A 144,179-nucleotide genomic window follows, 5' to 3' on the forward strand; every position below is an offset into this window, starting at 1 on the left:
CGCAGATACCACTGGCCCTTCGTCATCGCGGAGGTCAAGTTCCCCCTGCTGGGCACAGACTTCCTAGGGCACCACGGACTTCTGGTCGACATCAGAAGACAGCGCCTCCTCGACACAGGAACCTGCCACTCCCGTCAGCTCTCCACCAGACCTGGAATGCCTGCCATCTGCTCCACAGTCCCCAAGAGCTACACATCCCTCCTACAGGAGTTCCCAGACATATTCAAACCAGAGCTACACCAGTCACCAGGGGCTTCAGCAAAGCACAGCATCTTCCATCTTATCACCACGACGGGCCCACCGACCCATGCCAAGTTCCAACAACTCTCCCCCCAAAAGTTACAAGATGCCAAACAGGCTTCATAGAGATGGAACGGATGGGCGTCTGTAAAAAAGCATCAAGCCTGTGGGCGTCTCCCCTCCACATGGTAAAGAAGTCCGATGGTTCATGGAGGCCCTGCGGGGACTATCGGCGCTTGAATTTACTGACAACACCAGACCACTACCCCCTCCCTAGCATGCAAGACCTGACGGGCGCCTTCCATGGCGGTGCGAAGATTTTCTCCAAGATGGACCTGCTGAAGTCATACTTCCAAGTCCCTGTGCATCCCGACAACGTCCCAAAGACCACCATCATCACACCCTTCGGGACTTATACATTCTCCTATTCCACCTTCGGTTTCAGGAACGCAGGTGCCACATTCCAGCGCCTGATGGGCACCATCTTGGGGGATCTGCCTTTCTGCATCTGCTACGTCAAAGACATTCTCATCTTCTCCAGGTCCCCAGAGGAACACCTTCGCCACGTCCGCGCCATCCTGATATGTCTGCAGGGCAGCAGACTAGTTGTCAGGTTCGACAAATGCATTTTCGGAACAGAAAAAGTAGACTTCCTCGGGCACAAGATTTCCCCAGCAGGAGTGCGCCCCACGGCCTCTAAAGTAAAAGCTATAGAGAATTTCCTGAAACCACAAACCATCAAGGCCCTTCAGGAGTTTCTCAGGATGATAAACTACTACCAACGTTTCATCCCAGACGTCGCCCGCACTATGTACCCCCTGACATCAATCCTGAAGGGCAAGCCAAAAACACTGACCTGGGAGGCTCTGCAGCAGCAGGCATTCATAGAAACAAAGACAGCCCTTGCCAATGCCATTACTTTGACTTACCACAACCCTGCAGCCGCCCTCAGACTGACAACGGACGCCAGCAACATCGCCTGTGGTGCAGTACTCAAGCAACTAGTGATGGCGCCCCCCAACCCTTGGCCTTCTTCAGCCACAAGTTTTCGCCAGCAGAGACCCACTACAGCGCCTTCGTCAGGGAGCTGCTGGCTATCTACCAGGCCATATTCATGGAGGGGACCGAATTCACAATCCTAACAGATCACAAACCCTTAGTGCATGCATTTGCAAAGCCGGGATACGTGTGGTCTGCAAGGCAACAGCGACACCTGACCGCCATCTCCGAATTCGGGTGCACCATCAACTACATCCCTGGCAGGAAGAACCCAGTAGCCGGCGCCCTGTCGAGAATAGAAATCAATTCCCTTCATCTTGGCATCGACTACGAAGACCTGGCAAAAGAACAAGCAGCAGACCCAGAGACGGCAGACTACTGAATGGCAATGACGGCTCTAAGTGGGTAGACATGCCCTTAGGAAACTCAAACATAACTCTCCTCTGCGACACCAGCACAGGCCGCCCCTGCCCCTTAATACCCGCCTCGAGGAGGAAGCAGGCATTCGACATAATCCACAGTCTCTCCCATCCATCAGGGCGCACAACGGCGCGCCTCATGACTGACAAGTTCGTCTGGCATGGCATCAACAAGGACGTCCGACAGTGGGCAAGGAGCTGCAACCCATGCCAGGCGAGCAAAACATCCCGGCACACAGAATCTGGGGTCGCGACTTCCCCCAGCCTCGTTGGTGCTTTGGCCACATCCACATCGACGTCGTCAGGCCTCTTCCGCAGTTTGGAGGAGCCAGATACCTCCTGACGATCATAGACCGCTCCACCCGATGGCCTGAGGCAACCCCTATGGAGGAGGCATCAACAGCGTCGTACGCAGAGGCCCTCCTCCCCAGTTGAATCAGCCATTTCGGAGTGCCAGACAGCATCACTACAGACAGGGGTCCAGCCCTCCTGTCAGAGCTCTGGGTCTCCTTGGCACACCTAATGGGTACAGCACTACACAGCACAACGGCCTACAACCCCGCAGTGAATGGCATGGTCAAGGAGGCGCACCGCTCTCTTAAAGCACCAAGTCATCAGGTGGGCCGCCAAGGCACACCACCTTGACATCCACGGGCATGAAGACTGGGTCACCATCAACAGACTGAAGCTGGCATTCTTGTTGGACAGTGAAGTATGCAAGGAGGCAGGCAGGCAACCCAGAGTTCCCCCTCAGTACCCTCCTGCAGACACACCTGTCCCCCCACCAAAGCAGCGTCCGGGGGCCCAGGGGACACATCGAGCCAACCCCAGATGTCGGTTCCAACCCAAGCCCACAGCTCTCCAAGAGTAGGGGCCCACTCCAACTGCCTCAGCAATTGCATGATTAATGTTGTTTCATCCAATAATTGCTCCTCTAATTATTGTCTTGGGGGTGGGGGGGAGTATTTGTAAGGGCATCAAATCGCCTCTCCATTCTTGTGTTTTGCTCCTCATATGTACATTAATCACATCATATATGCTACTTGTTATTATTTCAGATTCTTTATGTATCTCATTGTATGCATCATTGTACAGCCTTTCCGCTGATATATATATCTGCCTTTTACATGTTCTATATCACATTATATGTCTTCTTATGCCTGTTAACAAACCATTTCTGTATGGACACAGTGGGGGCCCTCAGGTCGCCCGCTACCTTTCCGTCTGCTTTCTGCATTATAAACACCTGTCGAGAATAATAAATAATCAGACTTTCACTTCTGACATTTCTTGAACCTCACATTAGATATAATAAATGAAATTTGGGAAATTGGTATTATTCCTAAGAGCTGGAAATTATCATTAATCTCCCTATGAAGAAACCAAACAAGGATCCTGTTTTACACAGCAACTACCGATCAATAGCTCTCACCAGTTATGTTTGTAAGCTGTTGGAAAAGATTATTAACACCAGACTTGTATGGCACTTAGAAACAAATAAATTGCTTTTTCCATTTCAGTTTGGCTTTTGGAAAAGTAGATCTACTCTAGATCCCTTGCTCAGGCTCTCAAACATTATACAATAAGGTTTTGCTAAACAGTGCCAAACAATAGGAGTTTTCTTTGATTTGGAAAAGGCATATGACACCACATGGCGTTGTGGTATTATAAAAAAGTTGTATAAGATGGGCATTAAAGGAAAAATTATCAGATTTATAAATTCGTTTTTATCAAAAGATATACAAAGGTAAGAGTTGGGAATCATGTATTACAACCTTACTTACAAGAAGAGGGAGTTCCTCAGGGTAGTGTCCTTAGTGTCACTGTCTTTGCTATTGCCATTAATGGAGTATTAGAAAAGATATCATCACCAGTAAAAGGGTTTTTATTTGTAGATGATTTGGCTCTGTACTGCACAGGGTATGATGCAGCATCTACCAGCAGGTTCATTCAAAGAGCCATCGATAAAGTAAGCAAGTGGGCTAATGAGCAAGGGTTTCAATTTTCCGAATCTAAAACTGTCACTGTTCGGTTCTGCAGATGCCGAACTAAGGAAACCATTCCAGCTCTTACCTTAAATGGAATTATTTTACCTTACTCTATTGAAGTGAAATTTTTAGGAATGGTATTTGATGAAAAGCTCTCCTGGAATAATCATATTGACCAGTTAAAAGTGAAAGTGAAGAGATCACTAAATATTTTAAAAGTAGTACTGTATCTAATTTTAATTGGGGTGCTGATAATAAATCGTTGTTAATGCTTCATAATGCAGTATATTTATCAAAGTTAGACTATGGCTGCCAAGTATACTCATCTGCTTCAAAGACTAAACTTAAGCAATTGGACTCTGTGTATAATATGGGGCTAAGGATCTGCACCGGAGCTTTTAGAACTTCACCCATTGAAAGTATTTATGCAGACTCTCATCAGCTACCTAACTTGAGGCATGAGCTAGGTCTGAGAAACACCGTGAGGCTGAAAAGCTCAAAGGAGAATCATTCTTTTGAGATCTTAAAACAATGTGATGCAAGGCTTTTTGGATCTAGATCTTCAATACCATTTTAAATCAGACAGCTGGGTGGACTGGAGGATGAAAGCATAAAAATGCAGAAGATCCTGCAAGTTAAACATCCTGCTATCCCTCCATGGTTTATTCTAGCAATAGATGTCTGCATTAAAGAGACAAAGACGAAAGATCGTTTGGAAGAAGAAGTCAGAAACAAGTTTTTGGAGCATGATGAGAGGCATATAAATGACAGGAAAATCTATACTGACTGATCAAAATCGGAAGATGTAGTAGGATGTGCAGTGGTGTGTGAGGGGAATCATATATAAAAAAGTTATCAGACTCATCATCCATTTTCACTGCTGAAGCAACAGCCATAGTTGATGCTTTAAATCTTGCATCTAGTAAGAATTTAAATCCACAGTAATATATACTGACTCAAGGAATGTTTTAGAAGCCCTAAAGAAGTTTAACCCTACCCATCTCTTAATTCAAAAGGCTCAGGAATGGCTTTTTTATCTTTCTGTTCACCATAAATCAGTAAAGTTTTATTGTATTCCTGGGCACACTGGTCTAGAAGGGAACGAATGCCTGATAGTAAAGCAAAGGTGCCACATTTGGATATGCGTCCAGTTATCAGACAACACATTCATACAAAATGGCAGCAAAGATGGACTTCCCCCATTTTATCCATAAATAGGAAGTACAGAAGCATTAGAGAAAGTATCGATTTTCGAGCTCGGGTTTTAATCGTAACCGAAGATTTGAGATCATCCTAACACGACTTAGGATTGGCCATACCCGCTTCACTCATAGCTATATTTTAGAGGGAACCAGTGCCCCAATTTGTGCTCACTGTGGTGGTCAGCTTGTAAAGTCACCACATCGACGCCAGCATAGAGTTTCAGCGGCGCCATTAACTAAGTCTCCGCTGAGCATGTTTTCTTTGGTGACTTCCCATTTTCTTCAAACTCAATTAGTCACGCCTAAAACGTGCCAGGTCACGCATTTTTAACCATTTTTACTTTATACGTATTTATACAAATGTCACACATTGTGTATCATGTTTCTTCATTCACAGGCATCAAGACTGTATCCATATTGAAGTTCTGTATGTTTTGTATTGTAATTTGTACTCGTTCACTGCATATTATTGTTTATTGTTTCGACCTCAGGTCACAGTCAATTCCATTGTCTTTCGTGAGCCGGCGCCAGTCGGCCGCTATATAAACTGCCTGGATCTGTAATAAAGTAGCAGTAACTTTTACCTGCTCGTTTCTTTGACACCTTACAAGCTATCCGTTGAGCACATGCTGGTGCACTGTCCTAAATTTAATTGCCTAAGGGCAAAGTACTAACTAACTGGGAAGACTATTTTAGAAATTTTAAACAATCGCGTTGAAGTAGATAATCTTATGGGTTATCTGAAAGAATCGGGTTATTTTAATGAGATATGATCTTAGTATATTGAATAAAGATTTTAGACATGTATTTTATATATACTAAGTATATATTTTTAATATAAGTTTAATATATATTTATTTTTTGCTGGTTCTATCCAATATCATTCTCCATTTTCTAAGTTCATATTTTAACTCTGAACTTCACTAGTATGTTGTCATTCACCTATTCACTATCAATCATATCATTAACTTATATATTTCACCTTCATTATGGTGCTAAATAATCCTGATGGGTTCCAGTACTTGGTCTTCAAGACCTAAATTTCATAATCAATCAGTCAATAATAATGTCACTAAGGCAAAATTTCCATAATACAGTATACCTTTTAATACCATGGTAATAATCAGTAAAATTCACTTTACCTTACTCAAGCTTGTGAAAACTTTTGCAAAATAATTTGAAATGCAGCTGCTTGAGATTCTTAAAACCCTTTTTTGTCAGGTGCCATGACGAATATACTCTTTTCCTACATTCAGATTTCAAAAGCTAAGATTAATACCAGTGACCACAATAACACTTTATGTTAATAATTTCTCTCTTTTGAAGATAGAGAGAGAGAGAGAACCAACAACAACAGTCTCAAATCAGAATGAACAAACTTTAGGATTCCAGTTAGAAATGAAACAACTAGATGACATCATTATTAAGACATTTTGGGAACGAGATACAAGAGAAAGTTCTAGAAAAAAGGAAGATGATGTCACTTCCAGAGCAAAACTAACACATTAGAACAGTACATGATCAGAGCAATGTAATCTTAAACATGATGCAATTGCCATGTGCTTCAATGCAACACTTGTTCACATTTCTCAAAAAGGTATACGTTTTTACCAGAAAACAGTATGGGATGCAATCAGAACAATACATGTAACATTGCGAAATCATTCGTCTTTTTCTGGTATGAGACAGAATCTTAACTGTTATCCCGACCTGTCAACGTGCAACCCAAAACAAAGCTCTCGCTTATCTTAATTGGTGACAGATGAATCAAAACAGAACATCTGGTCTAAAACTCGAATCTCTCTTTCCCACCACTACACTATTATCAAGAAAGATATTATTAATTCTAAATTAGGCTGTTAAGTTATCTAAATCATTAAAACTTTTGAGATCTAAAATTACACTACATATGATATTTCAACAATTATTATTATTACACATAACATGATAAATAGAAGAGCAAATATATCAAAACTATGAAAGACATACATATTACAAGGCAACATCATGAACAGTAATAGAAGTCGGAATCTGCTTTTGAAATGGCTCCCATGCTCGTTTTATTCTTCCTTTTTTGTCTCTGCAAAGCCACAATTTTACAAATTCTTCCCTATTTTCAGTTTTCCCCTTCAGCAGATCTGTAAATAAAAGTATATCAGTTATCAATTCCTCTTTATTTTCCTGATATAGCTGTTGCACAAAACTATATCTATTTCTAATCTCATTATATGGTGGGCAGTAGAGTAAGAAATGTTCTGTTTTCATTTTTTTTCCTCACAGCACAAACATCATTTGACTCTCCTGTGCCTAGTCTAACCCTACTGATCAGCATTGTTTTTTCAGTGTTATCATACCAGATTTCTACTCTTATGTTTTCTTTATATTTTCTGTAGGTTCTTAACGGTTTCTTGTCATTCATTTCTCTCTGCCCTGCTTTCCTGTCCCAGTTATTTATTATTTCTTTTAGCTGCTTACTTTAAGTGATTCAATTGTACTTAAGTTTATGTTTGATACTTTCATATATTCTTTTACTTGCAGAATCAACGGGTGTTTTCATATTGATCCATAGTTATCTCGTATGGGAGCCTCTTTCACCACTCTCAAGTGTATGTTTCAGACAGAACCATTTATTCTTCATATCTCTTGAGTGGCAGGAAGAGGGCCCCCATTTCAGATCTTAACACACAACTTGCTGTGTAACTTGGTTCTTGCAGAATTGTTCTATATACTTGATGGTCTACTTTTTGTAGTTCATTTATGGTTTTCTTGTCATGTTTCATGACTTCCATGGCATACATGAACGATGGCATGGCTAATCCTTTCCAATGCAATTTCCCTAATTTCACCCTGCTACAGCTTTTACTGATGACTGCATTAGCCATATTTGTCATCTGCTTTGCTTTAATTTGGGACCTTTTTATCTGTTCTCTGAAGCAGTCTTTCATGTTGCTGTTCATTACACCCAAGTTTTTAATCTGCTCAACTATTTTTATTCCTTCTATGTGCTGCATATTTTTTACATCGTCAATACTATATCAATCATTAAATATTAATATATTGCTTTTGTCTTTGTTTATATTTAGGCCACATTCGCTTGCTATCTCCATAAGGGTTTGTATTGCTTTTGTTATTTCTTCAAGGGTGTGTCCTGGGATTAATCCATCGTCTGCATCTAATAGCACCACTATCTTTTTAACTTCATTTCTGAAACCTTTAGTTGTACTCTTTAATTTTTTGATTATCAAGTAAGTTATTAGCAGAAAGAATATGGTTGAGCCATTGCACCCCTGCCTTATTCCATTTCTTACATTTAGCTCTTTTCGTTCTACATTGTTGAGGCATAGACTTGTTATGTAATTTGTATATATCTTTGCTACTGCACTTATTACCTCTGCATGTAGCCATATTTCATCATGACCTCTGTGAGCTTTTTTCTGTTAACTGAGTCAATTGCCTTTTGGAAGTCTATTGATACCACTGTAAGGACGGCATTGAGTGACATCCTGGCTGGGTGTTGACTGGTTTATTGGTGGTTCCTTACTGAATGAATGTACATGTTGTTTTAGATTTAGCTGGCCTTGTGCCAGCACGGGCTCTTGCTCCTAGAGCAGCCCGTAAATGAATGTACAGAATCTTCGAAGTTGTTATTGGCTGATGCGAGCCGTAAAGTAGCATCTACACACAGACAGAGCAAAACAGAGGTAATGTTTCAGCCATCTGTGTTTGTCGGCAGACAAACAGATGGCGATTGTGAGAGACATAATAAACGTACAGTGATAAAACATATCAATGGAAAGGCCAGGAAATTCCACATATGGCCAATTGCATGAGACTCGAGACCGATTAATGAATACAATGCAGTAGCATAATATATGTTAAATGGAGAGACGTTTGGCGTCTTCACAAACAGAAACATGCATACAGTTGATACAGAAGATTCGGTGGAACATTATGAGTACATGATTAGAATGCATGCATGGCAATGCAAGTAGTGGTGATTGTACATAAATCGAGACAACAATGGTTGGGGAGAAACAGAAAGAAATATTGTATGGTAGAAGTTTTGTGTTCCTTGGGAGAGAGAAAACGGGATGCTGTTGTTTTTTCTCTTTGTTCCCTCCGATGGATGGCGAACACACGTGTGCTCGAAAGAGACCGCCATCGGTGCGATGGGTCTCTCACACCACAAATAACAGGTCTTTTCTTCTGTACATTTCTTGTATGCAATATTCTAAAATATACAAATCATCAATTCCTCTTCTTTGAGTAGTAAAGCCTGATTGCAGTTCATGTGTTTTCCCTATATTTTCAATATGCTTTCTCTTTTGGTTTTCAGGATCCCAGTGAAAATTTTATATGACACATTAGTTAATGCTATTGGTCTAAGATCTTTGACTGTGGGGTGTTGTTTCTTGGGTGTGAGCATTGTTTTTTACTTAAACCAGCTGTTCAGTATGTTGTTTAAACATTCCGCTAATTCTCTATTAAGGTTGGTGTTTTGTAAGAACAGTTTGAACAGAACTAGTTTCATCTTGTCTGGCCCTGGTGCTTTGTTTGATTTCATTTTCTCAAGTTGATTTTTCACATCTTCTGCAGATATAGTGACTTCTTCCATGGGTTTAATTTCTGGCATTGTTAGGTCTTACACAACATCTATGCTGTCCTAATCTTGCCAGTGGTCTTTTCATCATCTCTTCCATGTCGTGTTTATACTGTTCTTTTTTTGCTCTCATTCCATATCTCTTATTTTTTCTTCTTTTTTTTATATTTTCTTTCAGAATTTTACAAGCTCATTCGCTAGGGTTTCTTCCTTTATCTCTTGCTTATTTTCATCGTATATCCTGATTCATTCTTATTCTGAGGCAGCCTTACCACGCAGCATGTCTATATATCCCCAGGTTTTCCTGTGTCTGTTTTTGTCATTCATTATCTCATTCCTAACCTTTTCTTCATATTCTTCATATGCTTTCTTTACTATTATCTGTACTTTTTGTTTTTGCCTATAATATGCTTCTTCACAGTATCTCTTTTCTTCTATGCTTGTAGGTTTCCTTTTCAACTTGTTATATATCCTTCTTTGGCTTAGCTCTTCATTTATTTCTTTGGTGACCCATACTGATTCTATTTCATCTTGTTTTCCTTGCATTAATCTTCTCTTTATTGTCTTCTCTAGGGTGTTTGCTTTTGCTTCACTCATTGTTTCCTCCATCTGGGTTAGATCTCCTTTTCTGTCTTGTTGGCTTTGTTTACTTTGTATTGTTATGGGCCCACGCCCATCAAACATACACAAGTCTCTTAAAATACAAATAAAGTCACTAACGACCAAGTCCACAATAGGTGGAATGGCCGCAACAGAGTGTACAGAGATGGAATCAAGGAGGATAAGTAAAAGCTGAAAATAAAACCTTAATATTTAATACAAACTTTTTAGAAAGAAATGACCACTGAACCTCTTACAAAATACATTAAATGAACACAAAAATCAACCACACACTGAAAACATCGAATAACAAACACTCTTACACCAAATTAAGATAGGCTATACAATTACACTTTAAAGAGAGGGCCCTGAAAGTAATAGGATGTCGAAAAGACAGAATAACCTAACTTAATACAGACTAAATGTTTATAAAAAAAAACTGCTTCCCTTAAGTGAGCTGTAAACAGTAGAAGAGGCAAACGCAGCCTTCAAATCACGGGTCGAGGGGCATAATATATATACTCGAGACCTTACCAAACGTAAGAGAGGTACCCCTGGCAAGGAAATAACTGGACAAAGGGCGCAGACTGATTAAATAATCACTTTTACGTCGCAAGACGATCAACGGACACGGCCGTCCGAGGGGGCAATCACACCTTCGGCCTACCAGTTGGCAGAGAGGTCCCCTTGGCAGTTTTACTGGACCAAGGGCGTAGCCTGGCGGAAAAATCAATCTCCCAAAGGAGGACAGAAGCAGCAGCTGTAGAAAGGTATGTATTGCAATCCAGAGATAGTCCAATCATAAGGCAGGCCTACACAATGATAATCGTCCAGAAAACAACTCTCTCCGTCCTCGAGAGACAGCGCCGAATACAGCTCCGGACGAGAAGCCAAAACCACACGTGAAAATAAAACAAGCTCATTGTAATTAAAACTAAACAACAAGTCAGAAATGTCGGGGAGGAGGAAACAGGGTCATTACGTTCCAAAAGAATAATTACTGCCAAAGTGGCTTATTCAAAACAACTCAATTTACGTTAAATTAAACACATACTGACAGTATATATTCAAGGTATGTCCTGGTGGACTCTTCTGTTATTTTCAGATTTTTTTTTCTTAATTTTTAAAGGTTTTTCTTCTTTTTTTATTCATATTGAACTGGACTTTTATTAGGTGATGGTCTGATAGGTCATAGTCATACTTTCCTTCATCTATCTTCATATAATCATAGTATTTATTTATAGTTTGATTGACTAGGGCAAAGTCTATCGTGTTACTTTGATCTCTACTCCAGGTTATCTCCCCTTTGCAGTTGGGATCTCCATTTAACAGTGTTAGGTCACATTTTTCCAATAGGTCCATAACGTATTTTCCATTTTGGTCAAGTTCTTGCTTTCCTATGAAACCTAAATGCCCATTGCCCCATCGAAGTCCCCAAGGACAATCAGAGGCTGGTCTGTGGTCCTCTCTATTATTTTGTGTAAGGCACTTATTACTGTCGTATTTCTTTCTCTATCACTAGTTGACATGTAGACTAGGATTAGGTGAAATCTTGATGCTCTATAATTACTCTCTACTAGCAGAATGTCTGCGTGTTCAGATTTTTCTTTTCTCAACTGGATATCTCCTTTGGATCTATGCATTATTAATAGACCTCCTCCTTTGGTATCATCCTCGTCTCTCATGGAGTCTACCACGCTGATACCTATTGGGAATAGCAGTTTTTGCTGTCTCAGGTGTGTTTCAATGATGCACATAATTGTATTCTTTTGTGTTAAATCTATTAGTTCAATTAGTTTAGCTTTCGTCAGCCCTTAGGTATTTATGAGTTTTAGTTCAAAATTCTTTGATGCATCTTCTGCATTGTTCATTATCTGTCCATTTCCCTTATTTCCAAAATTGCTTCTACCGTCTAACCTTTTATCTATTAGTTGTAAACTATTGTATTCTCCTAAACCTGCTAGCCTATGCTTGTCATTAAAATGACTTCCTTCATTTATCGGCCCTAAACTAATTACTCTTCTTCTACAGTCTACCTCTAAGTTATTTACATTACTACAGATTCTATTATTTCCTACCTCTAAATTATTTACATTACTACAGATTTTTTTTATTTCCTACCTCTAAATTGTTTACATTACTACATATTCTATTATTTCCTACCACTAAATTATTTACACCAGAGATTCTATTGTTTCTATCTATAGTTCTCTGGGTTTCCTTTTTAGAGCATTCTAGATGTATGAAAATATTCTCATCTCTTCAACTCTCCTTTACTAAATGTACCACCTTCCTCTCCGTTTTCCTGCTTATTCTTTCATTTTAATCTTAATCTGTTGTGAGAAAAGAGACATAACAACACCTATACAGAAGAAGAAGAAGAATTAGACGAAAACAAACAGTCTAGACAACACAAACATCATTTGGAAGCTGAATGGGAACGTCGTAAGTTTCATAATTGTAGCTTCGCTTGTGTATGACACGATATTATCTAATAAATGTGAAATTTATGAAAGGCATAATGTTTTCTAAGAGATTTGCTTACGGTGTTGTACCACCCAGCCATACAGGCTAGTCAAGTACAGTATAGGCTTATGGACTTGTTCGATAGGCTATCCTATGAAAGCCCCGTCTAGATTTTTAGTTATCACATTCGATATTGAAGTTGGTAGAACTATAGAACAGCCCCGCATTGGGTATTACCTCGGAAATTAACCTTTTCTATAGTATTTTGGTTGCTTAGCCTGTCAAGAATATACCGTTATGTTTTGGCGGTCGACTGTAATTAAGCTGTAGTTAGCCTCACAACTGATATGTTATTGTATACTGGCCATCCTGGAATGCAAATACTCATGCGCAGTGTTATCAGGGAACTTTTTGTAGCCATCCCCTGGCAATGTAACACGGCCTAGCCTACTAGGTTAGGTTAGTTTAGTTCCTTTTATAATAGGTTTCCATAGCCAATCCCTTCTTGAACATATGGCTCCTCAATGGCTTGCACATGCGTGGAACCATTCCATAACAACAACATGACAGTCTGGTATTTCTCCCAACAATTTCCCCCACCCAAAACCCCTCGTTCCCAGCCATGTTGGATAGAGATGTGAGGTTAGTAATAATTTACCGACAACAAACAACACCACCTCCTTCATCAGATATACTAAAAGTATAGGAAAAATCAATTGTTCTGATACGATATACAAACCAACAGTCCTTTACATTAGGAATTACTTTCAGCGAAGCTGGAAACAGCCGTTGAACTTTCGAACAAGGTGGTCCGGGAGGCAGGAGTCCCGCCTGCCTGGATGCAAACATTCCAGTTTGCTTTCAGCCATTTGGTGTAGACATGTTTTCTTCACTCTCTGTGCAGATTTCCGTTGAGCTGCCTTTCCCGGTGGGATCTTTTTCTTGTTTATTTGTGCCTTAATTATGAAAGTTCTTGATAAGCCCTGTAAAGCTCTTGATAAGCCCTGTAAGCCCACATTCCCCAAGGGTGTGTGTCCAGGGATTGGAGGTAAGAAATGTAATAGCTTTCGCTGTATTATTGATATGGACGCACACACCCTTTGCTCTTCTTGCAGGGGATGCGTGTGTTCATGTACTTCACCTTGTGCCAAGTGTTGTTCCTGGTTGGCTGAGCAGTGGGCGAAGTTTGAGGGGGGGAGACAGTACCAAAGGAAGCCTGCCAATGCATCATCTGAGGGTTACACACATCTGGTGACCCCTTGGTGGCAGGCTTCCCCTTCTTGCTGCTTCTCTTTCAGTTGAGGGCTCCCTTTCATCTTCTTCACTTGCTTCGTCGGGTGTTGAAGGCCGCAGGGGAGCGGACAATCAGGACATCCTCTCGGGTGCCTCTCCTCGCTCCAGGGAGAAACTTTTCCCACAGAGTGAGTGGAGTCTCCCTTTAACCCAACTTTGTCTTCAGATGTGGTGGTAGAGACTTCTCTTTGAGGGCAGGCTCCAGACCTCGCTTCTACCTGGCTCCACTTGGGTCTGCCTGGCATCCCGTCTCTGGAGGGTCTTCTTTCTCACCTTTCTGGTGCTCTGGTTGTGACCCATGCTGAGACTACAGCTACTATGTGCACTGTTACCGTGACTGCCTCACCTGGGTACCCAGGTGAAGCTGCGCCTGCTTCCCAGACCTGGTGCATCTAGGCCTGGGTCTCTCATTGCAGCAGCTTACTGCAGAAGGTGTCTCCCTTTCACAGCAAGAGGCAGCAACCCTGGAAGCCACTGCCATGGCGGCTTCCCAGGCAGTCTCCTGGTTGGATCTGTGTTGTCGTTCACAGCATCCAAAGTGGCTGCCTCCTCAGGTGCTGTCATGCCTGGGGAGGACTCCGCTTTTGGTAGACTGTGCCAGTCTGGAGGTAGAGCCATTTCCTACCTTGCCCACCAGATGGCAAACCTGTGGGCCAACTTGGTTCTCAAGCAAAGAGACACTGTTCTTTCTCACTTTGCCAGGTTTGTGAGACCTGGGTCAGCAGTGACCCTATGGAACGGACCTTTGCTAGGTTCTGCCTCTCTCTTCCCTAGGGAGCTGGTAGATGCAGTGGTGGACAAATGTCGGGCAGATGACAGTGACTGTCTTGTCCACCAGGCAGTGGCTAAGACTTCCAGGTCTTCACGCTCCACTGCTGCCTGGCCCCTAAGAAGTTCCAGACTTTGAAGGGATCCCATGGGAATGCCCAGCCTTCTTCTTCCGCCAGAAAAGGTGTGCATTCTCGCCCCTTTCAGCCCTCTTTCCAGTCTGGTAAAGGGGGCAAGGGGAAGAAGAAAGGGAAACACTATGGGGCGCTTTCCCCTCCAGCTGCTGCCAAAGGTGGGGGGTTGCCTGTCAAGCCATTGGGCAACATGGGAGCGATACGGAGCCAAGATCTGGGTAGTGGATGTCCTACGGGAGGGATATCTACTCCCCTTCAAGTCTTGACCACCCCTCACCTGCCAGGATGTAAGCATTCCAGTTTGCTTTCGGCTCATGCATTGCAGACATGTTTTCGGATCTCTTTGCCTGACTGTTGTTAAGCTCTTTATTATCCCGGTGGGGTCTGTTTGTATTTGTGTGCATATATTGCGTGTGTTTGATATTTATTAATACAAACCCATCCCCCTCCATCTAAGAATATATGGTCCTCTCTTGTGAATGGACTTGTTTTTTCTGATGCCACCCTTAGTTTCCGGAGAGCTGTTGGCCTACTTTTAGTGGAAGCTAGACTCATCAGTACAACCTCCCCTCATAGCTTTAAGGCACTGTGTGCCCCTGACGTCCAGTCTATAATCAACCTTCTCCAAGACACTGAGAAGTAGGAAGTGACAGGGAACCTTTTTAGGAGGCTAAGGATGTCAGAACAGCTTCTACCTCCCTTAGCTTTCAGGCACTGTATGCCCCTGATTCTGTTCGACAATTGTCCTTCGGGAAGTGTAATCAGTCTTCACTGAGCTTTCAAGAAAGTTTAAACAGTGTTAGATTCTTGCAACTACCTTGCAATCATTATTAGTAACTGGCATGGCATCGTAGAAGGAAGCATAGGATTCTCTCCTACTATCTATTCACCTTGTAGTAAGATGCCGAGACTTGTGAGAGCCAGAGGTTACAATTTACCTGGAGCACCCATCACTGTCAGTGAATGGGTCATGGTCTGTATTTCAGTGCAAGTGACAGTCATATCTGGTTGTTTTTATTGTTATGCGGCCAGGGCAAGGGCAATTAGGTATGCTTTGTCGGCCATCAGTGTACACCTTAGTCACAAAGCTTAATCTTATACTTTGTCAGCCATTGGAGTACTCCTTTGCTGCGAAGTGTCCCACTTAAGTAGAAGCGCTCCTGGCTTTACTGCCATGCTGCTACAGGTTAAGTTGAGCAACAACCAGAGGCAGTTCTATACTGCAGGCTCTCTTAACTAACAAGGAACTACAAGCATTGTATCCAATGCTGGCAACTTATCTATTATTAATTACATGAAATAATGGTTGGGATCAGAATTTGTCCATGATTCCCCACCACCTGTCAATGTGTAATCAGCTAATGTAATTACTGTGTAAGTTGCACATATAAAAATGATATTTTTGTAATAAAATGAAGTTTTATATATAGGCTACTTACCCAATAATTACGGACAGAGCCCTCCCTCCTCCCTGTGCATGGACATAGAACATAAACGTAATGATGAATGTTTGCTGAGTTAGTGGGCGAGACCAGTCACTTGCACTAAACTGAAGCGCTAACCCGTGAATTTTTTAATTTAAGCATGCCAAGGCAAGAGAAACTCCAGCTAATATAATTACTGTGTAAGTACCGGTATATATAAAACTTCATTTTATTATGAAAATGTCATATTGCAAAGTGTTGATAACTGTCAAACATGTATTGCTGCGAATGTCCAAAATATAACCTGCAGCAATTATCAAACTTTGGAAATAGATCAGTGAAGGAAATTTTATCAGAATCTATTACATTTTCAGTAATATCAGTTTTAATGTTCATGAGAAGCTGTAATTTAATTGATAAAATATAAAAAGTAAATAATAGAAATAGCGAAAACCCTTAGGGTCTAATGCTTTTTAAAAGACAGAATTTTAAAATTTTAATAAATTTTATTTTAAATTTTAATATACCTTTTTAGTGAGTATATATGGAAACTTGAGTATGTGTGTATTTATTGTGTGAGTGTGTTCCAGTATGAGAGCTTGTGCCTCTGTGCAGTTTTTAGTTTCATTCTCATTCATTAATCACTATATTGAATGACCTAATTGGTCCCAGTGCTAGACTTCTAGCCTAGATCTGTCATTTCATCCAAATCCCTTGGGCCAGCCCTATGAGAGCTGATAGTCAGCTCAGTGGTCTGGTTAAACTGTTTTAATAGTAATAATACAAACCCATGATTTGTGATAGCCTTGCACAAGCCGTCATTCCCCTGCGTCTGTGTCTTGGCTTTGACAGCCAAGGACGTATTTAGAGGGGCGTAACTGAGTGGTAATGCTTCTCCTCCAGTAGCCCTTTATTTAGATATTGAAGGCGTTCCCCTGTTTGTTCGGAGATATTAGATTGGGACGTAATATCTTCGCTCTCCTACATTGATCGGGACGTAAAAGTTTGCTCTCCTTCTTGGGCTCCAACCCTCCATGTACAGGGGCATGACTACTTCCTTTCTACTAGTGCTGAGTGTCGTTTTCGCCTCCTGCACTATAGAGAGTTCGCTGGGATTTGGTTTTCGTTGGTATGCTGTTGCAATGCTTCCACGGCGTATCTTGGTGGCCTCCCTCCTTCTCTCTCCTGTTAGGTTCTTCCTTATCTCTCCTTTGCCCTCTTCTGGTCTCCTCAGGCGAAGACCATTAGGGGAGGGGGGCATGGGCGATCAGGTGACCTCGTCTAGAGTACCTCCCGCTTTTTCTTTCAGGTTTTTCTTTCAGGTTTACAGTGAGCATCACAGGCACAGCAGTAGTTGGCTGGATATCTCAGTTGGGATATCTTTGCATGAAGGAGTCCCGGCGTTCATTCAGTGTTGCTCCGGGATCGACCACAGTACCTGGTTGGAATAGCATAGTTCCACGTCGGGACCGTTCCGACTCTGTCCTCGCCGATGTGGATCAATTTCTGTCATTGCTGGCCTTCATGTATGCTGTGGCACTCCCTCTTGCGTATATGTGGTCCATCTCCCCCTGTTTTTTCCTGTGTTATGCTCCTGTTGACTCAACGACATTCTCTGGCTGGCTCTTCCTGGTCTCCTGCCACAGCCATCCTGATCGTTCCTGTCGCTGCTGGTGACTTTCATGTGACGTTCCTGGCCATTGCTGTAGCTCCTGCCTTCTGAACCACTTCTGTAGCTCCTGCATCGGTTGTCCTGATCGTGCCTGCTGCTTCTCCTGGTGGTCGTGTCCTGGGCTGCTTCCACTGTGATCCTGCCTAGCTGCCCAGGAGGTTACGATGTTTCGTGTCCACCATCCTGTAGAAGATGCTGGAGTGAAGGTGAAGGAAGTCGCCCTGTGGAAGTAGCCACTGTCCTCTTCAACTTCTCTTCAATCCCATCTTCTGCTGCCTCTCCCCTTCCTCTCCCGAGGTTCGAGGGGGTCCTGGGAACCGTATAGACCTCCGTTGGCTGAAGGAGAGGAAGGCTGCTTCTTTCCCCTTGATGCCCTTGGACGTCTAGGGGCTGCATCCTTCCGAGGAGGCAGTGGGTCTCACGTTGGCTCTTCCTGACCTTCGGGTTAGGGAACCGATTTGCATACCCCTGGGTTTTGTGTTTGGGGAGCTGTGGGCGCTCAGACCTTGGTTTGCGATCCTGTTCCCAGTCCTGGAGGTTCCGCCTCTAAGACGGGCGCTTGTTCGCGAGCCGTTTCAAGTGCTTGAGATTCTGTGGAATGTCGAGTATCCCGATTTGGTCTGGAGGGTACTCCCCAGCCCAGTTTGGGAGCAGTGCGAGAGAAAGGGCCGAGGTACCCAGGTGTCTCAGCTCTTCCTGCCAGCACTACAAGCGCTCCCCAAGTGCTTACCAGTGCTTGGTCGGGTTACCAGCCTAGTGTCTCAGTCTTGTCGGTTCGAACACCAGAAGAATCAGGGAAGAGATTCCCTTCGGGAGTCCTGCAGGACTTCTAAGGGACTGACTCTCTTCTGGGAGACAAGTTTCTCTCGTTGGCTCTTCCTGTCCTCTGGCGGGAACCGATTCGCATTCTCCTGTGGGGTCTTGCGTTTCGGGGGCTGCAAGAGCACGGCCTCTTGAGGACGTGCCCTCGTTGTCATTCTTATAAGTCTGCTTCTAAGACTGGTTCTGTGCTTGGCTCTTTTTGATATCTTAGGAAACTGAAAGCAGGCGCTCCAGATTTTTGGGAGTCTCGTAGGTAGCTGAATTCTATGAATCACGAGCGCTCTCCTGACAATAGGTATGGGACGAGAGAAAGTGCTGAGACATCCAGGTGTCTGGGTGCTGATACTGCCTGCCAGCTGATTCGGTTTCTTGGCCAGGTTTCATCCTTGTCTCTTGAACCGTAGGGTTCAAGCATGCAGGATAGCAAACACAGAATTTCCCTTTAAACCTTCTTCTCGAGGGGCCTCTGCCTCAAAGGAGTTTAGAGTTCGGGAAACTAGCACTAGTTCACAGCAGACGAGTTCCACCCTGTCCAGTTCCGATTGTGTTCACACAGTCAGCTCGGCCCGCTTGGCTTGCCCTCTCCGCCCAGCCCCTGGTCGCATTTGCGAGACTGGTTCAGCTCAGCTTGCCCCCCCTGCCTCCCAGTCCACCACATACCACCCAGTCTGGATCGCATTTGCGTGATTGGCCTGCTCGGTTTTTCCGAATCGGGTTCTCGGCTCTGTTCGAGTGAACTTTCTGCTCTTCCCAGGAAAGTGCTTTGCCATGGCACAAGCGCTTTTCTTCCCCTGTGTGGCAATAATCTCCAGTTGATTATTGCTCACGGTCCATTTGTCGTGCTGGTCTTACTGGCAGGACAGGTAGGAGTACTCTTTCTCCTCACCTATTCTCTTTTCCTCTTGGTTGTTCTGAGAGGTGTGAGATGGAAAGAGAGAGAGCTATGGTGAATTTGTCTTCGGAGCTCGGCTGCCTGGCGTGCTTTGGGTGTCAATCCCCCGATTGTTTCATAGTACAAACAGGTAGCCGAGGAGGGTTTCTTGTGATCTGTCAAGGTCTCCCCCCCCGCCCCCAGGAGAGAGGTAGAGGAGTTTCACGCTTCGGAAGCAGTGAGGGTCTTCCTCTTCAAGTTGTGATCGCCCTTGTTTTTTGGAGAACTTCACGCCAATTCTCAGCGCTTGGATTCCCAGGACAGGACCGTGGCTCCCCCAATGAATAATCTTCATCACTCGCAACCCATGCAGTTCCCGAGGGACCGAGAGTTTCAGGGAGCCACCATGGGCCTTGCTTGCAAGAGCGTTCTCGACCAGATGAATACTTTTCTTCGGACAAGGAGTTCATTCAGGTCGAGACACCAAGTTCCTCCCCTGCTTCGACAGAGTATGAATTCGCCTTGCCTCATAGGGTCTCGCCGACTGCAGGTTGTTCTGACTCTGCCTCACCTGGACTGGGTTATCTCTCTGCTTCTCCTTTCCGTGAAGGGTATTCTCTTCCATAACGAGAGGCAGTGATCTTGGAGGGCACCTGCAGGTTTTCTCCAGGCCGTCTCCAGATGGATCCACAATCCGTCACTTATAGGCTTTCTCTCCTTGGATACGACCATTCCTAGAAAGAACCCTGCCTTCTGGATACTGGGCCTGTCCGGGGGTGGGTCTTCCTATACCAGACAACAATCTGTGGGCAATTCTGGTGCTAAGAAGGGCTTTGTCCTAATTTGGATCTCTGGTTTCGTAAGTCCCAAGTTGGCTCGACCCTTAGGAACGAACCTTTACTTGGTTCTGCCAGATTTGCCAGATACCGCAGTAATCAAGGTTCGTACCAGGGCACTACCTTGCCCTTTGGACAAGGTCTTAGTCATCTTGGCTCAACCTTGAGTTCAAGCCAGCCCCCCTCAACTCCTAAGAAGTCTTAGGCTTCAGAAGAAGATCATGGAACACATAGCCTTCTTCTTCCCTTCTGGGAAAGTGCACATAACTGTCTCTTTCCACCCTCTTTTCCATAAGGGAGGAGGGAAGAAGGGAAGAACTATCAACCAGGAAGAAGTTCTCCTACTGCAGATGCCTGGATGAAATGATACTTATCGAGTCTCTGGAGCTGGCAGCGACATTGCCGAGACCTGGGAATGGGTTCCTTCAGGAGAAGTATCTATTTCCCTTGGGTCTCGGCAATTCTCTTCATCAAACTTCCATCCCGCATCCTCTCCTGTGTTCCCGATTCAGGAGTAGAGCTAATCGTCACGGTATCCTGTCATCTTGCAGAAGCTTCCCCATGGTGGAGAATAGAGGTCTGCTTCCATTCCTCCACCCTTCTTTCCTCTTCGAAGTATGACAAAAGAGTTAGGCTAATGCTTGATTGAAGGCACCTTCGAATATGCTTGCTTATTCCCCTCACATCGTGTCTACTTACGCATTCACTGATTGATGAATAGGCGCACACCTGTAAGACTGTCTTGAAGGTGTGTGACCGAGACGATTAGTACCTTCTCATCAACATCCTGGACTCAAGGCAGCCTTTTGACCTTCTGAGAATTTAGGATGAGTTTTGCGACACTCAGTGGTTTCGTTGAACAACAAAACCACAGTAGTGGCATTCATCGACAAACAAGAGGGAATCGTTTTTTCCTCCTGTTTCATCTGTCGATATTTGCAGGTACTCGAGTGTTCTATAGCGCACTTGATAGCTCAATTAGCCAGATGTATAGTAATGGAGAGAACTTCCCTTTGAAGACCCTCCTGTGTGGTAAAGATCCTGTGTGGTAAAGAATGGAGTTGGATGTTAATCAGAACCCGTCTCCATTTTTTTGTTTATTTTCTATCTTAGTACAAAGTAGCGTGTTACCGCTCACAACCTGCGCTTGAATCCCCTGAGTGGTGATTCAGATTACGCTCCTGCTTGTGCGTTACATACATACGCACGCACACATTCTAAGACACAATTGTGAACTAAAGTTGAATAGCATAAGTAATGATCAAATCGGTTACGATAAATAATCAATTGTTGTTTTCCGACTTGAAACATAACAGATAATGTTTCTAAAGATAAGATAAATGTTATTCAGTTATACAGCTTAACTGACAACAGATAGCCATGTGACCTCGCTCGCCAGGCATTGTCGCCTGTTTTGCTTTGACAGCGCCTGCGTCAACAAGTGATATGAACAACACACCGCGACTCTCTCCTTTCTCTACGCTACTGCGTCTTGGTTTTATCATAGTCAAACAGATACAGATATTATACTTCATTACTCATTATTACATATTGCTCTGCCACGCCCTTGGATGCTCCGGCAGACAACCAGGAAGAAGCAAAAAACGGACGTGTGGTATAATACAATCAAATTACGGAAGGAGGAGCTCACAGAACTTGTTATTGTAAAAAACTGAACGAGACCACATGACAAAAATGCAAGAAACATTATGATAAGAATGTTCACAAAGTACAGCCTTTTCAGAACTATACCCAAAAATAAAAAAAATTTGGCAGTTCAACCGACTGCAATCAAATAAGTATTGACCAGTGACAGCTTAACTAAATATATACTGAACAAAATAAATGTCTACCCAAACCAAAAAAATAAGAGGGTTCATAAATCCAGCGTATTGCAGTAACAACACCAAACAAAATGCAAGGACACAGATATGTTAAGAAAAATATCAGAACCCTTTGTTGTTGAAATATGTGCAACAAAACAAGTGTAATATAATTCATCATATGGAAGACACATATATAATAAGATAAAAGAGTACACACGGTACGTAAATCATAATTGGGTAAATCTTTAAGCATACACTAAGATAGAGTTTTGTCCACAAGATACATAATATAAAAACATTTAGTGTACGCTATTTTCCTAATAGTGGAAAGTTCTTGACCTGTAAAACTACATTCAGGCAACCACACACTACGACAGCTCTGTTCCTTCAAACTCAATTCTTCCTCACTGCCCAAACAGAATGCTAACCCGTGTGGCCACCACGAGGTTATGTAAACCGAAAGACCGGTCGACTAAACGCAGCACTCCTTTGGCCAGTAAAGTCAGGCAGTCCAACTTTTCGGACAAACGCTACGTCACTATGCCGATTCCGCCGAATGTGAAGACCTAAAACCACAATGGCACTTACGAAAGTTGCCAGCAGTGCCAGGGTACCTAGAACCGGTAATACCAGGTCTATGTGGACGCCATTTTCGTGAAATTGGAGGACTGGTTCCCCTGCGCCAGTAACGTTGTGTAGACCGCTAGTGAAAACTGGCATCTCCACTGTAACAGTTAGAAATCCCACGTGGAGTTCAAGAAGCAATTTAAATCCACGAGTAAATGTTGTAGGTCCAAAGCTCTTGTAGTCCTTCAAGTGGCGTTGCAACCATCCACAACAGACCAATACTGGTTTTCGCACGGAGCCCCCTTGGACAGGACATCTGGAACTCGTCCCGCCCGTACAGAATTGTTGAACCATTGGTCAGCCTGTGTAAGTATGTATCAGCTTCAAAATCATGATAACCGGCCAGGCAACGATCTTCTCCCACTAAGAAAGTCCCGTTAAGAACTAGTTGCAGCAGACAAGAACGAGCGTCCACTTTTCTGAATACAAACGAGTCTACTGAGCAGATCTTAGAATTCAGAGAATTGATGCAGTTCAGTGTATGTTTGTCATCGTCATATACGACTGCGTATATGTTCTCAGTCCTAGACAACAAAACTAGTGCCCTATAATTGGATACCTTTGGAATCGTGGAAGCCCCAAACCTAGTTGGAAAAGGTTGCAAAACGTAGGACTCCCAAGGATCGGAAGGATTAAAGGGAATAGAGATTAATATTTTACCCTGTTCAACCCTCACAGAAATTAAACTATAGTAAAACTCAAGTCTGTGTGGCTCAAGTAACGGTTTCCAACCCATCCTATCACGAGCAGTATAGATAATCTGCATCAAGTCCTTTATAGGCAAAAAATGTTGTGATAAAACTCCCTTAACTGCCAAAGTTATAGCTTCAATATAATCCTTTGTTTTCTCTTCAAAAGTTATGATATTATCATACATTTGGGATACCTTCGTATAGTAATAAGATAAGGTCGTTACCAACAACCGAGTATCACCCATGCCTTGTAAAAGACTAGTAGCATCATTTAATTCATCTACTAAACTGTTAATAGCCTGTAACTGTTTATGTAACTGGGAGACGATTTCATCTTGTTCCTGCTCAAGCAGCTCAAGTATATGTTTTTCAGCTCTTAACTTAACCAGGTTAGCTATTCCAAGACCTACACCAACTACTGAACCTAAGATACCTAAACCACTAAGTGCAGCAAACAAAAACGAGTTCCTGCATTCTACTACATCATGTGGGATAGACCATTTCAAAAGCTCATTTACTTTAACGCTTGTGTCTCCTAACTTAACATTAACTTCTTTAAACAAAAGTTCAGCCTCGTCATAAATGGGCGAAATAGGTCCTGTGTGATTAAGAGTAAAATGTTTTTTCCCTGTGGACTCTAAATTCTCCTGAAACAAAACCAAGTCCTCATGCAACCTGAGTACATTATCCTCAGTCAGGAAAATTGCGTCCATAGTCACTTCCATCACTAAAGACTTAGTGTACAAAAAGAAGTCTAGGTTTTTTTAACTATTGTCCCAGGACCTAATGAAAAGTGGAACTTCCCATGGAAAAGCCGATCGTGCCTGAGGTACACATGATTATGAAGATATAAACAGGCTTCATGACTGGACCTGCAAAATAAGAACAACTTGTAGAAGCATTCCAAGAAGGATAAACACAATAATTTGCTAATGAAAAATAAAGAATATAAAGGTAAATTCTAAGCAAACAATACAACATAAGTAAACAAGGATTTAGTGTTAATCACAGCGCATATCCACAGAACTAGGCGCTGGATTTGCATAAATATTGACTACTCTTTCATCATTTGGATTGCTTAAATTCTTGATTTTCAATCTGTTGGCTAACAACAATTCAAGAACTTGAAATGGACCTTCAAAATTGAGTTAATTTATAGTTTAATCCTTTCCTTTCATTAACCTTTACATAAACTCTATCACCAACTGCATAAGGTTTATAAGTTTTTGCCATCTTGTCATGATCCCTTTTCATAATAACATTAGCATCTGATAACTGTTTATAAAGTATGTCAAACCTCACTTTGCTGACACCAACAGCGTTCTTTAATGGGTCAGGTATAGCTCTGTGGAATTCAGCGCATCAAAAGGCTGAACTCATTCTGATTCCATAAACAGCTTCATAAGGACACGTCTTTATTGACAAATGATAACAGTATTAATTGTACACAGTACTGTTGGAATTGCTAAATCCCAATTGGGATCCATGCCACCTATGGTAACCTAAGTATATCCAAGATTTTACAGTTTACTGTTTTTCTACCAAGCCGTTAGATTCCGGATGATAGACCAAAGTATTAATCTTTTTTTATATCTAAGAATGAACACAAAGAAACTACAAAAAGCATTATTGAACTCACCACCTGAGTCTGATATTAAAACATTAGGTATACCATGTCGGCATATAAAACCATCATAAAAGACTCTAGCACACTCTTGTGCTGTTTTACTCTTCAAAGGGAAGATTTCTACAAACCTTGTTAAAGCATCTATAGCAACGAACAGATGTTTGTTTCCTCTTTAGGTTTCATATAAACCCTGTAAGCAAATCTACATGCACCCTCTCAAACGGTTTCTGTGGCACAGGATAAGTACCCAAAGATAATAGTTTCTTAACATAACCTTTATTCTTACGACAGACCTCGCAAGATTTAATATAATTATGGACATCCACAGACATTGAGGACCAATAAAACATGTTCTGTCCTTTGGCTAGCATGATGGAGAAACCGGGGTGTGCATTCAACTTGTTTGTGTGCAACCATTTTACCATGATTGGTATCAGTTTCTTAGGTATAACTACCTGATTTGTGTTAATATGGAAGCTACTTCTAGTCTTCCTTGGAATGTTCCGACATAAGACATCATCAACGATTGAATAATTCTCTGTTACACATTTTTTATAAGCTTCAGTATTTTTATCTCTTTTTAGTGTTTCTATTATTTGGTTTAATTTTTCATCTTGCAATTGTTCTCTCAGCAGAGCATCATGACTCCAGCCTAAGTCATCTGCAGCATCACCTGATAATTCTGAGGTTATTTGATTCTCTGTAGCAACATTAATATTAACAGACTGCAACGCCAATAGATCATCATCAAAACCAGAAGGATCATGTGTATGAGACGTCACTGGGTTCCTGGATAATGCATCAGCGATTATATTAGTCTTGCCAGGAACATACCCTATTTTAGCACCAAAATCTTGTATTATCATATGCCATCTCGTCCTTTTTGGACTGAAATCAAAACCCTTAAAGAAGTCACAAAGAGGTTTGTGATCTGTCAATATATTAACCTCATAGCCATATATGATATATTTAAAATTACATAAGGAATTGACAATGGCTAGGGCCTCTTTGTCTATAACAGCATATTTGCTCTCAGCGGGTTTCAACTTTCTGGAATAAAATGCTATAGGTGTAATTTATCATTTTTCCATTGTAGCAGGGGACCACCTACCCCATAATCAGAAGCATCTGTAGCAATGTAAAATGGTTTATTATAATCTGGAAAAATCAAGATTAGTGAAGAGAGTAACTTCTTCAGAGTGTTAAAAGCTGACTGCTGTTGAACATCCCATTTAAAATCTGTTCCTTTTCTTATTAGATCAGTCAAAGGTCCTGCGATTACTGAATAATTATATACAAACCGCCTATAGTATCCAGCCATACCCAGAAATTGCTGAACACCTTTCACTGAGGTGGGTTCAGGAAATCTCTCGATAGCTGAAATCTTGTCATGTACCACCTTTAAACCATCTTTTGACACAACAAAACCTAAGTATACTAGTTCCTGTTTATAGAAGTCACATTTTGATAACTTTACCTTTAGGTTATACTGCCTCAACCTTTGGAAAACAAGCTCCAATTTCTTAAGATGATCTTCAAGTGTATGTGAAAATATAACTAAATCATCCATATAAGTATGAAGGATGTTGCCTAACATATTTCCAAAAACTAGGTTAATCATTCTTGTGAAGGTGATAGCTCAAAACGCAACCCAAATGGCATCTCAAAAATTCAAAATGGCCCCTGGAGGTGCTAAATGCTGTATATTGTGTACTACTCTCCTCCAAAGGGATCTGATGGAAACCTCTTAACAGATCTAATGAAGTAAGATAAGAATATTGGCCTAGAACCGACAAAATATCATCAGTACAAGGCACAGGAACTCTATCTGGGATAGTTTCCTCATTGAGTTTCCTGAAATCAACACAAATCCTCCAAGTACGATCTTTCTTGGGGACGACAATTAATGGAAAGTTATATGGACTGACAGATTTCTTTATTACGCCTTCTTTAAGCATTTTTTCGACTTCGTCTATTATTTCATTTTGGAACTTCATGGGCAGTCTGTAGGAAGGAACATAAATGATCTTATTTGGATCCTTCAACTTTATCTGATGTTCAATGACATTAGTTTTACCTAAGCAGCCACTGTTAGTAGTGAATACATCACTATATTTTGTTAGTAACTCCTCAAATTTTTTCCTGACATCTGTGTCTTTTATGTCCTCAACCAACTTATCTCTTATTGAATTTAAGGTAACGTTGTCACTTATCAAGTGATCAGTTTCTACTTCTGCTACTGACAAAATCCTATGATGATAGACCTCAACATCCATCAAGGGTGATTAAAAACTTCAATCACTGCTTGATGGTTGTTATCAACCGTGTAAAGCGCTTCGGTCGCAGATAAACCATGCACTTTCATTGATTCATTTAATACCATGATCTCGGATCCAGGTAAGACTTTCTTAGCAGTAACAGTGATGTATGAAGGCACATTTGGTTCTATAAACTGATTCAAATTAGATATTACATGAGAAAAAGTGTTGTGATGAGTTGCTTGGTTAATTTCTGATATACTCCAAACACTAATTGGCTCTTCAATGTAAGTAACTTTTTCATTTGGTACGTCCTTATGATCAGAGTTTGACTTTAAGGTGTGAGATGATTTGATAAATTTCCCCTTAATAAAGACACCACTCTTGGCCAGAACCATAACAATGTTATTCTTAGACATTGATGGATAGCCTAGAATGTCTATTGGATACATATTAATCCCATTTGCTACAATGAAATCATCGGTAAAAATCATTTTTAAACATCTGACTTACCCGGTAGTTATATATATAGCTTAAGTCCCTGACGCGCCGCAGAATTTCAAAACTGTTGGCAATCGCCGATGGGTAGTCAGGTGTACCACCTGTAAGCCCTCTACCCAGGTACTTGGAACTATTCCAACTATTCCTCAGATCTTCCCTGCCGCCATACCGGTTGCATCGTTAGAAATTTTCCTTTCGTTTGGCCCATGTTTTTCACAGAGTTTTTGGTGAAGTACACTTTGGCTTTGGCAAGCTTGTTTTTGGATTTGCTTTGGATTTTCTTGACTCTTTTAGATATTGTTGGTTTTGACCCTTGCTCGTTTGATCTCTCTTACGATTTTCCTTTTCCAAGATGTCTGACTCTGCTTGAGTGTGAGAATGTGTGTGAGGGGATGTAAAACCCGGCTTGCTAAAGCCACGTTAGATCCCCACTCGATTTGTGTAAATTGCAGAGGTAAGAATTGTGAGTTAAAGGACAGATGTGAAGAATGTTTGGGTTTATCAGAGAAAGAGTGGATGGTTTACTATCGCTATGTTTGAAGCTTGAAAGGGATAGGATCAGAAGAGCAGGAGTAGTAGATCTCGCTTTTCTAGAGATAGTCAGGAGTTGACAATTCTCCTATTATTAACAATCCTGCTATTCCTTCCCCAGTAGTGGTAGTTCCAGACCCCCCCCACTGATACTGATAATGAGCCTACCTTGAAGGATATGATGATGGCCATTCAAACCCTTGGACAAAGGGTGGAATCCTCGCAAGAGACAGAGAGGATTTGTGGTCGAATGTGAGAGATCTTAAACACTCAAGTGAAAATAAAAGTGCTAGTGTTGTGGAGGGTGCGATTGCTCGGTCCTGTTGTGCTCCTAGTCCTAGACTTCCAAGCTCACCAACCCCTGTGAGAAGGAATGTCGACAGACGAAGGGAGGCGAGAGGCTTTAGCTATCGAGCAGTCGTCCCCTCGAGCGTACCTGTTGATGCTTCCCAGGACACTCGCCCTCGCCATAGGAAAGGCGAGGTTAAAGTGTTTTCGTCCTCGTCGGAAGACGCAGTTCCCAGACGGGGCTGGCGTCATACGTCCGTGTCTAGACCCCTCAAGAGAAAACTTTCTTCTGTGGAGCGGCGTCGGGAAGTGACGCTTCCTACTCCGGGATGTAGTCATTGGAGCAGTCCAGAGCGTTCCCCTTTTAGCTCTGACGATTGCTCTCCGGTGAAAAGCAGACGTATGTTTGTGACGGGCATTCAGACCGTCTGCTTTAAGCTGAAGACCGAAATGAGATCAGAGCGTCCCCAGAACGTCATTTCCAACATCTCAACGCAGAGAAAGAATTAGTAGCTGATAGGGCGGCTACCCCTGTCGATCCTCAACAGCAGGTAGCTCCGCAAATCGGTCTAATTCAAGACATGCAACGGAAACTCTCTTCCCTGCAGAAAAGACAGATGCAGATTTTCGTCCACCGATGGCTGTACGTCACCCTGAGGAAGCTTTTGACCGATGTCGCACAGGCGGCCAGTTCTCAAGTGACTTCAGGGTGCTGCGGGACAGCGAACGTAGGAAGAATGTTTCTCCAATTCAAGTTCCAATCATTGTACGTCAGCCTGAGGAAGCTTTTGAAAGATGTCGCACAGGCGGCCAGTTCTCAAGCGACCTTAAGGTTTGGCGGGACAACGAACGTCACGAGATTGGACGCCAGGCGTCAAGATTCTGGACACCAGGACGTCCAAGTGGCTGGACGCCAGAACGTAGTTCATCAGGACTTTGGACACCAAGACGCCAAGCGTCAAGAAGTTGGACGCCAGGACGTCAAGCGTCATGAGGCTGGACGCCAGGACGTTAAGCTGCAAGAAGATGGACGCCAAGACGCCAGGCGTCAAGAGACTGGACGCCAGGACGCCGAGCGTCAGCATGATATTTTGAAAGACGTCGCTACTTTGGTCTTCGGACAATCAGAAGAAGAAAATGAGGATATCCCGCAATCTCCTGTGGATCCTATTGAAGAGATTTCAGAAGAAGACAATATTAAAGGCCAGCAACTTTCATCGGACCTGAAAAGGCTTATGAAACTATTTTCGGAAGTTTTTCCAGAAAACTTTATCCCGACTGCTCCTCGTTCCCCACCTTCAGAATTTACTCTTGGGGGCAACATTTATGAAGATGGTTTTGTCCCGCTCGTCCAAGAGAGCGCTTAAAATGATGAGTGAGTGGATGCTTTTGAAGAAGGAACAAGGAAAGACGGCCTTTGCTTTTCCTCCAGCCAAACTAGCTTCAAGGTCTAGTGTTTGGTATCAAACTGGAGAATCGTTCGGCCTTGGAATACCTGCCTCTTCCCATGGAGACTTCTCGAATCTTGTTGACTCTCTCGTCGAGTGGCAATGGGGAGAACAAAGTTTTGTTGGTCAACATCAGAGTTGGACCACCTCCTCAAAGGAATTTTTAGGGCCTTTGAGGTCTTTAATTTTCTGGACTGGACCCTGGGAGCTTTAGGAAGAAAGATGGAATTATTCAACACGACGGACACCGAAGAACTCGTATATCTGATGTCGTGTATGGATAAAGGGATCAGAGACGGGGCCAATGAATTAGCAGCGCTTTTCTCAGTGGGAATCCTGAAGAAAAGGGCCCATCTTTGCTCTTTCCTGGCTAATGGGGTCACGCCCAGTAAAAAATCTGAACTGATTTATGCCCCTTTTTCTTCTCACCTCTTCCCTCAAGACTTTGTAAAAGAGGTCTCTGCATCCTTGGCCCAGAAAACCACGCAAGATCTGATTTCGAAAACAGCAAGGAAAGTCCTACCAACGACTTTCACCACTAAAAAGAGTAAGGCTGAGGCTCCTATGTTTCAGGTATCTCAGCCCTTTCGTGGTCGGCCCTCAGGTAGAGGTTCCTCTAGAGCGGGTAGAAGAACTTCAACGAGAAGTGGCTCTAGACAGGGAAGAAGCAGGACCTGACTATCTTCTCCTGCAGGCAGCGGTAGGTGCCAGGCTTTCCAACTTCTGGCAGGTATGGAAGAAAAGAGGAGCGGATCTTTGGGCCATTCAACTACTCAAGGATGGGTACAAAATCCCTTTCCTAAGAAAGCCCCCTTTAGCAGACAAACCAATAGATCTGTCGCCCAGATACAGAGACGAATCCAAGGCACAGGCGATTCAACAGCAAGTTTCCATATTATTGCAGAAGAACGCAATAGAGAAAATACGAAATCTGGATTCACCAGGATTTTACAACCGCCTTTTCCTGGTTCCCAAGAGCTCGGGGGGGTGGAGACCAGTACTGGACGTGAGTGCCCTCAACGTCTTTGTACAAAAAACGAAGTTCACCATGGAGACAACAAAATCAGTGTTAGCAGCAGTCAGACAACACGACTGGATGGTTTCCTTGGATCTTCAGGATGCATATTTCCACATCCCTATCCAGGCTTCCCAGGCTCCAAGAAATACCTGAGATTAGTCTTCAAGGAAGAGGTATTCCAGACAACCAGGCTCTTTGCTTCGGCCCAAGCACTGCGCCCCAAATATTCACGAGACTGATGTCAAATGTAGCGGGAAATGGCTTGCACACGAGAGGCATCAGGGCCTCTCTGTATCTGGACGACTGGCATTACTCAGAGCTCCTTCCTTCAGTCGCTGTCTGGAGGATCTTCAAACAACAATCTGTTTATCAGAGGAACTAGGACTTCTGGTAAACAGACAGAAGTCGCAACTAATCCCATCCCAAGAGATCCTGTACCTTGGGATGAGGATTCAGATCTCGGATTTTCGGGTTTTTCCGTTACCATCAAGGATGGAACAGGCCTTGGTAAAACTACGGGACTTTCTGGGGAAACAGACGTGCTCAGCGAGGGAATGGATGAGTCTACTAGGGACCCTTTCCTCGCTAGAGCAGTTTGTTTCCTTAGGAAGACTAAACCTTCGCCCACTCCAATTCCACCTCAATCGTTATTGGAGCAGAGAAAAGGGGTTAGAGACAGAGTGTATCCCCATTTCAGAGACAATGAAACAATGCCTTCAGTGGTGGAATGACCCAGTCAAGCTTCAGGAAGGCCTTTCATTAAAACTGAGGAACCCAGACCTAGTGTTGTTCTCCGACGCGTCGGACTCGGGGTGGGGAGCAACATTGGGAAAGATGGAGGTATCGGGATCCTGGACCAGAGGGCAAGAGAAGCTCCACATAAACCAAAAGGAGCTGACTGCAACATTTCTAGCCCTCAAAGAGTTCGAGCACTCAGTTCAGGACAAAGTCGTGCAGGTCAACTCCGACAACACGACGGCATTGGCCTACATCAACAAGCAAGGCGGAACCCACTCCAGGTCGTTGTACGAGACGTCGAGGCAACTCCTTCTCTGGGCGAAAGAGAAGAATGTGACTTTATTGACACGGTTCATTCAAGGGGAAAGGAATGTGAGAGCAGACAGTCTGAGCAGGAAAGGTCAAGTCCTGGCAACAGAGTGGACTCTTCATGAAGACATCTGCAGAGATTTGTGGCGGATTTGGGGACGTCCATGCATAGACCTCTTCGCCACAGCACAAACGAAGAGGATGGAGACGTACTGCTCTCCCGTACCAGATCCCGAGGCAACGTACATAGATGCGTTCCTTTTAAATTGGTCCAGCCTAGATGTTTACGCTTTTCCCCCGTTCAAGATTATAAACAAAGTTGTTCAGAAGTTCGTGTCCCACGAGAGCACTAGGATGACTCTAGTGGTCCCCGTTTGGCCGACAAGAGAATGGTTCACAGAGGTGCGGGAATGGATGGTGGACAAACCGAGAAGTCTGCCTCTAAGACCAGATCTACTCAAACAACCCCACTTGGAAAGGTATCACCAAAACCTCCAAGGTCTACAGCTGACTGCCTTCAGACTATCGAAAAACTCGCAAGATCTAGAGGGTTTTCGAAGGAGGCAGCTAGAGCGATCGCAAGAGCAAGGAGGTCATCTACCATCAAGGTGTACCAATCCAAGTGGGATATTTTTAGAGGATGGTGTAAGGACAACTCCGTTTCCTCTTCCAGTACCTCTGTGACCCAGATAGCGGATTTTCTTCTTTATCTCGAGAGGATACGTAACTTTTCAGCCTCAACTATTAAGGGATACAGGAGCATGTTGGCAGCTGTCTTCAGACACAGAAACTTGGATTTGTCTGCCAATAAGGATCTCCAAGATCTCAGATCATTCGAGACTGCTAAGGAGAAAAGGCAGAACTCACCAGCGTGGAACCTAGACTTGGTCCTAAAGTTTCTCATGTCTGCTAGGTTCGAACCTTTACAAGAAATTTCATTTAAAGATCTCACCATGAAGACTCTGTTTTTGGTTTGCTTAGCAACTGCTAAAAGAGTCAGTGAAGTACATGCCTTCAATAAAACTGTTGGTTTTAGGAACAGCAAAGCTATCTTCTCTCTACAACTGGGGTTTTTAGCTAAGAATGAACGTCCTTCACAACCCTGGCCCGAGGCGTTCGAGATTACGAATCTGGCAGAGATCGCAGGTGAGGAGTTAGAGAGAGTCCTGTGTCCGGTAAGAGCTCTGAGAGCGCCTGCAAAGTACTGAAAGATTTTGAGGCAAGTCAGAGGCGCTTTGGTGTTCAGTTAAAGCCCTCTCTGCCAATGTCAGAGAATGCGTTATCCTTTTTCATAAGACAGTTGATAAGGGAAGCTCATTCAGAATGTAGTGAGGCGGACCTCAAGCTTCTAAAGGTTAAAACCCATGAGGTCAGGGCAGTTGCAACCTCTGTAGCCTTTAGACAGAATAGGTCCCTACAAAGTATCATGGACTCTACCTTCTGGAGAAGCAAGTCAGTGTTTGCATCACACTTGTTTGAAGCAAGTACAAACGCTTTTTATGACGACTGCTATACACTGGGACCATTTATAGCAGCTAACTCAGTAGTGGGAGAAGGGACTACCCCTGCAATCCCATAAAACAATACCCTTGATTCTTGCCTTGGAATGGTTGAAATTTTATGGTTGTTTGTGGAGATTGGACGCAGTCTTCCACAATCATTGATTTTAGTCAGGTGGTCATTTTGTTCCTTGGTGGCGCCCGGAACAAGGGTATTATAGGTTGTCTGTCACATAGAGGTTGGTACACCAGTTGGCAGCTCCTAGAGGTCTTCAGCCCCCTGAGTGGATTGCTGGACCTCTTAAGTCTTGCCGACTGCAGGTTTTTGGGCAATTCTGGTGCTAAGAAGAAGGACTTTGTCCCAATTCGGATCTCCGTTTTCGTAAGTCCCGAGTTGGCTCGACCCTTAGGAATGAACCTTTACTTGGTTCTGCCTTTCTCTTTCAGAGATTTGCCAGATACCTTGGTAATCAAGGTTCGTACCAGGGCACTGACTTGTCCTTTGGACAATGTCCAAGAACTTTGAGTCTTAGTCATCTCAACTTGACCTTGAGTTCAAGCCAGCCCCCCTCAACTCCTTAGCTAAGAAGTCCTAGGCTTCAGAAGAAGATTGCAACTGCTGATGCCTGGACGAAATGATACTTATCGAGTCTCTGGAACTGGCAGCGACATTGCCGAGACCTGGGAATGGATTCCTTCAGGAGAAGTATCTATTTCCCTTAGGTCTTGGCAATTCTTTCCACCGAATTTCCAGCCCACCTCCTCTCCCGTGCTCCCGATTTGGGAAATACTAGCCCGGCTAGAGCTGATTGGATTGGTACCCTGTCATCTTGCAGAAGCTTCCCCATGGTGGAGAATGGAAGTCTGCTTCCATTCCTCCATCCTTTCCTCTTTGATGTATGAGGAAAGAGTTAGGCTAATGCTTGATTGAAAGAACCTTCGAATATGCTTGCATATTCCCCTCACATCTTGTGTCTACTTACGGATTCACAGATTGAGGAATAGGCGCACACGGGTAAGACCTTGTCTTGAAGTTGTGTGACCGAGACGATTAGTACCTTCTCATCACCGTCCTGGTCTCAGGGCATCCTTTTGGCCGTCTGAGAATTCAGGATGGGTTTTGCAGCACTCACTGGTTTCGTTGAACAACAAAACCACAGTAGTGGCATTTGTCGACAAACAAGAGGCAATCGTTTTTTCCTCCTGCTTCATCTCATTTGCAGGTACTCGAGTGTTGTTCTATTGCACACTTGACAGCTCAATTAACCAGATGCATTCCTGGTGGGATGTATTGGTAGGCAAGCCTGGCCTCGGGTTTGAGTGATCGGGATGGAACATGCTGCTCACTCTTTCCTTCATGAAGATTCATGCAGAGACTGCTGGACTGAGAAATCCCTCCCTGCACACAAGTCGGTAGTTTTTTCTTGCTCCTTCATACCAGACCAGGGGCCGCTCCAGTGAGGCATGCTGTCTTTTTGGTGAAAACTCGATATCGACGATTTTTTCCCTCCGTAGTTGTCCGTTTCGCTAGGGGTTCACAAACATTGCTCACCCCGAGTTACAGACAAATACTTGAAGACTTCGCCTTCATCCGACCTGATTGCCGAGGCATCGAGAAGAATTCCGCTTGACCCAACCTCCTGTAGCAGCTACACAAGAAGTGGTTCTTGAGGCAGTGCATCCCTGTGTGTTCAGGACTGGGAGACTTTCCAGCTTTCCTTGCAAGCACAGGCTTTCTCGCCAAGTGGCAATGGATATAGCTGGATATCCCTTGAAGTCCTCTGCAGCACTGTCCCTGGGACTGGATCCATCTTCGCTGGTGGTGTCGTTGTCGGAACTTCTTCTCGGATCAGGTCGCTCGTCAAGTATGGACTTCCTCTGCTTCTCCACCGAGGGCTGCTTCTCTCCCTTTCATTTGTGAAGAGCGTAGGCCCTTGCGACCTAGTCTTCTATCTGAAGTAGCCTTCATCTCATCAGTCGAGAGTTAGCTACGGATGAGAAGCCTCTTCAGTCGTGCTGTCCCAGGGAACTGTTCCATGGGTGGCGTGTGACTCTCATTTAGGGTTCCTGTCTGTGCTCTGCACGCGCCTTACGAGAGTCATTGGATAGAGATATGCCTCTTAGGACCATCTCTCATCTTACCCTGGCCTTGGCGTAGAAGATGGAAGAACAGGGATGGGGATCATACCTCGACTCCTTCTCGGATGTCATAGGTGGACTCTGAAACCATTGGCATCTACTGTCGGGTTCAAGTCCTTCTTGTTCCCCTTCTCCTTGGACTTTGTGTCGATGATCCAGATCATTCGTTACTTTGTCCTATTAGGGAGCTATGGTACTTTCCGAAAGGCTCGACATTCCTAACCTGGATGTCGTCAACGTTTTCACTAGTACTGTCTCTCCCAAGGAAGAAGTGTAAGGACACATCTTCCTCCTGACTTCGTGAAGCGATCAAAGGAGGTACTTGGCAGCTGACAACGACAATACCAGTACCTTCCACCCGAGAGCTCACGTATTCAATGGCTTGGTCCATCCCTCGCATTCTGGAAGTTTCTTTCGGTTTGGAAACAAGACGTGGTCTCTTAGACCACACTCTTGTCTTCTTCCTTCGGTCTTGCCCACAGGCCCTAAGAACCCCTTTTTCCTTGGCTCTGTGGTGGCTGCTCAACAAGTTGTGTTGTCTTACCCGGCTCCTTCAAGAGGACGAGTAGCATCTCGCCTAAGGTGTTGGTTCTGGAAGTGAGAAGGATTCCGAGAGTGACTGGCCTCTCTTCCTCCTCCTTCCCTGTCCTCCAACTTCTCCTCCTTAGGGATGAGATTAGGACTCGAACCAATAGCTGCTGGAATTGGCACTGATGCGGTAAGACTACACATCGAGCACCCGTTCTATTCTTCTTATAGAATCATAGAAGCAATTCCGCTCCTTCCTCTAGCAAGGGGAGGAAGGAGAGACTGGCAATAAGGGAACCCTATCTCAGCTTTCCCTTACTGCTTCCGACTCTAGATCCTTCCAGCCTATTTCGTAGGAGTTACGTTTCCTCACTCATGTGAAAGGGTCCAGCATCTGACATTTGATCTTGCAGTTCCTACACTCCGATCAATATGTCAGAGGCACGGTATTCCACCTCGCTCTTTCGACCTGGAGGAGTAACCCAGGTGTGCAGAACTCCAGTCAGTTCAGGAGACTCACTCAGATTCCTCCCTCCAACCAGTGAGTCTTCCTAATGTAAAGGACCGATGGTTTGTATATCATGTCGGAACAAATCACAATTTTTGAAAGTAAATTGTATTTTTCCTAACTATACAAACCTAATGTCCTTGACATTACATACTATGCCCACCTCATGCCACCCCTCAATCTGAACCTGGACCGAAAGGCAAACTGGAATGTTTACATCCGGGCAGGCGGGTATCCCCGCCTACCTGGTGGTAGTTGCTGCCTAACCACCTTGCTCGAGAGTTTAACGGCCGTTTCCAGCCTACGCCTGAAAGTAATTCCTAATGTAAAGGACCTTAGGTTTGTATAGTTAGGAAAAATACAATTTACTTTCAAAAATTGTGATTTTCTTACCCAGCTCCTTCAAGAAGACTAGTAGCATCTCGCCTAAGGTGTTGGTTTTGGAAGTGAGAAGGATACCGAGAGTGACTGGCCTCTCTTCCTCATCCTTTCCCATCCTCCTGCTTCTCCTTCAGGATGAGAATAGGACTCGAACCAGTACTTGCTGGATCTGGCATTTGATGCGGTGAGACTACACATCAAGCACCCGTTCCATTTTTCTTCGAGAATCATGGAAGCAATTCCGCTCCTTCCTCTAGCAGGGGGAGGAAGGAGAGACTGGCAATAATGGAAACCCTATCTCTGGCTTTCCGTACTGCCTCCAACCCTAAGAGTCTTCCAGCCTATTTCGTATGAGTTACGTTTCCTCACTCATGCAAAAAGGTCCAGTATCTGACATTTGATCTGCCATTTGATCTTGCAGTTCCTACACTGATCATTATGTCAGAGGCACAGTACTCCTCCTCACTCTTTCGACTATGAGGAGTAGCCCAGGTGTGCACAACTCCAGTCAGTTCAAGGGACTCACGCTCAGATTCCTCCCTCCAACCAGTGAGTCTTCCAAATGTAAAGGACCGATGGTTTGTATATCATGTCGGAACAGATCACAATTTTTAAAAGTAAATTGTATTTTTCGTAACTATACAAAGCTGAGCTCCTTTACATTACATTTTATGCCCACCTCATGCCACCCCTCTATCAGAACCTGGGCCGAAAGGCAAACTGGAATGTTTACATCCAGGCAGGCGGGTATTCCTGCCTACCTGACGGTAGTTATTGCCTAACCACCTTGGTCGAGAGTTTAACGGCCATGTCCAGCTTCGCCGTAAGTAATTCCTAATGTAAAGGACCTCAGGTTTGTATACTTAGGAAAGATACAATTTACTTTTAAAAATTGTGATTTTCAAAAGTTTTATAATGAACAGCTTAATAAAAATTATTAAATAAGTCACTTGATAACAATGTATAAGCTATGTTGTTTCTTAACTTTAGGGACAAGGAAATACTAATAGCCATTCTCAGCCTTGTATAACTATATCTGTGTGAAATTATTGAAAACCATACACTGGCACCTCAACTTACTGGATTTCATTATTTACTGGATGCATTGTTTTCTCTCTCTCTCTCTCTCTCTCTCTCTCTCTCTCTCTCTCTCTCTCTCTCTCTCTCTCTCTCTCTCTCTCTGGGTTATTCCGTAATTAAAAATAAAATCTTGGTAGAGACAGAGAAAGGCTAGCAAAAGCTAAATAAAAAAAAAAAAATCAACAGAGAGAGAGAGAGGGGGTTGGGGGGTGGGAGGGGTAGGGTCGACACAGTAAGTGTGAGACATTTTGCAGGTCTTAAAACAGAGACAAAGTTGTTTGTGGTCTTTCTTATATATTACATGATTTATTGCAATACACTCCCAGAACACCTGAATTAGCCCTGGTTACCCACCAGCCCGAACTCTATCCCCGTAACTTTTACCCACTAATTGGGTAATTTACTGTCAGCGTTACCAATGCTTACAGGAAATCTTGTCAAGATGAGTTACCTGAAGTACCGTTGGCAACGCTGCTGCAAGTCCCAGCCGTGCGAGGCTGGGTTCCCCAATTGCTTTCTGTTTGCCTTTCTGTATGGGTGTTTCCTGCTTCAGGCAAACTTTTGGTTATTAGCCTGACCCCAATATACTGACTTTCCTGATATTGGATAACGACTTGGACCCGATTTTTGCCCTTTTCTCCTTGATTGTTCTGTCGCCTGGCTTTGGATTTTCTCCCGTTTAGACTCTGGCTCGTTTTGGACTCACAGTGGATAGATTGTCCCCCTTGGATAGCACAACTGCTTCAACTTCGGCTACAATAACTGCAACCGACACCGCAACTGCTGGAGACGCTGCAACTCACTGATCATGCACAGCTTGCAAACGGAGGATGAATACCCTCAAACATGACAGACATTCATTTTGTATAGCTTGTAGGAAGGTGCAATGTAGCTTAACTTTGAGATGTGACGAATGTAGGTCATGGTCAGAAGATCAAATGGAGGATTATGTTAAGCATAGGAAATCTCTAGCTTCTTAGAGCAAATGTAGGGAACCAGCTGCGGAAACTCAGAGTTTAGATAAAGAAGCTATAGAAACGAAGTTATTCAGGAAATTGGAAGATAAATTATCAGCTAGCATGACAAATTTATTTTCTAGCTTTATGACTAAGTTATCAGAATTCAAAGAACAAAATATAGGTAATAGGGAAATAGAAACTAACTGTTCTTTTTCAGCTCCCCTGCCTGTTCCAGAACCAGCCCTAATGGGTGCCAGGGGTCATGGAGAACTGCGAACCTCGAAGTTAGGATCTGCCGGCGCCCTGCGCAGAGCAGACAGTGTTAGCAGCAGATTTCCCCCTTTCTTTGGATAATGTAAGTCCAGAGGTGAATCTAGAAATAGGATTGACACAGACGAATAGGGATAGTGAGGTAGCAAAGAGTGTAGGAGAGAAGATGAAGGTGCAGCCTTTTTCGTGGACAGGTGTAATTAAGGCTCCTGGATCTTTGTTAGATCCAGCAGTGGTTCTTTTTCCGGCTGCAGTCTCCTTGCAACAAAATGCTGCTAAATTGGTTGAGGAGGATGTAGACGTAGTAGTAAGTTTGCCAGGTTCGGGAAGGTCAGAGGATTTCCCTTCCTCTTTTAAAGTTCCTTTTCCTTCTGGGGATAAATTCTCATTGTTTGGTGATGATTCATTTAATAGGACATTAAATGTAGCAGAATATAATGCTAATTTACTGGGTCTTTCTAAAGGGTATAGGTCCTTGGTCAGACAGTGTTTCAATGTAGGGTTTTTGAATATCCACGATCATGTAATGAAAAATTTCCCGGAATTCACAAATGATGTATTGCAGGATTATCAGGGAGGACCGGAATCTGTATATTTTCTTTCTCTAAAATCTATGGCCCCTTCTGTAACCTCAGATCTCTCCCTATCCTCTATGGCTTCCAAACCTTCTTCCGCTACTCTTTTTCAACCTTCCTTCTCTAGCCACTTTTCGGGGAACATTCCGGGTGCTTTGGTAGCTCATCTGGCATCTATGCCACTAACGGGTTTGTCTTTGGTGCCATCCACGGCGAATCCCATACCATCACAGGCTTTTAATATAGTTACTGCGATAGTTACTGCGGCAGTTGGCGGTGCGCCTGCCACAGCATTTAATCCTGCAGTTCCGATAGTTTCCACAGTTCCCCCTGTACCTAAGATGTCTGGTGTTTCGTCTTCTCCTGTTTCTTTGGGTTTGGTACCTCGTAATCTTCCTTTCGAAACCCTTTCGAGTTCGGGGCCAGTTGGAACGTTCTCTACCTGCCCAACATCGTCGACAGGAGCTCTGGTAGTAACTCCGAGTGTGTCTTCTTCCTTTCTTCTTCCTTCGGTTCCTCCTTTTTCAACTTTTCCAACAGGTTCCTCTATCCTTCCAGCTAAGGCGGTTCGGGGTTGGTTTCAGGTAATCAGGGACCCTTTCCCTCGTCTTCTTTAAGTAGAGGGCCTTGTGTTCCGGATCCCCAGTCTCATGCGACCCTGCTACATCTGGGTTTGTGTTGCGGTCTCTCCGCTCTCAGGAGTGGGCGTTATCCGCCCATGTGTGACCGACCCAGATGTTCTGTCATCATCTTTGGCAGGCGCAGGTTTTGCACAACTTATTTCAGCGACTCCCAAAATGTTTGGGACCGATTCATCAGGTGTCCGTATTGCTCACTTAGGGGTGTCGGGTTCTGGATCATCAGGTTCAATGTTTGTTAGGGGTCAGTCTGTCTCATTTCCGGTTTCGGCTCAGTCTGACCAATTCGACAAAGACTGTTCCTGTGAAGAAGAGGATCAGATACCGGAGGCTAGTCTTCCTTTGGCCAGTGAGTCTGAATACAGATGGATGTTGGACTTTATCCACTCGCTGTATCCAAGGCTCCGGAGGAGCCAATACATCAGAACCAAGCGATGTTCAAGTCTCTTTATGCAACGAACCTGGTGGTAACACAGTCACCAAAGAATCTGGTCTGGTTTGGCAGGGTTGAGCAGGCTTTGAGAGAGGCTGGCAATAGGTTGGCAGTAATGATAGGATCGTGTAAGCAGGATTCAGCCTTGCTTCCTATTCGGAAGGGCTTTTATAGGGTCACAGGTAACCCTTCTGCAGGTGTTAGGGTGCCGCTGAACGAGTCAGTAGAGGTTCTCCTATCTCGGGTTCCGTCATCGAACTGTCTTGTATCTATCTCGGCCAGGGAAGCCAGTATCTTAGAAGACACCTTCCGCAATCAGTCGGAGGCGTTATCGCATACTATGTGGATGTTATCCAGTCTGATGGGGTTCCTCAAACAGGACAGTTATTCTCCGTCTGACCCAACACTTTTCGACAACCTCATCACGTCAGTTTTAATGGGGCTTGCACACCAGGCAAACCTTTCCGCAGGATGTACTATGTTCTTAGGGAAGAAGAGGAGAGACTTCTATCTGAACCACCTGCCTCCTCATTTTCCTGACATCCAAAAGAGGTCTTTGCTGAGGGCGCCATTGGCGCTCAGCAACAGTCTGTTCAGAGAAGAAGACGTGTCAGCAATGGTCAACTGGGTGTCGTCTACTTCTGCATTGGAGTTGCAGCAGGCAATGATTAGGGTTGCAGCGCAGAGTGCCAGATCCCCAAAGGGGCCTAGAATGTCTTCTCCCTCAAAGCGCTCTCACTCTAAATCACCGGGAAGTTCTCCTAAGAGAGTACGTTTTGCTTCCAAGCTTTCTAGTTCTGCCTCAGATCCAAAACCTTCCAGTTGGAAGAAGGATTTTCGAAAATAGGAGACATTCCCTTTGCTTGCACCAGTAGGAGGTTGCCTTGCCCCTTTCTGGGACATCTGGAAGAAGTGGGGCACAGAGAGTTGGTAGTGGAGGTCTTGAGGGGTTACAGAGTCCCTTTTCACTCTTGTCCTCCGCTATCCAACTCACCAGTACATCCTCCCAGTTACTCCCCTTCTTCCATCAGGGGGTTAGCTTTGGCGGCAGAGATCCAAGCCCGCTTCCCCTTCTTTGGGTTTCTACAGCCGGGTCTTCGTGGCCCCCAAAGCGGGAGGATCTTGGAGACCTATCATAGACCTCTCGGGTCTCAACAAGTTTGTAACCTCGACAAAGTTTCATATGGAAACTTCCCAGTCAGTGCTGCGGTCGGTCCGGAGGGAAGATTGGATGATTTCAGTGGACCTCAAGGATGCTTATCACCAGGTTCCAATTCATCAGGAATCTTGGAAGTTTCTTCGTTTCTCGGGTCCAACTGGAACGTTCCAGTTCAAAGTCCTTTGCTTCGGTCTGACCACAGCACCTCAGGTATTCACGAGGGTGATGTCTCCTGTTTCAGACATCATGCATCGTCGGGGCTTCTGAATGAGAAGATACCTCGACGACTGGCTGGTTCAAGCTTCGTCAGAAGGCGAGACTCTGCAGGCGAGGGATTTTCTTTTGAACCTATGCCAGGAGTTAGGCATAAGAATCAATTTCGAAAAGAGTTCTCTATTTCCAACACAAGTAAAGACGTACCTGGGAATGACGATTCAGACGCGTCTTTTGAGGGCTTTCCCAACAGAGGAGCGGGTTCTAGCGACCTTAAACCCAGCTGGAAACTTTCATGTCAAGCAAAGTGCAACCTGTGAGCTTATGAAAAAGCCTGCTGGGCCAGATGGCCTCCCTATCCTTTCTTGTTCCAGGGTCTCATCTCTGGATGCGTTCTCTGCAGGTGTGTCTCAGGAATCGCTGGGATTTCTAGGAAGAGAACGCGTCAGTAATCTGGGACAATTCTTGCCTGAAGGATCTTCGGTGGTGGTCAGAAGAACATTATCTGACCACCGGCTAAGGTTGGACTCCCCCCTTCTAGACGTACATCTAGATGCCTCAGATCAGGGTTGGGGTGCAACCCTGGAGGAATCTGAGGCCCAGGGCCTTTTGAGGGATCGGATCGGGAGGAGTCCATAAATTACAGGGAATTAAGAGCAGTCAAGGAGGCTCTGAGTTGCTTTGCAGAACAGCTAAGCAACAAGACCGTAGCGTTGTTCTGCAACAACGTTACAGCAGTATCATATCTCAAAAAGGAGGGAGGAACAAGATCACAGGTGTTGAACGAGGTAGCACAGAGAGCTCTCCGCTGGTGTGAAGAACACTCAGTTTTGCTCATTCCCCAATTCGTGTTGGGAAAGTTCAAAGTCCTGGTGGATGCTCTGAGTCGGTCTCAGGAAGTTCTTGGAGGGGAATGGACATTAGCGCAAGACGAGGTGCAACTGCTGCTCAAGCGACGGTGGATCTATCTATTCGCCACCAGGATGAACCATCGCCTTCCAGTTTACCTCTCCCCTGTAGCGGATCCCTTGTCCTGCGGGACAGACGCAATGTTGCACCCATGGGACAATTTACAAGTGTATACATTTCCTCCCTTCGAGATGATACAGGAAGTACTAGCAAAACTCAATATCTGCAAGAACACTAAAATGACCCTGATCTGCCCATTCTGGCCACAGAGACCTTGGTTTCCGGACCTCCTGGGCCTGTTGACAGAGTCCCGGTATTCCTCCCAGAGAGGAGAGATTACTCAAACAGCCACACTTCCACTACTTCCACTGGAACCTCCGCGTGCTGAAGCTAGCTGGGTGGAGACTGTCCAGCGAACGGCCTGTCATGCGGGACTCTCTAAAACAGTGGCTAGACAACTGTCTTTTTGCCTAAGGAATTCAACCAGGAAATTATACCAGGCCAGGTGGGCAATGTATCATGGATGGTGCCGGAAACAAGGGCGTTGTATTTCGCGCCCGACAGTTGTGAAAGTAGCAGACTTCTTGCTATTTTTAAGGAGAGACAAGAGACTTTCTTACTCTACAATTGCTGGATACAGGTCAATGCTGAGCAGTACGGTTCCAATTCTTCCGCATTGGACCTCCTTGTGGGATTTAGCGATTGTATTGAATTTCCTAAGATCGACAGCCTTCGAACCTTTAGAGTGTCTGCCCCTAAGGCAATTAACTAAGAAAGTCCTTTTTTTAATTGCGCTGGCTACGGCCAAGAGGATCAGAGAAATTCGGGCAGTATCCAGGACAGTCTCCTTTTCCGGGAAAGATACTTTTCTTTCTTACTTACCAGAATTCGTGGCAAAGTCCAAATTGGAAATGAATCCTTTACCAAGGGCATTTAAAGTCACATCCTTAGAAGACTTTGTAGGTGGTGACGCTTCCGAAATGCTATTGTGCCCAGTTAGGGCTTTAAAAGTCTATCTGTCTCGGACCAAGAAACTTTTGCCTCGCCCAAGAATGTTATTCGTCTCCTAAATGCCGTTCACATTCGATCTCCAAGAACGCAATCAGTTTCTTCGGGAAGTTATTCAACAAGCGTCAGAAGACTCTTCATCAACTTCGGAACCTTCAACTTCGTTTGCGTGTCCAAGGACACATAGCATCAGAGGAATGGGAACATCTTTGTCCTTCCTTAGGAATTATTCGGTGTTGGCAATTTTAGAAGCGACTACTTGGAAGTCGGTGTCGGTCTTTATGATCTTTTACCTCAGGGACATCCAATTTTCGTCGGAGAAGGGTTACTCGCTGGGTCCTTTTGTGGTGGCCAACATGATCTTATAAATGCAGGATAAGGTCAGGGTTGGGGGGAAAGTTAGGTATTCAAGATAGGCTAGGAATTAGGAATTCTCAGTTGATCAGGATCCATAAGGGGAGCATTAGGTAGGACATTAGCACAATGAAACTAGGCTGAGCCAGATTGATAATCACCAAACCCCCCCCCCCCCTCTTCTGCACAGGTGTAAGCTGCATCACACGGCGAAGAACCGAAGAGACTGCGCATTCAACTTCTCCTTCATACATGCGAGGCTACAATAGCCACATGGGAGGTTCATCGTCCCCTCCATACTTGAGAGTGCTTTGATTAGCCACATGGGAGGTTCATCGTCCCCTCCATACATGAGAGTGCTTTGATTAGCCACATGGGAGGTCGTCATTCTCCGCCACGCATGGGAGGCTTTGATTAGCCATATGGTAGGTTAGTTTTGCTACCCTCTATCCATGGGGAGGTTTGAAGGTTTGAATACCACATGAGAGGTAGCTTGACTCAGACAGTACCAAGACTTGAGACTGACGTCGAGGGTCCTCTCTCTCTTCAGGTATCCTCTCCTGCCAAATGGATAACCAGGTAAGGATACATGCATATAGGCAGAGTAGGTGAATAATGAGTTACCTGCCTTCCCGTTTGGCAGGTCGGGCTGAAATTTCGATTGTTCCCACCTCCATAAAATTTTGTTCATCGGGCTAATTCAGGTGTTCAGAGAGTGTTTTGCAATATGAAGTTTTCATAATAAAACTAATATTGTAATACTTACCTGAAAACCTGAACGATTCCCACCCTCCTCCCCACTTCACTTTGACAGTAAATTATGCAGTTGGGGAACCCAGCCTTGCGCAACTGGGACTTGCAGCAGCATTGCCAACAGTACTTCAGGTAACTCATCTTGACAAGATTTCCTGTAAGCGTTGATAACGTTGACAGTTAATTACCCAATTAGTGGGTAAAAGTTAAGGGGATATAATTCGGGCTGGTGGGTAACCAGGTCTAATTCAGGTGTTCAGGTAAGTACTACAATATTAGTTTTATCATGAAAACTTCATTTTTCCATATCTTGTAAGCATATTTGGTGAGCAGGTAGAACTACTGAAATCAGCTTTTTTTTATTAGACTAAACTGTACAGTACTGTATTGAATTTATTTTCAGAAGCAATTGATTTTACAGATATATCTCTGAAATTGAATGAGATGTAAATTAATATTTACAAAAATACCACAGGGAGCTGGGGCTAAATTGGGTCTTATTTATAGGACTTGAAAGTTACTCAAATCTGTATTTATGAAGTTTGTAAGGTTATATGTACAGTATCAGTTTATGGCGCATCTTTTATAACCAAGAATAGCCTTCCATTATGACTATAGAGTTTAGATTTTGTTGAAGGTTGCCATTAGTTTGTGTGTTAACCAGAATTTTTATTCATTTCAGATGTACTGTCTTTTATAGGAATGCTGTCTCAGCGTGTAATCCCGATTTTGCTTAAGGTCTCATATCTTAAAGTAAAGTAGAAGTGCTACCTGTAAAATGATATCACCTGATGACTGTTGTGTTCAGTTAGAGGGTAAAAATCAGTTACTTCATATGTATGGAGAATCTGAAGAAGAACCCCAAGCAGGTACAGTAAAGCTACTGGTTATTAATTGATATTTTTGAGGTGAAACTTACCCTCTATCATTTAGCTTTGTCTGTGGCTACTTTGGCGCGGGTTCAACAGTTGTTAAAATTGAAACACTCGTTAACGAACGTTCCCAATAGTTACCCCCACCCTTTGTAGGGTGGGGGACAGCAAATGGTTCGGTTGCTCATTCTACCCTTGTCGGCAAAATTGGACGGCAGTGCTCTGAATTTTTTGTTTGTGTGTTTTTTGTTTTGGGGGGTTATCAACTTAGATTGTCTAGACTGTGATTTGTTTTTTCATTATGGATTCTTCTCCATGTTTCTAATCAAAATCCCTTAGATTTTGCAAGGTAAGCAGTTGCAAGACCAGATTGGCTTCTTTAAAGTTTGATACACACGATGTATGCATTGATCGTCGTGGGGTAATGTATGATGTGGACAACCGGTGTGATCATTGCAAGGAGTGGTCTTTGCTAGATTTTGAGAAGATGGTAAAGTATCGTATTAAAGGAAAGAAGGATAGGCTTAGAAAGAATGTAAAGAGAACAGCTAGTCTTGCATCTAAGTCTTTCTTAGAATTAACTTTTGATCAAGAGATACATAGGTCTATTGATTCCTCTTCTATAATAGATTCTCATCCTTCCACACCCACTAAGTCAGCTCAGGGTAGTTAGTAGTAGTAGGTTAGATTCAATGCAGTCTGATATTGATTCTGTAAAATCTAAGATTGAATTTTTATGTAACAAATTTGAATCTTTTGTATTTATTGTATCTAATGCATTGGCAAGGACAGTGTCCCCTCATTCCATTGGCAACTCGCGAACTCAGCCTTGTCTGTCAGCACCCAGGATGTTCGTGGACTGTGCCCTCTGTCTCCTACCTTTGCTTCTCAGTCTTCGGTAGACAAACGCAAATTGTGCTTGCCTAAAGACATTCCCAAAGCTATTACTGTATAGTGATTCATCTGAATCAGGTAACCGATCACATTTGGCAGTGAACAACACCGCTGCGCCTTCAGCCATCTCAAGGAGTCCAGAGTCATTAGCTAGGCATTTGGGCAGTAAGCGTACGTGCGTCGACTCCTTTTCTGTTGACGATAGTCCGAGTTTTGATTTCATAAAGGCTGTAGGTTTTCCACTTCCGAGGCTTTTGCGGCTTTTATGGACAGTCTTTCTGAAGCTAAGACTAAGTGTGTCAGATATTTGAGGCCGCAGGAAGTGTCGAATCCGCACCAGGTGTATTCTAGGCTACGGGAAGCTTCATTGAGTCTGCTCGCCGCCTCAGCCAGGCTGTTTGCCCCCTCATCGAGTCCGAGGGAAGAGTCGACGAATCATCAAGAGACAGTAGGCCATAGAGTTTCTTCGGTCCCGCAGTTAGTGTCTATGATTCTTGAGTCTTCAAATAGTAAGATGAGTGAGATTAGTGCAAGCGAACAAGTTTTAGTGGAATCAAGGGAACAGGCCACGCTTCTCCCGTGTTGGAAGGTAAGTCACCGTGGTTAAAGGGTTCTTGCCCTCCTTTGTCAGCTGGGTTTTCTTAATCAGATCTTGAGAGAGACCGTTCTCAGTTCAAGTATTTACCAGAGTGGATTAGTAAAATTTTAGCACCAGGCCTTACAAGACCATCTGGTTCTGAGGCTTCTTCAGTTGTCTCAGAGGAGGAAGATTTGTTTAGGCCCAGCTCTTCCTCCCAGCCTTCTCCTTCTCCTGCATTACCCCTGAATAAGGAAGAGGAACACTTAGAATTGGTCACTTCAGGTTTTAAGGAACTGGTTCAGTCGTGTTTGGACAGATATCCTCAGTTCTTTTCAGTGGAGCATTCGAATACTGCTCGCAATCTAAGAGCTTCCAGGTTGGGGTCTGATTATTCTCCTCTCCCTTCCTTTAGGCTGTCAGATTCTGTACATGGGAGATTTGACTCTATTACTAAGGCTTTGCCTAAGAAGGTCTCCTCTAAAGGATCCCCTCTTTTGTCTCCCTTCCTTCATGCTGGGAAGCCACTAGTGTATCGGACAGGGGAGTTTCTCCCCTTTTCTCCTGATCCGGCAGTGGACGGCGCTTTTTTGTCTATGGTTTTTCTGACTAAGAAAGGTGCTGTTGCATCAGGCAGGCTGCATTTCTTTATTCCAGAGGCTGAGGATATGTATAAGAGTTTGACTAACGCTATCAAAGCTATGTCCTTATGTGAAATTGTACTGAACACAGTCAAACAGTGTTTGAGGGAGTTTGGTGAGCTTCTTCCTCCTTTGTTCAGGAATCCTTTTGTTAAGGCCTTAGGGTTTTTTGCTTCCCTAGATAAAGTATTTCATGATGTGATAGGCGAGCTTTCCCTGTTGTAAGCAACCTTAAAGTTCTCAGAAGAGAGCAGCTTTGCTCTCTGCTGGTTCCTTCAATTTACCCCCTTAGTAAACAGTCTTTAATTTCAGCACATCCTTTTGGGAAGATTATTGAAGAAAAACTGTCTGTATCTATAGCCTCGGAGACTGAGAAGACAGAGAATATGTCTTTTATCCGTCAGTCCCAAGCTTCGAAAGGGAAGGCTCCTGCGTCTTCCTCTTCTTTTTAAACAGCCTTCAGGCAATGCTACCTCCTTAGCTAGGTCTTCCTTTCCAAGTGTTGGAAAGAGGAAAGTATCCTTTCGCCAGCAAAGTTCCAAATCCCGTTCTGCAAGGGGAGGGAAGTTTGTCTCTTCCTCTTATAACAAAGAGTCCTAAGTCTAATAAAGAATAGTTCCTTGAGCCCTCAGGTGCCTGTGGGGGGCAGGTTAGGCCTTGGGTAGACACTTGGGTAGCGAAAGTACTCTTGGAAGGCTATTACATTCCTTTCAAGAGTTTGCCTCGTCTTTCAAACCAACCCATAGCCTTTCGGCCTTACAAAGGCAACCCAGAGAAGAGAAGGTTCTTAAGTTAGGAAGTCTCTTCTCTGTTAGGGAAGATAGCTATAAAGGAAATACCGGCTACTTCACCAGGTTTTTACAGCAGACTTTTCCTAGTTCCAAAGGCAATGGAGGTTGGAGGCCTGTTTTGGACGTATCCAAGCTCAGCCTCTATATCCAACTGTCCCCTTTTTCCATGGAGTCGGCCTCCAGGGTCTTAGCCGCCTTGGAGAAAGAGGCATGGGTGTTTACGGTGGACATGAAGGACGCTTACTTTCATGTCCCCATTCACCAACATTCCAGAAAGTTCCTACACTTTGTCTTTGAGGGAAAGACGTACCAATTTCGAGCTCTTTGTTTCGCTAAGTTCCACACCTCAGGTTTTCACCAGGGTCTTATCCCCCTTCGTGAAATAGCTTCACTTACTAGGAGTAAAGATACTTTGTTCTGACACAATATACAAACCCTTGGTCCTTTACATTAGGAATTACTTTCAGGCGTAGGCTGGAAACGGCCGTTAAACTCTTGAGCAAGGTGGTTAGGCAGTAACTACCTCCAGGTAGGCGGGGATACCCGCCTGCCCGGATGTAAAGATTCCAGTTTGCTTTCGGCCGTCATGCGTTGCTGACGTGTTTTCGTTCTCTCTACCTGACTGTCGTTAAGCTCTTATTATCCCGGTGGGATCTTTCTGTATTTTTGTGTATATATACGTGTGTTTGATTTTTATTAATACAAACCCACGATTTGTGATAACCTTGCGTAAGCCATCGTTCCCTGCCTGTGTCTTGGGTTTGATGGCCAAGGGCATAACTGGAGTAGCGTAACCAAGTGGTAATGCTTCTCTCCAGCGGCCCTTTACGTAAATACTGAAGGCGCCCTTGTACTTTCGGAGATAGTTTGGGACGCAATATCTTCACAACCCTTACATCCATCGGGACGTAAGAGTTAGTTCCCTTCTTGGGCTTCTGCCCTCCGTGTGTAAGGGGCATCACTAATTTCTTCCTACTTATGCTGAGTGTTACTCGCCGCCTGCGCTTAGAGATTTGCGGGCCGAGTGGGAGGTCACAGCTGTCGTTGATAAGTTCCGCTTCCACGGCGCCCTTGGTGGCCTCCCCTCCATCCTTTTTTCTCTTCCCGTAGGTTCTTCCTTCTCCCCTTAGTAGATCTCTCTCCTTCGCCCTCTTTGCTCGCTCGTCGGGCGAAGACCGGGGGGAAGCGAGCACCGACCTCGTCTAGAGTACCTCCTCCCGCTGCGTAGGGCTGTTCCCTTGTAGCGGGAGGAGCCCCCTCTACTAATCATCTTTGTTTTTCTTTCAGATTGACAGTGAGCATCGCAGACACAGCAGTAGTTGGCTGGATATATCAAGAATATCTTGCATGAAGCAGTCCCGACATTCATTCAGCGTTGCTTCAGGATCGACCACAATACCTGATTAGATGACATATTTCTACGTCGGGATCGCTGTGACTCTGTTCCCGCCGATGTAGATCGATCGCTGTCATTGCTGGTTTTCATGTATGCTGTTGCAATGCTTCCTGCGTATCTGTGGTCCATCTGCTCCTGCTGTTCCCTGTGTTATGCTCTTGTCAACTCGACGACAGTCTCTGGGCTGCTCTCCTGGTCTCCTGCCGCAGCCGCCCTGATCGCTCCTGTCGCTGCTGGTGACTTTCAAATGACATTCTGTCCGTTGCAGTAGCTCCTGCCTTCCGAACCGCAGTGGGTCTCGTTGGCTCTTCCCGACCTTCGGGTTAGGAAACCGATTCGCATAGCCCTGGGTTTTGTTTTCGAAGCCACAGTGGGGGCGCGCAAACCTCAGTTTGCGATCCCGTTCGAGTCTTAGAGGTTCCGCCTCTAAGATGGGGCCTGCTTGGCGCTGGTCATGAGCCGCTTCGAGTGCTCGAGATTCTATGGAATATCGAGTATCCCAATCTGGTCTGGAGAGTTTTTCCTGGGCCCAGTTCAGGAGCAGTGTGAGAGAAAGGGCCTAGGCACCCAGGTGTCTTGGTTCCTCTTCCTGCCAGCACCGCAAGCACTCCCCGAGTGTTTGCCAGTGCTCGGTCGGGTTCCCAGCCTGGTGTCTCGATCCTCTCGGTTCGAACACCAGAAGAAGCAGGGAAGAGATTCACTTTGGGAGTCCTGCGGGACTTCTAAGGGACTGACTCTCTTCCGGGAGACAAGTTTCTCTCATTGACCGATTCGCATTCTCCTGTGGGATCTTGCATTTCGGGGGCCGCGAGAGCGCGGCCTCTTGAGGCCACGCCCTCGTTGCCAGTCTTGGAAGTCTGCGTCTAAGACTGGTTCTGTGCTTGGCTCTTTCGATCTATTAGGAAACAAAGCAGCCGCTCCCGATTTTTGGAAGTCTCGCAGGTAGCTCGAATTCTTTGAATCACGAGCGCTCTCCTTACGAGAGGCACAGGACGAGAGAAAGTGCCGAGACATCCAGGTGTCTGGTTGCCTGGACACCCAGGTGTCGGTGTGCCGCGACGCCAGGTGTCTCGATACTGCCCGCCAGCTGCTTCGGTTGCTCAGCCAGGCTTCTTTCTTGTGTCTCGAACTTTGGGGTTAGAGCATGCAAGATAGCAGACACAGAATTCCCCTTTGAACCTTCTTCTCGAGGGGCCTCGGCCTCGAAGGAGTTTAGAGTTCGGGAAACTAGCAGTTGTTCACAGCAGACGAGTCCGGCCTGCCCAGTTATGATTGTGTTTGCTCAATTGGCTCGGCTCGGCCCCCGGTCGCACTTACGAGACTGGCTCGGCTCGACCCAGCTTGCCAGACTTGCTCGGCTCGGCTCGGCTCGGCTCGACTCGGCTTGCCAGACTGGCTCGGCTCGGCTCGGCTCGGCTCGCCCCACCTGCCTCCCAGTCCGCCGCATACCGACCAGCTGGATCGCGTTCGCGTGATCAGCTCGGCTCGGCTCGGCCCTACTCGGTTTTTTCCGGTTCGGGTTCTTGGCTGTGTTCGAGTGAACTTTTTTGCTCTTCCCAGGAAAGCGCTTTGCCACGGCAGAAGTGCTCTTCTTTCCCCGTGTGGCAGTTATCTCCTTCGGTTGATTATAGCTCACGGTCTGCTTCTCCTGCTTATCATACTGGCAGGACAGGTAGGGATACTCTTTTCTCCTCACCTGTTCTCTTTTCCTCTCAGTTGTTCCGAGAGGTGTGAGACGGACAGAGAGAGCTCCGACGAAATTTTCTTTCGGAGTTCGGCTGCCTGGCGTGCTTTGGGTATCGGTCCCCCGATTCTCTCGTATTATAACCAGGTAGCCGAGGAGGGTTTCATGGGATCTGTCAAGGTCTCCTCCAAGGGAAGAGGTACAGGAGTTTCACGATCGGAAACAGTGAGGGTCTTCCTCTTCAGATGCGATCGCCCCGTGCCGGGAACTTCGCTGATTCTCGGCGCGAGGATCCCCGGGACAGGACCGCGGCTCCCCAATGAATAACCTTCATCACTTGCAACCCTTGCAGTTTCCGAGGGGCCGAGTGTCAGGGACCGCTTTTACAGTCCTGTCTTCCAGAAAGCGTTCTCGACCTGATGGATTCTTTTCTTGAAGGAGTTAATTCAGGTCGAGACACCAAACTTCCACCCTGCCTCGACAGAATATGAATTCTTCTTGCCTCGGAGGGTCTTGCCGACTGCAGTTTTTTGGGCAATTCTGGTGCTAAGAAGAAGGACTTTGTCCCAATTCGGATCTCCAGTTTCGTAAGTCCCGAGTTGGCTCGACCCTTGGGAACGAACCTTTACTTGGTTCTGCCTTTCTTTTTCAGAGATTTGTCAGATACCCCGGTAATCAAGGTTCCCACCAGGGCACTGACTTGTCCTTTGGACAATGGCCAAGAACTTTGGGTCTTAGTCATCTCAACTTAACCTTGAGTTCAAGCCAGCCCCCCTCAACTTCTTAGCTAAGAAGTCCTAGGCTTCAGAAGAAGATTTCAACTGCTGATGCCTGGACTAAATGATACTTATCGAGTCTCTGGAACTGGCAGCGACATTGCCGAGACCTGGGAATGGATCCCTTCAGGAGAAGTATCTATTTCCCTTAGGTCTCGGCAATTCTTTCCATCGAACTTTCATCCCACCACCTCTCCTGTGCTCCCGATTCGGGAAATGCTAGCCAGCTAGAGCTAATTGCCTCGGTACCCTGTCATCTTGCAGAAGCTTCCCCATGGTGGAAAATGGAAGTCTGCTTCCTTTTCCCCGTTCTTTCCTCTTCGATGTATGAGGAAAGAGTTAGGCTAATGCTTGATTGAAGGAACCTTCGAATATGCTTGCATATTCTCCTCACATCTTGTGTCTACTTACGGATTCACAGATTGAGGAATAGGCGCACACTGGTAAGACCTTGTCTTGAATTTGTGTGACTGAGACGATTAGTACCTTCTCGTCACCGTCCTGGGCTCAGGGCAGCCTTTTGGCCGTCTGAGAATTCAGGATGGGTTTTGCAGCACTCACTGGTTTCGTTGAACAACAAAACCACAGTAGTGGCATTTGTCGACAAACAGGAGGCAATCGTTTTTTCCCCTGTTTCATCTCGACATTTGAAGGTACTCGAGTGTTGTTCTATTGCACACTCGACAGCTCAATTAACCAGATGCATTCCTGGTGGGGATGTATTGGTAGGCAAGCCTGGCCTCGGGTTTGAGTGATCGACGGACATGCTGAACATGCTGCTCACTCTTTCTTCACGAAGATTCATGCAGAGACTGCTGGACTGAGAAATCCCTACCGTCCTTCTGTTGCCTCCCTGCACACAAGTCAGTAGTGTTTTCTCGCTCCTTCATACCAGACCAGGGGCCGCTCTGTTGAGGCATGCTGTCTTTTGGTGAAAACTTCGATATCATTTTTTTTCCCTCCGTATTTGTCCGAAGCAGCAAGCTGAGGGAGGGTTCACAAACATTGCTCACCCGAGTTACAGACAAATACACAGGAAGACTTTGGCCTTCATCCGACCTGATTGCCGAGGCATCTAGAAGAATTCGCTTGACCCATCCTCCTGTGCAGCTACACAAGAAGCGGTTCTTGAGGCAGTACATCCCTGTGTGTTCAGGACTGGGAGACTTTCCAGCTTTCCTTGCAAGCACAGGCTTTCTCTGTGCTGAGCAAGCAACAGATATAGCTGGATATCCCTTGAAGTCCTCTGCAACACTGTCCCTGGGACTGGATCCGTCTTCGCTGGTGGTGTCATTGTCGGAACTTCTTCTCGGATCAGAGTCGCTCGTCAAGTCTGGACTTCCTCGTCTTCTCCACCGAGGGCTGCTTCTCTCCCTTTCATTCGTGAAGAACGTAGGCCCTTGCGACCTAGTCTTCTATCTGAAGTAGCCTTCGTCTCCTCAGTCGAGAGTTAGCTACGGACGAGAAGCTTCTTCAGTCATGCTCTCCCAGGGAACTGTTTCCTGGGTGGCATGCGACTCTCGTTTAGGGTTCCTGTCCGTGCTCTGCACTCACCCTACGAGAGTCGTCAGATAGAGATATGCCCTCTTAGGTCCATCTCTCATCTTACCCTGGCCTTGGCGTAGAAGATGGAAGAACAGGGATGGGGATCATACCTCGACTCCTTCTCGGATGTCGTAGGTGGACTCCGAATCCATTGGCATCGACTGTCAGGTTCGAGTCCTTCTTGTTCCCCTCCTCCTTGGACTTTGTATCGATGATCCAGATCATTCGTTACTTTGTCCTATTGGGAGCTGTGGTACTTTCCGAAAGGTTCGACATTCCTAACCTGGATGTCGTCAACGTTTTGGCTAGTACTGTCTCTCCCAAGGAAGAAGTGTCTAAGGACACATCTTCCTCCTGACTTCGTGAAGTGATCAAAGGAGGTACTTGGCAGCTGATGACAACGATACCGGTACCTTTCACCCGAGAGCTCACAAAGTCGATGGCTTGGTCCATCCTCGCATTCGGAAGAATATGTCGGTATCACAGGTGCTGAAGGCGGGTGTGTGGTCCCAACAGACTACCTTCACCTCCTTCTACCTCCGGGATGTTGCACACAAGTCCTTGGACACTTTTTCCTTGGGTCCTGTGGTGGCTGCTCAACAAGTTGTGTAGCTTATCCAGCTCCCCTAACGGGACAGGTTGCATCTCGCCTATGTTGTACGGTTGTGATTGGGAGAATGAATGTTGAGTGACTGGCCTCTCTTCTTTCTCCCCATCCTGGCTCTCTTCCCACGGGCAGGAGCGGACATGCCGTTACAAGCTGGACCGGGCGATCGAGGCAGATAAGCACATAACGGGAGCTCCCGTTCTATTTCCGTTCAGGTTAATAGAAGCAACCCCACTCCTTCCTCTTGCAAGGGGAGGAAGGAGACCATGACTATGAGACAAACCCAATGCTTGTATTTGCCTTATTGTCATCCGACGTCAAATTCTTCCTAGCCTACTTTGCATGAACTGACGTTTCCTCTTTCATGCAAAGGGACCCAGAAGTCTGACACTGACGTTTCTTACAACCAGATCTTTTGTCAGTTCTCACGACCAGGAAGGGAAGACAAGGTGGTGAACTCCAGTCAGTTCAGAGAGACTTTATCAGATTCCTCCCTCCAATCAGTGAGTCTCCTAATGTAAAGGACCGAGGGTTTGTATATTGTGTCGGAACAAATAACAATTTTTAAAAGTAAATTGTATTTTTCCTAACTATACAAACCCGAGGTCCTTTACACTTTATGCCCACCTCATGCCACCCCTCAATCTGTACCTGGGCCGAAAGGCAAACTGGAATGTTTACATCCGGGCAGGCGGGTATCCCCGCCTACCTGGAGGTAGTTACTGCCTAACCACCTTGTTCAAGAGTTTAATGGCCGTTTCCAGCCTACGCCTGAAAGTAATCCCTAATGTAAAGGACCTCGGGTTTGTATAGTTAGGAAAAATACAATTTACTTTTAAATATTGTTATTTTGTACCTGGATTATTGGATTATCATTGCGAAGTCCAGGGCAGATTGCCTGAGGCCAAGAGAGCTAGTTCTAGGCATAGCAAAATCCTTATGGTTACTGATAAACTTAACAAAGCCTTCACTGGAACCATCTCAGAGAGTGACCTACCTGGGCATGGAGAAAGATTCTGTTCTTTTTAAGGTTTTTCCTACACTTGCTCAAGTAAGTTATCTATTGTCAATTGCAGGCAAATTTGCCTCCTCAGGAAGCATGCCAGCCAAATGCTGATTGTCTCTGTTAGGTCACATGTCTTCTCTGGAGAAGTTAGTCCCAGGTGCTCGACTACGAATAAGACCGTTTCAGTTGCGCTTGAGGAGGCACTGGCACAAGGAGTCACAGCCAGTCCACAAGTTAGTGCCCTGAAACCCAGACCTGTTCCCTTATCTTCTTTGGTGGATGTCCAAGAGAGGCTGCTTGTAGGGATGTCTAGAGTCCCCAAGCCCAGACCTCTCACTGTATTAAGATGCCTCAGACAAGGACTGGGGTATAGTTATGGGGACTCAGTTTGCTTCTGGAGTATGGTCCCCTGTTGAGAAAAATCTGCACATAAACTGCAAGGAGTTGTTGGCTATCAAAAAAGGGCAGCAGAAGCTGGAAAGTGCAGTAACCAACAAAGCAATTTCTGTCTTCTCAAACAACTCAGCATCTCTGTCGTACCTAAGAAGACAAGGGTGTATGAAGTCAGAAACGTTAGTAGCCATTACCATGGATTTACTCCTCTGGACAGAGGAGAGGAACATTGTCCTAATGCCCCAGTTTGTACCCGGTCGATTTAATGTTTTGGCATACATGCCAAGCTGTCCAGGACAGGTACTCTCCCACGAATGGACGTTAAACCCAACTTTGTGGGAGGCAATTTGGAAAGAGTTCGGCCAACCTCCCATCGATCTCTTTGCAATAAAGTTGAATCTCGTCTCCGGTTGTACTGTACATCTTACCAGTTCCAGACCCTCAAGCCTGGGCAGTAGACGCTATGGCTTTAAACTGGACAAACCTATACGTATATGCTTTCCCTCCATTTCCGCTGTTGAAGGAAATGCTCAAGAAATTGAAAGAATCCCAGAACACCACCATGATTCTAACTGCGCCTTTGTGGCCAAGGAGGCATTGGTTCACAGACCTTCTAAGAAATGTCAATAGAAGTTCCCAGACAGTTGCCTTTTTGGACACATATGACATTTTTATAATAAAATAAAGTTTTATATATACTTACCCAGTAATTACTTAGCTAAGAGTATTGCAATACACTCCCTGAACACCTGAATTAGCCCTGGTCACTGACCAGCCCGAACTATATCCCCATAATTTTACCCACAAAGTGGGTATTAACTGTCAGCAATACCAATGCTACAGGAAAAATCTTGTCAAATGAGTTACCTGAGGTACCGCTGACAACGCTGCTGCAAATACCGGCCGACAGTGGCTGACATCCCCAATTGTTTTTTGTTTGCCGTGCTGTTGGGGTGTGTCCCACATCAGGCAAACTTTTGGTCATTTAGCCCGACCCCCATTTAAAGAATTTGGACATCAGATTACGATTTTGGACCTTTCAACGCCTTTCTCCTGGATTTATACTTTATTGACTGGATTTAGAACTTCTTTCCTGGTTTTAACTTTGGATCAGTACTTTGGACTCGATTGGATAAGTCAGACAAGAAGATGTTGCCGTCTGCTAGCGCTGCTGCTTCCACTTTGTCTACATCTTCGACGACTGATCCTTCTACTGCTGGAGATGCTTCCGCTCATCAGTCCTGCACGTCCTGCAAGCGTAGGATGAGTACCTTCAAACACGATCGACACTTTGTTTGTATTTTATATAGGAAGGTTCAGTGTAGTAACAGTCAGAGATGTGATGAGTATTGGTCTTGGTCAGTAGATCAAATGGGGGGTTATTTGAAACACAGAAAATCCTTTGCCTCTAAGAGGGTTACAATCAGCAGATAAGGAAGCGTTAGATTCAGAGTTATTCAAGAAGTTAGAGGACAGTTTATCATCCAATATGTCTAGCCTATTTCTAGCCTGATGAGTAAGATAACAGAGACTAGAGATAGTGATAGTAGTAGCATAGTTGATTCTAATCGTTCTTTTTCAGCCCCCTTGCATGTTCCAAAAAGAATTTTGGTGTGCTTGGGGGTCATGAGAAATAAGCCTTCAAGGTAATGGTTCTGCCAGCCCCCAGCAGAGCAGGCAGTGTTGGCAGCAGATTTTCCCTTCCCACTCAAGGTGTAAGTTCTGAGGTTGATGTAGACTTAGGTAAGACACAGACGAGTAAGGAAAATAGGTTAGGAAGAGAAGTGGAAGGTGCTGTCTTCTTCGGGTTCGGTTTCGGTCGGGATTTTTAGTGTGACGGCTTCTTGGATCCATCTTTGGTTTTATTTCCTGCTTCGAGTTCTTTACAACAAAAGGTTTCTAAGTCCGTGGTTCATCGTTCGGATGTGGTTTCGGGTTTGTTGGGCTCTGTAGTGTTGGAGAATGCTCCTTCATCCTCGAAGGTTCCTTTTCCTTCGGTGGATGAGTTTGGTTCGTCTTGCGGTGGTGGTAATTCTGGTGATAGGGTTTTCAATTTGGCTCAATATAATGCAGAATCGCTGGGTTTGTCACAGGGTTATAGATTACTATTGTTCCGACACAATATACAAACCGTCGGTCCTTTACATTAGGAATTACTTTCAGCGTAGGTTGGAAACAGCCATTAAACTCTTGAGCAAGGTGGTTAGGCAGTAACTACTGCCAGGTAGGCAGGAATACCCACCGGCCCGGATGTAAACATTCCGGTTTGCTTTCGGCCATAATGCGTTGCAGACGTGGTTTCGGTTCTCTCCACCTGACTGTCGTTAAGCTCTTATTATCCCGGTGGGGTCTTAATGAATTTTTTGTATATATTACGTGTTTAATATTTATTAATACTAACCCACAATTTGTGATAACCTTGCATAAGCTGTCGTTCGCCTGCGCTGTGTCTTGGCGTTTGACGACCAAGGGGTTATTTAGAGGGGTGTAACCGAGTGTTAATGCTTCTCTTACAGTAGCCCTTTATTTAGATACTGAGGGCATTCCCATGTACAATCAGAAATATTAGATTGAGACGTAATATCTTTGCTCCCCTACATTAATCGGGATGTAAGAGTTTGCTTCCCTTCTTGGGCTCCTGCCCTCCGTGTACAAGGGCATGACTGCTTCCTTCCTACTTGTGCTGGATGTTGTTTTCGCTGCATGTGTTTAGAGAACTACAGGGCGGGTGGGAGGTTGCGGGTGTCGTCTGTAAGTTCTGCTTCCAGGGCACCCTTGGTGGCCTCCCCTCTGTCTTTTTCTCTCCCAGTAGGTTCTTCCTTTTCTCCTTCAGTAGAGATCTCTCTACGAGCGAGCGAAGACCACGGGAGGCGGTCAGGCGACCTCTTTTTGGGTACCTCATCTCACTGTGTAGGGCAGTTCCCCTTGTAGCGAGAGGAGTCTCCCTCTACTAATCATCTTTGCTTTTTCTTTCAGGTTGACAGTGAGCATCGCAGACACAGCAGTAGTTGGCTGGATATCTCAGGGGATATCGTGCATGAAGCAGTCCTGACATTCATTTAGTATTGCTTCGGGATCAACCACAGTACCAGGCTGGATGACATAGTTCCACGTCGGGATCATTCCAACTCTGTTCCCACCTATGTGGATCGATCGCTGTCATTGCTGGCCTTCATGTATGCTGTGGCAATGCCTCTGGCATACCTGTGGTCCATCTGCTCTTGCTGTTTCCTGTGTTATGCTCCTGTTAACTCGACAAGTCTCTGGGCAGCTCTTCCTGGTCTCCTGCCGCAGCCGTCCTGATCGTTCCTGTCCATTGCAGTAGCTCCTGCCTTCTGAACTGCTTCCGTAGCTCCTGCATCGGCTGTCCTGATCGTGCCCGCTGCTTCTCCTGGTGGTCGGGCCTGGGGCCGATTTCATTGTGTTCCTGCCAGCTGCCCTGTTATTGTGCCATCCTGTAGAAGATGGGCGTGAAGGGAAGGAAGTCGCCTTGTGGAAGTGATGTTCCTGGCCGTTGCAGTAGCTCCTGCCTTCTGAACCGCTGCCGTAGCTCCTGCATCGGCTGTCCTGATCATGCCTGCTGCTTCTTCTGGTGGTTGTGCCCGGGGCCGCTTCCGTTGTGGTCCTGCCAGCTGCCCCGGAGGTTACAATGTCCGCCATCCTGTAGAAGATGTCGGTGTGAATGTGAAGGAAGTCGCCCTGTGGAAGTGACGTTCCTGGCCGTTGCAGTAGCTCCTGCCTTCCGAACTGCTGCCGTAGCTCCTGCATCAGCTGTCCTGATCATGCCTGCTGCTTCTCCTGGTGGTGGTGTCCTGGGCTGCTTCCGTTGTGTTCCTGCCTGACTGCCCTGGAGGTTACGATGTTTCGTGTCCACCATCCTGTAGAAGATGTCAGAGTGGAGGTGAAGGAAGTAGCCGCTGTCTTCTTCATCTTATCTTCGATTTTTTCTTCTCCTGCCTCTTCCCTTCCTCTCCTGAGGTCCAAGGGGGTCCTGGGAATCGGACAGACCTCTGCCGGCCGAAGGAAAGGAAGGCTGCTTATTCCCCTTGATTCCCTTGGATGTCTAGGGACTGCCTCCTTCCAGGGAGGCAGTGGGTCTCTCGTTGGTTCTTCCTGACCTTCAGGTTAGGAAACCGACTTGCATAGCCCTGGGTTTTGTGTTTTGGGAGACGCAGGCGCGCAGACGTCGGTTTGCGATCCCGTTCCCAGTCCTAGAGGTTCCACCTCTAAGACGGGGGCTGCTTCGGGCGCTCGTTTGCGAAGCGCTCCGGGTGCTTGAGATTGTATGGAATATTGAGTACCCTGATCTGGTCTGGAGAGTACTCTCCCCGGCCCAGTTTGGGAGCAGTGCGAGAGAAAGGGCCAAGGCACCAAGGTGTCTCAACTCTTCCTGCCAGCACCACAAGTGCTCCCCGAGTGCTTGCCAGTGCTTGGTCGGGTTCCCAGCTTGGTGTCTTGATCCTGTCGGTTTGAACACCAGAAGAAGCAGGGAAGAGATTCCCTTCGGGAGTCCTGTGGGACCTCTAAGGGACTGACTCTCTTCTGGGAGACAAGTTTCTCTCGTTGGCTTTTCCTGCCCACTGATTCGCATTCTCCTGTGGGGTCTGGCGTTTCGGGGGACACGAGAGTGTGGCCTCAAGAGGCCACGCCCTCATTGCCAGTCTTGGAAGTCTGCATCTAAGACTGGTTGTGTGCCTGGCTCTTTCGATCTCTTAGGAAACTGAAAGCAGCTGCTCCCGATTTTTGGGAGTCTCATGGGGAGCTTGAATTCTATGAATCACGAGCAGTCTCCTGACGAGAGGCACAGGACGAGAGAAAGTGCCAAGACACCCAGGTGTCTGGTTGGTGCACCCAGGTGAGACACCCAGGTGTCTGGTGTGAGACACCAGGTGTCTGGGTGCCAAAGGCCAGGTGTCTCAATACTGCCCGCCAGCTGCTTCTGTTGCTTGGCCGGGTTTCATACTTGTCTTGAACCTTAGGGTTCGAGCATGCAGGATAGCAGACACAGAATTCCCCTTTGAACCTTCTTCTCTAGGGGCCTCGGCCTCGAAGGAGTTCAGAGTTCGGGAAACTAGCAATAGTTCATGGCAAATGAGTTCCGCCCTGTCCAGTTCGATAGCAATTGTCACATTGTGTCTGGCGTGATTAGAGTCTGGCTCTGGCTCGGTTTGCTGCTTGCCCCCTGGTCTGGCTCGCTTTACGAGACTGGCTCGGCTCGCTCGCTTGCCAGACCTGCCTCCCAGTCCACCTGCATACCACCCAGCCTGGTCCACCGCTGGATCATACCAACGTGATTTGGATTGGTTCTCGTGCTTGGCTCGGCTCGGCCCTACTCTATTTTTTCTGATTCAGGTTCTCGGCTATGTTCGAGTGAACTTTCTGCTCTTCCCAGGGAAGCGCTTTGCCACAGCACAAGCACTCTTCTTCCCCCGTGTGGCAGTAATTTCCTTCGGTTGATTATCGCTCACGGTCTGCCTCTCCTGCTTATCTTACTGGCAGGACAGGTAGGGGTACTCTTTCTCCTCACCTGTTCTCTTTTCCTCTCGGTTGTTCCAAGAAGCAAGAGATGGACAGAGAGGGCTCTTCGGAGTTTGGCTTCCTGGTGTGCTTTGGGTATCGGTCCCCCGATTGCCTCATAGTACAACCAGTTAGCCGAAGACGGGTTCATGGGATTTGTCAAGGCTCCCTCCACGGGTAGAAGTACAGGAGTTTCACGCTTCGGAAGCAGCGAGGGTCTTCCTCTTCAGGTTGTGATCCCCTCGTTTTTCGGAGAACTTCGCGCCGATATGTCAGCGCCAGGATCCCCAGGACAGGCCCATGACTCCTCCAATGAATAATCTTCATCACTCATAACCCTTGCAGTTCCCGAGGGGTCGAGTGTCAGGGCTAACCGCGGTCCTTGTTTCAAGAGAGCATTCTATTGACCTGATGAATTCTTTTCTTGGAGAAGGAGTTAATTCAGGTCGAGACACCAAGCTTCTCCCCTGCCTTGACAGAATATGAATTCTTCTTGCCTCGGAGGGTCTTGCTGACTGCAGTTCTGTGGGCAATTCTGGTGCTAAGAAGAAGGACTTTGTCCCAATTCGGATCTCCAGTTTCGTAAGTCCCGAGTTGGCTCGACCCTTAGGAATGAACCTTTACTTGGTTCTGCCTTTCTCTTTCAGAGATTTGCCAGATACCTTGGTAATCAAGGTTCGTACCAGGGCACTGCCTTGTCCTTTGGACAATGGCCAAGACCTTTGGGTCTTAGTCATCTCGACTCGACCTTGAGTTCAAGCCAGCCCCCCTCAACTCCTAAGAAGTCCTAGGCTTCTATAGAAGATTGCGGAACACAGCCCTCTTCTTCCCTTCTAGGAAAGTGCGCATAACTGTGTCTCTTTCCACCCTCTTTTCCATAAGGGATGAGGGAAGAAGGGAAGAGAGAAAGAACTATTGACCAGGAAGAAGGTCTCTTACTGCAGATTCCTGGATGAAATGATACTTATTAAGTCTCTGGAGCTGGCAGCGACATTGCCGAAACCTAGGAATGGATTCCTTCAGAAGTATTTACTTCCCTTAGGTCTCAGCAATTCTTTTCTTCAAACTTCCATCCCGTTTCCTCTCCCGTGCTCCCGATTTGGGAAATGCCAGCCCAGCTAGAGCTAATTGTCTCGATATCCTGTCATCATGCAGAAGCTTCCCCAGGGCGGAGAATGGAGGTCTGCTTCCATTCCTCTTCTAAGTATGAGGAAAGAGTCAGGCTAATGCTTGATTGAAGGAACCTTCGAATATGCTTGCATATACCCCTCACATCGTGTGTCTACTTACAGATTCACTGATCGAGGGATAGGCGCACACCTGTAAGACTTTATCTTGAAGGTGCTGGACCAAAGACGATTAGTACCTTCTCATCACCATCCTGGACTCAAGGCAGCCTTTTGGCCTTCCTGAGAATTCAGGATGAGTTTTGCGACACTCAGTTGTTCGTTGAACAACAAACCACAGTAGTGGCATTTGTCGAAGACAGGAGGTAATAGTTTTTTCCTCCTGTTTCATATGTCAACATTTGCAGGTACTTGAGTGTTCTATAGTGTACTTGACATCTCAATTAGCCAGATGCATCCCTGGTGGGGATGTATTGGCAGGCAAGCTTGGCCTCGGGTTTGAGTGATCGGGGACGGAAACATGCTGCTCACTCTTTCGAAGATTCATGAAGAGACTGCTCGACTGAGAAATCCCTACCATCTTTCTGTTGCCTCCTGCACACAAGTCGGTAGTTTTTTTGCTCCTTCATACCAGGCCCAGGGACCGCTCTGTTGAGGTATGCTGTCTTTCTGGGAAACTTGATATCTACCTTTTTCCCACTGTATTTGTCTGTTTTGCTAGGGGTTCTTAAGCATTGCTCACCCCTAGTTACAGACAAATGCTGGAAGACTTTGCCTCTCGCCTGACCTGATAGCCGAGTCATTGAGAAAATTCTGTTTAACCCAACCTCCTGTAGCAGCTACTCAAGAAGCGGTTCTTCGGGCAGTACATCCTGGTGTGTTCAGGACTGGGAGACCTTCCAGCTTCCCTTGCAAGCATAGGCTTTCTCACCAAGTGGCAGCGGATATAGCTGGATATCTCTTGAAGTCCTCTGCAACATTCCCAGGGACTGGAGCCGTCTTCGCTGGTGGGTGTTGTTGCGGAACTTCTTCTCAGGTCAGAGTCGTTCTTCAAGTCTGGACTTCCTTGTCTTCGCCGCCGAGGGTTGCTTCTTTCCCTTTCATTTGTGAAGAACATAGGCCCTTGCGACCTAGTCTTCTATCTGAAGTAGCCTTCTTCTCCTCTGTTGAGATTTAGCTACTGATGAGAAGCTTCTTCTGTCTTACTGTCCCAGGGAACTGTTCCCTGGGTGGCATGTGACTGTCGTTTAGGGTTCCTGTCCCATGCTGCACACGCCCTTATGAGAGTCGTCGGATAAGAGATGTGCCCTCTTAGGACCATCTCTCATCTTGCTCCTACCTTGGCTTAGAAGATGGAAGAACAGGTGAAGGGGATCAATACCGCGGCTCCTTCTCGGATGTCGTAGGTGGACTCCAAATCCTTCGGCATCTATTGTCGGGTTCGAGTCCTTCTTGTTCCCTTCCTCCTTGGACTTTGTGTTGATGATGCAGATCATTTGTTACTTTGTCCTATTAGGGAGCTGTGGTACTTTCCGAAAAGGCTCCACACTCCTAACCTGGATGTCGTCAACATTTTCGCTAGTACTCTCTCTCCCAAGGAAGAAGTGTCTAAGGACACATCTTCCTCTTGGCTTCGTGAAGCAATCGAAGGAGGTATTCGGCAGCTGACAACGACGATACCGGTACCTTCCACCCAAGAGCTCACGAAGTCGATGGCTTGGTCCACCCTCGCATTCTGGAAGTTTCTGTTGGTCTGGAAGCAAGACGTGGTTTCATAGACCACATTCTTGTCTTCTTATGGTCTTGCCCACAGGCCCTTGGAACCTTTTTTCCTTGGCCCTGTGGTGGCTGCTCAGCAAGTTGTTTCTTACCCATCTCCTTCAAGAGGATGAGCAGCATCTTGCCTAAGGTGTTGGTTCTGGAAGTGAGAAGGATTCCGAGAGTGACTGGCCTCTCTTCTTCCTCCTTCCCCGTCCTTCTACTTCTCCTCCATCAGGATGAGAATAGGACTCAAACCAACAAGTGCTGGGCCTGGCACTGATGCGGTAAGACTACACATCGAGCACCCGTTCTGTTTTTCTCCTAGAATCATAGAAGCAGTTCCGCTCCTTCCTCTAGCAAGAGGAGGAAGGAGAGACTGGCAATATGGGAAACCTTATCTCAGCTTTTCCTTACTGCCTCTGACTCTAAGATTCTTCCGGCCTATTTCGTATGAGTCATGTTTCCTCACTCTGCGATAAGGTCCAGTGTCTGACATTTGATCTTGCAGATCCTACACTCCGATCAGTATGTCAGAGGCTCAGGTACTCCTCCTCGCTCTTTTGACCAGGAGGAGTAGCCTAGGTGTGCAGAACTCCAGTCAGTTCAGGAGACTCACTCAGATTCCTCCCTTCAACCAGTGAGTCTTCCTAGTGTAAAGGACCAACGGTTTGTATATTGTGTCAGAACAAATCACAGTTGTTCCGACACAATATACAAACCCTTGGTCCTTTACATTAGGGATTACTTTCAGGCGTAGGCTGGAAACGGCCGTTGAACTTCAAACAAGGTGGTTAGGCAGTTAACTACTGTCCGGGAGGTGGGAGTACCGCCTGCCCGGATGTAAACATTCCAATTTTTTTTTGGCCATCATAGAATGCGGACGTTGTTTCTTCGCTCTCTGCCTGACTGCCCTTTTTTCTCCTTTTTGATGGGAAAGTTCTTGTTTTTTCTTTGCAATCATGAATGTTGATAATTTCTAATAAGCCTTCCTATCCCCAGCGTGTAATGTCCTGGGGTAGGAGGCAAGAAATGTAACTCCTTTAGATCTAGCGTCAATTTTGACGGACCCACACTCTCTGCCCATCTTGCTGGTGTGTATTCAAAGTGTGACACACCAAACATCTAGCGATTGTTGCTCTTGGTCTAAATTTGAGCAATGGAGGAAGTTCAAGGGGAGGAGACGCTACCGTCATAAGATAGTTTGAGGAATCGTCTGAGGTCTACACCCCAGACAACTCATCGGAACAAAATTTGGCTAATGTGTCGGGTTCATTTCTCCTCCCGTGAGGCTTCCCCTGCTTGCTCCTCCCTCTATGGGTGAGGACTCCCCTCCCCTTCCTCATTCGTTTCATGGGTGTGGAAGGGCATGGGGAGTGGTTGAGATGGGACATCCTCTCGGGGTCTCGTCTCGTTCTGGAGGAGAATTTTTTCCTCCAGAGCGAGTGGAGACTTCCCAGCCTAACCCTACTTTGTTCCGACACAGGTATACAAACCTCGGTCCTTTACATTAGGAATTACTTTCAGGCGTAAGGCTTTGGGTATTAAACTCTTTGAGCAAGGTGGTTAGGCAAAGTAACTACCACCAGGCAGGCGGGATACCCACTGCCCGGATGTAAACATTCTCAGTTTGCTTTGGCCGTCATATTGGCGATGTTTTCATTCAGGTTGACGTGACTTTCGTTAAAAGCTCTTATTTTAGTGGGATCTTTGTATTTTTGTTTATATATACGTGTGTTTGATATTTGTTAATACAAACCCACTGATTGATGATGTTGCTTAAGGATCGTTCCCTGCCTATGTCCAGGTTTGACATCAAGGGCATAACTGGAGTAGCGTAACCAAGTGGTAATGATTTCTCTCCATGCAAGAACCCAATGCTACTGAAGCGCCCTCACATACTTTCAAGATATAGCTTTCCAGCAATATCTTTTGCCTCGGTTTCAAGGGCAGAGTTAGAAAAATTCTGGCTTCTGCCCTCCATAAAGGAATCACTAATTTCTTCCATTGAGTGTTGCTCTCCGCCTGTCCGGAAGTGTTAGTTCTTTCCTTGATAAGGCTTCTGCCCTCCATGTATAACAGGTTCTTCCTTCTCCCTTTAGGAATCTTTCTTCCTTGGACACTTTTTGCAAGACAGTGTTCAGATCGGGCAACCTCGCCTCAGAGTATTCCCGCTCGTAGCGGGAGAAGATCTCTACTAATCATCTTTGCTTTTCTTTCAGGTTGACAGTGAGATTGACAAAGATAGTTGGCTGGATTATCAAGAATTCGCATGAAGTTCCCGACATTCATTCTTGTGTTGCTCCCATGGCCACTTTGTCCTGATTAGATGACATATTTCCTGGTTGGGATGGAGACTCTGACCATGTAGTCCGTCCTGTCATTGCTGGTTTTTGTATGCTGTTGCTGCTTCCTGGTATCTTGTTTCTTCTGTCTGAGGAACCTGTGTTATGCTATATGTCAACTCCTTGACATCTGTAGGAACTCTCTTGGTCTCCTATTAGACCCTCTCTCCTGTCGCTTGGTGACTTTTAAGACATTCTGTCTACACTGGTAGTCACTGCCTTCCTTCTAAGAGCTCCTGCATCGGATGTCCTGAACAGACCCATCTTAGGAGTGGGCTCAGGGCCGCTCATTCCTGTTCCTGAAGCCAGGATTGAGGTTGATTCTGCCATCCTGGAGAAGATGTTGCCTCCAAGGAAAAGGCCTGGTGGAAGTGCGTCCTGGGCTGTTCCTCTGAACCAGAGTTTTAGCTCCTGGCTATCCTGATTTCTTTGCTTTTTAGGTTGCCCAGGTTGACAGTGAGTTTTCCTGCCAGCTACCCCAGCAGTAGTTGCCATTCTGTCTAAGATGGGGGGGAAGACTTGGAAGTCGTCCCTGTTGAGGTGATGCCTGGCTTTTGCAGCTCCTGCCTTCATTGAAGACTTTTTCAGTCTGGTCCTGGATACTTGTTCCTGCCGGCCCAGTTCTTTCAATCCACCATCCTGAGAAGATGTTAATTGAAGAAGGAAGTGTCTTGAAGTAGCCCCAGCCTCTTCATCACCCTCGATCCTTCTGCAGTTGTCTTCCCTTCCAGGAGGTCCTCTGGTCCCAATCGACAGACCTCCGTCGGTCCAGTGAAATGGAATGCTGCTTCTTAAAGGAAGCCCCTCACGTTGGACTGTCTCCCGGAGGCAGTGGGTCTCAAGTTCGACCTCTCGGTTAGGAAACCGATTCCGATAGCCCTGGGTTTTTTTTTGAGGCCGCTGGCTTCCAGACCTCAGTTTGTGAAGAATTCCTGAGGTCCATTCTCCTGTGGGAAACAAGATAGGCAAAAGGGCTCGAGATTCTATGGAATCTAAGAGTATCCCAATCTGGTCGAGAGATTTTCCGCCCAGTTCGTTGCCAGTCTTGGAAGTCTGCATCTAAGACTGGTTCTGTGCAAATGCTGCTCCAAGTGTTTGCCATCGGTCGGGTTCCCAGCCTGGTTCGATCCTGTCAGTTTGAACATCAGAAGAAGCAGGGAAGAGATTCAATTTGGGAGTCCCAGGACTTCTAAGGGTCTGACTCTGTTAGACAAGTTTCTCTCGCTGGCTTCTTCCTGATCTCGGGTAGAAAGGACATTCTCCTGTGGAAACAGGTGTTCGGGGGCCTTGAGCTCTAAGGCCTCTCAGGCTTGAGCCTCGTTGCCAGTCCAGGTGTCTGCATCTAAGACTGGTGTTGAAATCTTTCGATCTGTTAGGAAACACTCCAGGTTTCGGAAGTCTCGGGAGCTCGAATTTTATGAATCTGGCGCTCACGAGAGGCACAGGGTGAGAGAAAGTGCCAGACACCCAGGTGTCTGGTTGCCTGGACACCCAGGTGTCGGGTGCTGCGACGCCAGGTGTCGATACTGCCCGCCAGCTGCTTCGGTTGCTCGGGCGGGCTTCGTTCTTGTCTCGAACTTTAGGGTTCGAGCATGCAAGATAGCAGACACAGAATTCCCCTCTGAACCTTTCTTCTCGAGGGGCCTCGGCCTCAAGGAGTTTAGAGTTTGGGAAACTGCAATTGTTCACAGCAGACGAGTCCGGCCTGCCCAGTTACGATTGTGTTCGCGCAATTGGCTCGGCTCGGCCCCGTTGCACTTACGAGACTGGCTCGACTCAACTCGGCTTGACCAGACTGGCTCGGCAGACGGACTCGGCTTGCCAGACTGGCTCGGCTCGACTCGGCTTGCCAGACTGGGTTTCGGCTCGGCTTGCCCCACCTGCCTCCCAGTCCACCGCGTCCATACCAACCAGCTGGATCGCGTTATCGTGATCGGCTCGGCTCGCCCGGCCCTACTCGGTTTTTTCCGATTTGGGTTCTCGGCTATGTTGAGTGAACTTTTTGCTCTTCCCAGGAAAGCGCTTTGCCAGGCATGGCACAAGTGCTCTTCTTTCCCATGTGGCAGTAATCTCCTTTGGTTGATTATCGCTCACGGTCCGCCCTCCTGCTTATCTTACTGGCAGGACAGGTAGGGATACTCTTTTCTCCTCACCTGTTCTCTTCTCCTCCTCTCGGTTGTTCCGAGAGGCATTTCCGTTCAGACGGACAGAGAGAGCTCCCAAAATTTCCTTTCGGAGTTCGGCTGCCTGGCGTGCTTTGGGTATCAGTCCCCCCAATTCTCTCGTATTATAAGCAGGTAGCCGAGGAGGGTTTCATGGGATCTGTCAAGGTCTCCCTCCAAGGGGGAGAGGTACAGGAGTTTCACGCAAAGGAAACAGAGGTCTTCCTCTTCAATTGCGATCGCCCCGTGTTTTCGGAGAACTTCAGGCGCGATTCGTCATCCTTCCGCGAGGATCCCAGGACAGGACTGGGGCTCCCCAATGAATAACCTTCATCACTTGCAACCCTTGCAGTTTCCGAGGGACCGAGAGTGTCAGGGACTGCTGCGGTCCTGGCTTCCAGAAGCGTTCTCGACCTGATGAATTCTTTTCTTTGAAGGAGTTAATTCAGGTCGAGACACCAAGCTTCCACCCTGCCTCGACAGAATATGAATTCTTCTTGCCTTGGAGGGTCTTGCCGACTGCAGTTTTTTGGGCAATTCTGGTGCTAAGAAGAAGGACTTTGTTCCAATTCGGATCTCCGGTTTCGTAAGTCCTGAGTTGGCTCGACTCTTGGGAACAAACCTTTTCTTGGTTCTGCCTTTCTCTTTCAGAGATTTGCCAGATACCCGGGTAATCAAGGTTCCCACCAGGGCACTGACTTGTCCTTGGACAATGGCCAAGAACTTTGAGTCTTAGTCATCTCAACTCGACCTTGAGTTCAAGCCAGGCCCCCTCAACTCCTTAGCTAAGAAGTCCTAGGCTTCAGAAGAAGATTGCAACTGCTGATGCCTGGACGAAATGATACTTATCGAGTCTCTGGAACTGGCAGCGACATTGCCGAGACCTGGGAATGGATTCCTTCAGGAGAAGTATCTATTTCCCTTAGGTCTCGGCAATTCTTTCCATCGAACTTCCATCCCACCACCTCTCCCGTGCTCCCGATTCGGGAAATGCCAGCCAGCTAGAGCTAATTGCCTCGGTACCCTGTCATCTTGCAGAAGCTTCCCCATGGTGGAAAATGGAAGTCTGCTTCCTTTTCCCCGTTCTTTCCTCTTCGATGTATGAGGAAAGAGTTAGGCTAATGCTTGATTGAAGGAACCTTCGAATATGCTTCATATTTCCCCTCACATCTTGTGTCTACTTCACAGATTCACAGATTGAGGAATAGGCGCACACTGGTAAAGACCTTGTCTTGAATTTGTGTGACCGAGATGATTAGTACCTTCTGTCACCATCCTGGGCTCAGGGCAGCCTTTTGGCTGTCTGAGAACTCGCGATGGGTTTTGCGGCACTCACTGGTTTCGTTGAACAACAAAACCACAGTAGTGGCATTTGTCGACAAACAGGAGGCAATCGTTTTTTCCTCCTGTTTCATCTCAACATTTGAAGGTACTCGAGTGTTGTTCTATTGCACACTCGACAGCTCAATTAACCAGATGCATTCCTGGTGGGGATGTATTGGTAGGCAAGCCTGGCCTCGGGTTTGAGTGATCGGGACGGAACATGCTGCTCACTCTTTCTTCACGAAGATTCATGCAGAGACTGCTGGACTGAGAAATCCCTACCGTCCTTCTGTTGCCTCCCTGCACACAAGTCGGTAGTGTTTTCTCGCTCCTTCATACCAGACCAGGGGCCGCTCTGTTGAGGCATGCTGTCTTTTTGGTGAAAACTCGATATCGACATTTTTTCCCTCCGTATTTGTCCGTTTCGCTAGGGGTTCACAAACATTGCTCACCCCCAGTTACAGACAAATACTTGAAGACTTCGCCTTCCTCTGACCTGATTGCTGAGGCATCGAGAAGAATTACAATTGACCCAACCTCCTGTGCAGCTACACAAGAAGCGGTTCTTGAGGCAGTACATCCCTGTGTGTTCAGGACTGGGAGACTTTCCAGCTTTCCTTGCAAGCACAGGCTTTCTCGCCGAGCGGCAACAGATATAGCTGGATATCCCTTGAAGTCCTCTGCAACACTGTCCCTGGGACTGGATCCGTCTTCGCTGGTGGTGTTGTTGTCGGAACTTCTTCTCGGGTCAGAGTCGCTCGTCAAGTCTGGACTTCCTCGTCTTCTCCACCGAGGGCTGCTTCTCTCCCTTTCATTTTGAAGAAACGTAGGCCCTTGCGACCTAGTCTTCTATCTGAAGTAGCCTTCTTCTCCTCAGTCGAGAGTTAGCTACGGATGAGAAGCTTCTTCAGTCATGCTGTCCCAGGGAACTGTTTCCTGGGTGGCATGTGACTCTCGTTTAGGGTTCCTGTCCGTGCTCTGCACGCGCCCTATGAGAGAGTCGGATAGAGATATGCCCTCTTAGGTCCATCTCTCATCTTACCCTGGCCTTGGCATAGAAGATGGAAGAACAGGGATGGGGATCATCTCGACTCCTTCTCGGATGTCGTAGGTGGACTCCAAATCCATTGGCATCGACTGTCGGGTTCGAGTCCTTCTTGTTCCCTCCTCCTTGGACTTTGTATCGATGATCCAGATCATTCGTTACTTTGTCCTATTGGGAGCTGTGGTACTTTTCGAAAGGTTTGACATTCCTAACCTGGATGTCGTCAACGTTTTCGCTAGTACTGTCTCTCCCAAGGAAGAAGTGTCTAAGGACACATCTTCCTCCTGACTTCGTGAAGCGATCAAGGAGGTACTTGGCAGCTGATGACGACGATACCGGTACCTTTCACCCGAGAGCTCACAAAGTCAATGGCTTGGTCCATCCCTCGCATTCCGAAGAAGTTTCTGTACCACAGTCTGTGAAGGCAGGTGTGTGGTCCCAACAGACCACACTCACCTCCTTCTTCCTCCGGGATCTTGCCCACAGGCCCTTGGAACCCTTTTTCCTTGGATCCTGTGGTGGCTGCTCAACAAGTTGTGTGTCTTACCTGGTTCCTTCAAGAGGACAGGTTGCATCTTGCCTATGGTGTTGGTTCTGGAAGTGAGAAGGATTGAGTGACTGGCCTCTCTTCCTCCCCTTCCCCGTCCTCCTCTCTCTCCCACGGGGATGAGAATAGGACTGAACCAATAGCTGCTGGAACTGGCACTGATGCGGTAAGATAAGCACATAACTGGAGCACCCGTTCTATTTTTCTTTTAGAATCATAGAAGCAACCCCACTCCTTCCTCTAGCAAGGGGAGGAAGGAGACCACTGGCAATAAGGGAACCCTATCTTGTATTTTCCTTACTGCATCCGACTTCAAATTCCTTCCAGCCTATTTTGCATGGACTGACGTTTCCTCACTCATGCAAAAGGTCCAGTATCTGACTTTTGATCTTGCAGTTCCTACACTCCGATCAGTATGTCAGAGGCAGTTTTTACTCCTCCTCGCTCTTTCGACCAGGAAGGAAGTAACCCAGGTGTGTAGAACTCCAGTCAGTTCAGGAGACTCACTCAGATTCCTCCCTCCAATCAGTGAGTCTTCCTAATGTAAAGGACCGAGGGTTTGTATATTGTGTCGGAACAAATAACAATTTTTAAAAGTAAATTGTATTTTTCCTAACTATACATGCCACCCCTCAATCTGAACCTGGACCGAAAGGCAAACTGGAATGTTTACATCCGGGCAGGCGGGTATCCCCGCCTACCTGGAGGTAGTTACTGCCTAACCACCTTGCTCAAGAGTTTAACGGCCGTTTCCAGCCTACGCCTGAAAGTAATTCCTAATGTAAAGGACCTCGGGTTTGTATAGTTAGGAAAAATACAATTTACTTTAAAAATTGTTATTTTCTTCAGGTTTTGGGTTGATAGCATGTCTTGAAGAATTTTCCTCGAGTTGGCTGCACCTGATGCCCACCTGGTGTTATCACTGGAGGGTCTGGTATCACATCTGTCTAGGCGCCAGTGACAAACACGGCAACAACACTCACCACCACCTCAGTCACCATGTCAGGTTTTCCCTGATTTCTTGTAAGTGTCGGTTCTTCCACCTGGATACCCAGGTTTCAGCTTTGCCATACACCACGCAGTCCGCTGCCTCCTGGGTTCCTGGCATTTCTCACAGAACCGGCCCCCTTTCTTGGTGGTAATCCTTACTCTGCTGTACATGACTGTCCCTCTCCCCTGTTGCTGACCCAGGCCCGATCACGACAATGGTGGGCTCGCTTTTCTGTCCAGCCCAGCACATCGCCTGTCTCTCCCCATACCTTCGTCCCTGGCTCAGCCCGGCCTGGCTGCCCGCACCACCTGTGCCTGCATTCCTGGGTTTAAAACCTTATGTTCCTGGCTGTTCACGGTTGCTCCTGCCCAGATAACTGCAGGTCCGAAAGGCCGTCATTCTCTGCCTTGTATCAGCCTACTGATACAGCCCCTCGGCTACTCCTGATTCATAGAGTTAGCTGGTGGTTTGGGGACTTGACTGCGATCCTGAAGAAGATATAAGAGGTCTAGGAAGGTGTTTCACGGCAGAAAATTGAAAATCTTCATCTTCGTCATCGTCATCGTCTTCGTGCTGCCTCTTCTTTCTTCTCCTTCTGAGGCTTCACGGCCGAAGAAGAAGTAGTCTAACCTCCTCCCCATATGTTCGCACCACGTGGTTCTAAGGGACAGCCTCCTTCCACAGGGAAGGCAGTGGGATCTTTCTTGGCCTTCTTCCTGATCCATTGGATCATGGAACTGCTGTCTGGCCTCCGGGTCAGTCTTTGGCAGACATTGTTTGTGCAGACCAAGGTCTTTTTTCCCCCCCCCCTGCTGTGCCTAAGAAAGTCCCCATAAGGCTAACAAGTCCACGTTGGACACTTGGTGTACGTGAGTTTCCAGTACCCGGGTCTGCAAGGAGACCCGGATTAGGCTGATACAGGAGAAACTTCATTCTGTACAGTGTTCGGGGTGTAGAGAAAGAGTCCAGGCATGCAGGTGCCTCGACTCTTCCTGCTGGCACTTCTGTGAGTGCCAAGTCAGGTTCCTGGGATAGTGCTTCAGTCCCTCGAGGCCAAACGCCAGGAGAGGCAGAGAAGAGGTCCCCTGCTCAGTCTTCCTGAGAGGCTACGGTCTCAAAGAAGACTGGGGTGTATCTAGAGGGTTATTAACCCTCGCTCCAGCCAGATCTAACAACTCCTCCCAGTCCCCAGCCACGCCCACGTTAGCCAGCCTGGCTCGGGAAGCGAGCATGCAGCTCAGCTCACGCAGATGGCCGCTCCGTTTTCTCCTCGGAGACTGCTTCACCTGGAGGCAAAATGCACTCTCCTGACCGGGCTGCTGTCACCACAGCGGGTTGGTGACCGCTGCAGCTGCCCCTGTTGGTTCTGCCAGCAAGGCCAGTGGGAGCACCCGATCCTCCTCGCCTGTCCCCTCCACCTCCCCGGTTCCTTCCAAGGGGCAAGTCGGACAGGGAGGAATTCTGGCGGGTTTTCTCCCCAGCAGTTCCACCTCAAGCAGTATGAACCTGGCTCGGTCCTTGGATGCAGGTCTTACCCTGCGTGGTGTAGGAAGGATCATGGGGGTTTGCCGAGGTTCTCCCTCCTCCCGGGAGTATAGATCGGGAGGATTCACTAAGAGAGGGACTCGAGGGCCTCTTCCCCAGACCGGACAAGAGATACAGAGGATTTTTGCAGATCTGCGCTTTGATTTGTCAGCACAATGACCTTTGGGGAAGGGACCACGCCTCAACTGTGGATCGTCCATCACGCCTAGAATCTTTTGGGACCCAAGAAGGAACCCAAGGCTTCGTGGGGCTCGTGGTCCACGCTTGCCGAGGGGTCCTCGACCAGGTGAATAGTCTTGTGTCTGGGCAAGACAGTTCGCTTAGGTCGAGCTGCTCGGATAAGCTTCTTCCCCCCGCTCTGCCTTGCCAGAAGCGCTTCTACACTCCAGCTGAAGGGGCGTTGCTGACTAACAGAGTTAGTGGACGCCACGGTGGACAAATGCCGGGCCAATGACAATGACCAGCTTGTCCACCAGGCAGTGGCCAAGACCTCCAGGTCTTCGCATAACACTGCGGCCAGGTCTTCTGGCCAGGCTAGCACTTCCTCAGCCCCTAAGAAGTCCCAGTCTTCGAAGGGGTCCAACAACACCCAGCCTTCTTCTTTTTCCTCGAAAAAGGGGGTCCCTCCCACCCCTTTCAGCCCAGATTTCCAATTTTGGGGGGCAAGGGAAGCTTGAGTATTCTCGGCTTTATGGAAAAAGTGATCCTTCCATGAAAAGCTGCTGAAGGTGGGGGTTGCCTGTCAAGCCATTGGGCAACATGGCAGCGACACGGACCGAGACCTGGATAGTGGATGTCCTTCAGGAGGGATATCTACTCCATCTAGATCCTCAGCCTCCCCTCACCTACACTCCGGTCCATCTCCACTTCGAATCCAAGGATCTCCGAAGGACAAGCACTACAGCAAGAAGTGCAAGCCATGCTGAGCAAGGGTGCTGTAGAAGTATTTTCTGGACCAGTCTCCAATTTTACAGCCGTGTCTTTTTTCAGAGAAAGCTCTCAGGGGATGGAGACCGGTCTTAGACCTCTCTCCCTTGAACTAATAGGCCAGACTCGGTTCACGATGGAAACAGCGCAACCGTTCTTAGCTATTCCATCAGGAGAACGACTTCAAGAAAATGGTGGACTTGAAGGATGTGTATTTCCAAATACCCATTCATCCATCCTCTTGGAAGTACTGTGTTTTGTCCTCCGGTCTTCCAATTGTTGTACTTTGCTTCAGGGTCTCGACCGCTCCCCAGGTGTTCACGAGAGTCTTTCGCTCATGTCAGCTGGGCCCACTGCAGGGGATCGTCTACTGAGGTAGATCTCGACGACTGGTTAGTCCTGGCAAAGCTCATGCTTCAGTTGCTACAGGACAGGGATCAGCTCCTCGAGTTTTGCCGTGATCTAAGGATCGTGGTGAATCTGGAGAAGCTTTTCAGATCATCCCCAAGCAGAGGATAAAGTACCTGGGCATACTGTTAGACTTGGTGGAAGCTAAAAGTCTTTCCCTCGGACTCGTCAGATCAGCAGGTTCAGGCAGGCAGCACAGCTGTTCCTGTCAGGACAGGAGCAACCAGCCTGGCAATGGCAAGTCGTCATCGGTCACCTGTCGTCATTGGAGAAGGTAGTACCTCAAAAACGTGATCTTCACCTGGTGTCTCTTCAGTGGAGACTAAAGGTATTGGTCCCAGTCCCGAGAAGTCAGTCCTTCCTCATTCCTCTTTCCGAGGAGGTGAGGAGGACCATCTTTTGGATGACAGGAACCTCTTGATAGGAGTATCCCTGCATACTCCCCTCTGGACATGCTACTGTTCTCAGATGCATCAACCGAGGGATGGGGCGCACACCTGGAGGAGTTGCTGACTTCGGGAGTATGGCACCGAGACGACAAGCGCCTTCACATCAACATCCAGGAACTCAAGGCAGCCTTCCTGGCCCACCAAGAGTTCCGGGATCGAGTGATGGGACACTCCGTGGTACTGGTGAGCAACAATACCACGGTAGTGGCATACGTCAACAAGCAGGTGGGCCTAGTGTCCCTCCTGCTTCACCAGTTGACAATGTAGTTGCATGAGTGGGCCATGGCTCTCTTGGTAGAGCTGTCAGCCAGGTACATTCCAGGCAAGAGGAATGTCGTGGCAGACAAGCTCAGCCGCCAGAATCAAGTGATAGGGACCGAATGGTCCCTCCACTCGGACTCAGAGAAAGGTTGTTCGACCTAGGGAAAGTCCAGCCATCGATCTGTTCGCCACCTGGCACAACAGAAAACTCCAGGTCTTCTGTTCTGTTGTGCCGGACCCATGGGGTGCTGCGGAGGACGCGTTTCAGCACCCATGGGACAACCTCGACGTGTACACCTTTCCTCCGTTCTGTCTGATTCGCCGAGTGATCAGCCGAGGGATGATCACTCCGAATCTCAGGATGATTCTGGTGGCACCCACATGGCCCCAGGCCGTTTGGTATCCGGACCTGCTAGCTCTCCTCTCTGAGGCACCGAGAGAGATCCCCCACTGGCCCAACCTGCTGTGTCAACCCTGCGTAGAGCGGTACCACCAGGCAGTGCAGTCCCTGTGTCTTCACGGCTGGAGGTTATCCACCATCTCTTGCGAGTGAGAGGCTTTTCATGTCGTGCAGCAACAGAGATGGCAGGATGCCTCAGATGATCCTCCGCAGCGGTGTACCAGGGAAAGTGATCTGTCTTTTGTGGTTGGTATCGTCGAAGGGGTATCTCTCCGGTCGGAGCTACTATTCAGCAGGTCGCGGACTTCCTCGTCTTCCTTCGCTGAGAGAAGCTTCTCTCCGTTTCAGCTGTGAAAGGATCAGAACCGTTTTCGGCCTAGTCTCACGGCTGAAAGGAGTAGACATCTCTTCCTCTTTCTCGAGATCTCTCTACTAATGAGAAGCTTTGAAGGTCTTTCCCACCCAGGGATCTCAGGAATCGTGGGATGTGCTCGTTCTAGGGAGCCTGACTGTGCACCGTAGTTTTTGAGCCTTTATGAGAGTCGTCAGGCAGGGATCTGACCCTCAAGACCGTCTTCCTGCTAGCCCTGGCATTGGCAAAGAGAGTTGGCGAACTTCAAGGACTTTCCTTCGAGAACTGTCAGAGGGGATGGGGATCAGTTACGCTCGATTTCGTCCCGTATTTTGTAGCAAAGACTCAGAATCCTTGGGTCCCTGGACGACGGTTCGAGTCCTTCACGATCCCCTCCCTAGAGGACTTTGTAGGTAATGAACCAGACGAGATGCTACTGTGTCCTGTTAGAGTGCTGCGATGCTATCTGAAGAGGACTCGACGTCTCTGGCCTGAGTGTCGATGACTCTTCGTTAGTACTGGCTCGACCAAGAAAGAAGTGTCCAAGAACACCATCTCTTTCTGGCTTCATGAGACGATAAGGAGAGCGTACTCTGCTGCAGGAGAAGATGACAAGTTGGTACACTTCGTCCGAGAGCTCACAGTCCTGAAGGCATTGGTCCATTCCCTTGCATTCCGGAAGAACATGTCGGTTAAGGTACTGAAGGCAGGTGTTGGTCCCAACAGACTACCTTCACCTCCTTCTACCTCTGGGATGTTGCACACAAGTCCTTGGACACTTTTTCCTTGGGTCCTGTGGTGGCTGCTCAACAAGTTGTGTAGCCAAACCCAGCTCCTCTAACAGGACAGGTTGCATCTCGCCTAAGATGAAAGGTTGTGATTGGGAGAATGAATGAGAGTGACTGGCCTCTCTTCTTTCTCCCCATCCTGGCTCTTCCTACGGGCAGGGAGCGGATGTGCCATTACATGCTGGATCTGGCGGTCGATGCAGGTAAGCACCCAACGGGAGCTCCCGTTCTATTTTCCGTTCAGGTTGATAGAAGCAACCCCACTCCTTCCTCTTGCAAGGAGGGGAAGGAGACCATGACTATAAGACAAACCCAATGCTTGTATTTTTCTTTATGTCATCCGACGCCAAGTCCTTCCTAGCCTACTTTGCATGAACTGACATTTCCTCTTTCATGCAAAGGGACCCAGAAGTCTGACAACTGATCCCGCATTTCTTACAACCTGATCATTTTGTCAGAGGCAGTTTTCCCTTCCTTGCTCTCTCGACCAGGAAGGGAAGACAAGGTGGTGAACTCCAGTCAGTTCATAGAGACTCACTCAGATTCCTCCCTCCAACCAATGAGCCTCCTAATGTAAAGGACCAAGGGTTTGTATATTGTGTCAGAACAAATCACAATTTTTAAAAGTAAATTGTATTTTTCCTAACTATACAAACCCGAGGTCCTTTACACTTTATGCCCACCTCATGCCACCCCTCAATCTGATACCTGGGCCGAAAGGCAAATTGGAATGTTTACATCCAGGCAGGCGGTACTCCCACCTCCCGGACAGTAGTTAATGCCTAACCACCTTGTTTGAAGTTTAACAGCCGTTTCAAGCCTATGCCTAAAAGTAATCCCTAATGTAAAGGACCTCGGGTTTGCATAGTTAGGAAAAATACAATTTACTTAAAATTGTGATTTATTGACAGTACATTGTATTTATCCTAACTATACAAACCTGAGGTCCTTTACATTACATATATTCCCACCTCATGCCACCCCTCAATCTGAACCTGGACCGAAAGGCAAACTGGAATGTTTACATCCGGGCAGGTGGGTATTCCCTCCTACCTGGCAGTAGTTACTGCCTAACCACCTTGCTCAAGAGTTCAACGGCCGTTTCCAGCCTATGCTGAAAGTAATTCCTAATGTAAAGGACCTCAGGTTTGTATAGTTAGAAAAAATATAGTTTACTTTTAAAAATTGTGATGTTAAGCAGTGTTTTCAATTTTGGGGTTTCCAGTATTCAAGGTCATGTGATGAAGAATTTTCCTGAGTTTGTTAATGATGTCTGTCAAGATTATCAAGGGGGATCAGAGTCGGTCTAGTTTCTTTCTCAAAAAAAAAAAAAAAAAAAAAAAAAAAAAAAACCATTGCCTCTTCTGCTGCTTGTGAGTTTTTCCTTTTTCACTGATTGCTTCTAAGCCTTCTTCCAATGTCCTTACACAATCTTCTTTATCAGGTCTCTCTTCGGAGTCTTCTCTCGCTCATCCTGTTTCCTTTACCATTAAGTCAGCAGAGCAAAGAATTTTCATTGGTGCAATCCTGTAATGTTGGAGTTTTCAGCGGCTCCCTCTCTCTCTTCAGGGTTTGAGGTGGCTGGCGCATGCGCTGAGCTGCTAGATGTTGTCATGTGTTTTAACAAACACGAATTTTCGAACTACACTTCACTAACACAGGAATTGTACACTTTCTCTCCCGTAACGGTTTTTCGAACAACACACTTAGCTAACTGTTCACAACTAACACATTAAATAAATTCCTGGCAAAGCACTTCCTAATTATTAAATATCAGTCTTCTGGCATCAGAACACAGCTGCTATTCTTCTCACAATGTGAAATTTCATGGGCAGCTATTCTGCGTCACTAAATTAAGAACTTTTTTTTGAGCTCTCGCCTTCTTTGGCAGGACTCTTCTTTAGCACCTTACACGGGTCCAGTAGTTTTCTCAGGCTTCTGGTCTAGGTGCTTCAGAGGCAGTTGCCGAGTCTTCCGTATCTCCATATTTTCCTCCTTTACTGGGTTTAAAACGTAATGTGTCCGCTGCGGTTCTTGCAGGTGCTACGGCAATTGGCGTTTTGGCTGCGTCACTGTTGAGTGTATCAGTATCGATGGTCCTCAGCCTCTTCTTTTCACTAGAGTAGCTGGTAATTTTCCTTCTTCGGTCCCCATTGGTTCCGCAGCTCATAGCTTGTCCTGAGAAATGCCTTTGAGTACTGGACCAATTGGTATGTTCTCCACCTGTCCAACGTCGACTAGGTGCTCCGGTGGTTAATCTAAGTGTGGCTGCTTTCTTTTCTCTCCTTCTACTTCTTTCTCAACTTTTCCTGTGGCTATTTCTGTTCCTCCTTCTAAGGTGTTCAACGTGGGTTCTGCTTTGGTTCTGGGTCATCAGGGAGTTCTTCCTCCCTCTCCCTTAATCAGTGTGACTTCAGCTCCGGATACCCGTCCTGGTGTGGCGCTGGTCGTCTGGCGTTGGGTGGATCGGGTGTTGCGACCTCTCCGCTTGCAGGGGTGGGTGTTTGTTGCCCAGGTGTGATCAGCCCAGGTGTTGCGTCATCGTCACTGGGTGGTGCGGGGTTTGCGCAGTAGAGTGCGCCCAACTCAAGAGTTTTGTCATCGGCTTTAGTTGGTACAGGACTTGCACAACCGGGTACTGTTGGTTCAGGTATGATGGGGACAAGTATGTCAGGTGTTGGTCTTGCACATCTTGGTGTAGCGAGTCCTGGTTATCAGGTGCAGCTCTTGCGGGTGGTCAGTCTGTCTCTTTTCCTGTCCCGGTTCGGTTGGACCAGTCTGACAGAGAATGCTCTTTTGAAGAAGAGGAGCCGGTACCAGATATATATAGGTTTTTTCTCCAGCGAGTGAAAGCGAGTACTGTATAAGCAGATGGTGGACTTTATCCATTCTCTCTATTCGCAGTCCAGGCTCCTGAGGAACCTACACAACCAAACCAAGCAATGTTTTGAATCGTATGCAACTAAACCAGTAGTCTCCCAAACATCAAGTAACCTGGTCTGGTTTGGCGAAGTCGGGCAGGTGTTGAGGGAGGCGGACTCTAGGTTATCTTCTCTTATCGGGTTGGGTAGACAGGATTCAACCTTGCTTCCTAATCAGAAGGGGTTCTATAGGGTAGTGGGTAACCCTTCTGCTGGTGTCAGAGTTCCTCTCAACGAATCTGTTGAGGCTCTTCTCTCTTGGGTTCCTTTGTCGAATCGTTAGGTAGCGGTTACATCTTGTGAAGCTTGTATTTTGGAGGACACCTTTTGCAGCCAGCCTGAGGCCTTGTCCCACTCTTTGTGGATGTGGTCTGGATTGATGGGGTTTTCTCAAACAAGTTGGATATACTCCCTCTGATCCTGTACTGTTTGACAACCTCATCACTTTGGTTTCGATGGGGTTGGCATACCAGGCTAACATTTCAGCTGGCTGTACGACGTTCTTTGACAAGAAGAGGAGGAACTTCTTTTTAAATCATCTTCCACCTCACTATCTGGACATACATAAGAAGGTTCTGTTGAGGGTTCCTTTTTGCACTCTGCAACAGTCTCTTTGGAGAGGAGGATGTCTCCTCCATGGTCAATTTCGTGTCGTTGTCGTCAGGAGTAGTGTCTCAGGAGGCTATGGTTTGTATGGCTGCTCAGGGTTCAGGTGATGTGGCCAGTATGATGAACTTTGTTGCTTCTAACTCATGTCTCCAGTGTCGGCAATTATGCATCGTTGAGGGTACAGAATATTGAAGTATCTAGCCCTTGGCTGATCCTTGTGTCCTCTTTAGAGGAGCTAGTAAGAGCGAGGGACTTCTTATTGAATCTATGCAAGATACTAGGAATTTGTCTAATCTTTGCCAAGAGTTGCCTGGTCCCGACACAATCTATAAACTGTCAGGGATGAGGATTCTCTCTCTTCCTTTGAGGTTTTTTTTTTCCTCCAACCCTGGAGAGGATCCAGTCAGTCCATCAGGAAGTAGAGGTATTCCTGTCCAACAGGGAACAGCCAGTACCAGTTTGGAGAAGCCTCTGAGGGAGAATGTCTTCTCTCTCTCTTTTAATGTCTCATCTCCGGATGCATTTCTCTTCAGGTATGTCTCAGGAATCGCTGGGACTTCCGCAACGAGAATGCAGTTATAGTCTGGAGCGATTCTTGCCTGTTGGATCTTCTGTGGAGTTCAGAAAAGTGCTTCTGACAACCGGAAGGTCTATCGACTCCCCTCTTCCCAATGTTCATTTGTACTCAGATGCCTCAGACCAAGGTTGGGGAGCAACCTTGGAGGAAACCCAGGCTTCAGGCCTCTGGAGGGATCGGGAACAAGAGGAGTTAATAATCTTCAGGAACTCAGGGCTGTAAAGGAAGCCCTCAGGTGTTTTTCATTCCGAGTGCGCAACAGAGTAGTAGCACTGTTTTGCGACAGCATAACTCCGTGTTGTATCTGAAGAACTCGGGGGGGATCAAGATCAACAGAACTCAGTACTATAACACATAGAGTCCTGAGAAGACGCAAAGAACGGAAAGCGTCTCTTCTTCCCCAACTTGTATCGGGGAGTCTCAGTGTGCTGGCCGACTCGTTAAATCGCTCTCGTCAGGTGTTGGGGGGAGAGTGGACTTTGGCTCAGGAAGTAGTATGTCAGGTTCTCCGGAAGTGACCAGGATCTGTGGACTTTTTCGCGACAAGAATAAACCATCATCTTCTGGTTTATTTCTCACCAGTGGTGGACCCCATGTCGATAGGCACCGTTGTGATGTTACAAAATTGGAATCACATGCGGGTTTATGCTTTCCGCCATTCAGTCTCATTCATCAGGTAATCAGGAAATTGCGGGAGTGTCAAGACGTCTATGACTCTAATAGCTCCTTGCTGGCCCTACGCCCTTGGTTTCCGGAACTCCTAAGCTCCTTACGGAAGTTCCGATGTTCCTTCCCATGCGGAAGATCTCAGACAACCGCTTCTTCACCATTATCATCTAAACCCACACGTGCTGAACCTAGTTGCAAGGTGACTGCCGAGCGAGCAGCTAGACAGACCGGACTCTCTAAAGCTGTGTCTAGACAGCTTTCTTTCAGCTTGAGAAAGTCGACCCGTAAGCTTTACCAGGTCATCTGGACAATGTATAGAAGTTAGTGTCATAAGGAAGGTCATTCCATCTCTAGACCTTCCTTAGCCAAAATAGCTGATTTTCTTTTATTCCTTTGGAAAGTCAAGGTTCTTTTGTATTCGGCGATTGCTGGCTACCACTCAACGCTTAGCAGTGCATGTAGTTTTTGTCTTCCCAAAAATTTCTAGTAGTAAGATCATGCATGATTTATTACGTTCCTTTAAGATTAATCGTCCTGTCTTGCCGACTCGGGCTCCTCCTTGGGATTTGTCGGGAGTTCTAACGTTAAGACAACTGATTAAGAAGGTGTTTTTTCTTATGACTTTAGCTACAGCTAGAAAGGTGGGCGAGCTTCAGACAATTTCTAGGCTGGTTTCCCAGGCGGGAAATGATATGTATTTGTCTCTTCTTCCAGAATTCGTGGCAAAGTTGGAGTCAGAGGTTAACCCTCGTTTGTTTGTTCTTAGCGGCAAGAGTTCATTTTATCCGGCGGGGATGTCCTTATGTCTGGTGCAAGCATTAAAAGTCTATTTATCAAAGGTTGAGAAACTTCGTCCGTATATGTTTCTCGTCTCTCCGCGGAATCCTTCCCGTCCACTGTCAAAGAATGCGATTAGTTACTTTCTGAGCGAGATGATTTCCCAGGCTTCTCAGGGTTCATCTTCTTCATCTTCAAGCTCTGTATTACCCTGAGCGCATAATATTCGGCAGAGTATGGCCACTTCATCTTCCTTTCTAAGGAATTGTTCAGTGTCGTCTATTTTGGAGGCCGTTACAGGGAAGTCCGTCTCAAGGTTTACTTCCTTTTACTTAAGAGATGCTCAATTCACCTCGTCAGAGGGTTATTCTCTTAGTCTGTGTGTAGCAGCTAACTCTATTATCTAGGGTGCATTCATTTAGCTGAGTGGCATTCTCTTAGTGTGGAGTTTCTTAGGTTAACCAGATAGAGGAATTCCTTTTAGTCTTTAGAATCTTAGGCAGCAGTAATAGTATAATCATATGAATTTAGGTTTAGTACATTTCAAAGTATCTTAGTCTTTGATAATTCCCTTCGAGAGTCCAAGGGGGTTCTCTAGTAGGCTATGCTCTTTCGTTGGCGCTGAGATACTTCTTCGTTTGTCGATTGTCGGGCCTTATCCAGAGGATCAGCAGCTCGGCACACTGCTTCATTACCTTCCATACATGAGAGGCTCTGAATAGCCACATGGGAGGTTCATTGTACTCCTCCATACACGAGAGGTTCTGAAGAGCCACATGAGAGGTCGACGGACCAAGATAGTACCGACCTGACTGACAATCAAAGTACTCTCCAGCATGTCTCTTCACCGAGAGCATTGATTGATATGGAGAGTGTATGACTAAACAGGCATCCTATGCAGAGCAGATCAGTGAGCTACCATCTCTGCGGTTGTAAAAAAGGGGGCGTGCTGCAACCTAGATGGGTCTCCCTCCAGCATGTCTCTTCACCGAAAGCATTGATTGATATGGTGACATACATTTACACATACATTTACACATAGTAGGTTGATAATGAGTTACCTGCTTATTCTCCATTGACAGATCAAGCTGAATTAGATTGATCCCACCTCCATTAAAATTTTGTTAATCACCCTAATTCAGGTGTTCAGGGAGTGTATTGCAATATGAAGATTTCATAATAAAACTAATATTGTAATACTTACCTGAACACCTGAATGATTCCCACCCTCCTCTCCACTTCAGTTTTTGATAGTGAGTGACTCAATTGGGGATGTTGGCCTCTGTCGGCTGGTATTTGCAGCAGTGTTGTCAGCGGTACCTCAGGTAACTCATTTGACAAGATTTTTCCTGTAGCGTTGGTAACGCTGACAGTTAATTACCCACTTGTGGGTAAAATTATGGAGATTTAGTTCAGGCTGGTCAGTGACCAGGGCTAATTCAGGTGTTCAGGTAAGCATTACAATATTAGTTTTATTATGGAAACTTCATTCTCTTGCCTCGGCAGCTCAAATTAAAAAAATTTTGGGTAAGCGCGCTTCACAGTTTTGTGCAGGTGACTGGTCTTGCCCACTAACGAGCGTATCGGGAACTACTTGGCAAATACCCGTCATTACGTTTATGCTTTGTGTCCATGCGAGGGGAGGAGGGAGGGCTCTGTCCGTGATTACTGGGTAAGTATATATGAAACTTCATTATAAAAATTTCATTTTTATATAAATAACTTACCCAGCAATTACTTAGCTGAATCCATATTGACAGGGGGTGGGAATTCATGGACAAATTCTGTTCCCAATCATTAACTCATGTAATGATTTGAGATACTAGATAAGTTGCCAGCATTGGATACAATGCTTGTAGTTCCTTGTTAGTTAAGAGAGCCTGCAGTAGAGAACTGCCTCTGGTTGTTGCTCAACTTAACCTGTAGCAGCATGGCAGAAAAGCCAGGAGCACCTCTACTTAAGTGGGAGCTTTGTTGCCAAGTAGTACTCCAATGACTAGCAAAACATCAGTGGAAGTTATGCGGCTCAAGGAGTTATCCAATGGCTAGCAAAACTTTAAAAAGTGCCCTTGCCCTGGGTGCAGCACCAATATAAACCAGAAAAGACTGTCACTTGCAGTGAAATAAAGACTATGACCCATCCACTTGCAGTGAAATAAAGACCACGATATCCACTGACAGTGATGGGTGCTCCAGGTATATTGTACCCCCTGGCTCTCACAAATCTCGGCACCTTACTACAAGCTGAATAGATAGTAGGAGGAAATCCTATGCTTCCCTCCGCAGTGCCATGCCAGTTACTAATAATGATCGCAAGGCACTGCAAAAATCTAACACATTTAACTTTCTTCGAAAAGCAAGAAGTGAAGATCAATTACACTCCCAGAGGGTCGATTGTAGAATGATGTGGGGGAATTGGTGCCAGATGACTGGAAGCTGGCGCCAGGCGCAGGGTGTACTGAGCTGGTGCCAGGCTGTAGGTGCTAACTAATTGGTCGGGAGCTGAGCTGGCGGCTGCTCCTAGAAGCTCGGGGTAGAGCTGGTACCTGGCTGTAGCTGGCACCAGGCAAGATGGAAGTCAGGTGAGGAAAAAAGCTTGGGCTGATGGGTGCTCCTGGGAGCCCGGAGCACAATCCATGGTTGTCAAAACCATCCACTCTTCCATTAAGTTCTTGAGAGAGAGAGAGAGAGCAGATCCAGGTCATGGAAGGATCCTTGCTCTCGATTAAAAGTTCCCAGGGTAAATGAGCAACCCGAGTTACTGAGTCAGATGTAGCTCGATACCCCCGTCTGCATCAATCAAATGTCTTTATAGCACCTCTGATAAAACATCTTCCTGATAAAGACCCTAACAGCCCAAAGCCTGTCCGCATAAGAGTGTACCACCCTTGATAGTGCTTCTTAAAGTGAGATTGTTCAAGAAGTTACAAAAGGTGGAAGGATTCTTTGAGAGTCTACCAATCAGTCACAGGAAACCGGGAACCATAAATTACAATTCAGAATGGGGCTGCAAGGGATGTCGTAATGTTCTGACGAGTCTGAAAAGTCCAGCTTTTCCTTGACCGTTCGAACGATGGAAGAGCATAGAAGTCCAAGTTATCATGAACTTGCAGAATGGTGTCTATTGCCTATGCTAGAAGGTTCCTTTAAGGTAGCAGACAGTCAAGGTGGGCCTGTCCCATAGATAGCACAAAACTCGACAGATCAGGAGAACCAAGGTCCACTCAGGAGTAAGAGTGAGTTTCTGACAGTTCATCCACCAGAAATTCCAGTTGGACTAGAAAAAACTCAATCAATTGATCATAGTAAAAAAACTCTCGTCACTTGGGGCGAGTGCTAGTGTAAAAACGTAAGGACTGTGGTCTAGTCTAAAAGAATACCACAGTCTAGGAAAGAGCAAGGGTCGAGAAGAACTGAAGCCTTCCGCAGAAGGCTTTCAGCTTTATGGCATTGTGTTAAGGTTCCGTTCTCCCGGAGACACATCCCGGAAATTCCTAGACCCCCGAGCGGGCTCCCTCGACTAGAACAAGGAGAGAGAAGCAGTCTAAGACTTGTCTCATGGTGAAGGACTTCCTCTGAAAGACTAAATTCAGACAGATACCACTGTAGATCCAACTGAAAATTCCGGTCTTGGGGAAAAAACAGTGGAGCGTGGCTATGATTCCTTGTCCCTGTGCAGGATGAAGACTCGATAGAAGGCTTGCCAAAGCTGTCAAAGCTTAACAACTCTCGAAACGGCAGACTCTGTCTCGTAAGATGGGTATGCGATATGTTTGCAAGAAAAAAGTACCCTACGTAACCAGGAACTTCACACAAACGACCTGGAAAATGGACGATAGGACTGTTCGGTTAGTCTCTGCAACCGAGCATCAAAGACCATCATGCAGACTTGCGGACAACTAAGTGGACTAGTCGTCGATCCTGCTAATACTTGACAGCCACAGAGACATGGCCATCAGGGCGGGATCGACTTCTTATGCGATAACCCCCCAGCGTGGACTTGATGACACCTCGTACGGACTGAAAACATATGCGAAACTGTATTTGGCCAAAACTAATATCTGACACTCTCTACAGGAAGTTGGAAAGTCCACAAAAGACACCAAAGTCCAGCCTTGGGATAAAAAATGGTCTTGAACAAAACCAGCAGTGACGACTTCTGCTGCAGTCAACCACAGTGCTCTACAAGAAACAATCTGTTACAAGGAACTAGGCATTCAGAGGTGGGAGCCTAGTATGGCTAGAAAATGTTGAGCACTCTGGAACAGTTGTTGGGAGCTCGAAATTTGATGCCAGAAATCTGGTGCCAAGAGCTCTTAAGTTGATCAAATGCTTGGAACGGGCGCCACTAAAGAGAGGGAAAACTGACCAAGGATATACCGTATGCCATCTGAAAATAACTGTGATTCTCTTGGTAGACAGCTGAAGGCGAAGAAAAGAGGGCTGATAGTGACAGGGTGTTTCTCCCAGTAGAAGAAAGAGAACCAAGGCTCCCTTCTTGCGATCCCAACGGAGTGGAAATCTCCAGAAAACTAACTTAACCGTTCTTACCGCATAGGACAAGATTAACCCCTTCGCCACTGGCCTGTTGCACTGCCGATAACGCTTGCATACCGCATGAGACCGCGAGTATATCAGTCATCATTTGCTCCCACTAAACTTTCTGTTATTCATATTTTTCGTTTACCAATGAATATTTTTCACCACATTGGCTATATACATATATATATATACATTATATATATATATATATATATATATATATATATATATATATATATATATATATATATATATATATATATATATATATATATATATATATATATATATATATATATATATATAAAAGAGGAATATTTAGTGGAAAAAGTAATTGCAGAAATAGAAATAGTAGTAGAGTAGTAGAAATAAAGTAGCAGAAAGTAGTAAAGTATTAGTAAAATAGTACTAGTAGTAATAGCAGTATATACTAGTTTTCTTACGGAAACAGTTACTGTAGTATACATCAATGAATGTTTATGGCATTGGTAATAATAATAACAATAATAATCAATCATAATAATAATAACAATAATAATAATAAAAAAATTCAACAGTAATACCACTACTACTACAACTTGTAGTAGAAAAATAATGATAATAAAAATTACATGTTAGTGTAAAAATGAAAGAAGTTTTCAAAAACATAGTACACTTTCCTGTTGACCTAAAAATACTCCTCTGCCCGAGCATTCATCCATTCACACAGTCTGTCAATATCATCATCACAAAAAGAAACAAAATGCATCTCGTGGGCAGGTGAAGTCGGTGCGCATAAACAGAGATCCCATTGTCACCCTCCGTGAAATCGGGGGGTGGGTCTGGGCGCTTGTCACAAAATGGATCTGTTATGAACTGCCAACCTTCATCGACAATGGGTTCAATGTCTTGTAAAATCTCGGTGTCGCTGTCATCCTCTAAGCAACTATAACAACTATCACTATAATCATCTGACAGATCTGGCAGGTATTCCTACCCAGAATCTGAAATACTATCATCCGACATCATGATACTGAAAAATAAAAAAAACCTGTAAAATAACTGCAATCAAAAGGAGAAAAAGTTTAGCCTTCGAATCCAAATGGTTTACTCACAAGATCGTGACAATGTTTCATACATAACAGCTTGAGGCGCACTGGCATGTGCTGCTGGACGATACCCCTTATATTATCCCATATGAATATGACGTCACGACGACCATCGGACACTCATTGGCTAAATGAATAGTGGGTGGAGCTTCTGCACCTCTCTCGTACACAATACTACGCCTGAAACCCATCCAAGGTGAAGAAAACAGCTCTGCTTTTCGAGGAGGGATGAAAGACGTATAGGCGTACGTCGCGGTCTTTTATTACTGTACCGTAAAAGACGTACATGTGTACGTCCCGGTGGCGAAGGGGTTAAGGGACCAGCCGAAGTAATGTCTTTTGGCAACACTTTAGAGGCTCCTATCTTAGCCCCTGCTCCTGAGGTCAGTCAAGAAAGACCTTACTTCGAATCTTGACAAGAGCCTCAGCCAGGAGAACTAATTCTGTCTAAGGATCACAGGTAGTAAATTTGAAAAAATACTTGTCTTGCTCCCTTACAAACCAAAGTTAGACTCCGAACTCCCTGTGGAGGTGATAGCTTTCTTCAACAAGCTCAAAGTTTTACACCAAAGTCCCTGTCTGCAAAGGATAGTGCTTTGAGACACCAACTGATGTCACGAAAGGGAGCAATTTGAGTCATCTGGAACTTTAGGCAAAGGACAAAACATTAAGTCATGTAATGATTTTGGAACAGGGTGAAAAGATACAAAACCACCTGAGAGCATTTGTATAGTACTCAAAGGAGGGAGTCTGAATCTTCAGAGAGGACACCTAATGATCAGAGACTAGCGTCGGCCACTTGAAGACCGGAGCCAAGCTTTCAATTGGAAATTGCTCTTAAAAAAGAACAACAGTATGTTCCCAGAAGAGACAGGTGCCGAGCTAAAGAGAGACTGGTGTTAGCCACTGGTAGTCTGGTGCCAGATGCATGAGAGCTGGTGCTGTGAGCTCTGTATGAAGAGGAGCTCCAGTACTATAGGGCGCTCTGGCGCTTAATGGGAGCTATGGAAGCGGACAAAAAGAACACTCATACACTGATGTTCCGCTTGGCACCAATACTGGCGTTCCACAGCCAGAAATTCAGGATACAAAAGTTCAAGGCTGTCCCAGAAGAAATAAAAAGGTGTGGGCTATACTCCTGCTCCTTGAGATGCTTACTGGAGAGCAGAGAAGAGAATATCATCAGAAAAAATGCCTCTTCAATAGCCAGTATTCATTAGAAAAAACAGCATCAGCATTCTTCTACACTGGACTATCACTAGAAAAAAGCACACCTCTATGGACGCCTCTCCCATGGCTGTCCGTTGACACCTGCAGACAGCAGGCTACTAGACTTAGGGGCAGTTATCCAGGGGGCCAAAACCCCTTCAGACTCCCATGGACTGACGGTATGCCTCTTCCCAGGTTTAGGGGAGTCTGACAGGGACTGGGTTTAGGAGAGCTAGGGCCGGATAGCCACTACCTCCACTACTCATCTAGTAAGATGCCTTTCCAGTGGCTGTCTGTCAATACCTGGGACCAGCAACAGTCTCAACTGAGGGGGCGAATACCCATGTGTAAACCCCCGGCCTCTCTTGGACTTCCAGTATGTCTCCTCCCAGGTTTGGGGGAGTATGCCAGGGACCTTTGTCTAGGAGAATCAAGGGATGAGTAGACACCTCCTCCACTGCACAACACTTCACTATCACAAGGTTAACATCTGTTAACCTAAACAAGACTGACAATAGCACGGGAAGGAAGCGAGGGAGCCAGGCACAGGAGCAAGTGGATAAAAAAGGCAGGAAGGTTGGCAGTAGGAGAGAGATGGTGCCAGGATCTCAGTAACTGGCCCCAAGCATCCGAGAGCAGGTGCTGAGGCACCAGAGAATGAGCACCGAGTGCCCGATAGCAAGTGCTGAGCGCCCAATCGCGGACGCCAGTCAAGCAGTTGGTGCCAGTCGAGCCAGTAGCTCGAGCTGCCGAGCAATACTGGGCGCTCGTAGAATGAGCTAAAAAATGTGGAACTCTATATGATTCTTGTCATCCTTATTTAGTATGCTGTGTGCTGCCAAAGCAAGTACCAGAGCTCGGTTTTTGGCTGTAGAGAATGTCTTCTTTCCAAAAGCTCATTGTAACCAAAACATTGAGCACAATTATCTCCTACTGCATTCCTGCCCTTACACTTTTCAGTTCTGCAAAGGAAAGTGTATAGGCAGTCCCCGGTTATCGGCAATCCGGTTTTTTGGTGCTTATCTAGCGACAAAAATCGCCAATTTTCAGCACATATCAGCGCCGATTTCCCCTTATCAGCACTGATAATTGCGTATTGGTGCCGATACATACTGAAAAGAGACACCAATAACTTTTCGGCACCGTTAAACACTGAAAATCGCAGACTTTCAGTTATCTGCGATTTTCGCTTATCGTCACGCTGTTGGAACAGAACCCCCACCGATAACCGGAGTACCATTATACAGATATCTCAATTCTTTTCAAATGCTAATTGAGACTTGCAGATATGCATTTCATTACTGAAAATATCGGTCCGGTGGCAATCACAATTTTTGCGTTTATTACGCTACTCAGAAAAGAAAAGTTAACTTTTACCAACCAAAGTTGAAGTACACAGAGTACCATCATACATACATATCTCAATACTTATCACACATTATTTTGAGACTTGCAGATATGAATATCATTTCCCAAAATATCTGTCCGGTAGTGAATACAAGGTTACGTTTATTATGCTACTCAGAAAAGGAAAGTTAACCTTTACCAACCAAGATGAAGTACACAGAGTTCCATCATACATACATATCTCAATTCCTGGCAAACATTATTTGAGAATTACAGTTATTCATTTCATTACCGAAAATATTGGTTGGGTAGATAACGCCATATTAACATTTTTTATGCTAATCAAAAAATCGAGGTAGCGAATGCAAAACTTAAGTTTCTTACGCTACTCAGAAATAAAACGGTAGCAAACACAATATTATTATTACGCTATTTGGAAAAAGAAATTAACCTTTACCAACCAAGATGAAGTACACACAGTATCATCATACATACATGTCTCTCATTCTAATTAAGATTGAGACTTGCAGATAAGAAAACAAAATGATAATTACTTGTTCATTGAGACTTGCAGATAAGAACACAAAATCATAATTACTGGTTCGTCAACAAACACAATGTTTGCATTCACCGGTAAAGGTGATATCTTGGTTAAACTACGCTACCGGTAGTTAAACAATTGATTGCGAATTCGCTAGTGTTGTGAAATGTGACAACTTATACAAAACGGTCAAATACTGTCCTGAATGCTGAAAGCTTGAAGGCTACCCGAAATCGGCAATAAAATATCGCCAAAATCTGGTGTCCGACTGGCAAATTCAAGAACAAAGCTGCCAAAGACGTTCATTGTTGACTCGAGCGTCGATAGAAACGTAATGATGAGTATTTGCCAAGAAGTTCCTGATACTCTCGTTAGTGTGCGAGACCAGTACCTTGCACTAAACTGTGAAATGCTAACCCGCAAATTTTTTAATTTGAGCTGCCGAGGCAAGAGGAACTCTTAGCTAAGTAATTACTGGGTAAGTTACTTATGTAAAACTACTTCAACAGAAGGGAGGCTACACAGAAATATCAACGTGCTTCATCTAATCGCTTGGAAGCTGTCGACAAACTCCTCAGAGCTAGAGGCTTTTCAAAGTTGTCTAGGGACTCCATCCTTGCTGCAAGGAGAAAGTTCACTCATGTATTATATCAGAAATAGTGGGAACTGTATAGTGCATGGTGCAGGTCCAGGGGCATTTCATGTCTTCGCATTGATAATGTAATCAAGTTTCTATGATTCCTAAGATATACCAAAGGTTTGTCTGTTTCCTCCATCAAAGGCTGTAAATCCATGGTGGTTTTTGTTTTAAGGCATACTGGATTGGATATTTCAAAGGATGTTGACTTACGTGAAGCTGTTCGCTCTTTTCAACTGGAAATGCCAAAGGTTCTTCAGAAACCTCTTTTATGGAACCTAGATATTGTCTTACAACACGCTTAGAGGCCCTCCTTTTGAGCCCCTTAGAGAGGCTTCTCTCAAGGCTCTTTCTTTGAAAACCCTCTTTCTGGTGGCCTTGGCTTCACAGCCAAAAGAATAAGTGAATTGCAAGTGATATCATTGTTAGTAGGGTTTTCTCGTACTGGAGCAGAATTATCTTTTCTGGCTTCCTTTCATGCCAAGAATGTTAAGACCAAAGCTCTTCCTAGAGTTTATTCTATCCCTTCACTAGAAACTAACTGCTGAGAAAGAAGAGCTGGTTTTATGCCCCGTTAAGGCTCTGAAGTATTATACGTCCCATCTTAAACCTGTAAGGAAGCAGTGTAGAGACCTATTTTGTACGGTCAGGAAACACTCTGGTAGGGACCAGACTGTGCCTCTATTGGAAGGAATGGAGTTGGAGGGATGCAGATCCTTGGATGGTCAAGGTGCTGAAAGAAGGTTATGCCATTCCTTTGAGGGAGAGTCCTTTAGCCAAGTCGCCAATTGTATTACCGGCTTACTTGGCAGACTCTGAGAAATATATGGCCCTTTCTTGAGAAATAGAATCCCTTGTGCACAAAGGGGCAGTGGAGTTAGTCAAGGATCAAGATTTGGAAGGGTTTTACAACAGACTCTTCATAGTCCCCAAAGCATCGATCTCTGTTGAGAGAGAAATGCACGGAGGACTTAGCAAAAACTCTTCGCCTAACGAAGGGGTTAGGCATTTTAATAAACATAGAAATCGCAGACGACTCCCACTCAGCTGATTCTCTATTTGGAAATGACTGTGGCCTCTCTGACTCTCAGGCTTTTCTCTCCCCCAGAAGAGTCGCCTCCTGCCTTCAATCCGTCAGAGAGTTCCTTTCTCTTCAGTCTTGCTCAGAGCTCAATGGATGAGCCTCTTGGGGAGTTGCTTTCAGTCGAGAAGTTCATGAAGTTGGGCAGACTTCACATGAGGCTGCTCCAATTCTTTCTAAGAGGGAACCAGAGCAGGAAGACACAATCGGACTCCTTCATATTTCCAGTCACATTGGAGATCAGACAGGAAGGGAAGTCTTTCCTTCTTTTGAGCCCCAACCTAGACTTTTACTCTGACTCATCAGACCTAGGTTGGGGAGCTCATCTTGGGAATCAGGAAGTGTCGGGAACATGGTCAAAAGTTCTGAGAAGCTCCCACATCGATGTAAAGGAACTAAAGGCCATTCATCTGGGTCTCCAGTCGTTCTCTACCCTGCTGTGCAGCGAGACAGTAACGATACATGTCGACAACACAACAGCTCTTTCGTACATCCGAAAGCAGGTGGGGACCCACTCGTTCTCTCTCTACAAGGTGGCGAGGTAACTTCTGCTCTGGACAAAGCAGATTCAGGTGTCATTATTGACTCTTTTCATCCAAGGGAGGATGAATGTTCTAGCTGATGGTTTGAGTTGCCTCTAACAAGTCCTTCCAATGGAATGGACGCTGGATCCTTTAGTCTGCAATGATCAATGGAGGTTGTGATGCACACCATCCATAGACCTGTTCGTGACTGCAAGAAATCACAGGCTTCCTTGCTTCTGTTCCCCGATTCCAGATCCTTTAGTTTGGAAGACAGACGCTATGTTGCTGAATTGGACAGGTCTCGATGTTTATGCCTTCCCTCCCTTCAGCATGATCAGGGAGGTAATCAATAAACTGACTTCTCATGAGAATGTTTCGATGGCTCTAGTTACGCCCTTTTGACCAAGGAAAGAATGGTTCCCAGACCTGTTGCAACTGTTGGTAAACTTCCCAAGGCTCCTGCCACAAAAGTGGTCACTGCTCAAACAGCCCCACTTTTCCACGAAGGATTGTCTGCTCTGGCCCTGACAGGTTACAGACTGTTGAGCACCTCATCAGAGTGAAGGGGTTTTTGAAGCGAGCTGCAGAAGCTATTGTGAGATGCAGACGACCTTCTTCTAACAAACTCTACAAATCAGAGTGGTCAGTTTTCAGAGGATGGTGCAGCTGCCATAGTGTCTCTTCTTCTGAGACCTCTCAGTCAAGTAGCCGACTTCTTGCTATACCTGAGGACCTCCAAGAAACTTTCTACTTCGACTATCAAGGGATATAGATTTATGCGTAGTTTTGTATTTAAGTATAGAGACTTAGATTTGTCCTCTAACCAGGAACTAATTGCCATCATTAAGTCTTTTGATTCCGCCAAGCAAACGAAATCGGATGAGATCTCGTGGAATTTAGACGTCGTCTTAAAATGGCTCCGTCTCTCTGAAGAATCTAACTAAGAAAACCCTCGTCTTGGTTGCATTGGCAACAGCCAAACGTATTAGTGAAATCCAAGCGATCGACAAGAGAACTGGATTTTCACAAGGGAATGCAGTTTGCTCCCTCTTTCTTGGATTCCTGGCCAAGAATGAGGGACATTCTTGGGCCAGAAGAAGAGGAGATGCTTCTTTGTCCAGTAAGAGCCCTGAGGTACTACCATCAGAGGACTGAGAAGATTAGGGGTCCTTCAAACATCCTCTGGTGTTCATTTAAAAACCCTTCCCCCTCCTCTCTCCAGGAATGCTCTTTCCTTCTTTCTGAGGAGCTTTATTACAGAGTCCCATTCCCAGATCCTGGAAGAAGTATTACTGACTTTTAAAGTGAAAGCCCATGAGGTCAGGGCTTTTGCAGCCTTTCTTGCATTCAGACATAACATGTCTCTTTCAAGTATTTTGCAGTCAACCTTCTGGAAGTACAAATCTATTTTCGCTTCGCACTATCTCAAGAATGTGGAGACTTGTTTTTGAGAATTGCAGCATGTTAGGACCTTTATCTGTGGCTGGCATGGTGTTGGGAGAGGAAGCATAGTGGATCTTCTGTCCCTCTGCTGTCTTTGCCTTGAATTAAGGAGTTGAGTTTTGGGAAGCTTGGGGGCACATTGTGTCTGCAGTGCCTACCAGTTTTTAGTGGTTTGGGTGATGGTTTTAATTTCTGGGCTTGTCCTGTGTCGCTGAGTGAAATGTCCCTATACAGCACACATTTCTAGGTATAAGTATTGCTAGATATACCAGAGAAAAAAGCCAATAGGATGCCAGAGTTACTACCTCTGGATCGATACATCCTTATAGGATGTCGGTATGTCATCTAGGAGCGAGTGGAAGCCACTACCACAGACACTTAACCCAATAGACTCCTCCTCACCAAAACCCCTCTGCCTAAGAGGTGCCGATACAACGGTTCCACCACCGCTACTACTAATTCTACCCACAATGCACCATCCACTTATAGCACGCTTTACGAACCACTCGTGATTTTTTGTGGTGCTAATATTTTATTCTTATTTTCATATTTTGGATTATCTCGCTTTCATGATGGCATCATCTGATCAAGGAACATCTTCTTCTAAGTTGAGTATTCAAAATTGAATGTTTTTGATATGTGAACGGATTATTTTGTTCTGTTTATTGTTTCGCATGATCGACTGAGGGCCACCATTTCGTGTTCGTTTGTGGCGGCTTACTACAGTCTTTTTATATGATTGCTTTCTTTCGTTCAATCGATAGAAATTTACAATTACTACATTCCTTTTATGATAGTTTCAATTTTCGCTCGATCTGACGTGATCGACTATTATTTTATACCTTAGAAGTTGAAAGTTAGGCCTAGCCTAGCTTTCCTTTATTTACCGTTTGTAGACATATTATTTAATATGTCATTATGTCATTTATTATGTGTGTATTAGTTCTTGAGTCTGTTTGGGTGGTGTTGTTTGCCTACCTGACCAGTTCGGCCTTGCCGATTCTTGGAAGGTAGGCTATGTTGGCCCCAGTCTTCCTTCCTCCTTGGCCTATAGGCCTGAGTTGGTACAGTTTTCTTGGGTGGCCTTCGTTCGGGTTTGAGTGCAGGCCCTTCTTCCCTGACCAGTTGATTCTTCAATCCTGGAAGTGGTGTTGGCGCTAGCACTCTTTCTCGTTCAAATTTTTGGCGAATCCTAGCCTACATTTCCAGGAGGTGCCTTCTGGAGGTTAGGCTAGGTGATAGTACCAATGTTCATCCTTTCGCCTTATCTCACCCCCTGTATATCAGTCTTTTTTGTCTTGGCTCTCCCGTTGGGGCATTTTAGAGCTTAGCTCATTTGCCCTTTCGGTTGAGATGACACTTCGTGGAAGGTGCCTAGGCACCTGACCTGTTGTTGTCGCCATGTTTTCACTCCCGTGTCTTCCCCGTTCCGCCATCTGGACCTGTTCCGGCGGCTATCGTTAGCTCGCTTTAGCTTCTAGCAGAAACTTTAGCTTGAGCGTTGTTGTCGTTTGCTTACGGCGGAACTGGAGAGAAGCTGTTATAAATTTTACTAGTAGTAATTGTGATTTATTTTCTGCTCCTGCTTCTCTACCGCTCCGTCATCCGAACTCGTTCCGGCAGCTATCGTCAGCTCGCTTTAGTCTTGATAGGACTTTTGCTTGACCGTCGTTGCTTTGTTATCGGCGGAATTGTAGAGGAGCCGGAATGATATGAGTTTTGTTACTGTTATTATTTTTCTGTGAGCGAAGTTTGGTGAATTATCCCGACTCTTCGCGTCGGCAAATAGCCTTCCCTGGTTGTTGATTTCTGTGCATTTAGTTAATTTATCGTGACGTTCCAGCGTCACCGGAATTGCTTTCCGGCGTGATCCGACTCAGGTCTGGCCCACCTGTTTAGGATTCCATCGGAGACTTCCGCCGTAGCCACAGTTTTCAACTCCGGTGTGAGGCAGAATATTTACTTTAAGTTTTACTAGTTTAGCCGTTCCGCCGCCTATTTTAGATGCTCATGTATAAATTTTTATTATAGGTGGTACATTGCCAGGAGCCGGGTTGTAATGCCTACCTGCAGCAACCCTGTGGCCATGTAGCATGCAGATTGCATGCCGGTTGTGCAGTCGAGGTTGACGACCACCTCGTCTGGCATCCTGACGGCTGCAACGTGTGCTACGCACTTTATTTAGACGTGGTTGATGATTCGGTACATTAACCTTCAATTGTATTTAACACAGTTAGTTTAAATAATTGTGTTTATATTTGATATAAGATAATATCCTTGTCAATCCCTTTTATTGACATGAGATTCAATTAACAGGTCCCTCGGTCCCGTCAAGCTTCGTCTCTAGCGACATTGAAGATCTGGGTTGGCGGCTTTGGACGCAATGTTGGTCAGGGGCGCCTTATGTGCTGGCAGAGGATATCTGCAACATTCTTTACCCAAATGCTAGGGCCTCTGCAGCCGTAGCTCCTGAAGTAGCTGAACCCTGATCAACAGGATTAGGCTTGAAACCCAGGTCTCACCAGAAGATCAAGAGCTGTGCGTGAAGTGGCAAGAAGTGGCCAACATCAACCTGGACGTCGAACCAATGGCCATCGACCCGAGCAGGAAGGTAGGGATGTAAGTGAGGCAGGTAGTCTTATTAATCCATTATCTCTCACTTCTCCTGTGTCTTCGTCTTCATCCTTCCAAGGATTCTCTAAGAGCTCCACCCTGGGGACCCGTTCGGGTCGGTGATCCCCAAGGTGAAGTCCTCTTTGAAGACGAAGACATTACCTAAATTGACTAAACCCCGAAAACCTCATCTGTACCTAGTTCCGCCAAGGTTTCATTGACTCAAACCTTCGACTTCCGCCCAGAAAGCTTCTCCCTCTTCTAAGGGGTCGAGAACAAAGTCGAGCAGGTCGAAAAAGCCTGACTTTGACCCTAAAGCTTTCGCAGAGTCCATGATGAGAATGTTTTCCGAACAGGTCTCTTCTCAGTTCGAGGCAATGTCTCGCGATCTTGCCTCGAGTCTTGAGTCGTCGGGAAAGTATGTTCAATCCTTGGCGGACAGGGTAAAGATGCAAGAGGAGTCGCTGGCCGGACTGGTTAGTTCAGGTCCGGTACAGCAACGGTCCTACGCCATTCCAGACGCCTCTAAGCTACCAGCTTATGAGGATTCTAACCCTTGGCGTCTTGCCTTTAATGCCCCTTTCGCTAATGGTAAATTAACCATTGAAGGTTGTGGCACCCGCCCTGTGGAAGATTACGAGTTCTTCCCGGCGGATCTTGTTTTTCCCTTCCCGGGGTATGCTCGGCTTTCCGAAGATGCCTTGGTGAGGGAAGATAAGGTTCCCAAAGAAACAGTGATCTTTCCCAGGGACCAAGCGCAGTCGGCATGGGTTAGGATCCTATCTGACTGGGAGTGTTCGAACACTAGATTGACCCCTCATAAGGGGCGGTTTACGATGTTCACAGTACATGAGGATGTCCCGACTCCTTGCACCTCTAAAGTGGCAGAATTAACCCTTCAGGCCGGAACAGAGGAGAAGCCTATGCCGCAGCTTCGTGAGACGGAGCCTACTTCTCTGCTCTTTCCAGCAGATTTAGAATGCTGGACCGGAGCTCCGGAAACCTTTACAGTGGGTAAACTAGATTCGGAGTGCGCTTCGAATCTCTTCAGTGAACAACTACCCAGGCTTCCGGAGTCTCTGATAAAAGCTGAGTATGAGGCTAGGTGCCGTCTCAGCAGATCTATCAATTCCGTCACCTCGGTGGAATTGACGTCTGCTGTTTACAAGGATGAACCTCTGTTCAGGGTCCTGACAAAATCACTACTGGCCTCATTCCAGAGTGATTTGTTTGATTTCATTGTGGCAAGGAGGAACTGCCGAAAGTTTGTTCTGGCTGATGCGACCATCCGTCATGAGCCGAACAAGCTGATAAAATCCTCTATCTGGGGGACCAATCTATTCCCTGAAGATATGGTCAACTCAGTAATCAGTGAGGCCTCAAGGGCCAACCAAAATCTTCGGATCCGGTGGGGACTCCCCTTTAAGAGGAAGTCATCAGAATTTTCGGGGCCCCAACCTAAAGGCAGGAAGAGGTCTAGGAGGTTTCATCCTTATAAGGCACCCCAGACCCAGACAATTGTTCAGACAGTCCCGGTAGGTCAGATTGCCCAGCCCTCCACCTCCAAGGGACATCCACAATACGTTGTACTGAACCAACCGGCCCACCATCCTGCTGGTTCAACAACCTATGTTTCTCCTGCCTTCAACCCTACTTACGAGTCCCAGACCTTTCAGGGCTACCGCCAGTTCAAGGGAAATAGAGGTAGGGGGAGCTTCAGGTCTAGATCTGGCCCCAGACTCCAATCTCGAGGTAGAGGTTCAAGAGGAACTAGAGACAGCAAGTCTTACAATAAATGAACATCCCCAGGTAGGTGGGAGGTTACGCCTCTTCAGGGACCATTGGACATTCAGTCCATGGGCCCACAGTATCATTTCAAAAGGCCTAGGGTGGAGCTGCGTAAGGGGACCCCCTCCACTTGTCAGGTTCTATCAGACTCCAACATCAGATCTGTTAGACTATACAGAAGACCTTCTTTTAAAGAAGGCGATAAAGAAAGTCAGACATTTAAAATTTCAAGGACGCTTATTCAGCGTGCCAAAGAAAGACTCAGACAAGAGAAGAGTGATTTTAGATCTGTCAACTCTAAATTCTTATATTCAATGCGACAGGTTCCGTATGTTGACCATCTCTCAGGTGCGGACCTTACTTCCCCGTGGGGCCGTCACCACCTCTATAGATCTTACAGACGCCTATTATCATGTTCCAATAGCAAGAAACTTCTCCCCTTATCTGGGGTTCAGACTGGGAAGACAGGCTTACTTGTTCAGGGTAATGCCTTTCGGACTGAACATAGCGCCCAGGATCTTCACCAAACTAGGGGAAGTTGTGGTACAGGAACTGAGATCTCAAGGTATCAAGGTGGTGGCTTATCTGGACGATTGGCTAATTTGGGCCTCCAGCGTCTCTGAATGTCAGAAGTCGACAAAGTTAGTGATTCAGTTCCTAGAGTATCTGGGCTTTCATATAAACATAAAGAAATCTCGTTTAACCCCGGCAACCAAATTTCAGTGGCTGGGCATTCAGTGGGACTTAAGCACCCACAAACTTTCAGTTCCCCCAGCAAAATGCAAAGAGATTGCCAAAGCAACAAGGCAGTTTCTCAAGTGCAAACGAGCTTCTCGTCGCACTCAAGAAAGAATCCTGGGTTCCCTCCAGTTTGCGTCAGTAACAGACCTTCTCCTCAAAGCAAAACTGAAGGACATAAATCGAGTGTGGCGAAGTCGAGCCAATTGCAAATTCAGAGACAAAGTCTCCTCATACCTCAATCTTAAAGAAAAGACTTCGTCCCTGGACAACGGCCAAAAGTCTTTCCAAATCGATTCCATTACAATATCCCCCCTCCAGCCCTGATCATCCACACGGACGCATCTCTGACTGGTTGGGGGCTATTCGCAGTACAAGAAGGTTCAAGGAATCTGGTCAAGCCACTTTCGTCTCTTCCACATAAACATTCTGGAAGCGATGGCAGTTTTCTTGACTCTGAAACGTTTACGTCTGGCCAGGAACATACATATCAGGCTAGTTCTGGACAGTGCAGTGATAGTTCATTGTCTGAACAGGGAGGTTCCAAGACAAGTCACATAAATCATGTTATGATAGCGATCTTTTCATTAGCAATGAAAATCATTGGCACCTGTCAGCAACACATCTGTCAGGAGTAAGGAACGTGATTGCAGATTCTCTGTCAGGACGTCTCCTCTAGAATCGGAATGGTCCTTGGACAAGAAATCCTTCAATTGGATTCTCCAACAGATCCCCGGGCTTCAGGTGGACCTTTTTGCCACGGAATCAAATCACAAACTCACATGTTACATAGCTCCGAACCTGGACCCTCGGGCTTATGCTACAGACGCAATGTCAATAGATTGGAACAAATGGGAAAAGATCTATCTCTTTCCTCCAGTAAATCTTCTGTGGAAAGTTTTACACAAACTCAGGTCATTCAAAGGTCAGATAGCTTTAGTTGCTCCCAACTGGCCGAAGTGCAATTGGTTTCTGCTTCTGTTAGAGCTGAAACTCAAGGCCTTGCAAATTCCTCATCCAATATTAACCCAAGTAGTGCAAACTCAGATTGTGTCAGCTTCCTCAAGAATGCTGAATGCCCTAACTTTATGGATTTCATGAAGTTTTCGGCCCAGAAAAAAATGCTAATATTGATCCTCAAAACACATTATTTTTGGAATCAGATAAGAGAGAATCTACTCTTCGCCAGTATGATTCAGCAGTTAAAAAACTTGCTATTTTTCTGAAGGGTTCAGACGTTCATACTATGACTACTAATCTTACGATCTCATTTTTTAAGACCCTTTTTGACAAAGGTCTGGCAGCTAGTACAATTACTACAACTAAATCTGCCTTAAAGAAAGTATTCCTTTGGGGATTTAACATTGATCTGACGGACTCATACTTTTCATCTATTCCTAAAGCTTGTGCCCGTCTTAGACCAACAACCCGTCCTAAAACGGTTTCTTGGTTTTTAAACGATGTATTAAAGTTAGCCTCAGACACAAATAATGAGTCTTGCCCTTATTCGACTCTTCTTAGAAAAACTTTGTTTTTAATTAGCCTGGCTTCAGGAGCTAGAATCTCTGAACTGTCAGCCCTTTCTAGAGAGCCGAATCATGTGGATTTCCTCCCATCAGGAGAGGTTCTACTCTCTCCAGATCAAATGTTTTTAGCTAAGAATGGAGATCCTCTAATTAGGTGGTCTCCCTGGAAGATAATACCCCTTTTAGAAGATCCCTCCTTATGTCCGGTGGTCACATTAAAAGCCTACCTAGAGAGAACCTCTCAGAGGTCTTCAGGTCCACTTTTTGTTAGAGAAAATGGTGGAACCATTTCCTTGAATGGCATTAGGCAACAAATACTTTATTTTATTAAACAAGCTAATCCGGATTCAGTCCCCCAGGTCCATGATATCTGGGCTGTAGCCACCTCAGTTAATTATTTCCAACACATGAATTTTGAGGAAATTAAAAAATATACAGGCTGGAAATCCCGTAGAGTCTTTAAACGTCATTATCTCAAATCCTTGGAGGCTTTGAAGTTTTCTGCTGTCGCTGCAGGGAACATTGTTTCCCCAGAGTCAGCCTAATATTGTTTTATAATATTTTATTGTGGGTAATTTGTAATTGTAATTGTTTTGTATTTTGCTTGCCCTACCAGTTGGTACTTCTCACCTACCTGCCTCGCTTGTATTCCCGTCCTTCCTATCTTGTTGTCTGGGTTTGGGTTGCTTCTCAATCCATTCCTGGCTTTGCTTTATCACCTTAGTTGTTAAGTTTTCACTAAATATTGTTTTATAGGTGATGGTTACTAGTTTGTGTATTAATCTTAAGATTGTAACCACATTAATTTGCATTAATTAAGTTAGTTATTGTCCTTTTGTACTAATTTATTTTTATATTTGCTTTTCTGGATTAGTAAAAGCATATTCAAAATAAAAATTTTATTTTATCCTTAATACATTAATCCTTTTAAATTTACAAGCTTCTTTTGGTCAATTCTCTGCTACTATTTCACTCAGCGACACAGGACAAGCCCAGAAAAGGGATTTTGACAAAGGAAAAATCTATTTCTGGGTGAAGGCCTGTGTCGCTCAGTGAACCCATCCCTCTTTTTTTCCCACCTGATCTAGCCAAAAAGCTTGGGTGCTATTTCGGGATGGTGCATTGTGGGTAGAATTAGTAGTAGCGTGTGGTGGAACCGTTGTATCGGCACCTCTTAGGCAGAGGGGTTTTGGTGAGGAGGAGTCTATTGGGTTAAGTGTCTGTGGTAGTGGCTTCCACTCGCTCCTAGATGACATACCGACATCCTATAAGGATGTATCGATCCAGAGGTAGTAACTCTGGCATCCTATTAGCTTTTTTTCTCTGGTATATCTAGCAATACTTATACCTAGAAATGTGTGCTGTATAGGGACATTTCACTGAGCGACACAGGCCTTCACCCAGAAATAGATTTTTCCTTTGTCAAAATCCCTTTTATGGTGTAGGTAACAGCATTATGGTCCCATTCTGGTCTGCACCCAGGGCAAGGGCATCTCTTTGTAGCTTTGCAAGCCATGGGTGTACTTCCCTCGCTACAAAGTTCCCACTCATGTAGGGGCGACTCTGGGCTATACAGCCACGCTTGCTACAGGTCAGGAGAAGCACCAACCAGAGGCAGTATCTATCTGCAGTGCTCCCTTACCAGGTAAGGAACAGCAAGCATTGTCTCAATGCTGACAACTGTTCTATATCAAAGTCATTACCTTACTGTTCTATATCAAAGTCATTACCTTATTTAATGTGTTGATATAGATTACATCCAAGGATCCCATCTCCTTTCAATGTGGAATCAGCTATGTAATTACTTGTTAAGTTACTTATATAAAAATGACATTTTTATGTAACTTACCCAGTAACTACATAGCTATTAGTTTCTTTTAACTGGCAGCTCAAAATCTTGAAATTGCGGGTCTGCTAGTTTGTTATGGTTATGGCGACATGTCCCGCCCACTTTCGGGTGTAAGAGAAGGTACAACATAGCAAAAAGCTTCAATTTGTTTCTGCCAGCTGTGGTTGAAGGACTGTGGTTGGCAGCAGCTCGAATTTTGGAATTTATACTTTGCTGGTAGTTTGACTTATCTTCAATTGGTGAAGTATTTAATTTTGTAGCCTCTTGGCATAATTAACATAGTGTTAGGTGAATTTTGATCATTGATTAACAACTCTTTGCCCATTTTTTGGACTTGTATTAGACTTTTCTAGGATGTCTGACACTAGTAGTCCTAGCATTAGGTATCTTACGACTCGCACACTGTTTGTATTCCATGTAGGTGACAAACATGTGCAGTAAAAATACGTTGTGGGGAGTGTAATGACTGGGATATTAAGAAGTGGAAGACTTTAGATGCACATATCAAGCAACTAGCTAGAGATAGGAAGAGGAAAGCTGTGGCTAGGGAATTTAGTAAAGCTTTAGCTAGTCAGGATTCATCCGCTAAGTCGGATGCAATTGCTCCTGTAATTTCTTCCGATCCCATTCCATCTCCTCCACCTGTGCAACCCTCTCTTTTACCTGGCTCTCACGTTTCTGACCCCAACACCATTGTCAGTCTGGAGTCGAAAATTAACACTGGCTTCGAGTTAATAGGTGCCCCGTGGCGCCCAGTGCAAGTGCAGTGGTAGTGGAGGTGGCTGTTTGGCCCGCCGATTCTCCTAGGCCAAGCTCCGTGACAGTCCCCAGCACCTGGGAGGAGTCAAACTGGCAACCTAAGGGAGGTCGGTGGGATCTGCTCCCAAGCAATCGCCCCCTCGGTTCAGTCTGTTGATGAATCCCAGACCAAAGGCTGTTGGAAAGGCCTTCAAGTGAGCACTCATTGTATATCCTCCAGCTCCGAGGATTTGAGTCCCAGACGTGCGCAGCACTATGCGGACAAGTCATGCCTGCTGAAGCGGCTTGCAGTGGAGTTTGAAGTTTCTTCCCCTGTTCCTTGCAAGAAAGGCAAGGATTCAGTGCGCCCATCTTATAGTCACTGGGAGAGCCCCGAACAATTCTCTTCTGCTTCTTCTGACGATGATTGTAAATTGGCGCCGAGCCTAGTGGCACGGAGATGTTCTTCGTTGTATAAAGGAGCTACTGCATCAGGAGTTGCGCACCCAGCACCTTCGTCTCTATAATCAGTGCCTGAGCGGCCAGCAACTAGCATCAAAGCGCCCAAGCTCCCGTCTGCGATTGAGCGCTCACTGGCGCCCGTTCACCAACAGGTTTTGTCACTGGCTCTCCTGAGCGCCCATTGGCACCCGCTCCTCCACCGCTTCTTAGTAGTGTCGTTTCGGACATTGTTCCTCCTGCAGTTGACCCGATTCAGAGGAAACTGGATAATATTCTTAGTTTGCTTCAGAGGGCTCCCCCTACAGCTCAGACAACAGCGGACTTATCGCTTTCTCCTGTCTCTTCTGAGGAAAAGGTTGTTCCTGATCAAGATGCGCCTTCATCGGCGTACTCTGCACTGTTGAAGTTCCTGCTAGCAACCTATCCAAGCTTCTTCTCGCCAGCTATTCCCTCCGTTCCTGCTTCGACTTTCTCTATGAAAGCCCCCTCAGTTGGTCCTTAGAAATTATCGAAGTTAGTTCTTTCCTCTTCAGCAAGGAAGTCACTGGAGGAAGTAAAAGATTGGTTTTCTGAGAAGAGGGAACAAGGCAAGCAGTTTTTGTTTCCCTCCTTCCAAATTGTCCAGGTCGAGCTACAGGTTTTATGCGACAGGAGAAGCACCTTCCCTGGGAGTCTCTGCCTCCTCTCAAGGAGACTTCTCTGGCCTTACCGACTTGACTGGGAGATCAGCTTTCTCCTCAGCCAAAATTATGTTCTCGGCCTTGGAACTTGCGCACCTTCTTAAAAATATTTTTAAGGCGTTCGAAGTGATGACCTTCCTTGACTGGGAGGTAGGTGCTCTGGCGTACAAACTTAGAGAGTGTTCTTTGTTACCTCAAGAGATCTTGTTGGATCTCTTGGGAGTACTTTCCTGTATTGACAGACATTCGCGATAGTACACAGGAGTTAGCCAGTCTGTATGCCATGGGTATTCTTAAGAATAGGGACCTTTGGTGCTCCTTTACTTCAAAAGGCACCACTCCGTCTCAGAGATCGGCCCTCCTATTCTTCCCCTTGGACAAGACGTATCTTTTTCTACTGGGTCAACGGCCGCCAACTGCAGAACGTTCGACATCAGCTTTGGGTGACTTGGCGCCCACTATTGGGTGCTTAGCGCCCGCTATCGGGCACTAGGTGCCTGCTTCGGGCGTTCGGGGCTCACTCTTTGGTGCCTCAGCGTCCACTCTCGGGCACTCGGCGCCAGTTACTGGGATCCTGGCGCCATCTGAGCTTTCTCTCTCCTACTGCTAACCTTCCTGCCCATTTTATCCACTTGCTCCCATGCCTGGCTCCCTCGCTTCCGTCTCGTGCCATTGCCAGTCTTGTTTTAGGTTAACAGATGTTAACCTTGTGATAGTGAAGTGTTGTGCAGAGAAGGAGGTGTCTACTCGTCCCTCGATTCTCCCAGACAAAGGTCCCTGTCGTACTCCCATACAGGCACTCCCCGGTTATTGGCGGGGTTCCATTTCTGAGGGTGTGATGATAACCAAAAATCGCCGCTAACCAAAAATTGGCAATTTTCCGCTCTTTTTCTGTGATTTTCGGGGGGTTATCGGCTCCAAAAAGCACCGATTTTTGGTTATTGGTGCCTCTGTTAGGTATGTATCAGCACCAATACCCAATTATTGGCGCTGATAAGCAGAAATCGCGATTTTCAGCGCCAAAAATTGCCGATTTTCGTCGCTAGACAAGCCCCATAAAACCGGATCACTGTTAACCAAGCCCGCCGTTAACTGGGGAGGAGACATACTGGAAGTCCAAGGGAGGTCAGGGGGTTACACATGGGTATTTGCCCCCTCAGTCGAGCCTGTTGCCAGTCCCAGGTATTGACAGACAGCCTGGAGGTGGTGGCTATCCGGCCCTATCAGCTCTCCTAAACCAGTCCCTGCCAGACTCCCCTCCACCTGGGAGGAGGCATACTGTCAGTCCATGGGAGTCTGATATAGTTTTGCCCCGGATAGCTGCCCCGCAGTCAAACCTGCTGTCTGCAGGTGTCGACAGACAGCCATGGGAAAGACGTCCATTAAGATGTCCTTTTTTCTAGTGATGGTCCAGTGTAGAAAAACGCAGATGGTGTTTTTTCCAATAAATAGCGGCTGTTGAAGAGGCATTTTTTCTGATGGTCTTCGCTCTTCTCCGCTCTCCTGTGAGCTTCTTGGGGAGCAGGAGTATAGCCCACACCCTATTTCTAATGGGACAGCCTTGTGCTTTTGTCTCCCGGATGTCTCCTGAACTTCTGGCGGTGGATCGCCAGTTTTGGTGCCAAGCGGAGCATCAGTGTATGAGCGTTCTTTTTGTCCACTTCCAAAGCTCCCGTTAAGTGCCCAAGCGCCTAATAGCGCCCGAATCTTCAGTAGTGCCCAAGTGCCCTGTAATGCCAGAGCTCCTCTTCCTATAGAGCTCACAGCACCACCTCTCATGCGTCTGGCGCCATCCTTGAGAATAAGTTTGAGCAATGTTCAAATCTGGTAGCGAGTACAGTGGCCCAGTTACGGGCATCAGTGTCAATGGAAGAGGTGGCTGCTCGTCCCGCTGATTCTCCTAGGCGCCGGTCCCTGCCATACTCACCACTACCTGGGAGGAGGCATACCAGTAGCCCAAGGGAGGTCAGCTGGAACAGGAAAAAGTTTCTGGACTCGTTCGTGTTCCCGATAACGATGAAAATCAAGGAAGATCTTCCTTGGTGGAATTCCAGGAAGAGGCTATCAGAAGGGAAATCTCTTCATCCTCTGAACACAAGCCTAGAGTTCTTTTCAGACGTGCCAAACCTAGGTTGGGGAGCTCTTTTGGGATTAAAAGAAGTGTAAGGAATCTGGTCCCAGGAACAGCAAAACTGGCACATTAACGTGAAGAAACTACAAGCGATATTTCTGGGCCTACAGTGCTTTGCTTCAGAAATACGGGGAAGGACAGTAGCAGCACATTCAGACAACACGATGGCACTGGCATACATCAAAAAACAAGGAGGAACCCACTCTTTCTCCCTGTACGAAGCGGCAAGGGACCATCACCGACTTCCTCTCTTCTGCTCACCAGGTCCAAATCCCTTAGCATGGGCGACTGATGCATTGTTGCAGGATTGGTCCAACAAAGATCTGTATGCCTTTCCCCCATTCAGAGTAGTGAGGCAAGTCATCAACAAATTCCGGTCTCATCAAAACCTATCCATGATCTTGATAGCCCCCTTCTGACCAACAAAAGAATGGTTTCGAATCTTCTGGAACTTCCCGACACTGCTGCCACAGAATCAACAACTTCCAGGCAACCTCAATTCTGTAGGTTCCACCAAAACCTGTCTTCTCTGGCCCTAACAGGGTTCAAACTGTTAGGCGTCTGCTCCGAAGAGTGACTGCAGACACAATTGCTAAGTGTACAACTGCAGACTTAATTGCGAAGTGTACAAGACAGTCTTCAGATAATGTCTACCAGGCAAAATGGTCCATCTTCAGGTCCTTGTGCAGACAAAATAACGTGTCCTCTTCTGAGACCTCTGCAGCAGAGATAGCGGACTTTCTTCTGCTCCTACGCTTCGCTAAAGGACTTTCCACCTCTACCATCAAAGCGTACAGAGCTATGCTTAGCTCAGTTTTCCGCCATAAAGGAGTGGACTTATCATCGAACCAGGATTTGTCCAACCTTATTAAGTCCTTTGACACCGCAAAGCCTAAAGGAAAACCTTTGCTGTCCTGGAACTTAGACGTGGTCCTTAAGTGGCTTTCCAGTTCACGTTGTGAGCCCATGCAATCTATCTCTGTAAGGGATCTAACCAGGAAAACTCTTTTTCTGGTCGCCTTGGCCACTGCTAGGAGGTCCAGTGAAATCCATGCTTTAGACAGAAACATAGGATTTTCTCAGGGGAGTGCAGTTTGCTCCCTTTCCCTAGACTTTCTGGCTAAGAGCGAATTGCCATTGAATCCATGGCCTTGTTCTTTTATGATCAGGAACGTACCAGAGATAGTGGGTCCGTCTGAAGAAGAAAGAACTCTGTCTAGTAAGGACCCTTAAGTTTTATCTTCACAGAACGAAGGACATTCGTGGTACTTCAAGAACCTTTGGTGTTCTGTGAAATATCCCTCTATACCCCTGTCTAAGAATGCCCTGGCATTTTTTTCTAAGGGATCTGATTTCCGAAGCACATTCCATGGTGAATGAAGACTCACTCTCAACTTGAAAGGTAAAACCCCACAAGATAAGAGCAGTCGCTACGTCTTTGGCATTTAATCACAATCTATCTCTTACATCAATTGTACAAGTGACGTCTTGGAAGTGCAAGTCAGTGTTTGCCTCGCATTATTTAAGGGATATTGAGATGACTTACGATCAGTGCAGTACCTTGGGTCCGTTTTACGCAGCTGGAGTGGTGTTGGGGAAGGAAACGTAGAAAACGATGTCCTTTCTTTAAGCTCTTTGCCTTGCTTAGGGTGCTGAGTTTTGGAGAGCCTGGGAGTACTGTGTACTTGGAGTACCCTCCAGTCTTTTGGTTATGGTTGGGTATTGGTGCTTTTAAGTGGTTATGGTGGGTGACTATTTACTCTGGTTATTTTGTGTGGTACTGCGCCGTGGGCAGGGGTATCTTGTTGTACTTTGCTAGCCCTCGGAATTTAGTCCATCGCTACAAAGCACCCACTGTAGTAGTAGGCCCTCAAGGCTTTACCGCCTCGCCTCTACTGGATAAGATGAGCGCCAACCAGAGGCAGTATCTACCTGTAGCAGCTCTCTTATCGAGTAAGGTTCACCAACATTGATTCAGTGTTAGCAAATTTCTATTCTCAAACTCATTACTATTAATAATGTTTTGGGGTAGGTATGTGCAACATTCCCACCTCCATTCAATGTGGGAATCAGCTATGTAATTACAGGGTAAGTTACCTATATAAAAATGACATTTTTATAATAAAATAAAGTCTTATATATACTCACCCAGTAATTACACAATCGAAGCCCGCCCGCCTCCCCTCAGTTGGACATAAGGGCATAAACAAATTGAAGCTCTTTGCTATGTTGTACCTTCTCTTACACCCGAAAGTGGGCTGGGCATGTCGCCATAACCATAACAAACTAATGGACCTGCTTTCAAAATTTTGAGCTGCCGGTTAAAAGAAACTAATAACTATGTAATTACCGGGTAAGTATATATAAACATCATTTTATTATAAAAATGTCATTTTTATGATAAATTTTTATATATACTTATCAAGTAATTACATAATCAGACCCCTCCTTCCTCCCCTCATTTTGGACATAGCGGCACAAACAAATTGAAGCTCTCTGCCTAGTTGTTCCTCACACTCCCTGAAAGTGGGCGGAGCATGTACCTACACCAAAACAAATGGTAGTGCTGCCGTGAATTTTGAATTTTCAGGCTGTTGTAGGTAGGAAGCTCATAGCTATGTAATTATTTGGTAAGTTCATATAAAACTTTATTTTATCATAAAAATGTCATTTTTGTGTGATGTAACTAGTTGCAGTTGTACAGGGAATTTGCTAAGCTTTTATCTAAAGAAATATTAATTCTTTAACTGTAATAAGTAATAAGAAAGCTAAAGAGATTTAGAGTACTGAAAACATTGAAAATTTTTATCTCAAGTGTTATGAAATGTTTCATGAATGCTTCTTCCATGTGTTATTAGTGATGTCAGGATCAGTTGAAGATTTATTCAGTTAATTCCATCATCATTAAAATTTTGTTGGCATTGTTGCCTTTCACTTCATTATTATTATTACCAGGTACTGTAGTAATGAGTCCCCAGAGAAAATTAAATCATCATGTTTACAGTGATTGACAGTCATGTTTTATCACAAACATCAAATAGTCTACCACTTTTTGGTAAATATGCAAGAGATAAGACCCCATGGAGACAACAGAGGATATCAAAGTTTAATGATGTTCATCAATGTTTTTGATCTACAGTCAGACAAAATGGTGACATGGTGTCTTCACATTGATAAAACAAGAGGGTTGTACTTTGTAAGGCCATTATTGATTTGAATATCTTGTTTTTGCTCCAGAAATATGAACTGCATATTTTATTTTTTTAAAATGTCAATCCCAGCCCTACATCGATTTTTGCATCTGCTTCAGCTAGCTTAGGCAGTAATAACATTCTTGTTGTAGAGAGTAAAGGGTTTCCTTTAATGGAGGACATTCAACTTTGGCAACTATATGGTATGCTGACACTACATTGCACTGTGCAGGGCTGTTATTTCATTGGCAGATAAAGTTAACACTTTTCACAGTCATTGTAAGATTCACAAAACTGCCAGGTGTCTGAAATTTCCAAAACAGTTTTTGAAGTAATGTATAGTTATAGTGAAAGAATTGGCTTTTAATGAGGAAGATATTCCAGGGTGTTTAAATTCTCGTTACTTTACCTTTCTTAGATTGTGTTAAGCACTTAGCATTACAGCTTTGATGTATCACATCCATTTTTTCTGATAAAAAAGGAAGAATAGGTATCCAGTGCAGCATTATAATCTTGTATGATACAGCTGATCATGTATACAACTTTTGAGATTTTGTATTGTCTTTACAGAACATCATGTGAAACACTCATCAGATGTCCTTGGTGTGGCAGATGTTGAGAGTATTAATGAAGAATCAGCACAATCCACATTCTCAGCACAGGGGAAAGAGAGAAAACTGAAGAAGTTTAGAAAGTTTCCAAAACCTCATTTTAACCATGGTATGAAAAGAAAAGTAAGTTTTCTTTTTCAGTCAAGCTTCAGACGAAAAGAAATTAGAAGGGTATCCAGACAAAATTTACTTGATTACATCTACAAGTTAGAAAATATAGTGAAAAAGCAGAACAATAATATTAGGTACTTGCAAATGAAACTGAGGAAACATGATTGTATACAGGCAAGTAAATGTAAACATACAGGTGAGGAAATATCCAGTATTATGACAAGTAATTCCTGGATGACTAGAATTGCTAAGTCAGAAAAGGAAACCGTAAATCATGACATTACTAATTGTATAACACTGCAGGCTGATAGTATAGATTTATTAAATCAGAGAACTGGCAAAAGAAATAATGAAAATTCCGAGTGTAATTTTTCTAAACATTTTGATGCAGTTCATTTAAAGCTTGACCAGCAAAGTGAAGAGCTGTCAAGAAAAAGTGAAAATCCCCCAGAACAATGCATGTCGAGTGAAGATATGAGTTTTACAGTTAACAGAGTACAAAATATCCAAAGTGATTGTGGAGTCCATCTGTATACATATGAAATAAAGAGGAAAAATAATATCATAGATGAGTGTGATGAAGGAGTGAAAAAGTGTATTGAAGAATTTATATTAAGGGAGGATGTTTCAGTGATTGATCTTAATGTTAAATCAGAAGATAGTGATAAAGTAGCCAGATTTCGAAGACATTTTTTAATTGTCTTGTATAAACAGTTTCTTGCTGAGGTTGGCTCAGAGTGCAGTTTCTTGCAGTTTTGCAAGTACATTCCAAAAAATGTAATTAAGCCAAGCCCAACATACTGGAAAAACTTGATGTGTCCAAGATGTGAAAACACAGAGTTGAAATTTATGGAAATTGTAAGCAAGGTACTGATGAGAAAAGATTTATCCTTAGAAGAAGTTTTATCCAAGCAAGATCTATTTGAACATGTTTCTCTTGAGCTTAGCAAGTTAAAGGATTCCCTTGCACCATTCACCTATAGGTCTTGGGCTAGAACTCTGCTAGGGAAAATGGAAGCCAGTGAAAGAATAGTGACTACAACAATTGGAAGTGCATGCACAGATATTTTGAAGCAATTAGATTTGTTAAAAGAACATATGATTAGGTGTTATAATCAATATGAAGCAGTGAAGGAGGCAAGAGAAGAGACTGAAATGTCTCCTATTCATGCCATGGTGCATATCGACTGGTATGAAAGCCCAGCAACATTTGTTGCAAGGTTGTTGCACACTTCTTACTATTGTGGCAATGGATTTAAATCATTGCATGCTGGATTTGTTCGTACACAAGAAAAATCTTACGGATTTGCTTCTCTTTCAGACTGTAGAGACCATACAGCACCTGCTGTGTGGGCAAGTATAAATGATATTCTAGTAAGTTTAGCTAAAGAGGGAATGAAAGTTATTACTGTTGTTTCAGATTCTGCAACTGCTCAGTATAGAAATAAAGGTAATTTTTACCTAATGAGGAGATTTGCAAAGCAAAATAATGTAGAAATGAAGTGGATATACTTGGAAGGTGGCCATGGTAAAGGTATAGCAGATGCTGTTGGAGCATCAGTTAAGCAGCTTATGTGCGACACTATTGCTAAGCACCCAAACAAATCTTTCCGTAACACTGTGGATATTCTTCCTTTTATAAAAGATTTACCTGATGTGAAGGTTTTTAGTCACAGTGAACAGCTCGTGCAACAGTATAAAAACTTACTTTCACGACAGCATTTACAAGTTATTCCTAGTACATATAAAATTCATGAAGTGTGTGTAAAGGAAACAACATTTTATGTGAAAGAATCATCTGCAGATAAGTTACCATTTTTCTCTTTAGACCTGGACACACAGTCAAAAGGAAGTTGAATTAATTCCTGCCAATTTTAAAACGGATTTCACCACAGAATGTTAATCTCTATTTTGTAGCTACAGCTGTACTGATAGAATTTATCTTATTAGCAGCAGCTAAGTCTATTTTGACTTGTTGTAGACTGTTTTACCATGCAATGCATATTAGGCAAAATAGTAACCATAGATGATTTGTTGTTTGGAACCTGAAGAAAAGCAGCGGAGAAAAATACTGTATTTTCAAACGTATAGGAATGATGCACTTGCATAAATCTGACTGTTCATACTTTATGTCAAGCATGGTCTCAGTCAAAAGTCTTTTTCAGGCAGGTTTCTCTAACTCATGTGGCAGTGCCTCAACCACTCGAGCTCACCATGAATTATGAAACAACCTTTGAAGTTGTTAGGTTCTTCACTTGAAGTGAAGCGGTGTAAAAGAGGCATATGTTGAAGTGCATTGCAGAGTTAAATATATGGATAGTCACTAATGTCAGTCAGTTTCCTTGCTCAGTGTACCACACCCAAGACCTAAGGCTTATCTGCTCCAGTTAGTCTTGGATATTCCAATCTCAGAAGATTATGAGAGTGCAGATTCTTTAAATTGCCATAGCCAGTGATGTATGGTTGGTGTTGTAACCCTTCCCTGCCTAGAAATCTTGCTAATGAACTGTGCGTTAAGGATACCAATGAATTGCCCATGTAGATGGGTAACTTTTTCTTTGCCATGGCTACAGCAAAGTGTAGGTATGACAGACACTACTCTCTGCATGAGAATAACATGTTGTCCACTTATTTCTTATCATTAGAGAATGATTATTAAATCATGTAAATTGGAGAGGTTAGTATTAACTTGTGTAAAATATTATGAAGAGCTATTGATAACTTGTTAATGGAACATTTCAGGTTTGTAAATAACCTTAGTGTATTTGGTCAGTCAACTACTGTACTCACTCTTTCTATGAATAAAACAATTCAATTAGTTGAGCCATAATACAGCATTTGTCTTCTATTAGTGTTAGATAAATCTTTTACTTGATTGTGTCAATTTGAACTTGCAGAACACTGGTAATATTTTTACTAAATTATAAACAGCAATAACAGCCAGTAGTCATTTATCAGCTTTCTAGCAGCACCCATTGTTAGTAAAAAAGTGAGGAAATTAACACACAGAAATAAATAATAATGGAAAGAGAAGATGGCAGCGAGAGAATATGTGGCTAGACTGATTGTGTTTTGGAGCAAGGGATGACTGAGAGGATGATGATAGCATGCATTCTGGTTACATAAGATTGTGTGTATCCGATAGTACAGTTACTATAACTCATTACATGTAAAATATCTCATCAACTTTTTATGCAAAAAAGTGGAAAGTGATTTACTGGTATGAGAAAGATGTAAATTGGTGATGAAGAATGAAAGAACAAAGAAATTGTCGAGAATCATATCTTTTGCACCTGGTTAATTTCATGTGATAATTAATATTTAGAATTATACTGTATTCTCAAAAATTTAAAATTTACCTAAATTTCCTTAAAAACGGTCATTTGTCTAGGATTAAGTTACTTGTTGCTTTAATAAATCCAGTTGTGTATGAATGTGAGTGTGTGTGTGTGGATGTTGTGGCTGTGCATGCTTGTGGGTAAATTTTGCTCATACACAAAGGCATTCCTTTACTGCAGAACTTTAAATATATTGGGAAACAAATTTTACTGACCAGTTTATTATCCATCACATCCATTGTTCCAAGTAAAACAAAGTATCAAATGCTTTTTATTATGGAAAAGGTTTTTGAGGTATAGCTTTTCAGAATGGATGACCAGGAGGTGATTTATTGATGAAAATGCTAATTTAAAAGTGATGCACTTCAACATACACTACTTTTTGATAGCGTAGTCGCTGTTTCGTCCTCAAGGAGTTAACCCCCATGGTGTGCTAGCACTCCATGGTGACTAGACTAGTATCAAAGAAATATTTTTGTAGCCTGGTCTTGTAGCCAGGTATTGTGTCGTAATGAAAACACTATGACACATGATAGAGCATAATGGACTCAAAGATAAGTGGGCATTTTCCCTTATCTTCAGCAAAGCTGAACCCAGTTTTTCCTACATCATGCACGCCTGCCATCTTGTTTACGACCAGGGCAGGCAAGAGACCAGCTCCATTACCCTCTGCTAGTGCAAACTACGCACACCACACTTCAGTGCTCCTTACTGCGTTCACCAATAAGAAGTATACAGTATAAACATCCAAACTCAAAAGTTAAGTGCTTACTTTTAAGCTCCAGTTGAAAATTGGGTATTTCTAAGTACTAGACCAAAAATTGTTAGTTTAAACTGTGAAACAAACGTGTTTTGTGTACGGAATCCGGAAACCGGACTTTGTTTTCAGAGCACATGGTTGGTGCTCTCTCATGATTTGTATTATTTGCAAAAGCCCCCAAAATTTGAAATTTTGATCATTCAACTTAAAAGTGTAACTAAAGAAATGTTCCACAATTTATTATTAATTTAGATAATCCTTTCAGATAACGATGTCCACAATAGCCTAGGCGGTAGCCTACATGAGACGGTAGCCTAACAAATTCAGTGTGAATAATGTAAATATAGTAGATGTTGTCCATAGCCTATATCCTAGGATTACATATCCTAAAGGTGATTGTTCCAACATGATATACACACCATTGGTCCTTTACATTAGGAATTACTTTCAGCGTAGGCTGGAAACGTCCGTTAAACTCTTGAGCAAGGTGGTTAGGCAGTAACTACCGCCAGGTAGGTGGGAATGCCTGCCTGCCTGGATGTAAACATTGCAGTTTGCTTTCGGCCGTCATGCGTTGCAGACATGGTTTCAGATCTCTTTGCCTGACTGTCGTTAAGTTCTTATTATCCCAGAGGGATCTTGATGTATTTTTGTGTATATATTACGTGTTTGATATTTATTAATACAAACCCACGATTTGTGATAACCTTGCACAAGCCGTCGTTCCCCTGCGTCTGTGTCTTGGGTTTGATGGCCAAGGGCATATTTAGAGGATGGGCGTAACCGAGTGGTAATGCTTCTCTTCCAGTAGCCCTTTATTTAGATACTGAAGGCGTTCCCCTGTACATTCGGAGATATTAGTTGGGACGTAATATCTTCGCTCCCCTAGATTGATCGGGATGTAAGAGTTCGTTCATTCTTGGGCTCCCGCCCTCTGTGTACAGTACAGGGGCATGACTACTTCCTTCCTACTTGTGCTGAGTGTTGTTTTCGCCGCCTGCGCTATAGAGAGTTGTTATGGGGCGGGTGCGGGCATCGTCGGTAAGTTCTGCTTCCAGGGCGCCCTTGGAGGACTCCCCTCCTTCTCTCTCCCTGTAAGTTCTTCATTTCTCTTCTTTGGTAGGGATCTCTCTCCTTCGCCCTCTTCGCTCACTTGTCGGGCGAAGACTGCGAGGAGGGGGGGGTGGCGCCGCGGGCAGTCGGGTGACCACTTCTAAGGGGCCTCCTCTTGCTGCACAGGGTAGTTCCCCTCGTAGTGAGAGGAGTCTCCCCCTACTAATCATCTTCGCTTTTTCTTTCAGGTTGACGGTGAGCATCGCAGGCATAGCAGTAGTTGGCTGGATATCTCAGGATATCTTGCATGAAGGAGTCCTGTCTTTCATTTAGTATTGCTTCGGGATCGACCACAGTACCTGGTTGGAATGGCATAGTTCCACGTTGGGATAGTTCCAACTGTGTTCCCACCGATGTGGATCGATCGCTGTCACTGCTGGTTTTCTTCATGTGCAATGCTTCCGTGGCACTGTCTATCTGCCTCTGGCTGTATCCCTGTTGTCCATCTGCTCCTGCTGTCGGGGTGCTCTTGTGTTATGCTTCTGTTAACTCTGAGGACAGTCTCTGGTGACTTTCAATGGCTCTTCCTGGTCTCCTGCCTTCCGAACAGCCGTCCTGATCATTCCTGACACTGCTGGTGACGTTCTAGTGGTCGTTCCTGGCCATTGCTGTAGGTCCTGCCTTCCAAACCGTTTCTGTAGCTCCTGCATTGGCTGTCCTGACCTTTCAGCTCCTGCCTGCTGTCCTGATCATTCTCCTGGTGGTGGTGTCCTGGGCCGCTTCCATTGCATTCCTGCCCAGCTGCCCTGGAGGTTACGATGTCTGCCATCCTGTAGATTGTGGGAGTGAAGGTGAAGGAAGTTGCCCTGTGGAAGCGACGTTCCTGGCCATTGCAGTAGCTCCTGCTTTCTGAACTGCTTCTGTAGCTCCTGCATTGGCTATCCCGATCGTGCTTGCTGCTTCTCCTGGTGGTCGTTCCTGGGCCGCTTCCGTTGTGTTCCTGCCTAGCTGCCCTGGAGGTTACGATGTTTCATGTCCACCAACCTGTAGATGTCGGAGTGAAGGTAAAGGAAGTCGCCCTGTGGAAGTAGCTGACGTCTTCTTCAAGTTATCTACGATTTCATCTTCTGTTGCCTCCTCCCTTCCTCTCCCGAGGTTCGAGGGGGTCGCAGGAACCGGACGGACCTCCATCGGCCGAAGGAGAGGAAAGCTGCTTCTTTCCCCTTGATGCCCTTGGACGTCTAGAGGCTGCCTCCTTCTGAGGAGGTAGTGGGTCTCTCATTAGCTCTTCCCAACCTTCGGGTTAGGAAACCGAATCGCATACCCCTGGGTTTTGTGTTTTGGGAGCTGCGGGCGTGCAGACCTCGGTTTGCGATCCCGTTCCCAGTCCTAGAGGTTCCGCCTCTTAAGACAGGGGCTGCTTCGGGTGCTCGTTCGCAAGTTGCTCCGAGTGCTCGAGATTCTGTGGAATATCAAGTATCCCGATGTGGTCTGGAGAGTACTCTCCCCAGCCCAGTTCAGGAGCAGTGCAAGAGAAAGGGCCGAGGCACCGAGGTGTCTCAGCTCTTCCTGCCAGCACCACAAGTGCTCCCCGAGTGCTTACCAGTGCTTGGTCGGGTTCCCAATCTGGTGTCTTGATCCTATTGGTGTGAACACCACAAGAAGCAGGGAAGAGTTTCCCTTTGGGAGTCCTGCAGGACTTCAAAGGGACTGACTCTCTTCCGGGAGACAAGTTTCTCTTGTTGGCTCTTCCCACCCTCAGGTGGGAACCAATTCACATTCTCCTGTGGGGTCTGGCGTTTCAAGGCTGTTAGGTAACAAGCAGCCGTCGGCCTCGAGAGTCCGTGGGTAGCTCGTTGCCAGTCTTAGAAGTGTGCTTCTAAGACTGGTTCTGTGCCTGGCTCTTTATGTTCCTTTAGGAAACCGAAAGCAGCCGCTCCCGATTTTCGGGAGTCTCTTGGGTCGCTCGAATCCTATGAATCACGAGCACTCTCCTGACGAGAGACACACGAAAGAGAGAAAGTGCCGAGACACCCAAGTGTCTGGGTGCTGGGACGCCAGGTGTCTGGGTGCTGAGACGCCAGGTGTCTGGGTGTTGGGACACCAGGTGTCTCGATACTGCCTGCCAGCTGCTTCGGTTGCTTGGCTGGGATTCATCGTCTTGTCTTGAACCATAGGGTTCGAGCATGCAGGATAGCAGAGACAGAATTCCCCCTTGGACCTTCTTCTTGAGGGGCCTTGGCCGTGAAGGAGTTTAGAGTTCAGGAAACTAGCAATAGTTCACGGCAGATGAGTTCCGTCCTGTTCAGTTCCGATTGTGTTCGCGCGATCGGCTTGGCTTGCTCGCCCCACCCAGCCCCTGGTCACGGTTGTGAGACTGGCTCTGCTCAGCTAGACTCGACTCGGCTCGGCTTGGCTCGATCCGCCTGCCTCCCAGTCCACCGCATACCATCCCTGGATCATGTTCACGTGATCGGCTTGGTTCGGTGCGGCTCGGCTCGGTCTGGTCCCACTCAGTTCTTCCAAATCGGGTTCTTGGCTCTGTTTGAGTGAACTTTCTGCTCTTCCCAGGAAAGCACTTTGCCACAGCACAAGCACTCTCCTTCCCCCAGTGTGGCTGGAATCTCCTTCAGTTGATTATCGCTCATGGTCCACCTCTCCTGCTGGTCTTACTAGCAGGACAGGTAGGGGTTCTTTTTCTCCTCACCTGTTCTCTGTTCCTCTCGGTTGTTCTGAGAGGCTTGAGACAGACAGAGAGAGCTCCAACGAATTCGTCTTCGGAGTTCAACTGCCTGGTGTGCTTTGGGTGTCTGTCCCCAATTCTCTCGTGGTACATCCAGGTAGCCGAGGAGGGTTTCATGGGATATGTCAAGGTCTCCCTCCAAGGGGAGAGGTACAGGAGTTTCACGCTTCGGAAGCAGCGAGGGTCTTGCTCTTCAAGTTGCGATCGCCCTCATTTTTCAGAGAACTTTGTGCTGATTCGTCACCGCGAGGATCCCCAGGACAGGACCGCAGCTCCCCCAATGAATAATCTTCATCACTCATAACCCTTGCAGTTCCCAAGGGGCCGAGAGTGTCGGGGGCCGCCACGCTCCTTGCTTCTGAGAGTGTTCTCGACCAGATGAATTCTTTTCTTCGGAGAAGGAGTTCATTCAGGTCGAGTTACCAAGCTTCTCCCCTGCCTCGACAGAGTACGAATTCTTCTTGCCGACTGCAGTTCTGTGGGCAATTCTGGTGCTAAGAAGAAGGACTTTGTCCCAATTCAGATCTCCTGTTTCGTAAGTCCTGAGTTGGCTCGACCCTTAAGAATGAACCTTTACTTGGTTCTGCCTTTCTTGTTCAGAGATTTGTCAGATACCTCGGTAATCAAGGTTCATACCAGGGCACTGCCTTGTCCTTTGGACAGTGACCAAGACCTTGGGGCCTTAGTCATCTCGACTCGACCTGGAATTCAAGCCAGCCCCCCTTCACTCCTAAGAAGTCCCAGGCTTTGGAAGAAGATTGCAGAACACATAGCCCTCTTCTTCCCTTCTAGGAAAGTGCGCATAACTATGTCTCTTAACACCCTCTTTTCCATAGGGAGGAGGGAAGGGAAGAGAGAAAGAAGTATGCAACTGCTGATGCCTGTATGAAATGATACTTATCGAGTCTCTGGAGCTGGCAGCGACATTGCCGAGACCTGGGAATGGATTCCTTCAGGAGAAGTATCTCTTTCCCTTAGGTCTCAGCAGTTCTTTTCATCGTACTTCCATCCCGCTTCTTCTCCCGTGCTCCTGATTCGGGAAATGCCAGCCCGGCTAGAGCTAATTGTCTCGGTATCCTGTCATCTTGCAGAAGCTCCCCCATGGTGGAGAATGGAGGTCTGCTTCCATTCCTCTGTCCTTCTTTCCTCTTCAAAGTATGAGGAAAGAGTTAGGCTAATGCTTGATTGAAGGAACCTTCGAATATGCTTGCATATTCCCTTCACATCGTGTGTCTATTTTTGAATTCACCAATCGAGGAATAGATGCACACCTGTAAGACTTTGTCTTGATGGTGTGTGACTGAGACAATTAGTACCTTCTCATCACTGTCCTGGGCTCAGGGCAGCCTTCTGACTGTCCAAGAATTCAGGATGAGTTTTGCGACACTCAGTGGTTTTGTTGAACAACAAAACCACAGTACAGTGGTGGCATTTGTCAACAAGCAAGAGGTAATAGTTTTTTCCTCCTGTTTCATCTGTTGACATTTGTAGGTACTCGAGTGTTCTATAGCGCACTCGACAGCTCAGTTAACCAGATGCATTCCCGGTGGGGAAGTATTGGTAGTCGAGCTTGGCCTCGGACTTGAGTGATCGGGACGGAACATGCTGCTCACTCTTTTCTTCACAAAGATTCATGAAGAGACTGCTCGACAGAGAAATCCCTACTGTTTTTCTGTTGCCTCCCTGCACAACAAGTCGATAGTTTTTCTTGCTCCTTCATACCAGACTCAGGGGCCGCTACGGTGAGGCATGCTGTCTTTTTGGGGAAAAATTCAATATCTACGCTTTCCCTCCTTTTTTGTCTGTTTCGCTAGGGGTTCACAAGCATTGCTTACCCCGAGTTACAGACAAATGCTGGAAGACTTCGCCTTTCCCCCAACATGATAGCTGAGGCATCAAGAAGAGTTCTGCTTGACCCAATCTCCTGTAGCAGCTACACAAGAAGCGGTTCTTTGAGGCAGTACATTCCTGTGTGTTCAGGACTGGGAGACCTTCCAGCTTTCCTTGCAAGCACAGGCTTTCTCACCGAGTGGCAACGGATATAGCTGGATATCTTTTGAAGTCCCCTGCAACACTGTCCCAGGGACTGGATCCGCCTTCGCTGGTGGGTGTCGTTGATGAAACTTCTTCTCGGGTCAGAGTCGTTCTTCAAGCCTGGACTTCCTCATCTTCTACGCCAAGGGTTGCTTCTCTCCCTTTCATTTGTGAAGAACGCAGGCCCTTGCAACCTAGTCTTCTATCTGAAGTAGCCTTCTTCTCCTCAGTCGAGATTTAGCTACGGATGAAAAGCTTCTTTGGTCTTGCTGTCCCCGGGAACTGTTCCCTGGGTAGCATGTGACAGTTGTTTAGGGTTCCTGTCCCGTGCTCTGCACACACCCTTACAAGAGTCGTCGGATAGAGATGTGTCCTCTTAGGACCATCTCTCGTCTCGCTCCAGCCTTGGCATAGAAAATAGAAGAACAGGTGAAGGGGATCAATACCTCGACTCCTTCTCGGATGTTGTAGGTGGACTCCAAATCCATCTGCATTTATTTGTCGGGTTTGAGTCCTCCTTGGACTTTGTGTCGATGATCCAGATGATTCATTACTTTGTCCTATTAGGGAGCTGTGGTACTTACCGAAAAGGCTCGACATTCCTAACCTGGATGTTGTCGACGTTTTCACTAGTACTCTCTCTCCCGAGGAAGTGTCTAAAGACACATCTTCCTCCTGACTTCGTGAAGTGATCGAAGGAGGTGCTCGGCAGCTGACGGGGATGATACCGGTACCTTCCACCCGAGAGCTCATAAAGTCAATGGCATAGTCCATCCCTTGAATTCCAGAAGTTTCTGTCGGTCTGGAAGCAAGACGTGGCCTCATAGACCACACTCTTGTCTTCCTGTGGTCTTGCCCACAGGCCCTTGGAACCTTTTTTCCTTGGCTCCTTTGGTGGCTGCTCAACAAGTTGTGTTTTCTTACCTGGTTCCTTCAAGAGGACTAGTTACATCTTGCCTAAGGTGTTGGTTCTGGAAGTGAGAAGGATACCGAGAGTGACTGGCCTCTCTTCCTCCTCCTTCCCCGTCCTCCTACTTCTCCTTCAGGATGAGAATAGGACTCGAACCAATACTTGCTGGATCTGGCGCTGATGTGGTAAGACTACACATCGAGCACCCGTTTTCTTTTTCTTCTAGAATCATAGGAGCAATTCCACTCCTTCCTCTAGTAAGGGGAGGAAGGAGAGACTGGCAATAAGGGAAATCCTATCGACGCTTTTCCTTACTGCCTCCGACTCTAGATTCTTCCAGCCTATTTCGTAGGAGTTACATTTCCTCATTCATGTGAAAGGGTCCAGTATCTGACATTTGATCTTGCAGTTCCTACACTCCAATCAATATGTCAGAGGCACGGTACTCCTCGCTCTTTCAACCAGGAGGAGTAGCCCAGGTGTGCAGAACTCCAGTCAGTTCAGGAGACTCGTACAGATTCCTCCCTCCAACCAGTGAGTCTTCCTAATGTGAAGGACCGACAGTTTGTATATCGTGTCGGAACGAATCACAATTTTTGAAAGTAAACTGTATTTTTCCTAACTGTACAAACCTGAGGTCCTTTACATTACATATTATGCCCGCCTCATGCCACCCCCCAATCTGATCCTGGACCGAAAAGCAAACTGGAATGTTTACATCCGGGCAGGCGGGTATTCCCGCCTACTTGGCGGTAGTTCCTGCCTAACCACCTTGCTCAAGAGTTTAACAGCTGTTTCCAGCCTACGCTGAAAGTAATTCCTAATGTAAAGGACCTCAGGTTTGTATAGTTAGGAAAAATACAATTTACTTTCAAAAATTGTGATTTTAAATAACCTGGAGTAGGTAGTAACCCAATTTAAGGTAAGAAGAACCTTTTAAGACATATTCTTTTATGGTTCTAGGCAGCAGCCTAGCTTACACCAAGGATCCTAGAATTTGATAAACAGGAAACTAAAATCTTCCCTCTATATAGCCTCTATACTTGAGTTATGATCTAAAATAATCCAGGACTAGTTAGTAGCTTCCCATTAATTGGACAATCATTTTCCTTGACAGTAATCTAGAACTAGATAAAAAACAATAACCTATGCTAGATTAGATGGTAGCCTAACCTCAAGGCTATATGCTAAGGCAATTGTGTTTTATGTAGCCATACCCTTGTGAAATAACCTGGCTATAAGATTGCATATTATTGAGTTACTTTTTTATATGCTAGACAGAAAAATAGTAGCCTAACTGTGTTTACTTATTAGCAAGTTGCTAATTTTATATAGCCTGTACATTTAAGTGTGTCCTATAAGAGTAATCTAGGGTCAATACCATTGCTAAGGTCTTATGAAGCCTATACCCTTACAGGTGACATTAACCTAGAACAGGCAATAGCCTAACTAGATTAAGTGGAAATTCCTTACTAAGGGAATACTCCTAATGTTGGGCTGAGTATCAGACAGAAAGGTAGCCTTGGCTATATAAAACAAAAAACCAGATTAAAAGAGGGTTAAATTTTGGTGTAGCTTATATCCTTAGGTATTTAATTAAACCTAGAATGAGAAACGACCTAGAATAGGTTAAGTGAGGACCCTCTAAGAGATCTTCTATGCTTAGATTAACGTAGATTATACTAGAAGGATTAACCTAACCTATACAAAACAGCAGCTTGGGTTAGTTATCAAACAACTTAGTTTATAGAAGACTAGTCCATATGGCATGACAATTTAGAATTAAAATTTCCGATAGCCACTGCAAAAGGACTAACAGTTTAGGTAATGCAGCCCCACATACTGTCAGAGTCAACCTAAACCTAAAATGGTTTAAGTTAACTTGGATATATATAAAAAGGTATTACATTTATGCATAGTAATCAAATTAACCTGTAAGTTGTAATATACTAACGGCACAGGGTTTTACAAAAGTGTTCGTTCATAAAAACCAACCTATACTAATTAGTTTCTAATAACAACTTGGTTCTTTCACTATAGGGGCACCATTATGCAGGACCCTCATCTCAAGTGTTCCGTAGCAAATTGCTCGGTTTGCTTTTTGCCAGTGAGTACAGCCCATTCCACCTGCCATGAGCATAGTCCTTGCAGAAAACAGGACAGATTTGCTTGGTTGCCAGATATGTGCAAAATTTGCAGTGTGCTCTTGGCAGCAAGTTTTAAGGACAAGACAGCTCGTTTCAAGATGTCATGATGGGTCCTAGGGTTCAGCAAGGGGGAATAAGGGGGAGATTATATCTTTCCGGGAGAACTTGGGCAGCATATATGTAACTAGTTCTCAGATGATCTGTATTTGGGCCAAAACCCAGTAACATCAGTCCCCAATACCTCCCAGGATAAGCCTGTGGAGGAAATAGAGGAAGTTCCTCTTGGAGGTGATTATCATACAGATGAAGTTGGTATTGCTACCAAAATGACCTTGCTGAACCCAGAAGGTCCAGGGACACTACCTTCAGCAAAACGTGGGAGAAACCTTCTAGAAGGAATTCAATCCCCCATGCAACTCTCAGAGGTTGATCAGGATCCTTCCCCCAAAAGGGATACAGGGATCCAATTAACCCCAATTGAAATGATTACATTTTCAGTGGGGTATAGTAACTCACCCAGGACCTCTGTCCCCTAGGCAACAGGCACACAGTTCAGCTGTGGATACTCAGTCAGATTATGCAAGCTCCCCCAAAAGGGATACACAGTTTGCAGCATTTGATCAGTTCCGTAAGGAAATTAGAGTAATATCAAAGATGCCCTTGCCACAGAATGGCAATATATAATGGACATACTGCATGATTCTGGACAGGAAATTAAAGAAATCAAGTCAGTGATGTACACTCCAAAGTGTAAAAGTACTGCATCCTGCAATCGAAAAGAGAGAGTGGAAACAAACTCTGACCAAACAAGATCCAAAATTAGAATTCCAACTGGAGCCAACAAAACGGCCAGTTCAGATTATAAGGCTTTAGGTCAGAACATAACAGGGGCTCCAACATTCTCCCCTGATGATACTGATAATCCTTGGCGAGACACTTCAATGTGTATTTTCTCTCCTGATGGTAAACTATGATCAAAGTTGTACATGTGGAGTTTAGAGACAGGGCAGCATTCCCTAATACAGAATGGTGCTTGATACCACCTTTGCCAGACATGGAGAAACCTCAAAAGGAAACAGTTCTCTTACTTGGGAATACAGCATTAAAAGCTATAAATGATGCCCTTTACCAGGTCAACGGTAAGTGGATCTGTACTCCCTTTATAAATAAAACCCAACTTGCTCACCAAGTACCTCCGGCCTTCTGTCCCTTCACCTTTAAAATAATTAACCATGTGAAGGCAAGCTTTCAGAATTATGTAATAACTAGAAAACGGGAGTCAATGGTGGAACTAAACCATTTGCCCCAGTCCTCCTGGTTTTGAAAAATTCCACCAAGGAGTGGGCAACACTTCAACTCCCTTTTGAAAGGAAAAAGCTCTCCTTGGGTGTTGCTACTCAGCAATTTGGGATCCCTATAAGAAGGATCTCAGATGAGACAGCTTTATCAGAATTCCATGCTAGGACCCTTCTCCTTAGTATCTTAACCTCTTCCACCTTGCTAGAAGTTGCCACCAAAGGCTTCCATAGGATTCCAGGACATTTTTTGCTGTTGTGGCTAAAAGTCTTATGAGAACCCTATGGGAAGCACTCTATGACTTTTTAGACTGGCGCTTAAAAGCGTGAATGGAAACATTGGAAGGCTCCAACAAGTCACTTCCTAATGTAACTGCTGTATTACAGTCTAACCCCTTCTGTAGGGACCTTTTTGAGGATTCTGTGGTAACCCAAGTCAACAAGTAAGCACAACAACAAAATTGCACAGTGTACGCTCTTCTGGGAAAAGGAGGATCCAGGAAACAACAAACCCGAAATTTCCCTTTACCTAATTCAAAAAAGGCTCGCTTTGATAAAAAATCATATAAGCCTGCAGTCACCTCCAAAACTTTTCCTCATAAACAGGTAGGTAGTCAGAAAGAACAACCCCCCTCAAAAGGAAAGCAACAGCCAGATCAGCAAGGACATCCTTTTCATAAGGTCCAAAAACCATCTTACAAAGGAAAAGGAAAAGCAACGCCTGGAATGCCTATCAAAGGAAAAGGTATAGGAAGAATTGTTTGGTTGGGGGTCAACTCCAAAGACACCACAAGGAATGGAAGTCTTCTCCTTGGGGACACAGCATTGTTCTCAACAGGCTGGGGTGGAAATGGTCTCACCCTCCCCCGCCTCTAAAGGGGTTCTTTCAAGCATCAAGCCCCTCTCTGGAAGATTACGTGCAGAAGGCCCAATTAAAAGGTGCCTTAGAGAAACATGCACATATTCGTCACCAAGCACGTCTGTTCAATGTTCCCAAAAAGGGTTCCTCCAAACAAAGAGTGATCCTCAGCCTATCAACATTGAACAAGTACATTGTGTGCCAAAAGTTTCAGTTGACTACCGTTGCCCAAGTACGTTCAGTCATTCCAAAAAGGAATTGGACAGTTTCTATAGATCTGAAAGACGCATACTTGCACTTCCCTATTGCCGCTCCCTTTAGCTCCTTCCTAGGATTCCGGATAGGGTAGGGAAAGAGACGTACAGGTTCAAAGTTATGCCTTTTGGGCTAAACATTGCCCCAAGAATTTTTACAAAATTATCAACGGTAGTTGTCCAGGAACTCAGGAAAGAAGGAATGCAACCACTGTATTAGCTTACCTAGACGACTGGTTAATCTGGGGGGCCACAAGAAAAGAATGCTTGAAAAACCTAAGAGCAGTGGTCAACAAACTCCAGCCAAAAGGTTTTTATAATAAATTGGAAAAAATGCCACCTCACACCCAGCAGACACTTTCAGTGGTTGGGACTGTGTTGGGATACTCTTCAGGGCCTGTTGTCTCTCCCCATCAAAACTCAGAACAGAATAAGGAAAAACCTCAAAAGGTTCCTAGAGCAGCCCAGAGTTTCTAGACAGCAATTAGAACACATGATGGGTCTACTGCAGTTTGCATCATTAATAGATTCAAAATTCAGATTGCAGTTGAAAAATGTGAACAGATTTTGGCTATGACACGCAAGAAAAAAGGTGCAAGACCGATCTCACCAAAAGAATAAAAAAATCAGGGAGATACTTCAGCCTTGGACCCTGAAGGAATCTCTGGCAAAACATGTCACCCTGATTCCTCCATCTGTAAGAGTGACAATACACACAGATGCCTCGTTGACAGGTTGGGGAGGACATTGGGAGGATCATCAGGTGGCAGGGAGGTGGTCAGCCACTCTGAGGAAGTGTCATATCAATTTCCTGGAACTGATGGCTGTCTTTTTGTCTCTCAAAAAACTTTAACCTCCAGAAGAGACACATATTCTGTTGGTTCTAGGCAACGCATCTGCAATGTCTTGCATCAAGAGATCGGGATCATGTTCACCTCCTCTCAACATGGTAATGCTAGCCATTCTTCAGATGGCACAAATAAAGAAGTGGCACCTGTCTGCAATTCACCTCACAGGGTCTCAATGTAAAAGCAGACTCTCTATCAAGGAAAACGTCAGCCTCAACAGAGTGGATGTTGGACAACCATTCTTTTCAAACAATAGCCAACATGCTTTCACAAACGGAAGTGGACCTGTTTGCCACATATGAGAATCACAAACTCCCAGTATATGTATCTCTGAACTTGGGCAATCAAGCAATAGCAAGAGATGCCTTCCTACAAAACTGGAACAAGTGGAGGACAATATATCTTTTTCCTCCATTGTCCCAGATTTCAAAGGTTTTGAGTAAACCCCCAACCTTCAAAGGAACAGCTTACTTAACCCTTAAACGCCTAATGGATGTACCATACGTCGACGAAAATTGTCTGTTGGATGTCAAGTGGACATACCATACGGCGACTAAAAATGCTTTTTTTAAATATTCGCGGAAAAATAATTATAGGTCTAGTTTGCAGAAGGTTTCAAATCACGTGCCTTGAGGGATGCTGGGAGTTCACGGATCAAGCTGTTGTTTTGTTTATAAGCATCACCCAGACGCGGAAATGCGAACCGGGAATTCCCTCCTCGTACCAGACAGCATCAGCTTCCGGACCGTGAGAGCGATTTTTTGACGATCCGTGTTTTGCAGAACTTTGGCGAGTGTTTGCGTATTTGTGCTGCAACAGGACGTTTGCAGAGATGTCTCAAAGCCGTCAGGACCGTTGAAAGGTGCATAAACGTGTTTAGTGAGCGTGTGAGACGAAGTTTTTAGACCGGGATGCTGAGAAGGACCCAGCAGCCAAAGTGACCCAGCTTCTCAGCGCCAGTGTTGTTTGCCCAGCGTGTGACCGAAGGTGACCAAGGACCACATCCCGTGCCTTTACGACCCCTAGGAAGCACAGGGGTGTCCTGAGGGGCATCCGTAAATTTTGAAAAAACTTTTTCCTTCGCTGAAAATCCTGGCATTTCTTGAGTCACCTTGTCGTAATTTTTTTCGCCGTTTTATATTATTCGTTACATAAAGTGTTATACATCAAAATGTGCGCAATTTCATGTAGAATACAACAAAAAATAAATCATTCTTTTAGCTTTTAACAGTTTTGAAATATTTTCATTTAAATCACAATAACTGACAAAATTTTAACATTTGGTCAATTTTGACTCGACCGAAATGCTCGAAAAACGCAATGTTTCGTAAGCCAAAATTCTTACATTTTAGTAACAATCAATCATTTACCTTTATTCTGCAACAAACGGAAAGTCTCAGCACAATATTTCGATTTATGGTGAATTTTTGAAAAACTTTTTTCCTGAGGCTCGCAAAAATCCTAGCATTTCTTGAGTCACATTGTCGTAATTTTTCACCGTTTTATATTATTCGTTACATAAAGTGTTATACATCAAAATGTGCGCAATTTCATGTAGAATACAACAAAAATAAATCATGCTTTTAGCTTTTACCATTTTTGAAATATTTTCATATAAATAACAATAAATAGAAAAAATCAACCTTGGTCAACTTTAACGCGATCGAAATGGTCAAAAAATGCAATTGTAAGCTAAAACACTTACAGTCTAGTAATATTCAATCAATTTCCATCAATTTGAAACAATTGGAAAGTCTCTAGCACAATATTTCGATTTATGGTGAATTTTTGAAAAAACTTTTTTACAGTCCATGGCGTTAAATTCATGCATCATTTTGTGATAATATTTTCTCTGTGTTGCTTCAATCGTTTTACAATCTGTTATATACCAAAATCATTGCAATTTAGTGTACAATACAACTAAAAAAAATTAACTCATTAGCTTTAACCGTTTTGCTTACAGCGCGATTTGTATACAATTATATATACGAGTTTTTTTTTGCTCTGTCATATATTCCAATATTTATATATGATAATGATATTTTTTCATTTCTGATGGTTGCATACTAAACTTCAGGCAATGAGAAAAAAAGGAGCCAAAAATGAACTCTTAATCTTAAAAACTAAGCGTGCTGTGATTTTTTGAAAAAACTTTTTTCCACTTGGCAGCTAGCTCAAGCACATGCATACGGGAGACGTTTTTGTAAATAGGGCTTCGGCGTTTAAGGGTTAATAGCCCAAATTGGCCAAACAGGCATTGGTTCCTATCACTTCAACAACAGGTGAAAAGATCAATTCCACTGTCGTCTGCTGTTCTATCCCAGAAAGTTGGAGGGAAAATATATTACGCATTCTCATTTCTGAGCCGAGACCTTCACATATGGATTTTTTAAATTATCTACCGTGAAAACAACTCACTCAACATTGCTAGTACCTAGTGCAAAAATTACGGATGTCATCTATTGGACAATACCAGTGCGTATGGAAGATATGGTTAGATTATAACCATACTGAGAGCCCAGTTGAAATTTCTATAGAAACACTTTTAAGTATTCTGATATATCTTTTTTAAGACAAACGCCTTGCGGTTACAACAATCATGGCATACAAGGCAGCATTAACAAAACCCTTGCTTTACGGATTCGGCATTGACACCAGCATAGAAGTTGTTACTTCCCTTCTGTGGTCTTTTGCTCTACAAAGACCCGCTCCCGAAAGACTCCCAATTACTTGGTCCCTGAACAAGGTACTTGGACTTCTATCTACCCCTCAATTCAGCGGACCCAATACAACCGCAAGTCACAAGCTACAAAAGGCGATATTCCTGATTGCATTAGCCCGTGTTAGATCCTTTAAGAAGGAAATCTATTCTTATAAGAATAAACGAATAAACCACTCTCCCTACAAGGGCTAATAATAATTTTAGTGTCCCTCATTAGAAAAGCAAAGCCACACTCCTTTCCTAGGTCACATGACATTAGGAAAGTATATTGTTGACCATCAGAAATGTCTCTTTCGAAGGAGTCTTCAAAAGTACAGGGTTGGCATCTGAGACAGTATTCTTAAAACATTAATGCCATGAGCTTGAACAAATTCATCTGCACTGCATGTCAGTAGGTGGTATGGTTAGTCCTGACCCCATAGGCTGTACAGCAGAAAACCAGGGGTCTTCCTAATGGGTGAGTATGCTGACTATTGCTGGGGAAGATACGAAAAGACTGCAACCACACTCAGCATACTTAGGTAAGTCACTACAGAAGTTCACCCTAAAAATGCAAGTTCTTGTTTAGTTTCTTGTTTCTTGTTACCAAAACCCCAAAAGGTTTTTTAGAATAAGGAATGGGGCTTGAAATTTGTGGCTTGACTTCAGACCATAAATGTTTTTTCTTTGGGATGTTTGGGATTAAAATTTTGAGAGCTTAAGCCTTTTGTCACCTGTCAATTTCTTCTGTAAAGCTCCTTGAGGACGAAACAGCGACTACTCTATCAAAAAACAGGTTTTGATGCGGGAAAAACCTATTTTTGATAGTCGCTGTTGAGTCCACAAAACCCTCCCACTTCCCTGACAAAAGGCGTGGGATTTGGGCTAGGGATCATCCTACATTGACCAGCAGAGAGTAATGGAGCTGGTCTCTTGCCTGCCCTGGTTGTAAATAAAATGGCAGACACGCATGTGCAATAGTCACTTCTTGCATTTTTTGGCTTAGGAAAAACTGGGTTCAGCTTCGCTGAAGATAGGGGAAAATGCTCTCTTATCTTTGAGTCCATTATACTGTATCATGTGTCAGTGTTTTCATTACAACACAATACCTGGCTACAAGACCAGGCTAGAAAAATATTTCTTTGATACTAGTCTAGTCACCATGGAGCACTAGCACACCATGGGGGGTAACTCCTTGACAGCTCAACAGCGACTACCAGAAATAGGTTTGTTCCGACACAATATACAAACCCTCGGTCCTTTACATTAGGAATTACTTTCAGGCCTAGGCTGGAAACGGCCGTTAAACTCTTGAGCAAGGTGGTTAGGAAGTAACTACTGCCAGGTAGGCGGGGATACCCGCCTGCCCGGATGTAAACATTCCAGTTTTGCTTTCGGCCGTCATACCTTGCTGACGTGTTTTCCTTCTCTCTCTCCGCCTGACTGTCATTAAGCTCTTATTATCCCGGTGGGATCTTTCTGTATTTTTGTTTTTATATAAGTGTGTTTGATATTTATTAATACAAACCCATGATTTGTGATAACCTTGTATAAGCCATCGTTCCCTGCCTGTGTCTTGGGTTTGACGGCCAAGGGCGTAACTGGAGTAGCGTAACCAAGTGGTAATGCTTCTCTTCCAGCAGCCCTTTACATAAATACTGAAGGCGCCCCTGTACTTTCGGAGATATAGTTTGGGACGGAATATCTTCACTCCCCTACATCCATCGGGACATAAGAGTTAGTTCCCTCCTTGGGCTTCCGCCCTCCGTGTATAAGGGGCATCACTAATTTCTTCCTACTTATGCTGAGTGTTGCTGTCCGCCTGCGCTTAGAGAATTGCAGGCCGAGTCGGGGGTTGCAGGCGTCGTCGATAAGTTCCGCTTCCACGGCGCCCTTAGTGGCCTCCCCTCCGTCCATTTTTCTCTTTCCGTAGGTTCTTCCTTCCCCCCTTTAGTAGATCTCCCTCCTTCGCCCTCTTCGCTCGCTCGTCGGGCGAAGACACGAGGGAGGGGGGGGGATTGGGCGACCTTGTCTAGAGTAACTCCTCCTCCCGCTGCGTAGGGCTGTTCCTTGTAGTGGGAGGAGCCTCCCTCTACTAATCATCTTTGTTTTTCTTTCAGGTTGACAGTGAGCATTGCAGAGACAGCAGTAGTTGGCTGGATATATATATCAAAGAATATCTCGCAAGAAGCAGTCCCGACATTCATTCAGTGTTGCTTCGGGATCGACCACAATACCTGGTTATTAGATGACATATTTCCACGTCGGGATCGCTCTGACTCTGTTCCCGCCGATGTAGATCGATCGCTGTCATTGCTGGTTTTCATGTATGCGGTTGCAATGCCTCCTGCGTATCTGTGGTCCATCTGCTCCTGCTGTTCCCTGTGTTATGCTCTTGTCAACTCGACGACAGTCTCTGGGCTGCTCTTCCTGGTCTCCTGCCGCAGCCGCCCTGATCGCTCCTGTCGCTGCTGGTGACTTTCAAATGACATTCTGTCCGTTGCAGTAGCTCCTGCCTTCCGAACCGCTAACGTAGCTCCTGCATCGGATGTCCTGATTGTGCCCGCTTCTTCTCCTAGTGATTGTGCCCGGGGCCGCTTCCGTTATGTTCCTGCCAGCTGCCCTGGAGGTTATGATGTCTGCCATCCTGTAGAAGATGTTGGCGTGAAAGGGAAGGAAGTCGCCTTGTGGAAGTGACGTTCCTGGCCGTTGCAATAGCTCCTGCCCTCCGATCCTGTGCCGTAGCTCCTGCATCGGCTGTCCTGATCATTCCTGCCGCTTCTGGCGGTCGTGCCAGCTGCCCCAGAGGTTACGATGTCCGCCATCCTGTAGATGTCGGCGTGAAGATGTAGGAAGTCGTCCTTTTGAGATGATGTTCCTGGCCGTTGCAGTAGCTCCTGCCTTCCGAACCGCTGCCGTAGCTCCTGCATCGACTGTCCTGATCATGCCTGCTGCTTCTCCTGGTGGCGGTGTCCTGGCTGCGTCCGTTGTGTTCCTGCCGGACTACCCTGGAGGTTACGATGTTTCGTGTCCACCATCCTGTAGATGATGTTGGAGTGGAGGTGAAGGAAGCCGCCCTGTGGAAGTAGCTGCCTTCTTCTTCATCTTATCTTCGATTTAGTCTTCTGCAGCGTCTTCCCTTCCTCTCTCGAGGTCCTGGGGGTCCCCGAGAATCGGACAGACCTCCATCGGCCGAAGGAAGGAATGCTGCTTCTTCCCGTGATGCTCTTGGACGTCTAGGGACTGCCTCCTTCCGAGGAGGCAGTGGGTCTCTCGTTGGCTCTTCCCGACCTTCGGGTTAGGGAAACCGATTTGCATAGCCCTGGGTTTTGTGTTTCGGAAGCGCTTATGCAGACCTCAGTTTGCGATCCCGTTCCGAGTCTTAGAGGTTCCGCCTCTAAGATGGGGCTGCTTCGGGCGCTCATTCGCGAGCCGCTCCGAGTGCTCGAGTTTCTATGGAATATCGAGTATCCCGATCTGGTCTGGAGAGATTTTCCTGGGCCCAGTTCGGGAGCAGTGCGAGAGAAAGGGCCGAGGCACCCAGGTGTCTTGGCTCCTCTTCCTGCCAGCACCGCAAGCGCTCCCCAAGTGTTTGCCAGTGCTCAGTCGGGTTCCCAGCCTGGTGTCTCAATCGTGTCAGTTCGAACATCAGAAGAAGCAGGGAAGAGATTCACTTTGGGAGTCCTGCGGGACTTCTAAGGGACTGACTCTCTTCCGGGAGACAAGTTTTCTCACGTTGGATCTTTCCTTTTTGGGGGCGGAACCGGCCTCGCATTCTCCTGTGGGATCTTGTCTGCATTTAAGACTGGTTCTGTGCTTGAGCTCTTGCGGCCTCTTTAGGCCACGCCCTTGTTGCCAGTCTTGGAAGTCTGCGTCTAAGACTGGTTCTGTGCTGGCTCTTTTGATCTATTAGGAAAGAAAGCAGCCGATCCCGAGGTGCCTTTCGAAGTCTTGTGGGACGCCCAGGTAGAATTCAGGTGTCTGGTTGCCGAGATACCCAGGTGTCTGGTGCTCGCCCAGGTAGACACCCAGGTGTCTGGAGGCACAGGTTGAGAGAAAGTGCCAGGTGTCTGGTTGCCGAGACACCCAGGTGTCCGGGCCCGACACCCAGGTGTTTTGATACTGCCCGCCAGCTGCTGCCGGTTGCTCTGGGCGGGGCTTCATTCTTTTGTCTCGAACTTTAGGGTTCAAGCATGCAAGATAGCAGACACAGAATTGCCCCCTTTGAACCTTCTTCTCGAAAGGCCTCGGCCTCGAAAGGGTTTATGCAAGTTAGGAAACTAGTAATTGTTCACAGCAGACGAGTCCGGCCTGCCCAGAACGAGTTTAGAGTTTGGAAACTAGCAATTGTTCTCAGCTCGAGTCCCCGGGCCAGTTATGAGTCTGGCTCTGGCTCGGCTCGACTCGGCTTGCCAGGCTGGCTCGGCTTGACTCGGCTTGCCAGACTGGCTCGGCTCGACTCGACTTGCCAGACTGGCTCGGCTCGGCTTGCTCCGCCTGCTTCCCAGTCTGCCGCATACCAACCAGCTGGATCGTGTTTGCGTGATCGGCTCGGCTCGGCCCTACTCAGTTTTTTCCGATTCGGGTCCTTGGCTATGTTCGAGTAAACTTTTTGCTCTTCCCAGGAAAGCGCTTTGCCATGGCACAAGTGCTCTTCTTTCCCTGTGTAGCAGTAATCTCCTTCGGTTGATTATCACTCACGGTCTGCCTCTCCTGCTTATCTTACTGGCAGGACAGGTAGGGATACTCTTTTCTCCTCACCTGTTCTCTTCTCCTCTCGGTTGTTCCGAGAGACGCGAGACGGACAGAGAGAGCTCCGACGAAATTTTCTTTCGGAGTTCGGCTGCCTGGCGTGCTTTGGGTATCGGTCCCCCGATTCTCTCGTATTATAACCAGGTAGCCAAGGAGGGTTTCATGGGATCTATCAAGGTCTCCCTCCAAGGGGAGAGGTACAGGAGTTTCACGCATCGGAAACAGCGAGGGTCTTCCTCTTCAAATTACAGTCGCCCCCGTGTTCTCGGAGAACTTCACGCCGATTCATCGGCGCAAGGATCCCCGGGACAGGACCGCGGCTCCCCCAATGAATAACCTTCATCACTCGCAACCATTGCAGTTCCCGAGGGACTGAGAGTGTCATGGACTGCCGCGGTCCTGGCTTCGAGAGCGTTCTCGACCTAACGAATTCTTTTCTTTGAAGGAGTTAATTCAGGTTGAGACACCAAGCTTCCACCCCTGCCTCGACAGAATATGAATTCTTGCCTCGGAGGGTCTTGCCGACTGCAGTTTTTTGGGCAATTCTGGTGCTAAGAAGAAGGATTTTGTCCCAATTCGGATCTCCGGTTTTGTAAGTCCTGAGTTGGCTCGACCCTTGGGAACGAACCTTTACTTGGTTCTGCCTTTCTCTTTCAGAGATTTGCCAGATACCCCGGTAATCAAGGTTCACACCAGGGCACTGACTTGTCTTTTGGACAATGGCCAAGAACTTTGGGTCTTAGTCATCTCAACTCAACCCTGAGTTCAAGCCAGCCCCCCTCAACTCCTTAACTAAGAAGTCCTAGGCTTCAGAAGATTGCAACTGCTGATGCCTGGACGAAATGATACTTATCGAGTCTCTGGAACTAGCAGCGACGTTGCCGAGACCTGGGAATGGATTCCCTCAGGAGAAGTATCTATTTCCCTTAGGTCTCGGCAATTCTTTCCATCGAACTTCCATCCTGCCACCTCTCCCGTGCTCCCGATTCGGGAAATGCCAGCCGGCTAGAGCTAATTGCCTCGGTACCCTGTCATCTTGCAGAAGCTTCCCCATGGTGGAAAATGGAAGTCTGCTTCCTTTCCTTCCTCCGTTCTTTCCTCTTCGATGTATGAGGAAAGAGTTAGGCTAATGCTGATTGAAGGAACCTTCGAATATGCCTGCATATTCCCCTCACATCTTGTGTCTACTTCACAGATTCACAGATTGAGGAATAGGCGCACACTGGTAAAGACCTTGTCTTGAATTTGTGTGACCGAGATGATTAGTACCTTCTCATCACCGTCCTGGGCTCAGGGCAGCCTTTTGGCCGTCCGAGAATTCAGGATGGGTTTTGCGGCACTCACTGGTTTCGTTGAACAACAAAACCACAGTAGTGGCATATGTCAACAAACAAGAGGCAATCGTTTTTTCCTCCTGTTTCATCTCGACATTTGCAGGTAAGCGAGTGTTGTTCTATTGCACACTCGGCAGCTCAATTAACCAGATGCATTCCTGGTGGGGATGTATTGGTAGGGAAGCCTGGCCTTGGGTTTGAGTGATCGGGACGGAACATGCTGCTCACTCTTTCTTCACGAAGATTCATGCAGAGACTGCTGGACTGAGAAATCCCTTCCGTCCTTCTGTTGCCTTCCTGCACACAAGTCGGTAGTTTTTTCTCACTCCTTCATACCAGACCAGGGGCCGCTCTGTTGAGACATAATGTCTTTTGGTGAAAACTCGATATCGACGTTTTTTCCCTCCGTATTTGTCCGTTTCGCTAGGGGTTCACAAACATTGCTCACCCCGAGTTACAGACAAATACTTGAAGACTTCGCCTTCATCCGACCTGATTGCCGAGGCATCGAGAAGACTTCCGCTTGACCCAACCTCCTGTGCAGCTACACAAGAAGCGGTTCTTGAGGCAGTACATCCCTGTGTGTTCAGGACTGGGAGACTTTCCAGCTTTCCTTGCAAGCACAGGCTTTTTTGAGTGGCAACGGATATAGCTGGATATCCCTTGAAGTCCTCTGCAACACTGTCCCAGGGACTGGATCCGTCTTCTCTGGTGGTGTCGTCGTCGGAACTTCTTCTCGGGTCAGAGTCGCTCGTCAAGTCTGGACTTCCTCGTCTTCTCCGCCGAGGGTTGCTTCTCTCCCTTTCATTTGTGAAGAACGTAGGCCCTTGCGACCTAGTCTTCTATCTGAAGTAGCCTTCGTCTCCTCAGTCGAGAGTTAGCTACGGACGAGAAGCTTCTTCAGTCATGCTCTCCCAGGGAACTGTTTCCTGGGTGGCATGCGACTCTCGTTTAGGGTTCCTGTCCGTGCTCTGCACGCGCCCTACGAGAGTCATCAGATAAAGATATGCCCTCTTAGGACCATCTCTCATCTTACCCTGGCCTTGGCGTAGAAGATGGAAGAACAGGGATGGGGATCATACCTCGACTCCTTCTCGGATGTCGTAGGTGGACTCCGAATCCATTGGCATCGACTGTCGGGTTCGAGTCCTTCTTGTTCCCCTCCTCCTTGGACTTTGTATCGATGATCCAGATCATTCGTTACTTTGTCCTATTGGGAGCTGTGGTACTTTCCGAAAGGCTCGACATTCCTAACCTAGATGTCGTCAACGTTTTCACTAGTACTGTCTCTCCCAAGGAAGAAGTGTCTAAGGACACATCTTCCTCCTGACTTTGTGAAGCGATCAAAGGAGGTACTTGGCAGCTGATGACGACGATACCGGTACCTTTCACCCGAGAGCTCACGAAGTCGATGGCTTGGTCCATCCCTCGCATTCGGAAGTTTCTGTCGGTCTGGAAGCAAGGCGGGTGTGGGTCTCTTAGACCACACTCTTGTCTTCTTCCTTGGGATCTTGCCCACAGGCCCTTGGAACCCTTTTTCCTTGGGTCTGTGGTGGCTGCTCAACAAGTTGTGTTGTCTTACCCGGCTCCTTCAAGAGGACAGGTAGCATCTCGCCTAAGGCGTTGGTTCTGATGGTGAGAATGGAGGTTGAGATTCCTCCAACTTCTCCTCCATAGGGATCTCTTAGGACTCAAACCAATAGCTGCTGGAACTGGCACTGATGCAGGTAAGACTAACAGGAGCACCCGTTCTATTTTTCGTTATAGAATCATAGGAGCAATTCTGCTCCTTCCTCTTGCAAGGGGAGGAAGGAGAGACTGGCAATAAGGGAACCCTATCTCAGCTTTTCCTTACTGCCTCCGACTCTAGATCCTTTCAGCCTCTAAGTTATGTTTCCTCACTCAGCCCAGTTTGACATATGATCTTGCAGTTCCGTTTCCTCACTCATGCGAAAATGTCCAGTATCTGACATATGATCTTGCAGTTCCTACAACCCGATCAGTATGTCAGAGGCATGGTTTCCTCCTCCTCGCTCTTGCGACCAGGAGGAGGGAAGACAAGGTGTGTAGAACTCCAGTCAGTTCAGGAGACTCACTCAGATTCCTCCCTCCAACCAGTGAGTCTTCCTAATGTAAAGGACCGAGGGTTTGTATATTGTGTCGGAACAAATAACAATTTTTAAAGTAAATTGTATTTTTCCTAACTATACAAACCCGAGGTCCTTTACACTTTATGCCCACCTCATGCCACCCCTCAATCTGAACCTGGACCGAAAGGCAAACTGGAATGTTTACATCCGGGCAGGCGGGTATCCCCGCCTACCTGGTGGTAGTTACTGCCTAACCACCTTGCTCAAGAGTTTAACGGCCGTTTCCAGCCTACGCCTGAAAGTAATTCCTAATGTAAAGGACCTCGGGTTTGTATAGTTAGGAAAAATACAATTTACTTTAAAAATTGTTATTTTTCCTATGTCAAAACCTGTTTTTTTTTCACTGATTCAAAGAAATTTGAAGAGTTTAACAACCACAAAGGTAGCTTCAAAATTCATGGTGGACTTAGGTGGCTTTGATGCTGCCACATACACAAGAGAAACCTGCCTGGAAAAGGACTTTTCACCAGGACTGTTATGCGTTTTTGAGGTACACTACAGTATTCGTAATCTATGTAGTATAACACATTTTCCATAAAGTGCAATAATTTATAGATAACATGTTTCATTGTGCTGTTTTGTTTTCGTGGCTGTTATTTATTTATGCTGTTTATTTTAGTATTATCAGTTAAATCATGAGCGAAAGCCATTCACATTTTAAGTTTATATACATGATGTGTATTTAGAATACTATGCATGAGAGATTAGTAGATACTATAGAGAAGGAACATGAATTACCCCTTTCCATGATTTTAGGTTCCTATCTTATGTAGGACTGGAGGAAACAGTTTATTCCTAAAAAAATAAATCCTGTACAGTAGTTTCATATATTGCTTATTCAAGAAAAAATGTAATAATGGGATGAAAAAAGATGTACAAAACCACTGTAAAGGATTTTATTCAAGATTTGATATTTCTATACTTCTGAAGTAAAAAATTTTTCAAACATATGTTTTAATGTTATATTGCATGCTCTGCACTCAGGGATTAGTTTATATTAGGAAACCATCAAAGATCTTTTAAGTTTAGTGTCCAATAAAATTATCAAACAAGGATGACATTCCTTTTGTAATGAAGAATGTCATACTGCTATAGTTCTGACCTCCTTTGTTATAAAATTCCATTATTCTATAAAATGATGTATATACCAAATTTATGGACAGCACATGCATTGGGAACCTAAGGTTATTCATTGCTAAATATGATGAAATGGTGACATGGACATTATATAAAAATTTGAACACTTTAAAAACCTTTTCTCTTGGCTTTCAGTAATCACTTATACTGTACTCCTTTTATTAGTCAGTCATTACACATTAAGTTATGTTCAAAAATATTATTTAAATATATTAGGAAAACAAGAACATACAGTAAACCCCCCGATTCGCGTTCTCATGATTCGCGGACTCACGCATTCGCGGGTTTCTCTGTGGAACATATCTAGCCATCTTTCACGGAAAATTCGCCCATTCGCAGTATTTTTCACTGAGAAATATTCACTAATTACTGTATTTTTACATACTTTTCATGAATAAATGCACTTTTTATGATAAAGCTATTTAAAAAACTCGGGTATATGCATTTTTACAGGGTTTTTCTGTGTTTAAACTATCAAAATAGACAGTTCTAAGTGTTTTTAGAGGGGTTTTAAGTATTCACGGATTTTAGCTATTTGTGGGGGTGGGGGGTGTGGGACGCATCCCCCGCGAATACGGGGGTTCACTGTATATGTTTATAAAATACATAATAAAGAAAATACATAATGGAAAATAAGTTACACTAAATTTTGTAAAAATAGTGTATCTATAAAAATCTTAATGTCTTAAGAAACTTGCGAGTGCAGGTATGTTTGCATCATCTCCCGAATTTTCAAATGAGGATTTTCCACTTAGATAGAATCTCTACCACTGATTACTTAAAATACACCACTGTATGTGCAATTGACTACAACTCATCATATTGAGCACACTCAGGGGCACTACTACCTTCAAAATTTTTGGATGGGTTAGGTGTGTGCCCAATCCGTAGCTGGCTTAAAAAAAAGTCTCATCCCTCCTGTATGTTGGGTAGGAGGACGACCAATAACAAATGCTGCCTTGTATCTGTTGCATTTCTTATTGTTGTTTAGTAGAATGGAAGATCATCTCTCACCATTTCTTTGAAGCATATCACATGGGTTGTTACATTTCCAGGTGGGAACTCAACTTATTTGATGTATAATCTTGTTAGAAGCATTTTACAAATATTTGTCAACCTCATTCCCTTAATCACACCGTGGTCTGGGGCCTAGCAGAAATTTTTTTTTTTTTTCCAACAAAATATACAGAAAAGCTAGATTTCAAGTTGGACTGCTTTATATACTGATGCACAATCTGGTAGTTTTGCCTTATATACTTCATCTCTCAGTGACAATGCAGCCAACACCATCTTCAGATTTACAGCTTATGCGTAGATTTTTATGCTTTTCATCGTGTTCTAAAAAATCGGCTCTATTTTCTCTTTTGAACATTTCTTTATACTGATATTCTTTCTGCAACACAAGATTCCTGGTATGATCCATGATAGAATAGGTGGCAGTCTCATTTCATCAGTTTTTTATATTGAATTATTTCATCATAAAGCTTCTGTAACTACCTTGTTTTGAAAGGTTTTAAGGATCTTGCACTTTATATTCCCCAAAAATCGTAAAGTTTTCTATTTATTCCCTAAATTTGGTGTATGTATGGAAAGGTTTGTTTTATTTGATCACAGCAAATGCAGTTTTATTGTCATCTAAATTCCTTTAATGCTCACTAGAGTTGAGATTTAGCATATCTGCTATCTTGCAAATTATGTGATGACTGTATTTTAATTAAAAAGTAAACCTCGGGATGGTAGTTGGAAGTTCTCCAAGTATGAAAATTATAAAATTTTTAATGGTATACTGTATAGTGTATACAATCTTACATGCAGACAGTATGTATTGCCACATGAATCTTTCAGTGGTATACTATATACAAGTATAGTTGCAGACAATATTGCTGTATGAATTTTTGGTAAGCAGTGGTATACTGTGTACAATCTGAACTGCAGACACTATTCCAAACAATTTCAGCATAGGAATAGTGCAAATGAAGCTCAACATTTTTAAACATTGTTTTGTCATAGATATAAGTAATTGCCATACTTAAGTCAGTTACTTTAATATAATAAAGGGGGGACTGACTAAGAGTCTGAAATGGGAACACATCACTTTTGTTTCCTTGTGTCTGTGAAACAATTTTTATGCTTTATATCAAATACAACCTTACTAGAGCCATGCATCTTTTTCAGTGGGAAGATAATTGAAGCTGAAAATGACCCCTAAGATTAGAATGTCACTATCAGGTAAGACAAATACTGTGTAAGTTGATTAGATTTGATTATGTATAAGCACTTGAGGTATAAGACCATTCAGAGCTATTTGGTCAGTTTTTACATTCAATGTATAAATTTAAATTCTTATCTAGAAAATTTGTCATTCAGATCAAAATGTAATATTCTTTTTCTTTTAAAATTAACCCTTAAATGCCGACTGGACATATCGTACGTCGACTAAAATTGTCTGTTGAGTGCCGAGTGGACGTACCATACGTCGACTACAAAAAATTTCAACTTCGGTCAACTTTGACTCAACCGAAATGATCGAAAAATGCAATTTTAAGCTAAAACTCTTACATTCTAGTAGTATTCAATCATTTACCTTCATTTTGCAACAAATTGGAAGTCTCTAGCACAATAATTTTATTTATTGTGAATTTTTGAAAAAACTTTTCCCTTACGTCCGCGCAGTAACTCGGCCGAAAATTTCAGAAATTCTTTCGTCATATTGTCGTAATGTTTGCACCGG

General features: G+C 45.3%; 2 protein-coding genes across 2 annotated transcripts; one reads left to right on the forward strand and one right to left on the reverse strand.

The window, feature by feature from the left end:
• The first annotated feature begins 12,077 nt into the window (after positions 1–12,077).
• On the forward strand, positions 12,078–116,671 carry LOC136835062 (uncharacterized). Its single transcript, XM_067098182.1, has 3 exons — positions 12,078–12,493; positions 46,286–46,472; positions 112,982–116,671. Exons 2-3 carry the CDS (start codon positions 46,382–46,384, stop codon positions 114,988–114,990), a joined length of 2,100 nt encoding a protein of 699 aa, XP_066954283.1. The 5' UTR covers positions 12,078–12,493; positions 46,286–46,381; the 3' UTR covers positions 114,991–116,671.
• LOC136835065 (uncharacterized) lies at positions 21,423–45,708 on the reverse strand. Its single transcript, XM_067098198.1, has 2 exons — positions 45,617–45,708; positions 21,423–24,351 (listed from the first exon to the last, which is right to left on the reverse strand). The coding sequence occupies exon 2, from the start codon at positions 24,202–24,204 to the stop codon at positions 22,927–22,929; it is 1,278 nt and encodes a 425-aa protein (XP_066954299.1). The 5' UTR covers positions 24,205–24,351; positions 45,617–45,708; the 3' UTR covers positions 21,423–22,926.
• Positions 116,672–144,179: the final 27,508 nt, after the last annotated feature.

The sequence above is a fragment of the Macrobrachium rosenbergii genome, chromosome 4, assembly GCF_040412425.1.
Source record: "Macrobrachium rosenbergii isolate ZJJX-2024 chromosome 4, ASM4041242v1, whole genome shotgun sequence".
Lineage (NCBI taxonomy): Eukaryota > Metazoa > Arthropoda > Malacostraca > Decapoda > Palaemonidae > Macrobrachium > Macrobrachium rosenbergii.

Excerpts from the sequence above, each read along its gene's own strand:
- LOC136835062 (XM_067098182.1), top strand. The coding sequence starts at position 46,382 with ATGATATCACCTGATGACTGTTGTGTTCAGTTAGAGGGTAAAAATCAG. Across the intron at positions 46,473-112,981 it reads TGAAGAAGAACCCCAAGCAG|AACATCATGTGAAACACTCA; the intron begins GTACAGTAAAGC and ends TTGTCTTTACAG.
- LOC136835065 (XM_067098198.1), bottom strand. The coding sequence starts at position 24,204 with ATGGAAGTGACTATGGACGCAATTTTCCTGACTGAGGATAATGTACTC.